The 144179-nt window shown below is 48.3% G+C and overlaps 1 protein-coding gene across 1 annotated transcript; it reads left to right on the forward strand.

Annotated features, from left to right (window-relative positions):
• The first annotated feature begins 61553 nt into the window (after positions 1 to 61553).
• LOC119967022 lies at positions 61554 to 98267 on the forward strand. Its single transcript, XM_038799025.1, has 4 exons — positions 61554 to 61786; positions 67417 to 67546; positions 96792 to 96966; positions 97921 to 98267. Exons 1-4 carry the CDS (start codon positions 61655 to 61657, stop codon positions 98084 to 98086), a joined length of 603 nt encoding a protein of 200 aa, XP_038654953.1. The 5' UTR covers positions 61554 to 61654; the 3' UTR covers positions 98087 to 98267.
• Positions 98268 to 144179: the final 45912 nt, after the last annotated feature.

Here is a 144179-nt window from a genome sequence, read left to right on the forward strand (position 1 = left end):
CACCTGCCGTATATCAATATCAGCATTGCCTGTGGCCTTCACGGCTGCTATTCCTGGAGTTTGCATCCCCACCCATTCCTGCTCTAATAGGTCTTCTGCTGCCTGATCGGCCCAACTGTTACCTAACTGCTCATAATTCTCAATTCTCCGATGGGCTTGGACCTTAATCACGGCTGCTTCTAAGGGCTGTCGGGCGGCCAGGATCAAGTCCTTGATTAAATTCTCATGCTGTATGTATCCTCCACTGGAGGTCACAAACCCTCACCTATTACAAGCTGCCATGTAGTCATGAACGACACCAAAAGCATGCCTACTATCCGTGTATACATTGATTCACTTTCCCTTGCCCCATTCCAGGGCCCTTGTTAAAGCTACTAATTCAGCTATCTGTGCTGAGTGGTTCCCGGGGATCTGTTCTCCTGCAATCAACTCACCTTCAGTATCCACTACAGCCCATGCCTATATACTTCCTTGCTCCATTGCTCACTCCCTCTCCCACCAGTAGCTCTTCTTCCAAGCCTCCACTAGTGTCCTCCTCTACTTCCACAACGCATTCATGCTCCGTTCCTTGTATCGTTCACCCTATCGCAGGATTGTCCCTCATATCTTTACAGATTTCCACATGTCTGTCCCCAGATAAAATATTAGCTTCCCACTTTGAGCGTCTACTATCGGAGACACCCTTCTGTATTCCAGCCTCTAAGGTTTGAACAATAGTATGAGGGCTATGGAGAATTATCCTACCTATCAGGGTGATGGGTTCTGATGCATTTATTGACCATGAAGCGCAGGCCAAGGCCCGCACACATCGGTGCATGCCTGTGGCTACTGTGGTCATTTGGGCAGAGTAATATCCTACTGGTCTTAATTTATCCGCATGCCTCTGGGCTACTACAGCGGCCTGCATTCCACTATCCTCTTGGCAAAAGATGTGGAATGGCTCACTGAGCTCCAGCAACCCCAGGGCGGGCGCCTCCACCATTGCTTGTTTTTGATTGGAAAAAGCCTGCGTCTCCTCCTCCCCCCCACTCGATCTTGTCTTTGCTAGACCTTCCCCCCTTGGTTAAATCCTGCAGGGGTTTTGCAATGGCTGCGTATCCCTCCACAAAGTTCCTGCAATAGTTCAATAATCCCAGCACTTGTCTGACCCCTTTCACTGTGTGGGGTCTCTGCATGCAGACCATGGCTTTCTTTCTGTCTTCCGGGATTGTTTTCTTTCCTTGAGCAATGACATGTCCTAAGTATGTCACCTGACTCTGTCCAAGCTGTACTTTGTTCAGATTTAGTTTAAGTCCAGCGTCTTGAATCGCCTCCACCACCTGGTGGAGGGCCAGGAAGTGTGATGCTGAACTGTTTGAGGCTCTTAAAATATCATCCACGTATTGTAAAATAGTGATCCTGACACAATGTAGGGTTTCAATTATCGGGGCCATATTCTTATGAAATATAGTGGGGCTATTGTGGTACCCTTGTGAAAATGAAAAATGAAAATCGCTTACGAGTAGGCTTCAATGAAGTTACTGTGAAAAGCCCCTAGTCGCCACATTCCGGCGCCTGTCCGGGGAGGCTGGTACGGGAATCGAACCGTGCTGCTGGCCTACGTGGTCTGCTTTAAAAGCCAGCGATTTAGCCCAGTGAGCTAAACCAGCCCCTTGTGGTAAGCAGGTCCAGGTTTACTGCTGATTCCCCACTGTAAAAGCAAACTTGTACTGATGCTCCTCAGCCATGGGGATTGACCCATTAGCTCTGTCTAGAACCATTGGTGCCATGGGAGCGGATGGGATTTATTGAATTAAAGGGGGGTGGATAGTTATTATACTGGGCTTCGTCAGCTAAACTTCCACCTGTCTATTTTCCCCTGTTCTCCTTCCTCCTCAGTGAGGGTGGGATATAGTGGCTCAGCCACCATCCTTCCCTGTGGTTTGTTAAGTCCCTCTTCCTGCTCTTTTCTTATAGAGGCTGCTGGTTTCTGCTCTGCCTCAGCGTTGAGGTGATTTTTCACCAGAGCATCAAGTATTACAGCTGCCATCTCTGCCCTCTTTTTAGTCTGCCCGAGCCACCAAGCCTTTTGCTCAGCTTTGGGTGTTTTTGAATGATATCCTTTTTCAACCATCTTTTTGATCAACTTTTTATGCTCAATAACAATGGTTTGTATCATACTGCCATCTGGGTCCCACTGGGGGCTCCCTATTTTGGACTCCATCGAATCGTCGCGGGGCCCTATCTTTTCCAGTCTTCTTTTTTTAAAACGCGCGGCGGTTTATCCTGCACTGCTCCTTGGCGTGGTACAAAAGTCCGTCTTTGTCCACCCAATATTAGCATGTTCTCAGTGTTGCTTGTGTCTGCCACTACCTACTCACAACTTGCACCCCTTGTTCGAATCGCACAACTTATGGATCCAACCGTGTGATACGCAACCTCTATCTACTGGGTGGTAAATTAAAATGCCATCACCCGGGGAGGCATATCATTCTGGTCTGCGGATGATACTGCTAGCAGCACCAAAAAATAGAGGAGCGGTTTCAAGGCCTGTGTATTGAGTCGGCTTCCACGTGGGCTTTTCTCCTGTGGCTCAACTCAGGAGAAAAAGCAACTGACACATCAACAATCTGAAGACGGTTTACTTTTCTACAAGCTTGCTTTCATGTACACGAGAGATAAGACCTCGAAAGCTGCCAAGGTCCTTCTACAGAACAAAGGCACAAACTCAGCACAAATGCAACATTCAAAAATCAATTGAAAGAAATGTTTAAACTTCACCCAATAGAATTGCAAGCAATGTTTAAACTTCACCCAATAGAATCGCAAGCAATCTTTGATTGATGCCAGGATCCTCACCCTTACAGCTCTGTACAATCTCAACATCCTGTGCTGTTTGTTTGTGAGAAACAGAACAACAGAACCAGCACCCTGGATTGTTTCACTATTGATTACTTATTACTGCTTTGTCCTAAAAATACATAGTAAGAAGTCTTACAACACCAGGTTAAAGTCCAACAGGTTTGTTTCAAACACGAGCTTTCAGAGCATTCCTCACCTGAGGAAGGAGCAGTGCTCCAAAAGCTCGTGTTTGAAACAAACCTGTTGGACTTTAACCTGGTGCTGTAAGACTTCTCACTGTGCTCACCCCAGTCCAACGCCGGCATCTCCACATCATGGCTAAAAATACATGTTTAATGGTTAATAATGATAACTCGGTACTCTTCCTATAATTCATCTCAATCCTTACTACTTATGTAAAACTAATCTAGTGGCATGCTGACTATTTAGTTTGAAGAGGTATCATCTCTGAACCCCCCCCCCCCCCCCCCCCCCCCGCCCCCTTCAGAGTTTATGAGCAGAGACCAGAGCAGAAATGAGACCACACCTGGAATATTGTGTGTAGTTTTACTCTCTTTATCTGAGCAAGAATGTTCTTGCTATGGATGGACTGCAGGAAAGGTTTACCAAACTGTTCGCTGGGATGTTGAGACTGAGGTATGAGGAGAGATTGAGTTGGTTGAGATTATATTTGCAGGAGTTTAGAAGGGGCAGTGGGATCACATCAATTCGGGAAGGATGTTCCTGATGGCGGGAGTGTCCAGAACCAGGGACACAGTCTGAGGATACAGTAGACCATTTAGGACGAAGATGAGGAGAAATCTGAAGTGTTGGCTAGTGTAGACTTGAGAGATGAACAGACACTTCCAACACCGATGAAGGCTCAACTCAATTTTATTAACTACTTCTAACTAACTAACACACGGTGACTGTGGGTCTAAATGATGCTACCTTAAACTAGGGACCTAAGCCTTGTCCGAACCAGTTGATTCTCTGAGCACGTGGTGTGAGTCTGTGCTGGGCTGGATGAGGTCTTGTTACACTGAGAGGCAGCACCCAGAATGAGCGGGAACCGTGGTGCCCTCTGCTTTTATAGTGTGTGTATTCTAACTGGTGATTGGCTGCGGTGTTTGTACATGTTGATTGGTCCCTGTGTGTGTCCATCAGTGTGTGTCTGCACCATGATATACTGGTGTATATTATGAAATCCCACCTTTTATAAAAAATGTTGATATACGCATGTGATAATAAATAGTGTGGGTGTGTGGAGAATGTACCTAGCTACGTGTGAGGTGCGAAGACATATGTACAAAGCTATATACAGGGAACAAGACTATTTACAGAGGAAGGTGCCTGGTGCAGATGACTACCATGAACTGGAACAACCAACGAATCTATTTACAAATCACTGGATAACGAAGGCAACAATGAAGGATATAGAAAATTTTTTTTTTCAGAAAGTCCACATGTGTACAGAGTTCATAAGTTCAGTCTCTGAGGTGGGCGACGAACTCTGGTTGACTGCCTCAAGGGTGGGGCAATGGCTGGCACATCAGGAGCCGGGAGGGCTGCAGCACAGTCAGGGGCAGGCAGAGTGACCGGAAGCGCCACACAGTCCACGGCGGGATCAGTAGGAGAGCTGGTCGGAGGACCCTTGGCGACCCTGGAACCAGGCGATGAGCACACCTGTTGCGGCGCCGAATGGATCCATCCGGTAGGTGGACCAGGAAGGAGCGGGGGGGCCACCTGCCTTAGAACGACCGCAGGAGCAGACCAGCCACCATCCGGGAGGTGGATGCGAACCTTGTCGCGTGGATGGATATCGGGAAGGTCAGCAGCCCGTGAGTCTTGGGAAGTTTTCTGCTGCAGTTGAGACATGTGCATGCGGTGGAGCACGGGGACATATCGAGGTTGGGAGCGAGAATTGATGGCACCGTCGTTCTGAGGGTGCGGTTCATTAACAGCTGAGTAGGCGACAGGCCGGTGGAGAGCAGGGCGGAGCGTTAGGCTAGCAGAGCGAGATGGAAATCTGAGCCAGCGTCGGCGGCCTTGCTGAGGAGCCGCTTTACGATGTGGACCCCCTTTTCTGCCTTCCCATTGGATTGGGGGTATAGGGGACTAGACGTAACGTGCTCGAAGTTGTAGTGTCGGGCGTCTGACATGACCGTCAGCAGAATGCCATGTCGGGCAAATGTCTCCTTACACGCCCTGATCACAGCCGAGGATGTGAGATTGTGCAACTTGATGACCTCCGGGTAACTGGAGAAGTAGTCGATGATGATGACGTAGTCCCTGCCCAATGCATGGAAAAAGTCGATGCCCACTTTGGTCCAAGGCGATGTGACGATCTCATGGGGCATCAGGGTCTCCCGTGGTCGGGCGGGCTGAAAACGCTGGCAGGTAGAGCAGTTGAGCACCACATTGGTGATGTCATCATTGATGCCCGGCCAGTAGACGGCTTCTCTGGCCCTGCGGCGGCATTTCGCGATGCCTAAGTGTCCTTCATGGAGTTGCTCCAACACTAGCTGGCGCATGCTTTGTGGGATGACGATGCGGTCCAATTTCAGGAGCACGCCGTCAACAACCGCCAGGTCATCGCGGACGTTGTAAAATTGCGGGCATTGGCCCTTGAGCCACCCGTCCGACATGAGGCGCATCACCCGCTGCAGAAGTGGATCAGCCGCTGTCTCGCGGCGAATTTGCATCAGTCGTGCATCCGAAGCTGGCAAATGGGAGGCTGCAAACTGAACTTGAGCATCTATTTCGCAAATGAAGCCGTCGTGATCACACGGAGTTGTGATCGACCTTGAGAGGGCATCGGCAATGGCAAGGTCCTTGCCAGGGGTATAGATCAGTTGAAAGTCGTACCTGCGCAGCTTGAGTAGGATCCGCTGGAGGCGAGGCGTCATGTCATTCAGGTTCTTTTTGATAATATTTACAAGCAGGCGGTGGTCGATTTCGACCGTGAACTGCGGAAGCCCATTGACGTAGTCGTGGAACTTCACAACTCCAGTGAGAAGGCCGAGACACTCTTTCTCAATCTGCACATAGCGCTGCTCTGTGGGGGTCATCGGCCACGATGCATACGCAACGGGGGCCCGTGACGAGGCCTCGTCACGTTGCAGGAGCACGGCACCAATCCCCGACTGACTGGCATCAGTAGAGATTTTGGTCTCTTTGGTGGGATCGGAAAAGGCCAACACTGGGGCCGTGGAAAGCTTGGCCTTCAGCTCCTGCCATTCACACTCGTGAGCAGGGAGCCATCGGAAATCTGTGGTTTTGCGAATCAGGTCTCTGAGGGCCGTGGTGTGTGAGGCGAGATTCGGGATGAACTTCCCGAGGAAATTCACCATTCCCAGGAACCGGAGGACCGCTTTCTTGTCCTCGGGCGTCTTCATGGACGTGATTTCTGCAATCTTGTCCTCGTCCGGACGCACCCCCTGGTGGGAGATGTGACCCCCCAGAAACTTGATACCCGACTGTCCAAAGGAACATTTGGCCCTATTGAGGCAGAGGCCGTGTTCATGGATGCGCCTGAAAATGCGCTTAAGGCGGGCAATGTGTTCCTGCGGGGTGGTTGACCAGATAATAATGTCATCGACATATACCCGGACGCCGTCGATCCCCTCCATCATCTGCTCCATGATCCGGTGGAAAACTTCGGACGCAGAGATGATGCCGAATGGCATCCGGTTGTAGCAGAACCTGCCAAAGGGTGTGTTGAACGTACACAGCTTCCTGCTTAATTCATCTAGTTGGATCTGCCAGAAACCCTTCGAGGCATCCTGTTTTGAGAATACTTTGGCGTGGGCTATCTCGGACGTGAGCTCCTCACGTTTCGGAATCGGGTAGTGCTCCCGCGTGATATTCTGATTCAGATCTTTAGGATCAATACAGATCCGCAGCTCGCCGGACGGCTTCTTGACGCAGACCATGGAGCTTCCCCAGGCTGTGGGTTCCGTGACCCGAGAGATGACTCCTTGGTCCTGGAGGTCCTGTAGCTGTTGCTTGAGGCGGTCCCTGAGGGGTGCTGGGACTCTGCGAGGTGCGTGAACGACAGGCGTGGCGTTGGGGTTGAGTTAGATTTTGTACGTGTATGGCAGCGTGCCCATGCCTTTGAAAACATCATGGTATTGCTGATGATGGAGTCGAGTTGCGCCCTGAAGTCTGTGTCAGAGGATGCAGACACATTGCTTGAAGAGAGAGAGTGTACTCTCTGCACTAAGTGGAGCAGCTGGCATGTCTGCGCACCAAGCAAGGAGGCTTTTGAGGCAGCAACAATCTCAAACGGGAGAATGACTGTGTGAGCACGATGTGTCACCTCAAGGCGACAGGAGCCGCCTGGCGGCGATGGCATTGCCATTGTAGTCCAGCAATTTACACGCAGATGGCAGGACAGCAGGCTGTACGCAGAGCTTACGAAAATCAGACGACACGATGAGATTGGCAGAAGGGCCAGTGTCCAGGCGGAACCTGACAGGGGACTGGTTGACCGTAAGGGTGGCACACCACTCATCATCCTGGCCAACGCTGTGGACGTGGACGGGTTTTGTGCCACGCTTGGGGGACATCCTGTTTGTGGTAACTCCACCGATTTGGAACGGGACCTGTGGGTCATCGCAGGCACAGTTGTTCCTCCAGTTTGCGTTGCGCTTCACTGGAGGAACAACACCTCATCTTCCGGTTAGGCACACTACAGCCTTCCGGCCTGAACATCGAATTCAACAACTTCAGATGATCAGCCCCACCTCGACCCATTTGTTTTCATTTCATTTTAACTGTCTTTTACCATTTCTTTCTTTCCTGCACTTTTCCTGCACCTTTCTCCTCGTTGCTTCCCCCTTCCCCTCCCCCCACACCTACAGTTCATCCTCTGATGTTAGTTTCCCTGCTGTTTGACCTTTCACATCTTTTGTCCTCTCTGGGGACTGCCATTAGCACTCTTTCCTCTTGGTATCTGTGGTGCAGGACTGCGCAAGGAGGCGGAAGTGGGTAATAAAGGACTGGAAAGGCTCGTCCTTACCCTGAATTCGCTGCTGAAACATGTATCTCTCGAAGCTCTCGTTGACCTCGAACGCGCAGTGGCTGTCGAACTTCAGAATTATGGTCTTGAACTTCGATTTGTCCTCCCCCTCATCGAAGGTGAGCGTGTTGAAAATGTGCAGAGCAACGGGGTCTTCAGGGATTTCTACAGGGAATTGTACCGGTCTGAGCCGCCCAGGAGGAGGGGGGGAATGGAGAACTTCCTCGATAGATTGAGGTTCCCAAAGGTCCAGGAGGAACGGGTGGAGGGGCTGGGGGCGCCGATAGAGCTGCAGGAGCTAGTTAAAGGGATAGGCCAGATGCAGGCGGGGAAGGCGCCGGGGCCGGATGGGTTCCCGGTGGAATTTTATAAGAAGTATGTGGACTTGGTGGGTCCAGTGCTGGTGCGAGCCTTCAATGAGGCGCGAGAGGGGGGGGTTCTGCCCCCGACAATGTCACAGGCCCTGATCTCCTTGATCCTGAAGCGGGACAAAGACCCTGTACAGTGCGGGTCCTACAGGCCTATCTCCCTCTTGAATGTAGATGCCAAACTGTTGGCAAAGGTCCTGGCAACCAGAATAGAGGATTGTGTGCCAGGGGTAATCCATGAGGACCAGACGGGGTTCGTAAAGGGACGACAACTTAACACAAATGTCCGGAGACTGTTGAATGTGATTATGATGCCAGCAGTGGAGGGGGAGGCTGAGATAGTGGTAGCACTGGATGCGGAGAAGGCATTCGATAGGGTAGAGTGGGAATACCTGTGGGAGACGCTGGAACGGTTTGGGTTTGGGGAGGGATTTATCAAGTGGGTGAAGCTGCTGTATTCGGCCCCGATGGCGAGTGTGGTTACAAACGGGAGGAGGTCAGAGTATTTTGGGCTCCATCGAGGTACCAGGCAGGGATGCCCCCTATCCCCCTTACTATTTGCATTAGCGATCGAACCGTTGGCGATGGCACTGAGGGGTTCAGGGGGGTGGAGAGGACTGACAAGGGGAGGGGAGGAACATCGGGTATCACTCTATGCGGATGATTTGTTGTTATATGTGGCGGACCCGGAAGGGGGAATGCCGGAGGTAATGGAAATACTAGCGGAGTTTGGGGACTTTTCGGGATATAAATTAAATGTGGGTAAAAGTGAGGTCTTTGTGATACACCCAGGAGATCAGGGGGAGGGAATTGGGCGGCTCCCCTTTAAGAGAGCAGTAAAGAGCTTCAGGTACTTGGGGGTGCAGGTGGCAAGGAACTGGGGGACCCTCCACAAGCTGAATTTTTCAAGGCTGGTGGAGCAGATGGAGGAGGAGTTCAAGAAGTGGGACATGGTACCGCTGTCGCTAGCAGGGAGGGTGCAGTCAGTCAAAATGACGGTCCTCCCGAGGTTCTTGTTTCTGTTCCAGTGCTTGCCCATCTTTCTCCCCAGGGCCTTCTTCAAGAAGGTAACTAGCAGCATTATGGGCTATGTGTGGGCACATGGCACCCCTAGAGTGAGAAGGATTTTCTTGGAACGGAGTAGGGACAGTGGAGGATTAGCGCTACCCAATCTTTCCGGATACTACTGGGCGGCGAACGCATCGATGGTGCGCAAGTGGGTGATGGAGGGGGAGGGGGCAGCTTGGAAACGTATGGAGAGGGCGTCCTGCGGCAATACAAGCCTGGGGGCGCTAGTAACGGCACCATGGCCGCTCCCCCCCACAAGGTATACCACGAGTCCGGTGGTGGCGGCCACCCTTAAAATCTGGGGGCAGTGGAGGCGACACAGGGGGGAAGTGGGGGGTCTGATGGCGGCGCCACTGAGAGGGAACCACAGGTTTGTCCCGGGGAACACTGGCGGGGGATTCCAGAGCTGGCACAGGGCGGGCATCAGGCAACTGAGGGACATGTTCATAGAGGGGAGGTTTGCGAGCCTGGGAGAGCTGGAGGAGAAATTTGAGCTCCCCCCGGGGAACACGTTTAGATACCTGCAGGTGAAGGCATTTGCCAGACGACAGGTGGAAGGATTTCCCTTGCTTCCCGATAGAGGGGTGAGTGATAGGGTGCTGTCAGGGGTCTGGGTCGGAGAAGGGAAGGTCTCGGACATCTACAAAATAATGCAGGAGGTGGAGGAGGTATCGATAGAGGAGCTGAAGGACAAGTGGGAAGCGGAGCTGGGAGAGCAGATAGAAGATGGGACATGGGCGGATGCCTTAGAGAGGGTCAATTCGTCGTCGTCGTGCGCAAGGTTGGGCCTCATCCAATTTAAGGTGCTGCACAGAGCCATATGACGGGGACTAGGATGAGTCGGTTCTTCGGGGGTGAGGGCAGGTGTATTAGGTGTTCGGGAAGCCCTGCGAACCATGTACATATGTTCTGGATGTGCCCGGCACTGGAAGAGTTCTGGGAGGGGGTGGCGGGGACGGTATCGAGAGTGGTGGGAACCAGGGTCAAACCAGGGTGGGGGCTAGCGATTTTTGGGGTTGGGGTGGAGCCAGGAGTACAGGAGGCAGGGGAGGCCGGAATATTGGCCTTTGCGTCCTTGGTAGCTCGGAGAAGGATCTTGATTCAGTGGAGGGACACAAGGCCACCAAGTGTTAACACCTGGTTAAACGACATGGCAAGCTTCATCCAATTGGAAAGAATCAAATTCGCCCTGAGAGGGTCGGTACAGGGGTTCTTCCGGCGATGGCAGCCCTTCCTTGACTTTCTGGATCAGAGATAGGAACTGGAGGCCGAAACAGCAGCAACCCGGGGAGAAAGGGGGGGGGGGGGGGGGGGAGGGAGGGGGGGGGGGGGGGGATAGCAACGAAGGGAGCACGTCAGCGGGGGGTCGCGGGCAATGACTGCCCGAGGCCATCGGCAGAAAGGGAAAAACGGTTTGGTTGCTAGACTGGTGGCGCGGGGGGGGGGGGGGGGGGGGAGAGGGTGGGGGGGTGCGCGCGGGGGAGGGCGTGAGGAGGATTTTCCAGGGGGATTTGTTGTGTTATAATTTAAAATGTAGTAGGGGTAAATGTTTGTATCGAAAAATTTCAATAAAAATTATTTAAAAAAAAAAAAAGAAAATGTGCAGAGCATGTTCCCCGGTTGTGAAGAGGAAGAGAGCAATCTTCCGTGCGTCCGAGGCAGCTTCCAGGTCCCTGGCTTCGAGGTACAGCTGGAAGCGCTGTTTGAAAAGTTTCCATTTGGAGCCCAGATTCCCGGCAATGCGGAGAGGTGGCGACAGGCGAACGGAGTCCATTCTGTAGGATGGCGTGAGACTGGTGGAAGGCAGATCACTGAAGGGTAGGTCTCAGAAGTGCGAGCATCCCTCAACTTCTGGTACCATGAAGTGTTGGCTAGTGTAGACTTGAGAGATGAACAGACATTTCCAACACTGATGAAGGTTCAACTCAATTTTATTAACTATTTCTAACTAACTAACACACGATGACTGTGGGTCTAAATGATGCTAACTTAAACTAGAGACCTAAGCCTTGTCCGAACCAGTTGATTCTCTCAGCACGTGTTGTGAATCTGTGTGGGCTGGATGAGTTCTTGTTACACTGAGAGGCAGCGCCCAGAATGAGCGGGAACCGTGGTGCCCTCTGCCTTTATAGTGCGTGTATTCTAACTGGTGATTGGCTGCGGTGTTTGTACATGTTGATTGGTCCCTGTGTGTGTCCATCAGTGTGTGTCTGCACCATGATATACTGGTGTATATTATGACAAAATCTCTTCACCCAGAGAGTGGGGAGCCTGTGGAATTCCCGAGTTACTCACCCTCAATCTGAATGTGAACTTCCAGCATGTTATCAGCACTCTTCCCTGGGGGACCCTTGATGAGGAGATCACCAATTTATCCTGCCTCATTACGTAACAGGTATAAAATATCCTTGCTTGGTTCCAGATTGTATCGTTCTAAGAAACTGTTGTGAATGCAATGAATGAATTTGTCAGCCAGGGTATATTTTACAATTTGTTTTGTCCAATTTATATGATGATCAAAATTGTTCACAATTATTTCAATTCCTTTCTTACAGGGCCAAGATTTCTTAATGTACATTTCTTTCCAGAGTTTAGCTACAGATAGGGGGTCTCTAAACTACTCCCAACAGTGAATTATTTGTTTTGCTATTTGCTTTGCTGTTGTTTAACTCCACATAAACTGATTGTACAACTCAGAACAGTACAGTACAGCACAGAACAGGCCCTTCGGCCCTCGATGTTGTGCCGAGCAATGATCACCCTACTTAACCACGTAACCCGTATACCCGTAACCCAACAATCCCCCCATTAACCTTACACTACGGGCAATTTAGCATGGCCAATCCACCTAACCACCTAACTTGATCTTCTGAGGCAAGATCATTTCTCAAAACTTTATATCATTTATATCAGCCTCTCCTTTTCCTTTCACGCCTTCGATAATGTCAAAAATAATTGAAAATTCAGTTTGCAGCCTCGATCACATTTGTGTCGAGATCTCAGTAATGGGTATCACATGGATTTACAATTGTGCTATCAATTCATACATCTTGTACTGTGAGCATTCAGATAGAGAGCTCTGTCTTTCCATTTCTCCCTTATCTGACCCTATTTGTTTGTGCGCTCTATCCCTTCTTGTCACATTGTGCTTATCATTACCTGTATCGTTTCCCCTACTTTTCCACGCCCTTTCTAATTAACGGCTGGAAATACTCCCTCATGGGAAGCAATATCCTTCTCTCCCCACAGGTTTCTGGCATTGTGCTGTAGTATGAAACACTGGTGTGTCAGTGATTTAATTTATTCTGTGACACAAACATATTTTACTTGCAACATTCTGAGTGATCAGCCTCTGTCCGATCCCATCCTATTTTATGATTTAATAGTGGTTCCAATTGGAATATTGAGGGTGGGTCATGTCAAACATAAGGATTATCCCATCTTTGACTGCTGCAATTTTTTCATTTCAGCGCAACTTTCAAAACCAGGCCTGCCCTCCAGATGTCAGGGAATTCCTGACAACACATTTTCAGGACTGTGACAGCAAAGAAGAAGGAGGTGTCCACTCACACTCATCAACAGCTATTGCTGCACTGCAGATGGGAAATGCTGGATTTCTCCTGTAGAGGGCGGTAACGGCAGGTCTGTTGGATCAAATAGTCACTCGACACGATAGTGAAGGAGAGAATCAAAAAGTACAAAGCTTTGAGGTGTTGGATTCTGAATCAGCTGAGGTTCTCTCGGGCAGGGCACAGTCACAGCAGATCCATGTGTCAGAAAGGTTTGTGTCCAGGTATAATCCAGAATGCCTGTAGGCCAAGAGGAGAAAGAGTCAATCCAGGTTAACATATAAAAGGCCCATTACAAAGGGATTGGAAGCTCAAAGATAATTAGGATTGAAATATCAATCAAAGTGAAGATATGAATTGTAGACATGAGATGAAATTCAATCCTGATGTCTAAATATTTGATAAAACATTATCTCAGATACTTTACTCTGCATCGAACTCATGCCTGGAAATGTTTAGTGGGTCAATGCAAAAGAGAATTTGGTCAGTTACTGATCAGTACAAACCCTGTCCAGGGATTGTTTTACGGAATGTGCTGGAAGGATGTATACATTATGGGCAGTTCCCCAGCCGCGTCTTTCTCCATCGTGCACCTTTTGATGGTGACAAGGTTCTATCGACCCGCCTGTTGTCAATGAGATGTCCCATTGAAACCACCCCATGTCGCCACACAACCCGCTGGCAGGGGTACGCTGCCAGGGGGGAAAGTGAATCCGGACGACCAGTGAATTCCGGACAATATTTGATACAAGCTCCACCTTCCCAGGGAATTCTCAACAATCCCTCTTGCAAAGAGCATTACTGTGTACAGAACTAGCTCATGTTTTTATTTTCAATTCTTGCCCATCAAACCCTCTGCAATTATTTCTCCCATGCATAATTGTGACTGAATTTAGAGCATTGCTCTGGATTGACCTAGTCTATTCCAATTCCTGTCATCTGTCCCTGCTTTGCTGTTTAAAAATCCTCAGTGTTGCTGACGTTCCCTCTCAACTTAGTTCTCTGATCCCAGGGAGTGTGGATCGAAGGGGCTTTGGGCCTCCGAAATTGGAAAAAATGAAGGTCCTGAGGGCCGACCTGCCATCAGTGAAGGCAGTTGGCCCAATCTACTGGACGAAAGTCTCATAATAAGCCACCTCCTCACTCACCATTGGCAGGGTCTCTGTGCTGTCGACAGCCTTGAGAGATGTTTCCCAGACCACTCTCTGTGAGAGTTCCACGTCAATGAAAATGGGTTAGGGGAACCAGTCCAGTGCCTATTTCCCTAATTTTCAATGACAGCCCCGCTGGACACCAATCCAGCCAACGCCAAGCTGGTAAAATTCAGCAATTGTGTTACAGCCCAAGGTGCCGGCCTCTTGGTCCATCTCAGCTCCAGTCTGAGGGGCTTTGTAACCAACCAAACCAGAGCCCAGGCTTCAATGGGAGAACTTTCCAGCTGCTGTGTTCTTGTAGCTCAGAGAACTTAACAGGACTTCTGCTTGGAATGAAGGAAATGGAGTCATCAGAAGGATGACAACTAAATTCACACTTCATTCTATATTATTAACGAATGAGTAATTTGAACATTGCAAGATCCTCCAAGCTCCATTGCCCCTTTCTAGCCGCAGGTTTCTGGTGTTCTGCTGCTCTATGAAAGTCTAGGGTGCAGAAAACGTCATTCCTTTTGATTCCAATAGAGTTCTGTGATCAGCCCCTATCTACTCCAACCCAACTTCATCATTTCCGTGTGGTTGCCGTTGAAGTTTTGCATATATTGAAAATTCCCAAGTTTGACCTTCAATTTCTTTAATTCAACTCAACTTTAAACAGCCTAACAGAGGTTGTGTGTTTCCTGGCAGCTCATTCCCAGCTCTGGCCAGTGTCAGCACAGAAGTAGGACATGTGCACAGCATCCATCTTGTCCACAACCTCTTGCTGTGCTGCTCAGATGGGGAAGTGCTGGATTTCACCAGCAATGGAGATCACGGCAGGTTTGTTGGATCAAATAGTCACTGAAAGTGAGGGATGATGAAGGGCAGGATCAGAAAATGCATGACTTTGAGGAACTAGATTCTAAACAAAATGGGAATCTCCACTCAATGCAGATGAACATGCACGAGGCCTGTCCCAAAGGAATTGGAAAGCAAAAAGCACAAAGAATACTAGCACAGGAGTATTAAACAGTGGGAACAATGTGAATTATAGATATGAGCTGAAATTTGAACCTGAAGGAAATAAAGGAAGAAGCTAGGTATCAATCTGTAATAATTCAGACATTGACGCTCGAATGCGCTCTGTTCTGGACTGGATAGCATGATCAACTTTTCCTGCTTTCATGTGATCAACTTTCCCTCTTCTGTTTATGGAGTGCCTCAGCCCCTATTGAATGGGTTTACAGTCAATTTCAGCATTTGTTCTTAATACTCAATGTGTTGAAATTTAGTTGATCACAACATTCCCTCCCAGAGCCGACCAATGTACAAGCACTGGTCAACGCTGAATCACAGAGTACATTTGTAGAGATCATTTTCTCCTCTTATACCTCACCCAGATCTCTATGGAGAAACAATGGACAACTCCTGGTTCCCTTCAGTCACTATTCCAGTTAATGCTGAGCCTGATGGGGAAGCTAAGGCTCTGTCCCTCTGAAGTACTTTGATGACATCTCCATTGCTGCGGAAAGCTTCATCTGACTGATGCACAAGGCAGTCTCTAGCAGTTCATGTGTGGGAGGTCAATCCCTCGAATGGACCGACACTGCCCTTGTGTCTGTTTCTCTCATCATCAGCAGGACATCCCTCCTGGATCAAACACCAGGATGACCTTCCTGATTCCACTAAATCAATTCCTTAGTTTTCAGACTTCCCGACAGTCTGTTATCAAGCCAGGTGTAGGCTCCAGGCCTAGTAGAAGCAGAGTGGGACAAACATCTGGAACAGGAGAGTTAACTGAATGTGGGAAATTTGGGAGATTCTTTCAGTGAAATGTGCGCAATTAGCATATTTTCTGGAACAAATGGACATCCTTGAGGGAATTATATAAGCATCATTGCATGAGTAAGGATTTGTGTCAGGACAGATGATTCCTGCTGTCCAATAAGCTGGAGGGGGAGGGGCATGGGGGGAAGGGTTGAATATTTGGAAATTATGCAGTGGGTTTGAGGGAGTAGACATGTATTAGAGATGTGCTAGGTAATGGAAGGAGAAGGGGAAAAGGAAGGACGAGGGAGGAAGTGGCACGGTAGCACAGTGGTTAGCACTGTTGCTTCACAGCGCCAGGGACTCATATTCGATTCCCTGCTTGGGTCACTGTCTGTGTGGAGTCAGCACGTTCTCCCTGTGTCTGTGTGCATTTCCTCAGGATGCTCCGGTTTCCTCCCACAAGTCCCGAAAGACGTGATGTTAAGTAATTTGGACATTCTGAATTGTCCCTCAGTGTACCCGAATAGGCGTCAGGATGTGGCAACTAGGGGCTTTTCACAGTAACTTCATTGCAGTGTGAATATAAGCCTACTTGTGACAATAAAAATTATTACAAAAATAGAAAGATGTAGAGGCTTTCGAGAGGGTGCAGAGGGGTACACAAGAATGTTGCCTGGTCTGGAGTGTGTTAACTATGCGGAGAGGCTGAATAGACTCGGACTGTTTTTGGGCAGCACGGTAGCATAGTGGTTAGCGCAATTGCTTCACAGCTCCAGGGTCCCAGGTTCGATTCCCGACTGGGTCACTGTCTGTGCGGAGTCTGCACGTTCTCCCCGTGTGTGCGTGGGTTTCCTCCAGGTGCTCCGGTTTTCTCCCACAGTCCAAAGATGTGCGAATTAGGTGGATTGACCATGCTAAATTGCCCTTAGTGTTCAAAAAGGTTAAGTGGGGGTTGCTGGGTTGCGGGGATAGGGTAGATACGTGGGCTTGAGTGGGTTGCTCTTTGTAAGGGCCGGTGCAGACTCGATGGGCCGAATGGCCTCCTTCTGCACTGTAAATCCTATGATTCTCTGTTTTCATTAGAATGACGGAGGTTGAGGGGTGACCTGATAATGAGGAATTGAACAAACGAATGTGATATAAAATAGGGTTATTAGTTAGAATAATGTAGATGTGAGCCAGTCTGATAGTGAGCTCACAAACAAAGGACAAAGGAATTCAGAAAGCATGGCCAGGAAGGGGGGAGGGGAGCCTCGTGGAGGATGGGGAAAAGGATGCTGGGTAACAAGAGGCCCAGGGTTGAGGAATGCGAAGTGAGCCAATCAGGATATACGGCCAGGTCAGGAGGTGTATAGGATGACCTATGGGAATCTTGTATGTGAAACTTGATGCCATCTGAATGATATTTGCAGAGATTTCTTTGTCTCCGATTTCACTCGGTTCTGGGGCTTCAGAAGACTTCCTGTGTGTTCTGAATTTCTGTGGAGCGAGTCAGCCTTGCAAGGTGGTTAAAAATAAATAATACTATACCTACAAATCCATCTCGAGTTTTATTCTTTTATTCTTTTATTCCTGACATACCTATAGAAAGCTTTTGGGTTTTCCTTGATCCTACCTGCCAAAGACTTTTCATGTCCCCTCCTTGCTCGTCTCAGCTCTCTCTTTAGATCCTTCTTTGCTTCCTTGTAACTATCAAGCGCCCCAACTGAAACTTCACGCCTCATCTTCACATAGGCCTCCTTCTTCCTCTTAACAAGAGATTCCACTTCTTTGGTAAACCACGGTTCCCTCGCTCGACCCCTTCCTCCCTGCATGACTGGTACGTACTTATCAAGAACATGCAATAGCTGTTCCTTGAACAAGGTCCACATATCCAGTGTGCCCAACCCTTGCAGCCTACTTCTCCAACCTACACATCCTAAGTCATGTCTAATGGCATCATAATTGCCCTTCCCCCAGCTATAACTCTTGCCCTGCGGGGTATACTTATCCCTTTCCATCACTAACGTAAAGGTCACCGAATTGTGGTCACTGTTTCCAAAGTGCTCACCTACCTCCAGATCTAACACCTGGCCTGGTTCATTACCCAAAACCAAATCCAATGTGGCCTCGCCTCTTGTTGGCCTGTCAACATATTGTGTCAGGAAACCCTCCTGCACACATTGTACAAAGAACGACCCATCTAATGTACTCGAACTATATCTTTTCCAGTCAATATTTGGAAAGTTAAAGTCTCCCATAACAACTACCCTGTTACTTTCGCTCTTTTCCAGAATCATCTTCGCCATCCTTTCCTCTACATCCCTAGAACTATTAGGTGGCCTATAGAAAACTCCCAACAGGGTGACCTCTCCTTTCCTGTTTCTAACCTCAGCCCATACTACCTCGGAAGAAGAGTCCCCATCTAGCATCCTTTCCGCCACCGTAATACTGTCCTTGACTAGCAGCGCCACACCTCCCCCTCTTTTGCCCCCTTCTCTGAGCTTACTAGAACACCTAAACCCCGGAACCTGCAACAACCATTCCTGTCCCTACTCTATCCATGTCTCTGAAATGGCCACAACCATTTGATAAAAGTTTTTCAGCGCATACACAAGTATGGTCTTAAGTTGAATCAATCCAAGTGTAGTTTTGATACTTCCACGCTCAAGTTCCTTGCAGACCAGATTTCTGAAGACGGTGTGCGACCTGATAGTGAAAAGATTGCAGCCATTATGAAATAAAAGTCTCAGAGGACAACAAAATCAGTTCTACTATTTCTAGGCATTGTCAACTTCTTCAGCAACTTCATACCTTATCTATCAACCAGGACAACAGCTCTTCGAAACTTGACCAAAAAATCAACCTCTTTTGTATGGACAAATGATCATCAAAAAGAGTGGCTTGATTTAAAATCACAATTAACGACTGCCTCTATATTCGCATTTTTCGATCCAAACAGGGAGATGAAAATTTTGACTGATACGAGTCAGGACCGACTCGGAGCAATACTGTTGCAAAAAGACGTCAGCTTGTCTTGGGTTCCTGTTGCATGTACATCTGGAGCGGTGATACCAACCGAATGTCGATATGTTCAAATTGAAAAAGAATGTCTGAAGACCATAAGACATAGGAGCAGAATTAGGCCATTCGGCCCATCGAGTCTGCACCGCCATTCAATTATGGCTGATATTTTTTTCATCCCCATTCTCCTGCCTTCTCCCCATAACCCCTGATCCTCTTATTGATCAAAATTCTATCTATCTCTGAGTTAAAAACACTCAGTTATTTGACCTCCACAGCCTTCTGTGGCAAAGAGTTCCACAGATCCACCACCCTTTGGCTGAAGAAATTCCTTCTCATCTCTGTTTTAAAGGATCATCCCTTTCATCTGAGATTGTGTCTTCTGCTTCTGGTTTTTCCGACAAGTGGAAACATCCTCTCCACATCCACTCTATCCAGGCCTCACAGTATCCTGTAAGTTTCAATAAGATCCCCTCTCATCCTTCTAAACTCCAACGAGGACAGACCACGTGTTCTCAACCATTGCTCATTCAAGTTCTTCATTCCAGGGATCATTCTTGTGAAACTCCTCTGGACCCATTCCAAGACCAGCACATCCTTCCTTAGATACAGGGCCCAAAACTGCTCACGATACACCAAATGGGGTCTGACCAGAGCATTATATAGCCTCAGAGGTACACCCCTGGTCTTGTATTCTAGCCCTCTCGACATGAATGCTAACATTACATTTGCCTTCATAACTGCCGACTGAACCTGCAGGTTAACCTTAAGAGAATCATGAACAAGGACTCCCAAGTCCCTTTGTGCTTCTGATTTCCTCAGCATTTTCCCATTTAGAAAATAGTCTATGCCTCCATTTCTCCTTCCAAAGTGCAGAACCTCACACTTTTTCATGTTGTAGTCCATCTGCTGCTTCTTTGCCACTCTCCTAGCCTGTCCAAATCCTTCTGCAGCCCCCTTGCTTCCACAATACTACCTGCCCACCTACAGATCTTTGTATCATCTGCAAACAGCGCCTTCAGTTCCTTCTTCCAGATCATTCATGTATATTGTGAAAAGTTGTGGTTCCAGCACCGGACCCTGAGGCACACCACTAGTCACCGGCTACCATCCTGAAAAATACCCCTATATCCCCACTCTCTGCCTTCTGCCAGTCAGGTAATCCTCGATCAATGCCAGGATCTTACCCTTGACACCATGGGCTCTTAACTTATTTAACATTCTCCGATGCAGTACCTTGTCAAAGGCCTTCTGGAAATCAAAATAAATCACGTCCACTGGTTCTCCTCTGTCTAACTTCCTTGTTGCTTCCTCAAAGAGCTCTAACAGATTTGTCAGACATGACCTCCCTTTGACAAAGCAGTGCTGACTCAGTCCTATTTAATCATGTGCTTCCAAATACTCCGCGATCTCATCTTTATTAATGGACTCTAAAATCTTACCAATGACCAAAGTCAGGCTAACTGTCCTATAATTTCCCGTCTTCTGCCTCTCTCCCTTCTTAAACAGTGGTGTTACATTAGCCACATTCCAGTCTTCTGGGACCATTCCTGCCTCCAGTGATTCCTGAAAGATCACCACCAATGCCTCCACAATCTCCTGAGCTATTTCTTTTAGAACCCTGGGGTGCAGTCCATCCAGTCCAGGTTATTTATCCACCTTCAGATGTAATTCATAATATGGAAAGATGTGTCATTTGAAACATGGAAGTCTGGCAATATCTGGTCTGAGAGAAACATGAGAGGATATAGGGAAAGATCCCACAAAGGGTTAATAGCAGCTGCAAAGAGCAGGATTATAAAATGAAGATTCTTTCTCCCAAACAAACTTAGCAAACACACAGGATTCTTGTATGAATCTAAAATTAATGGCTCATACCTTCATTGAAAGTAACTATCTTAGTCAGCATCTGGAAAAGCATGGATGAAGGTTTCAGTTGAATTAGGTGTTGAATGTTTAAAACAGGCAGGTCTTTCAAGTTATAACCAAGTGTATATTAGCATACAGCTAAAAGCAATGTTTCACACCTTCATTGAAATTAACTCTCTTCGTAAACAGCTAGAAAGGAAAGGATGAGGTTCAGTTGAATTTTGTGACAATTCTAGGTGTGAAGTTCTGCCAATATCAAGTAAATTAAAGAAAACTGGAGACTATCAGTCTACAAGAAACATAATTTAAAGCCAAAATCAAAGTCAAAATTATGAGCTGGGGATGCAATTGGAAAATAAAACGATAGAAATGACAGCAATTAAAAGTAACACCTCTTGAAACCAAAGCATTTTCGAATATCACAAAAGAACTTTGAACATCACAAAGGAAACAATGTAATCAGAGACCTGATAGGTGAGGTCATGTCAAAATGAATACTTAGTGGCATTAGAGTGTTTAGATCAAAGATACTTTTTACAATCAAAGTGGAATAATAATTACTTTACAATAAGGTCAAAAAAACTTAATAACTGTTAGAAAGAGAATATAAACCCAGAGACCAGAGCAGGAACTACCATAACCACAATTCAGAGAGAAGGGGAGAAGGAACAAGAGAAGCAGAGTCAGCTTACAGCCAGCTCGGTCACGGGAAAGATAGGACATAGCAGCCGAGCTAAAACAGCTAATACATCGAAGGAAGACTAGAAATAAAGAGGAGGCAGAGTCAGCTCAGAGTCAGCTCAGAGATAACCAGCAGAGTCAACTCTCACAGCTCGGTACATGAGAAAGATAGGACATAGCAACAGAGCTAACCAGAGAATACATCTCAAGAAGACCAGACTTTAAAGAAGATTGATTGTCAAGGTGGGCCTGAAGGTCCCTTCAACCAACCAGAAGGATCCAGAAGCAAGATCTTTTTACCTTTCTGTAAAGATATAATAATAAAATAACTTAATTTAAAATGAAACATTGGTTATTCCTAAGTCTACTTTCCTTACTTAGCAATGCGGGACCCAGGATTGATGCTACTAAATGCTAAGTAGATTAAATCTTCGATGAAGGTATGGGTTATACCAGGAGATAACTTCAAAATATAGTTTGACCTGAATAGCACCCATAAAGCCTGTATAGGAGTCAGGGAGTGAGAATCCCTGTTCAGCATTTAGAATATCAGCCCTTTTTGGGATAGGGGGAATTCTAAGAATAGTGGTGAGTTTTCAACAACACAGACCTTTCAGTTTCCCCAGAAACTTCTCTTTATTAATGGTCACTGCACTGACCTCTGCCCCCTGGTTCTCCTGGTACTCTGGCATCCCACTGGTGTCTTCCACCATGAAGACTGATGCAAAGTAACTATTCAGTTCATCTGCCATTTCTTTGTTTCCTATTATTACTTCTCTAGCCACATTTTCCAGTGGTCCAATGTCTATTTTAGCCTCTGTCTTACCTTTTATATATTGAAAAAAACTCTTTCTATCTTCCTTCATATTACCAGCTAGCTTGCACTCATACATCATCTTCTCCCCTCTTATTGCTTTTTTAGTTGTCTTCTGCTCACTTTGAAAGGTGTCCCAATCCTCTGGCATCCCACTAATCCTCGCCACTTTGCATGCTTTTTTAAAAATCTTTTTTGCTGCCCTTAACTTCCCTCTTGGACTACAGGCATATTGAAGTTCCATGACTATGTCTATGGACTCCCCGCTTTCACTGTAGAGACGGATCACAGACCGTTGGTGCATATAATACAGAATACTCTCAATGGCATGACTCCACGACTCCAAAGAATTCTGATGAAGCTCAGAAGATACGACTTTGATGTCATCTATACACCAGGAACAGATCTGATCATAGCAGTTGCGTTATTACACTCCATAATGTCAGAAAGTGAACCTTTTGAGTTCATCCAAGATGTTGAATCTCAAGTACAGCTGTGTTCAGAAAATCTTCCAGTCTCGGATGAAAAGATCAAACTGATCTGAGAAGAGACAAAGAAGGATGCAATGCTGCAACGCGTCATACACCATATCAATAATGGGTGGCCAAAAGGGCATTGTCCTCAATTTAGAAATGTTCAGGCAGATTTGACAATCATGGATTGATTGCTTCTTCGACTAGACCGAATAGTCATACCACTGTGTCGCAGAGCAATGATACTCGATCAAATTCACAAAGGTTACCTCAGTATACTGGTCAGGTATAAATAGGGACATCACTGACATGGTACTTGGATGTGAGAAATGTCAGAGGTTTCAGCCTGCACAGTGCAAGGAGAAATTGCAGCAACATGAGTTGGAAACCTCTCCATGGGTCAAAGTTGGTATCGACCTATTTCACTCCAATGGTCGTGATTATGTTCTGATAATTGACTATTACTCCAATTATCGAGAGGTCATGAAGCTACCAGATCTAACATCCAAATCTATCAGCAAAGCCAGCAAAGAAATTTTCGCAAGCCATGGAATACCTACCATTGTCATGTCAGACAATGGACCGTGTTTCAACAGCAAAGAATGGACCGTGTTTTCATGAGAATACAATTGGAAACATATTACATCAAGTCCACATTACCCACAGTCGAACGGGAAAGTAGAAAAAGGAGTAGACATAATAAAATAACTTATAAATAAAGCTTTGGATTCTGCGTCAGACTTCCATCTTGCGCTTCTATCCCACAGAGCAACTCTTCTATCAACTGGACTATCACCGGTATAGATGTTAATGAACAAGATTTGAGAACAACATTACCATCAATACAACTTCCAAATCCAGAGCATTTGCCAGTGACACAGAAACTGAAATGGCAATGTGTTCATCAAAGAATGTACTATGTTATGCATACAGCAACTCTGGACTAATTGGTGACACCGTCAGGATCAAAGTACCTGATGTAGATTGGTCTGCTCCTGCCAGAATCATCAAACAAGCAGCACCACGTTCAAACATAGTTCAGACAGCTGAAGGAAACATACTTTGGAAAAATCATTGAGCACTTCAAAAAATTAAGCTACACACCAAAATGTTTCCAAACTTACAACTTAATGAGACAATCTTTCATGATACTTCAACCAACACTCAAAGTGGTGATGACACACAAATAACTGTAAAAACCTCAACATCACCTCCTTGTGCACTCAGCAGATTAATGACAAGAAGAAAACATAATAAACTGAATTTGTAAATAATTTACAGTAAACTGTGTGATCATTACTCATTTTGCTATGGACAAACTTATACATATCATGTTTTGTTAAAATATTATTCTCCAATTTTCCTTTTGTTACACATCAGAAAGAAATGTTTTAAAAATGGGATGTAATGAGATGTATGTAAGGAAACAAGTAAAGGGTCAATTATTACATCTCAGTGCAACACAACCACTGGAGGACACCACTAGTTCCCACTATGAATATGAGAACTCAGGGAATTTTGGGTGCTTCTAAACAGGAGTTTCTAAAAAGGCACTAGAGTCTCAGATAGATAGATCACAGCATAGTTAATATTAGTTGGAAAAAGCACATGTAGTTTAAATTAGTTATTACTTTAATATAGATTACTTGATTACTACCATTCACCTGAGGAAGGAGCTGCGCTCCGAAAGCTCGTGTTTCAATCAAACCTGTTGGACTTTAACCTGGTGTTGTAAGACTTCTTACTGTGCTCACCCCAGTCCAACGCCGGCATCTCCACATCTTGATTACTAGTTATAGCTCTGTGGAGTGTGCAAACTCAATATTGATGAATCGCTATTCAATAAATTAGTTTTGCTTTAAGTTAAATATTGATGGTATCTTCAGAATCGCACCATCAGACCATTCTAGATTACGAAGCAAAGAGTAATGATGTATCCCCAAAGATCAATATAACAGACATCACTAAGAAGAAGGTGCTTGCAAAGCGGAAAGATCTTAAGGTGGATAAATCACCCGGAGTGAATGGACTACACCCCAGGGTTCTAAAAGAGTTAGTTGAGGAGATTCTGGAGGCATTGGTGGTGATATTTGAGGAATCACTGGAGCAGGGAGGGTCCCAGAGGATTGGATAATGGCTAATTCAACACCCATTTTTAAGAAGGGAAGGAGGCAGAAGATGGGAAATTATAGGCCGGTTAGTCTGACTTCAGTTGTTGGTAAGAGTTTAGAGTCCATTATTCAGAATGAGATTGCAGTGTACTTAGAAGTGCTTGATAAAATACGACTGAGTCAGCACGGATTTGTCAAGGGGAGGTCATGCCTGAGAAATCTGTTTGAATTCTTTGAAGAGATAATGAAGCTAGACAAAGGAGACCCAGTGGATGGGATCTACTTGGATTTCCAGAAGGCCTTTGACAAGGTATCATATCGGAAGTTGCTAAATAAGATAAGATCCCATGGAGTTACGGGCAAGGTACTGGCATGGATCGAGGATTGGCTGACTGGAAGAAGACAGAGAATGGGGATAAAGGGGTCCTTTTCAGGATGGCAGCTAGTGACGAGTGGTGTTCTGCAGAGGTCAGTGTTGGGACCACAGCGATTCACGATACATATTAATTATCTGGAAGAAGGAACTGAGAGCATTGTCCCTCAGTTTTCAGATGATAAAAAGATATGGAGAGGGGCAGGTTGTATTGAGGAAGCAGTATTGAGGGGGCTGCAAAAGCACCTGGACAGCTTCGGAGAGTGGGCAAAGAAGTGGCAGATAGAATACCATGTAGAAAAGTGTGAGGTTATGCACTTTGGCAGGAAGAATAGAGGCATAGACTATTTTCTAAATGGGAAAAGGCTTCAAATCAGAAGCACAAAGTGGCGTAGGAGTCCGAGTTCAGGATTTTCTTCAGGTTAACGTGCAGGTTCAGTCGGCAATTAAGAAGGCAAATGCAATCTTAGCATTCATGTCAAGAGGGCTAGAATACAAAAGCAGGAATGTACTGTTGAGACTGTATGAGACTCTGGTCAGATCCCATCTGCAATGTTATGAGCAGTTTTGGGCCTCGTATCTAAGGCAGGATGGTCCAGAGGAGGTTCACAAGAATGATCCCTGGAATGAAGGACCTGTCAAATGAGCGGTTCTGTACTCGATGGAACTTGGAAGGATGAGGTGGGATCTCATTGAAGCTCACAGGACACTGAGAGGCCTAGATAGATTTAACGAAGAGAGGATGTTTCCACTCGTAAGAGAAACTAGAACCAAATGGCACAGCCTCAGACTGAAGGGATGACCCTTTAAAATAGATGTGGAGATGCCGGTGTTGGACTGGGGTGAGTACAGTAAGAAGTCTTACAACACCAGGTTAAAGTCCAACAGGTTTGTTTCAGACACAAGCTTTCGGAGCACTGCTCCTTCCTCAGGTGAATGGAGAGGTATGTCTCCACAAGGTTGAAAGAGAAACTTATTGACTCTCTGTCGCTCCATTCCAGGCCAACCCCACATTAGCTTCACCAACTTTCCGTTGGAGACAGGCAGAGTCTCCTTGAACATTTAAATGCTGGGGTCCGGGGACATCTAATGGAGCCTGATGCTGGTTTAACTGCCGACAGTGACAATGAGGTAGTGACACCTTGTGAGATCAATAGGGGCAAACGCCCCAGAAGTTACATTGTGGCTGGGGGAAGGCCGGGTTTTACAACTTTTTATTGTTGTGAAACGCACCAGGTGGGCAAAGAGGGCAGGAACAGATAGTTCAACCCCTCCAGACTGTCTGTCCATTCAGAGTCCCTGGTCTATTCGAGTGTCACTCCAGGACAAAATCAAATCGCTTGGCCATCCTTTGGTACAGAATTCTCTTCACCTTTACCAGTTGCAATAACTTCCAGACATTTTCTCTGCCCCCTTTTCCGATGCTGGGGATCATTCCCTCCAGTCTCTGGTGGTGACTTCATTCTGTGTGGAATCACACTCACACCCACCACCCACCTCCCATACCAGCCTCCCCGGACAGGCGCCGGAATGTGGCGACTAGGGGCTTTTCACAGTAACTTCATTTGAAGCCTACTCGTGACAATAAGCGATTTTCATTTTCATTTTTTCACCTCCTCATTCCTGTTAGGTTCTATTTGACGACAATCTGTGTAACTAATCCCGGGAATAAAGAGTCAGGGAGAATTACAGGTACTTTTTGATATCGTGTTAGTAAATGTAAAGTTAGTTCAATTCAGGAGTTTATTGTGTCCAGGTTCAGATGAAGTCACTTTGATCTTGTGACAATGTTTTTCTTCGTCATTCATGAGTTCAACATCAAAAGATGCAAAGCTCCATGTAATTGTTACTGTGACGAGAGGCCAGGAGATGGTGTGTGGCTCTGTCAATGCAAAGTAATCAAATCAGCTGAGTGCCTCACTCAAAAACAAGGTCATTGGAAATGTCGGTGAGATCTGGACCACCCAATGACCACTGAAGCAAAGCTGCCTCCAAAGGCAGATCTGAAACCTCATTTCCATTGTCCATCGGGACATTTACAAAGACCACATTTCAGAGCAATAGGTGGAGCTGATTTTTATGTTTGAAATTCTTCTCGTATTCTTGAAGCTACTGCAAATCTTGTTCCATTTGCAGTTATTTGTAAAGCGAAACACAAAGATCCATTCAGCTTATGGCAAACTGGGTTACCTTGGGTGCTCCGGTTTCCTCCCACAAGTCCCGAAAGACGTGCTGTGAGGTGAATTGGACATTCTGAATTCTCTCTCTGTGTATCCGAATAGGCGCCGGAGTTTGGCGAATCGGCTTTTCACAGTAACCTCATTGCAATGTAAGCCTAAGAACAAAGAACAATACAGCTCAGGAACAGGGACTTCGGCCCTCCAAGCCTGCGTCGACCACGGTTGCCTAAACTAAAACTGTCTGCACTTACGGAGTCTGTATCCTTCCATTCCTATCCTAGATGCCCCTTAAATGCCGCTATGGTACCTGCTCTTACCACCTTTCCAGGCAGCACGTTACATACATTTACCATCCATTGTGTAAAAAAACTTGCCTCGCACATCTGTTCTAAACTTTTCCCGACGCACTTTAAACCTTTGTCCCTTAGTACTTGACTCTCCTACCCTAGGAGAGCATCTAACGATTCACTCTGCCCATGCCACTCATGATCTTGTAGACCTCTGACAGGTCGCCTCTCAGCCTCCGTTGTTCCAGTGAGAATGGACCAAGTTTATCTAACCTCTCCTCATAGCTAATGTCCTCCACACCAGGCATCATCGTAATAAACCACTTCTGTACCCTCTCCAAAGCGTCCACATCCTTCTGGTAGTGCGGCGACCACCAGAAATGTCCACAATATTTCAAATGAGGCCAAACTAAGGTCCTGTACAACTGCAACATGACTTGCCAATTTTTGTATTTAATGCCCCGACCGATGAAGGCCAGCATGCCGTATGCCTTCTGGACCACCTGATCCACATGCATTGTCACTTTCAGTGATCGCTGGACATGCACGCCCAGATCTCTCCGCCTGTCAGTACTCACAAGAGTTCCACCATTTACTGTGTAATTCTTACATGGACCTTCCAAAATGCATTACCTCACACTTGTCCGGATTAAACTCCATTTGCCATTTCTCCACCCAAGACTCCAACCAGTTTATATCTTGCTGTGTCCTCTGACAATCATCTTCACTATCCGCCACTCCACCAATTTTTGTGTCGTCTGTGAACTTGCTAATCAGACCAGCTACATTTTCTTCCAAATCATTTATATACACCACGAACAACAAAGGCCCCAGAACTGATCCCACTTGGAACGCCGTTAGACACAGCCTTCCATTCGGAAAAGCACCATTTGATTGACTGATAGATTGATATTTATTGTCACATGCACCGAAGTACAGTGAAAATTAATTTTCTGCGGCCAAGGGAATGTACACAGTCCGTGCATAGCAGACAAAAGAATAATCGACAGAGTTGACAGTGATCCAGCAGAGAGCAGCAGAGCGGAGCTTCTGATTGGCTGTTCTGGGGAGATTTGAATTATGTGCAGTGCGGTACAGCATAATTTGAAGGTGTACCTGTGTAAGAGACCCTAGGGTTTCGAGTGAAGGCAAGCATACGGCAGAGGGCAGCAGAGCAGAGCTTCCGATTGGCTGTTCCGGGGAAATTTGCATACGTGCAGTGCGGTCTGCGTAATTTGAAGGTGTACCTGTGTAAAAGACCCTAGGTGTTCGAGTGAAGGCAAACATCCAGCAGAGGGCAGCAGAGCAGAGCTTCTGATTGGCTGTTCTGAGGAGATTTGCATACGTGCAGTGAGGTCAGCGTAATTTGAAGGTGTACCTGTGTAAGTGACCTTAGGTGTTCGAGTGAATGCAAGCATCCAGCAGAGGGCAGCAGAGCAGAGCTTCTGATGGCTGTTCCGGGGAGATTTGCACATGTGCAGTGAGGTCAGCGTAATTTGAAGGTGGTTTGTGGAGGGGCTGTTGTCAAGTGAGAGTTAAACCCGAAACACTTCCTCAGTGTTTCCCCCCCCCCCCCCCACCCCCTTCTCTAACCAAAATAAAACTGCCGGGGTCGTTGGGAAGCGGGAGCAACCTCCGGATTTTCGGCGGGAGCAGGGGCCTGTCGTGAAGGTTAGCGAGTACCTTTAAATTTGCTTACCTTTCAGCGGGAGCAGCCTCCGGATTTTCGGTGAGAGCAGGGGCCTGTCAGGAAGGTGAGTAAAATCGGGCGGTTGCTAAACCTTTGACACTACACTTGCAGTGTCCCCCACCCTTCCACCTCCTCTAACCTAAGGGGTTGAGGGAATATCAGGTAAGCTCTTCCTTTCTTTTTCTCATTTTTTTTATCTAGAGGGGATGACAGGGAAGGCAGTACAATGCTCCTCCTGCAGAATGTTTGAGATGAGGGACACCGTCAGTGCCCAACTCCAGCTCCTCAAAAACCTTGTTAGGGAACTGGAGCTGGAGCTGGATGAACTTTGGTTCATTCGGGAGGCAGAGGGGGGTCATAGATAGAAGCTTCAGGGAGGTAGTTACACCAAAGAATAAAGATAGATGGGTGACAGTGAGAGGGGCTGGTTGTAAGCAGTCAGTACAGGGATACTCTGTGGTCATTCCCCTTAGTAACAGGCATACCGCTTTGGATACTGTTGGGGGGGGGACGACTTACCAGGGGTCAGCCATGGGTACAGGTCTCTGGCACAGAGTCTGTCCCTGTTGCTCAGAAGGGAAGGGGGGAGAGGAGAAGAACATTAGTCATTGGAGACTCCATAGTTCGGGGGATAGGTAGGAGATTCTGTGGGAACGGGAGAGACTCGCGGTTGGTGTGTTGCCTCCCAGGTGCCAGGGTCCGCGATGTCTCGGATTGTGTTTTCGGGATGCTTAAGGGGGAAGGGGAGCAGCCTCAAGTCATGGTCCACATAGGTACCAACGACTCAGGTAGGAAAAGGGATAGGGATGTAAGGCAGGAATTCAGGGAGCTAGAGTGGAAACTTAGATCCAGAACAAACAGAGTTATTATCTCTGGGTTGTTACCCGTGCCACGTGCTAGTGAGTCGAGGAATAGTGTGAGAGAGCAGTTGAACACGTGGCTGCAGGGATGGTGCATGAGGGAGGGTTTCAGATTCCTGGACAATTGGGGCTCATTCTGGGGTAGGTGGGACCTCTACAAACGGGATGGTCTACACCAGGGGTGGGCAAACTTTTCCGTGCAAGGGCCACATTCAGAAATTCACAATTCACAAAGGGCCGCATAGTATATTAAGTAAAATAATTACTTCACCCGGTTATGATTCTGGGCGCCTCATATAGAACATAGAACAGTACAGCACAGAACAGGCCCTTCGGCCCTTGACGTTGTGCCGAGCAATGATCACCCTACTCAAGTCAACGTATCCACTCTATACCAGTAAGTAACCCAAAAGCCCCCCCCCCCCATTAACCTTTAAAAAAAAATAAAAAAAAGTTTTAAGAAAAATTTTTTTTTTTTTTTTTAATGACTTGGTGGGCCGCAGAAATACCTTTGGCGGGCCGCATGCGGCCCGCGGGCCGTAGTTTGCCCACCCCTGGTCTACACCGGGACCAGAGGGGTACTAATATCCTGCGAGCGAGGTTTGCTAATGCTCTTCGGGAGGGTTTAAACTAGTTCAGCAGGGGATTGGGAACTTGAATTGTAGCTCCAGTACATAAGAAGCTGAGAGTAGTGAGGTCATGAGTAAGGTTTCAAAGTTGCAGGAGTGTACCGGCAGGAAGGAAGGTGGTTTAAAGTGTGTCTACTTCAATGCCAGGAGCATCCGGAATAAGGATTGGTGAGCTTGCGGCATGGGTTAGTACTTGGGACTTTGATGTTGTGGCCATTTCGGAGACATGGATAGAGCAGGGCGAGGAATGGTTGTTGCAGGTGCCAGGGTTTAGATATTTCAATAAGCTCAGGGAAGGTGGTAAGAGAGGGGGAGGGGTGGCATTGTTAGTCAAAGACAGTATTACGGTGGCTGAGAGGACATTTGATGAGGACTCGAATACTGAGGTAGTATGGGCTGAGTTGAGAAACAGGAAAGGAGAAGTCACCCTGTTAGGGCTTTTCTATTACTCTCCGAAAAGTTCCAGAGATGTAGAGGAAAGGATTGCAAAGATGATTCTGGATAGGAGCGAAAGAAACAGGGTAGTTGTTTTGGGGGATTTTAACTTTCCAAATATTGACTGGAAACATTATAGTTCGAGTACTTTAGATGGGTCCGTTTTTGTCCAATGTGTGCAGGAGGGTTTCCTGATGCAGTATGTAGATAAGCCAATGAGAGGCGAGGCCATATTGGAATTGGTACTGGGTAATGAACCAAGACAGGTGTTAGATTTGAAGGTAGGTGAGCACTTTGGTGATAGTGACCACAATTCGATTACGTTTACTTTAGCGATGGAGAGGGATAGGTATACACCACAGGGCAAGAGTTATAGCTGGGGGACAGGCAATTATGATGCGATGAGGCAAGACTTAGGATGCATCGGCTGGAGAGGAAAACTGCAGGGGATGGACACAATGGAAATGTGGAGCATGTTCAAGGAACAGCTATTGCGTGTCCTTGATAAGTATGTACCTGTTAGGCAGGGAGGAAGTCATCGAGCGAGGGAACCATAGGTTACTAAAGCAGTTGAAACACTTGTCAAGAAAAAGGAGGCTTATGTGAAGATGAGATGTGATGGTTCAGTTGGGTCGTTTAAGAGTTACAAGTTAGCTCGGAAGGACCTAAAGAGAGAGCTAAGAAAAGCCAGGAGGGCACATGAGACGTCTTTGGCAGGTAGGATTAAGGATAACCCTAAAGCTTTCTATAGGTATGTCAGGAATAAAAGAATGACTAAGGTAAGAGTAGGGCCTGTCAAGAACAGTCGTGGGAAGTTGTGCGTGGAGTCCGAGGAGATAGGAGAGGTGCTAAATGGATATTTTTCATCTGTATTCACACAGGAAAAAGACAAAGTTGTCAAGGAGAAGACTGAGATACAGGCTACTAGACTAGAAGGGCTTGAGATTCATAAGGGGGAGTTGTTAGCAATGAAGAGGAGGTGTTAGCAATTCTGGAAAGAGTGAAAATAGATAAGTCCCCTGGGCCGGATGGGATTTGTCCTAGGATTCTCTGGGAAGCTAGGAAAGAGATTGCTGAGCCTTTGGCTTTTATCTTTAAGTCATCTTTGTCTACAGGAACAGTGGCAGAGGACTAGAGGATAGCAAATGTTGTCCCCTTGTTCAAGAGGGGGAGTAGAGATAACCACGGTAACTATAGACCAGTGAGCCTTACTTCTGTGGTGGGAAAAGTCTTAGAAAGGTTTATAAGAGATAGGATGTATAATCATCTGGAAAGGAATAATTTGATTAGAGATAGTCAACATGGTTTTGTGAAGGGTAGGTCGTGCCTCACAAACCTCATTGAGTTCTTCGAGAAGGTGACCAAACAGGTGGATGAGGGTAAAGCAGTTGATGTGGTGTATATGGAGTTCAGTAAAGCGTTTCATAATGTTCCCCCCGTGAGGCTGTTGCAGAAAATACAGAGGCATGCGATTCAGGGTGATTTAGCAGTTTGGATCAGAAATTGGTTAGCAGATAGAAGACAAAGGTGGACGTTGATGGAAATGTTCTGACTGGTGTCCAGTTCCTAGTGGTGTACCACAAGGATCTGTTTTGGGGCCACTGCTGTTTGTCATTTTTATAAATGACCTGGAGGAGGGCGTAGAAGGATGGGTGAGTAAATTTGCAGATAACACTAAAGTTGGTGGAGTTGTGGACAGTGCAGAGGATGTTACAAATTACAGAGGGACATAGATAAGCTGCAGAGCTGGGCTGACAGGTGGCAAATGGAGCTTAATGCAGAAAAGTGTGAGGTGATTCATTTTGGTAGGAATAACAGGAAGGCAGAGTACTGGGCTAATGGTAAGATTCTTGGTAGTGTGGATGAGCAGAGAGATCTCGGTGTCCATGTACATAGATCCCTGAAAGTTGCCACCCAGGTTGATAGGGTTATTATGAAGGCGTACGGTGTGTTAGCTTTTATTGGCAGAGGGATTGAGTTTCGGAGCCATGAGGTCATGTTGCAGTTGTACAAAACTCTGGTGCGGCCGCATTTGGAGTATTGCGTGCTGTTCTGGTCGCCACATTATAGGAAGGATGTGGAAGCATTGGAAAGGGTACAGAGGAGATTTACAAGGATGTTGCCTGGTATGGAGGGAGGATCATATGAGGAAAAGCTGAAGGACTTGAGGCTGTTTTCATTAGAGAGAAGAAGGTTAAGAGGTGACTTAATTGAGGCATACAAGATGATCAGAGGATTAGATAGGGTGGACATTGAGAGCCTTTTTCCTCGGATGGTAATGTCCAACACGAGGGGACATAGCTTTAAATTGAGGGGAGATAGATATAGGACAGATGTCAGAGGTAGGTTTGTTACTCAGAGAGTAGTAAGGGCGTGGAATGCCCTGCCTGCAACTGTAGTGGACTCGCCAACACTAAACGCATTCAAATGATCATTGGATAGGCATATGGACGATAAGGGAATAGTGTAGATGGGACTTTAGAGGGGTTTCACAGGACGGCGCAACATCGAGTGCCGAAGGGCCTGTACTGCGCTGTAATGTTCTATGTTCTATGTGGTGCATCAACAAATAGTGATTGGTTCCAGTGCAGAACAATACCAAACAAGAGCAGCATAGGGCATCGTGAATAGTGTTCTTACAGGGAACAGATCAGTCCTCGGGGCAGTCGTTAAGGAGTCTAGTAACTGTGGGGAAGAAGCTGTTCCTATGACTGGATGTGCGGGTCTTCAGACTTCTGTATCTTCTGCTTGATGGAAGGGTCTGGAAGAGGGCAAAGCCTGGGTGTGAGGGGTCTCTGACAATGCTGTCTGCCTTCCTGAGGCAGAGGGATGTGTATACAGAATCATTGGGAGGATGTTAAGCTTGTGTGATGCGTTGGGTTGAGTTCACCACACTCTGCAGTTTCTTGCGACCTTGGGATGAGCAGTTGCCATACCAGGCTGTGGTGCAGCCGGATAGGATTCTCGCTATCGCACATCTGCAGAAGTTTGTGAGAGTCAATACAGACATGCCGAATTTCTTTAGCTTCCATAGGAAGTAGAGATGTTGTTGGGCTCTTTTGATAGTGAATCTGTGGAACTCTCTACTGCAGAGAGCTTTAAGGCTGGGTTGTTAAGTACGTTCAAGGTTGAGACAGACAGAGTTTTAATGAGGATTATGGGGATAAGGCGGGAAATTTGAGTTGAGGATTATCATTTCACATCAGATGATCCCATCAGATTTGTACTTTCAGTGGAAGAATGAGGGATGAATATTCATCTGTCAATTTTATAGTGGGTGGAGGAATAGAGCAACCTGGGGATGTATGTACATAATTAGCCTGGGAATGTATGTACATAATTGACACTGAGGTGTAAATTATTATTTGTGAAGGATCGATATTCCTCTGGCTTAAAATATCCAAAGATTCTGCTTCCCCGCCTATTGAGGAAGGCAGTTCCAAATACTAACTACCCTCTGAGAAATAAATATCTCCTCATCTTTCTCTATTGGGCAATTCACAACTTTGAAGAGAGACCCTTAGCTGATGACCCACTGCTCAACTCCACTTTCCTGACTGCCCTGCATAACACTTGACTCCCTTGTCGAACAAAATTCTGAGGAGAATTCCACAGATTCACAGTCTTCAGAGACAAAATGTCCTCACATCTGCCTAAAAAGGGAGATTTTGGGCCCGATTTTACGGCCATGTTGCGCTGAAGCGAGAGCGGGACATTTGTCTCCAAAATTATGAGGGGCATAGACAGAGTGAATAGTCAGTGGCTTTTTCCCAGGGTAGAGGGGTCAATTACTAAGGGGCATAGGTTTAAGGTGCGAAGGGCAAGGTTGAGAGGAGATGTATGAGGCAAGTTCTTTACACAGAGGGTAGTGGGTGCCTGGAACTCGCTGCCGGAGGAGGTGGTGGAAGCAGGGACTATAGTCACGTTTAAGGGGCACCTTGACAAATACATGAATAGGATGGGAATAGAGGGATACGGACTCCGGAAGTGCAGAAGATTTTACTTTAGACGGGCAGCATGGTCGGTGCAGGCTTGGAGGGCCGAAGGGCCTGTTCCTGTGCTGTACTTTTCTTTGCTCTTTGTTCTTTGGGACAAGGCTCTTAAATCACAGGAGAGGCCAACAATGAGAATAGCGCTGGGTGCCAATCTGCAATCCAATCGGTCTCACCCGTTGGCGAAATCCGGATCCAAAGCATGGTGAGAAACCAATGATCACCACTTAAAGCCAATCTCTATATAATTAATGGGAGCAACCCTCTATCCAACGACCTCCCATGATCTAACCCCCTTCCCAGCAAGTGGTCACACTGGCGCCCATTAGTATTTCATTTTAAAAACGTGAAGTTGGTAGAAGAGGTGCTGCGGGGACCCAGCGAGGTGAGTAACCAAATTCACTCACAGGCAGAGAACCTCAGTGCCCTGAGGGTGGGGGTCGGGAGTAGACCTCAGGCTCTCAGTCTCGGTCAGGGTGGGCTGCCATTGGTGGTGGGGCTTGTGGAGCGGGGATGGGGGTGGATAAAGAGATGTGTGACTCAGCATCCACGGGTCCACCATGCCAATCCCTGGATTGTGTGCCTTGTTTCGGGTGCATCCCTAGCCAAGCCTACCTGCCCGACTGACTACCTAAAACCCCCACTGACCATGGAGGCCTCAGTCTGTGCAGCTGAGGGCTATTGCAAATAGGGAATTGGCAATCGTAGTTAAGTGAGCATTTCATACCACCCAAGAAGACCCCTGAGGGTAGGCATGCCATGTAGCATCCGGGGGTTCTTGTCTAGTAACCCAATCAGGCTGTGATGCCTGGACACTTGGCCTGGAAACTGTGGGAGGCAACACCCCTGCTTCAGCGGCCAACATCCAAGCACTCAGCGGGATCCAAGCACAGCACCGGGGATAGTTCAATGACCAGAGGGTGGTGTGTGCATTGTGGAGGGATCCAGTGCCGGGCCCAGATAACGTAATGTGCGGGTGTCTGGGTTCAGGGTCTGGGGCCTGATGAGCAGGGGCCCTTGCAGCGATCAGCGGTACACGGGCAGAGTGTGTCAGATGACAGGGGACCGGGAAATGGAGGGACTCGGGTTAGAAGACACCACTGGTTATCAGTCTCATCTCCAATTCCTTGCAGCTATCAGACAGAATGGATGATATTTTGGATCCAGTGGAAGCTGCCCTTGTGATGCTGCTGGCAGTCTAGACGGCCAGACGCCGAAGGAAGCGGCAGCAGCAGCGTCGACAGACGTTTGAGGCAGCGGCACATGTGCAGTGCCCCACCCCACACCTTGAGGACCTGGCCGCCCATCAGGCCAGGGAGGGACCCAGAGGGGGAAATCAGCAACTAGCCAAGGTGTACAGACACCGCTGGACATTCGAACAGATGGCCGACAGCGTGTGCCACAGGACCTGTGGGCATCTCACAAGCTACAGCCACAAATGTGAGGTCACAGATGCCCTGTTTGCCCTGGGCAGTGAACTTTGTCATGAATCAGGCCCAGCAAGATGCCGGGGCAGCAGCATTCTCCATCATTGCTGGGATGCCCCAGGCCCAGATGGTAGTGGATAGCACGCATGCCGCCTTGCACTCGCCGTCTGGGAGTGCCCAACATCAACAGGGACACTTGCGACCAGAAGATCATGCACGTGTGTGCACGCTTCCCAGAGAATGTGCACAACAATTACATCCTGGGGCAGTCGGACATCCTCGGACTCTTTGAGGACCATCCGAGAATGACTGGTTGCCTCTTGGAGGATAAGTGCTACCCGCTGAGGACCTGGCTATTGATGCCAGTACGGGAGCCGGTGACCAAAGCGGAGACCCGATACAACGAGGCTTGTGTGACCATCCGGGCTGTCATTGAACGGTGCATCGGACCAATGCCTAGACCACTGCAGTGTTGCACTGCAGCACACACCCTTCTCACACCCAGAGGATCACCCGCTTTGTGGTGGTCTGCTGTTTCCTCCACAACCTGGCACAGCAGCAGGGTGACATGCTGGAGGTGGAAGGGGAGGAACATGTGGCCACCTCAGAGGGGGAGGACGACAAGGATGAGGAGGAGGAGGCATCGGACCAGGAGGGGCTGGAGGACAAGCCTGTGGATGACCCACAGGACCAGTCTTAGGGTGGAGGTCAGACGGCAGCGGTGAGGGACCAGCAGGCTGGGGAGGCCTCATCCTCGCACACTTCACATAGGACCTGGCTTTGTCCGGCCTCCCCACCCACCCCCCAAATGTTTTTTTTTAAATAAATTTAGATTACCCAATTATTTTTTCCAATTAAGGGGCAATTTAGCGTGGCCAATCCACCTACTCTGCACATTATTGGGTTGTGGGGGCAAAACCCACGCAGACACGGGGAGAATGTGCAAACTCCACACGGACAGTGACCCAGAGCCGGGATCGAACCTGGGACCTCAGCGCCGTGAGGCGGTTGTGCTAACCACTAGGCCACCGTGCTGCCCTTACCCCCCAAATGTTTGCCCATTCATTTAACCGTCCATATCTCTTTATAAACTTTCAACCTCTCCTTGGTAACTTGGTGCTTTCAGATAATTTAACAACCATACTATCTTGTTATGCTCTAGGTGTAGCATAAGCGGCTTCCTTGTGGTGCACTCGACAAAGGAAGGATCAGACGTGGAGATAACTCCAACACGTTTATTAAACTATATACACTATGATAACTTGGGTTCGACACTACTGTAAATCCTCCTATAGCTCCTCAGACTGACTAACCAGATTGCTACACTCCACGTGGTGGGAATGATATCGAGTCAACCTTGTCTCTGTACTCTTTAACTGTCTCTACTGGAAAGAGGCAGATCATGTGTGTGGTGTCCTTTATATATGAGTTGGTGTAATGCCCTCCTGTGATCGTGTCACCTCTGTGAATATTGTGAGTGCCCATTGGTCGTGTCCCATCTAACTGATGTATTGGTTGAGTGTGTGTGTATGATGTCTCTGGTGCTCCCTCTAGTGTCTAACTATTCCACATTAACATCATCACATCCCCCCTTTTTTATACGTTACATTTTTCTGTATAGTAAGAAAATTTAACACAAAACAGGTAGATAAGTTAAGATATGTACAAGTCAGGAAAATAGTGATTAAACAATAAGTCTAAATTATATGTGTGAGTCCAAAAAAAAATCAAACAGCGAGGTCAAATGTCTCTCTTGGTGGTTTGGTGAATTTGATGATTTTGATGGTGGCATGTCCTTGTGAACGCCATCATTGTCCCTGTGCCACAGGAACCAAGAAGTGGTCAAATCACTTCACAGACTGTGTTGAAGTCTCTTTTTTTTTCTTACGATTCCTGTGATAGCAATCAATTTTATCTCCAAATATTGTTTCTGTCAGATGCTCAATTAGTTCAACCATTCTTCGTTGATCATTCTCTCTTTGAGCGTCCTGGTTAGATCGCATTGAGCGGGTGCTGTCCCACTTGCTTTTGTGAAAACACACAGTGAAAGGAGATACATCTCGAAGAGATCCCGTCCCTTTTTTCTGTTTGTCCAGATCACACTGAAGCAGCTCTGTATCCTTCTCACGGCGTACCCTCCCGCACATTTTAGTGGCATCTTGAAAATTAGATTGACATTCAGCATCGCATTTATCCACAAACATTTCTTCACATGATTCTGTTGTACTAGTACTATCCTCAGAATCTTCAAATGTGTCAGATATGCTTATTTCCGGACAGATGAATTCACAAGCTGTAATATCAGATTGACATGCAGCATTACTACTAGCCATCCCTGAATTGGTACCCCTGCATGGTTCTGATAATGTAGTCAGATTTTGTTGATTAGATTTTTCATCTGGATAATTAGGGTGACAAGGAGTAGGATCTTTGTTGGTCAATGAACATACACTTCTATCTTATGAGAGAGTAGATATTCCATGGCAACTTCCTATTGTAAAATTCAATCCATCATCTTGCTGACTGAATTCACAGGTGTCATTGTTTAAGCCTTCAGTCATACACTGTTTACTTTGTGTTGGAGATTTTGATTTGATATCTGGGAAACTGAATTGACACAGTGAAACCTTTGTCCATCAGTGAATGCCCATTGTTTATTGAGGTTGTCCCTGGCAGTTCCATCGAAGAGTTTTGTGTGATATCTGTACATGGGGAGCCGTTGATGGCATTTGATGAACATTTACTTTCACATTGCTCTTTTTCATCTCCCACCTCATCCTCAGGTGCCTCTGAACCTGTGGTATACTCTTCAACTTCAGAATACATCACTTACTGCTTCAGCTGCAAACTCCAGTTTTGCAAAAGTGAAAAAGTTGTAACATCTCCGATTTTCTGTCCGTTCAATGAATTAGGTTCAGCTAAGATGTCAAAATCAAGCTCCTGTTCCGCAGATTCATCTCAGAAGTTATGTACACACTCCACACAAAACATTGACATTCCATTTCCCATCAAGCTCTGATTCTATCTTGAGCCAAACTCTCACTATCTAACTGATGTATTGGTTGAGTGGTGTGCATGATGTCTCTGGTGCTCCCTCTAGTGTCTAGCTATTCTATAAAACTATAAAAACAATAAAACTATTCTATAAACTATTCTGTAGTCAATAAATAGGAGTCTGACATCGGTGTATTTGGTATCTAGATTTTTCAGTGCTGAGTGCAGGGCCAGGGAGATGGTGTCTGCTTTGGACCTGTTGCAGCGGTAGATGAACTGCAGTGGATCAAGGCAATTTGGAGGCGAGAGTTGATTTGTGCCATGACTAACTTTTCGAAGCACTTCATACCAGGGTAGCATGGTAGCACAGTGGTTAGCACTGTGGCTTCACAGCACCAGGGTCCCAGGTTCAATTCCTGGCTGGGACACTGTCCGTGCAGAGTCTGCACGTTCTCCCCGTGTCTGCGTGCTGTTAGGTAATTTCGACATTCTGAATTCGCCCTCTGAAATGAAAAATGAATGAAAATCGCTTATTGTCACGAGTAGGCTTCAATGAAGTTACTGTGAAAAGCCCCTAGTCGCCACATTCCGGCGCCTGTCCGGGGAGGCTGGAACGGGAATCGAACCGTGCTGCTGGCCTGCTTGGTCTGCTTTAAAAGCCAGCGATTTAGCCCTGTGTGCTAAACCAGCCCCTGTGTACCTGACCAAGTGCCGAATGTGGTGACCAGGGGCTTTTCACAGTAACTTCATTGCAATGTAAGCCTACTTGTGACAATAAAGATTATCATTATGTTGCACTACTGCTCAGGAAGAGATTCCAGCCTCTCTTGTTTCTAAAATTGTCTTTGGTTATCTCCTGATCTCTGTGAGGGGAAGTTCCCCTGGGATGTGGAACTGAAACATATCGTATCAGGTATGTCCCACCTTTAGCGGGCAGCACGGTGGCACAGTAGTTAGCACTTCTGCCTCATGGCACCGAGGTCCCGGGTTCGATCCCTGGTCTGGGTCACTGTATGTGTGGAGTTTGCACATTGTCCCCGTGGTTGCGTGGGATTCACCCCCACAACCCAAAGGCGTGAGTAGGTGGATTGGCCACGCTAAATTGCCCCACAATTGGAAAAAATGAATTTGGTACTCTAAATGTATTAAAAAAAAGAATGTCCCACCTTTACTCTGCAGTCTGTGCTGACTTCTCTGATCTCAACCTGCTGGCAGCTGGGTCAACATCAGGTAGTTTATTCCTGGTCTGGGAAAGGGAAAAATTAAAACAGTAGTGTTCCTGCTCCTGGTGGAATCCATCGTCCTCTACTCTAAAAACTCCAGGGCCGGGAATCTCCCCGCGGGGCAGGAGGGTCCCGGCGTATTAGAGTGGCGTCAACCACTCTGGCGTCGGGCCTCCCCAAAGGTAAGGAATTCTCCTCACCTTTAGGGGCCAATCCCTCACATTGAGGGGCTAGGCCCACGCCAGAGTGGTTGCCGCTCCGCCGACCAATGCGAACGCGTTTGGCGCCGCGGCAGCCAGGGCCGAAAGGCCTATGGCGGCCGGCGGAAGTCCACGCATGCGCCGGTGCGTCAGCGGCTGCTGATGTCTGTAGCCCTCTAAAATGGACACCAGTCTACGAAATGGAGAACTGCTCAGACTGCAAGGGAAAAGCAGCCATAGTAAGGACACACAGCTTGCAGAAGCATTTAGCATTTTGCACGTACAAAACCGGTTTCAAGGCAGGTGCAGAGACTCAGCCAAAGGTGCAAATAGGAAAGCGATCTGCATAATAATGAGATGATATCGGCCCAGTCCCAGATACAATAGAAACATTTTAAGTATCGATTGATACTTTCTATAGCTACCCAGCCAGAATGGCGCCAGAGAACCCAGGTCAATGACCCCTAGGAACCGCCCCCGCCATCGAGGAACGACTCCAGGATAGGGGAATTCGAATGATATCGATTGGGAAAGACCCAATCGATACCTAGCAGGTGAAAGAGCCCGCCCCAAGGGGCACGGACCTCTAGGACCTATAAAAAGGAGGTCAAGCACATGATTCGGTCTGTTGCTTCCAGACTCCGGCCCAGATCTGTTGCTCCCAGACTCCGGCCCAGATCTGTTGCTTCCAGACTCCGGCCTAGGCTGTTGCATCCTGACTCCGACCCCAGCCTCCAGATCCTGTCTTTCATCACCGGCCGTTGAGCATCAGCCATCTTTCAGTAAGTTCCAAAACAACGATCGCTACGTGACCCAGGCATTGCTTATACTCTTGCCGACTATTAGTGAACAGAAGGTGCAGTCCAGAAAGGAACATAGGCCTTGTCCCCTGACCTTGCTGGTTCCTACTTAGATAAGTATTTAGTCGTTTAATAGTAGAAATAAGTATTAGTCTTTTAGCGTGTGCGTGAGTATTTATTATATCTGTTATAATAAACACTAATTGTTTAGACTTACTGATCGGTGTTTAGACTTATTGCTTTGAACTTGACCTTGATAACTTGTGACGGTGTCTCTGACGGCACCTGGCGACTCCTGAGCATAGATACAGATACAGAGCCAAACCAGTGTTAAGCACATGTCCTTTAAATGGAGGCGTGTTAATCACACTAACAGTAGAACGAGCAACATTTAGTGGCGACATCCAGACGGGACGCGATTAGAAGTGGCATCCCCACTCCGTGAGAACCCCAGAAATTTGAATTAGAAATCTGATTGGAAAAAAGGAAAAAAAATCACAAGTGGTCAAGGTGTTCAAACCAGTAACGATAATTCGGAAGTGTGTTTTGTGCATGCGTACTAACAGGGTTGTAAGGTTAATCTGAGAGCTTTTTGTTGCGACGAACTATCGGGAGTTTTGTAAGCGGAACATAGCGAAAGCCTTACCCGTCTTTTAAAACGTTACCTCAACAACCCCGTTCCAAATTTATGTAAGAAAGAGAAAATGGCCATGCAGGCAATGGAACGCCTCATGAATCCAGAGCAGTTCTTGGTCGCAGCGACCAGCAGTAGCAGAGTAAGTCAGTGTCCCGTGTGGGAGCTGGAACTCCGCAAGTATCTGAAAGGAAAGGGATGGCCCCTTTGGAATGAGTTCTGTATGAATGAGGAGACAGGTCCCGGGAGTATAGGACATACTTGGTGGGAAAACCTCTCTCAAATTCATAAAAAGAATTTAAGTAAATCACGCAAGCCGATGGCAATCGTGTCCTGTTTGGCACAGTTGCGAGGCACTGAGGAGGTCGTTCGGACGCTCCGAGCAGAATTAGAAGAACGCAATTGAATGAGTAAAGTGGATGTCAGGGACATCGAGAAGGAAAACTTAAAACTAAGAGGGAAGCTGGCAGAGAAGGGTAGAGAGGTGGATGATGCCAAGAGGGTACATCAGTCATGTCTAGCCCATCTGAGCAGTTCCCAGACACAATACGAAAAAGCCTATCAAGATGTGCAACGTGCAGTCCTGATAAGAGAGGAATCGGAAAAGCAGGTAGAGGCATTGCAGAGGCAATGCTCTGACCTAAAGGCAGCTTTAAGAGCACTCCATGCTGCCACTACTGAGCAAAGACAGAGCACAGTAGACCATGCAAAATGCAGGAAGCAGATTGCGGAGCTGCAATCTCTGCTTTCAGTGCAGAATGGGTTCCAAAGCACCTTTGGAACGCAGTTAGATGAGGAGAATGCCCCAGACTGCCAGGAACTGAGTGAGACAGCGCAGCGCTATGTTCAAGGAACATGTGCGCCAGCAGCGCAGCAGAAGAGGAAAGCACCCCAACCCCCCACAGATCAGATAGCACCCGTACCTATGAATCCAGTCACCACCCAAAGAAAGGCCGCCACAGACGGCGCACCCAATATCACCTACACCACCCCCTTAACTGTAACCCAACTCAGGGACGCGTGTGAGAAAATAACTCCGTTTCTCCCCACCGCAGACCCCCACCAATTTTTCGCAAATGTTAAACAGCAGGCTACCATGTATGGCCTGGACGAGAGAGAGCAGGTTAAGCTCACGGTTCTGAGCTTAGACCCATCCGTAGTAGCAGCCCTCTCTGACCTACAGAACGTTGGAGGAGGCACACTAGAGGAAATGCACACCTCCATTTTAGATGCAATAGGGTATAACCGAGGAGACCCAGTTGAAGGACTAAATAAATGCAGACAAAAGAGAACAGAGCATCCCACAGCATTTGCAGGAAGGCTGTGGATCCATTTCATGGCAGTTTTCGGCGAATTAAACCGAGCGCATTTGAACCGTGACAACATGGTTAAATGGACGCGCACCATAATCTCCCATGCCACAGATGCAGGACAGAGTGCTTGCAATAGCTATGACCCCTCAGAGGAGGCCCATAACGAGAAATGGGTTCTGAAAAGATTGTCCCGCGCTTGGGAACAATCGGTTCAGGGCAAAATTAAAATAAAGACCCCAGATGAAGCTCAGGCTGCAGCGGACATTCAGGCAGTGAGAGCGCACCAAAACCCCGCATGGGTAAATGAAGGGAAGACCAGCCCCCCACAGAAGGAATGCTACAACTGTGGTCAGTTAGGACATTTTGCTAAGGAATGCAATGCCCCACAGAGATCACAGAGAGGCCAGCAGATAGGCACTCTGAACAGAAATAGAGCGAAGCCTATTCACAGTATAGGAATACAGTCAAGACAGACCAATGTGGGGGCAGCACGGTGGCCTAGTGGTTAGCACAACCGCCTCACGGCGCTGAGGTCCCAGGTTCGATCCCGGCTCTGGGTCACTGTCCGTGTGGAGTTTCCACATTCTCCCCGTGTCTGCGTGGGTTTCGCCCCCACAACCCAAAAATGTGCAAAGTAGGTGGATTGGCCACACTAAATTGCCCCTTAATTAGAAAAAATAATTGGCTAATCTAAATTTAAAAAAAAAAAGACAGACCAATGTGGACGGAACGGACTGACGGTGTTCGGGCTCCCCCACTTGGGTCTGTGACACCCTCTGGGATCAATCTGGGAGACCGGTAGTCACAGCAAAGGTTCGAGGGAAGCCCATAGAGTTACTTTGGGACACAGGAGGGTCCCGCACCACAATTAATTCCACCATTACAGCACAGGCAGACACGTGGCCGACCACATCCACCATTACACTCAGCGGTTTTACAGGTCACTCACAGCAGGGACACATTACAGCACCCGTAGCAATTCAGCTAGGGAACATCTCCACCAGACACCCCGTTGTATTAGTTAATCTACCCCGTACAGCAGAACACATACTGGGTGTAGATTTCATGAATGCCCATAGCCTGTCGTTCGATCCAGTAAACCAGTGTGTCTGGCGAATGGCAAAATCAGACAGAGCACCCACTACTCTCACAGTAGGAGAGTATGCGAATAGGATTAGCGCAGTAGGCGACTTTTGTTTTGACCCGACAACGCTTAGTACGGACAGACAAGTGAGAGTAGTTTTGAATAAACACAGGACAGCATTTGCCAGTCACCGGCACGACTGTGGCAGAATGACTGGACAAGTTCACGTTACCGGACCTGACCCCCGACCACAGAGACAATACCGATTTCCCCTAGAAGCAGAGGGAGAAATCGGAAAAGTAATAGATAGCTTATTGGAGCAAGGTGTACTTAGGACAGTAGCCTCGACCAATAATGCTCCTATTTGGCCAGTGAGAAAGCCCGACGGATCATGGCGTCTGACCATTGATTATCGGGAGCTCAACAAAGTAACCCCAGCAGTAGCCCCCACGGTAGCAACAAGTCCCGAGACCATGCTCAAACAGGGACTCCACTCCAAATATTTCACGGTATTGGACATTAGCAATGGCTTCTGGTCAATCCCATTGGCAAAGGCGTGCCAGTACAAATTTGCTTTCACATTCAAAGGACAGCAGTATACGTGGACATGCCTCCCACAAGGATTCCACAATTCACCCTCCATTTTCCAACGACAGCTGTCAAATGGTTTAGTAAAATTTTCCCGCCCCGAATGTCTGGTACAGTATGTGGACGACCTATTACTGCAGACAGACACAAAGGCAGAGCACATTACGCTTCTGGCCGAGCTCCTGAAACTTTTAACCTCGATCGGATGTAAAGTTAACCCCAGAAAGGCCCAGATATTAGAAAACAAAGTGATGTATTTGGGTACAGTCATCACACACGGCAAACGCGAGATCGAATTCAAAAGGATTGATTCGATTGTCAAATTGCCCCTTCCCCAGAATGTTTCAGCCCTCCGGTCGTTTTTAGGACTGGTTGGTTACTGTCGGAACCATATCGATGGTTTTGCGACAAAGGCAGCCCCACTCTCAGACCTCCTTAAGAAAGGAGCCCCATGGGAATGGCTTCCACAGCATATAGAGGCTGTGGAAGATTTTTAAAAAGCCCTTAGCGCAGCACCCGCGCTACAAGTCCCAGACCAACTCTCCCCCTATGCAATAGAGGTAGCTAGCACAGATCTGACCCTCTCGGCCGTGTTACTCCAGGAACGGCACGAGCAGCTAAGACCAGTGGCTTATGCCTCCAGACTTTTAGACCCCGTAGAGCAAGGATTTTCAGCCTGCGAGAGGCACCTCCTAGCAGTTTTTTGGGCAGTACAGTACTTCGCGTACATTACCGGACTCAATCCCATCACCATTTTGACCGAGGACACCCCCACACAGTTACTTCTAGACGGTCGACTGAAGGACGGTTCAGTTAGCCAGATTAGAGCAGCTAGATGGACGTTACTTTTACAAGGACGGGACATCACAGTTAAACGGACCAGGACACACATTTTTAGCCGACAACCTCCAATATCCAGGACAGCCCCATGAATGCAAAATTGTAGCACCCCTACACAACACAGGACCCTTCATAGCAAAGACACCCCCCAGAAAGATAGGGAATTCAAGCCAGAGCCCCCAGCACACAGACACGTGTGCCCCACTGAAAATATATGTGGACGGTTCATCCACAGTTTTAGATGGAGAACGCATCACTGGATGCGGAATCTATGTCGAGGACGCGCAGGGTCGCGCATTGCACTGAGTGCTGAGCTTGTGGCATTTGAGTGCTACAGTGAGAGTTTGGTGACTGAGGGAGTATAAGGGTTATTTAAAGTCTAGTATTTCTTTTATTTAGTTAATTAACTTAAAAGTTGCTGTTTGGTCTATAAGAAGGTGAATTTTGAATCAGCTTTAAACAAGGTTCTACTTGGACTTACTTGCAGCTGGAGCTTGTTAATTAGTTAATTGCATTAGGCCAGTTTTTAGAAGCTAGAGTCACAGTATAAATAGGGGCTAGATACAGTGCAGACTTTGTTTGCACTGAGTGCTGAGCTTGTGGCATTTGAGTGCTACAGTGAGAGTTTGGTGACTGAGGGAGTGCTGAGCTTGTGGCATTTGAGTGCTACAGTGAGAGTTTGGTGACTGAGGGAGTGCTGAGCTTGTGGCATTTGAGTGCTACAGTGAGAGTTTGGTGACTGAGGGAGTTAGGTGAGGAGGGAGTAAGGTACTCCTTTCATTTAATTTCCGATATTTATCAAAGAGCGTGAAGGGAACCAGGAGTTTAGAGTACAGCTGACTGGGAGCAGAGTCGGAGGGCGGAGGTCCAGTTGGTCCACAGGGCAGCTAATTCTGTAAAGTAAGAGGGGATGGAGGCTAGGGCAGTTGCATGCTCCTCCTGTAGGATGTGGGTGGTGAGGGATACCACTGGTGTCCCCGCTGACTATACCTGCGGGAAGTGCACCCAACTCCAGCTCCTCAGAGACCGTGTTAAGGTACTGGAGCTGGAGCTGGATGAACTTCGGATCATCCGGGAGGCAGAGGGGGTCATAGAGAAGAGTTACAGGGAGGTAGCCACACCAAAGGTACTGGACAAGAGTAGCTGGGTTACAGTCAGGGGAAAGAAAACTAACAGGCAGACAGTGCAGGGATCGCTCGTGGCCATTCCCCTTCAAAACAAGTATACCGTTTTGGATGCTGTTGGGGGGGATGACCTACCGGGGGAAGGCCCCAGCGGCCAGGTCTCTGGCACTGAGTCTGGCTCTGGGGCTCAGAAGGGAAGGGGGGAGCATAGAAAAGCAATAGTAATAGGAGATTCAATGGTTAGGGGAATAGATAGGAGATTCTGTGGTCGCGAGCGAGACTCCCGAAAGGTATGTTGCCTCCCGGGTGCCAGGGCCAGGGATGTCTCTGATCGTGTCTTCAGGATCCTGAAGGGGGAGGGTGAGCAGCCAGAAGTCGTGGTGCACATTGGTACCAACGATGTAGGTAGGAAAAAGGGTATGGAGGTAATAAACAAGTTTAGGGAGTTAGGCTGGAAGTTAAGGGCCAGGACAGACAGAGTTGTCATCTCTGGTTTGTTGCCGGTGCCACGTGATAGCGAGGCTAGGAATAGGGAGAGAGTGCAGTTGAACACGTGGCTGCAGGAATGGTGTAGGAGGGAGGGCTTCAGGTATTTGGATAATTGGAGCGCATTCTGGGGAAGGTGGGACCTGTACAAGCAGGACGGGTTGCATCTGAACCAGAGGGGCACCAATATCCTGGGGGGGAGGTTTTCTAGTACTCTTCGGGAGGGTTTAAACTAATTTGGCAGGGGAATGGGAACCAGATCTGTAGTCCAGCAACTAAGGTAGACGATAGTCAGGACGCCAAAGCACGTAGTGATGCAGTGGGGAAGGTAACAATGACAAAGGAGAGTACTTGCAGGCAAGGAGATGGGTTGAAGTGTGTATACTTTAATGCAAGAAGCATCAGGAATAAGGTGGGTGAACTTAATGCATGGATCGGTACTTGGGACTACGATGTGGTGGCCATCACGGAAACTTGGATAGAAGAGGGGCAGAAATGGTTGTTGGAGGTCCCTGGTTATAGATGTTTCAACAAGATTAGGGAGGATGGTAAAAGAGGTGGGGGGGTGGCATTGTTAATTAGAGATAGTATAACAGCTGCAGAAAGACAGTTCGAGGGGGATCTGCCTACTGAGGTAATATGGGTTGAAGTTAGAAATAGGAAAGGAGCAGTCACCTTGTTGGGAGTGTTCTATAGGCCCCCCAATAGCAGCAGAGATGTGGAGGAACAGATTGGGAAACAGATTCTGGAAAGGTGCAGAAGTCACAGGGTAGTAGTCATGGGCGACTTCAACTTCCCAAACATTGAGTGGAAACTCTTTAGATCAAATAGTTTGGATGGGGTAGTGTTTGTGCAGTGTGTCCAGGAAGCTTTTCTAACACAGTATGTAGATTGTCCGACCAGAGGGGAGGCCATATTGGATTTAGTACTTGGTAATGAACCAGGGCAGGTGATAGATTTGTTAGTGGGGGAGCATTTTGGAGGTAGTGACCACAATTCTGTGACTTTCACTTTAGTAATGGAGAGGGATAGGTGCGAGCAACAGGGCAAGGTTTATAATTGGGGGAAGGGTAAATACAATGCTGTCAGACAAGAATTGAAGTGCCGAAGTTGGGAACATAGGCTGTCAGGGAAGGACACAAGTGAAATGTGGAACTTGTTCAAGGATCAGGTACTGCGTGTCTTTGATATGTATGTCCCTGTCAGGCAGGGAAGAGATGGTCGAGTGAGGGAACCATGGTTGACAAGAGAGGTTGAATGTCTTGTTAAGAGGAAGAAGGAGACTTATGTAAGGCTGAAGAAACAAGGTTCAGACAGGGCGCTGGAGGGATACAAGATAGCCAGGAGGGAACTGAAGAAAGGGATTAGGAGAGCTAAGAGAGGGCATGAAAAATCTTTGGCGGGTAGGATCAAGGAAAACCCCAAGGCCTTTTACACATACGTGAGAAATATGAGAATGACTAGAGTGAGAGTAGGTCCGATTAAGGACAGTAGCGGGAGATTGTGTATTGAGTCTGAAGAGATAGGAGAGGTCTTGAACAAGTATTTTTCTTCAGTATTTACAAATGAGAGGGGCCATATTGTTGGAGAGGACAGCGTGAAGCAGACTGATAAGCTTGAGGAGATACTTGTCAGGAAGGAAGATGTGTTGCGCGTTTTGAAAAACTTGAGGATAGACAAGTCCCCCGGGCCTGACGGGATATATCCAAGGATTCTATGGGAAGCAAGAAATGAAATTGCAGAGCCGTTGGCAATGATCTTTTCGTCCTCGCTGTCAACAGGGGTGGTACCAGAGGATTGGAGAGTGGCGAATGTCGTGCCCCTGTTCAAAAAAGGGAATAGGGATAACCCTGGGAATTACAGGCCAGTTAGTCTTACTTCGGTGGTAGGCAAAGTAATGGAAAGGGTACTGAGGGATAGGATTTCTGAGCATCTGGAAAGGCATTGCTTGATTAGGGATAGTCAGCACGGATTTGTGAGGGGTAGGTCTTGCCTTACAAGTCTTATTGAATTCTTTGAGGAGGTGACCAAGCATGTGGATGAAGGTAAAGCAGTGGATGTAGTGTACATGGATTTTAGTAAGGCATTTGATAAGGTTCCCCATGGTAGGCTTATGCAGAAAGTAAGGAGGCATGGGATAGTGGGAAATTTGGCCAGTTGGATAACAAACTGGCTAACCGATAGAAGACAGAGAGTTGTGGTGGATGGCAAATATTCAGCCTGGAGCCCAGTTATCAGTGGCGTACCGCAGGGATCAGTTCTGGGTCCTCTGCTGTTTGTGATTTTCATTAACGACTTGGATGAGGGAGTTGAAGGGTGGGTCAGTAAATTTGCAGATGATACGAAGATTGGTGGAGTTGTGGATAGTGAGGAGGGCTGTTGTCGGCTTCAAAGAGACATAGATAGAATGCAGAGCTGGGCTGAGAAGTGGCAGATGGAGTTTAACCCTGACAAGTGTGAGGTTGTCCATTTTGGAAGGACAAATCTGAATGCGGAATACAGGGTTAATGGTAGGGTTCTTGGCAATGTGGAGGAGCAGAGAGATCTTGGGGTCTATGTTCATTGTTCTTTGAAAGTTGCCACTCAAGTGGATAGAGCTGTGAAGAAGGCCTATGGTGTGCTAGCGTTCATTAGCAGAGGGATTGAATTTAAGAGCCGTGAGGTGATGATGCAGCTGTACAAAACCTTGGTCAGGCCACATTTGGAGTACTGTGTGCAGTTCTGGTCACCTCATTTTAGGAAGGATGTGGAAGCTTTGGAAAAGGTGCAGAGGAGATTTACCAGGATGTTGCCTGGAATGGAGAGTAGGTCATACGAGGAAAGATTGAGGGTGCTGGGCCTTTTCTTATTGGAACGGAGAAGGATGAGGGGCGACTTGATAGAGGTTTATAAGATGATCAGGGGAATAGATAGAGTAGATAGTCAGAGACTTTTTCCCCGGGTGGAACACACCATTACAAGGGGACATAAATTTAAGATAAATGGTGGAAGATATAGAGGGGATGTCAGAGGTAGGTTCTTTACCCAGAGAGTAGTGGGGGCATGGAATGCACTGCCTGTGGTAGTAGTTGAGTCGGAAAATTTATGGACCTTCAAACGGCTATTGGATAGGTACTTGGATTAGGGTAGAATAAGGGAGTGTAGGTTAACTTCTTAAGGGCAGCACGGTAGCATTGTGGATAGCACAATTGCTTCACAGCTCCAGGGTCCCAAGTTCGATTTCGACTTGGGTCACTGTCTGTGTGGAGTCTGCACATCCTCCCCGTGACTGCGTGGGTTTCCTCCGGGTACTCCGGTTTCCTCCCACAGTCCAAAGATGTGCAGGTTGGGTGGATTGGCCATGACAAATTGTCCAAAATTCTATGATTAACCTAGGACAAAAGTTCGGCGCAACATCGTGGGCCGAAGGGCCTGTTCTGTGCTGTATTTCTCTATTAGAAGAAATCTCTTTTAAATTACCAGGACACTTAGGCGCGCAGGCAGCAGAGCTCGCGGCCATTGCATACATAGTGGACCACCCAGATTCGTTTCCCAGCCCGGCAGACATATATTCGGACAGTTTGTATGTCTGTAACAGTTTAACAGATTTTCTACCCCTGTGGAGGACACGAGGTTTTGTCTCCGCAGACGGGAAGCCCCTTCCATCAGCCCCATTACTCCGCCATATCTTAGACAAGGCAAAGGATAGGACGTATGGCATAATCAAAGTTAGAAGTCACCAAAGGTCATCCCCCCCGGAAATGTAAAAGCCGACGCACTGGCGAAAGCAGGTTCCAGGCGAGGACACTTTTGGACACCCCCAGCTAGCGCACCAGCTAGCGCCCCTGTGAGTGCAGTTCAGGTCTCACAGACGGAAATTAAAGATTTAGTTGAGGCACAGAAACAGGATAGAGATCTCAGGGAGATTTTTAAAGGAAAGTTTGTGCACCAACACGATAAGTTCAGACACGCTTTGACCACACATGAGGGTGTGATCATTAAGGATAAACTTTATGTGGTTCCGGAACAGGATAGGAATCAGATGATTGCCTTGTTCCATGACAGTCATGGACACCAAGGGATCGACCCGACCACAAGGCACCTCAGGCAACTCTGTTGGTGGCCAAATTTAAGAAACGATGTGACCCATTACATCGAGAATTGCCTAATTTGTGCACAAAATAACCCGGAGAGGTACTCGAAAAAGGCACAACTTAGACATACTCGACCAGTTAATGGCCCCTGGACTAACCTCCAGATCGATTTTATAGGGCCATTGCCCCCTTGTAGGAATGCCTATGAATATGTTCTGGTCGTTATAGACACCTTTACCAAATGGGTAGAGGCATTCCCCTCACGAACGAATACAGCTAAGACAGCTGCAAAGATCCTGACCCACCACATCTTCACGAGATGGGGTCTCCCGAGAAGTATTGAGTCAGATCAGGGATCTCACTTCACAGGACGGGTCATGCAGAACGTCCTGACAAAATTTGGCATTAAGCAAAAGTTCCACATTGCGTATCACCCCCCAGTCAAGCGGGATAGTTGAACGCATGAATCGGACCCTAAAATCGACCCTTAGAAAAATGGTTCAGGAGAACAATTCAACATGGGATTCAGTACTCCCATTTGCACTAATGTACATCCGCAACACGGTTTCATCATCCACAGGATTCACCGCACACACACTCATGACCGGACGCCCTATGAAAGGTACAGAATTCCTTTTAGGACTGGACATGACTAGCCCCGAAGTGACGGCCCTCACACATGAGAAGGCAGTCAAAGACCTAGTTGAGACTGTGAGGTCTGCACAGTTAGCAGCCGCAGTAAAATTGGGTAAAAGACGAAAACAAAGCACAGCTTGTTTTAATAAGTACGTACACCCCACAGAATTTCAGGTTGGACAACAGGTAATGTTATCTGTTTATAACCCCAGCAGCTTTTTGGCACCTAAATTTTCCGGCCCGTATTCAATTTCGGACAAAATTAGCCCCTCCGTTTACAGAATAAAATACCCCAACGGTAAGACGGCGTGGTTTCATATTAACCAACTGAAGGCATATGGAACACAGTCTAACCACGCACACCATGTCCTGCTAGACGCAGCAGAACATCTCACCCCGCCCACTAGAGACACATTTCCACCATCCCCCCCACAGACCAGTTCTTCATCGGACTCGCCCACGACTCCGCCCACTGACTTCAGACCACGCCCCGAAACACCCACAAGCTGCCACAGCAGAGACAGCGACACTGACTCTAACAATGAGGACAGCCACAGCACCCCACCCTACAGCCCCCACTTCAGCGACTACGACCCCGACTCCAGTGACCCCATGGAGGTCACCTACGTTAAATACCCAGACCCACCACCCGACCCTGTCGACACCGACAATGCCCCTTCAAACTTAGATACCACACTTTGGCACAGGGACAATTCATGGAGACTTGTCCGCAATGATGAGAGTGACCCCCGGTCACATAACGCACAGATTGCATGCCTGATCCACACAAGAGTGTGGGATCCGGGAGAAGTGAAAGACGTAATGTCTGTCTCCCGATACGGCAACCCCTTTGTGACCCTGTTCACAGAGAAAGAGGAGAAGTGAGGTGTCCAGATGATGTAAAAGAGGAACCGCTTGAGGGAAGCGATATCCTTTCTGATGGAACCTGCACGTATGTTTTGTTTGTTTGTGTTTGTTTGTTTGCTTGTTGATATGTTAAGGGTTTGATTGGAGATCAGGTCACTTTGTTGTTTGTTAAAGGTTTGATTGGAGGTTGGCCATCTTCTTTTCAGCTGAAAAGCTTGTGACCGCCTCGCACGCACGTTAGCTTGTCTGCAGAAACTTCTGAGAACTTCTGTTAGGTATCCTCTGGTGAACCGACAAAGTTCATGACTTGTAGTCTGTTTTCAGATGTTGGAGCATCTTGGTTCCCCCCTTGTTTTTCAGGTGCCCCTCTATTCTGTGAATAGAGGCTGCAATCCCACGATGAATACATTCCTACCCGTTCATCTCAGGTCGCTCAGGCAGTGGAGAAACGGCATTGAGTATCCGCCCTGTCTGAGAACCCCTTTGGTCAGCCAAGCTCGGGTACGGCACAGGACGCCTTACCCGGGGATCCCATTCAAATCTTACCCGTAGCGGCCCATACGCAACTCATTCGACCTTTTCGTTCCAAACTTTGTTTCATTTTTCTTTAGGTAGCCCTTCGGCAGCCATCCCACATGCTATTTACATCCAGGAACATTCGGATGGTAAATCGCAAAGCCTGCGAGACGGCTCGCAGAGGTAAAGTTGTTAGGTGTATATCTGCTCCTAAATTCGCATTTGAAAAAAAAATGAGGGGAGTCACAGGGTGTGACTTGGCCAGTCATTTAAGGGTCAATTGGAATGAGAGGACAGATACACTAACAGTACAGATATTAAACTGTGTATTGACAGATGCTGTGCTTGATCCCATAGCTTTCAAAAAGTCGAAGGAGGGTTCACGGCAAGGATCGGCCATACAGAGGAAGAGAAGGAAGAGAACAAAGAAGACCATGATGGAAGCTTACCTATTACTATTAAATGTTGTATTTCTGCATGTAGAAGCAAATCATGTTTCCCCCACGACCCCCGCCGTTAATGTTTCCCACACACCGACTTCTCCGTGCTCAGCGATGATCAGCGAGGTTCAGACCTGGTGCACCAAATTCATGACCTGGTACTCGATGTCGTATATAATTGAATCACTGTTGGTGATTGCAATTCTCTGCATCATAGTGCAGACCCTCAGGTTGAGGAAATGGAAAAGGAGAGCCTCCCGTTCCTGCCCCTCAACCATTTACGGAGTTCAATCCCCTATTTTCGGTTTTCACCAATCCCCCCAACTCCTTGATGCATAGGAAATGTATTGATAGCGATATGTAAATAAAAATGAGACACTGATGTATTATATGGTTCTGAACTCGACTGCCAAATCAGAAAGCGACATGTACATAGAACATAGAACAGTACAGCACAGAACAGGCCCTTCGGCCCTCAATGTTGTGCCGAGCCATGATCACCCTACTCAAACCCACGTATCCACCCTATACCCGTAACCCAACAACCCCCCCTTAACCTTACTTTTATTAGGACACTACGGGCAATTTAGCATGGCCAATCCACCTAACCCGCACATCTTTGGACTGTGGGAGGAAACCGGAGCACCCGGAGGAAACCCACGCACACAGGGGGAGGACGTGCAGACTCCACACAGACAGTGACCCAGCCGGGAATCGAACCTGGGACCCTGGAGCTGTGAAGCCTTTATGCTAACCACCATGCTACCCTGCTGCCCCTGTAATGTGGTGTGAATGGATAAAACTTTAGAATGTGATGAAATGTTTAAAGTAAGATGATAGTAGGAATTGTGATAGGTAGAGGTTCCGGAATATTGGTAATGCATGTCCCCTTTGACATAGCGGCAAGTAGAAAATGTGAGTTAAAATTTCTTACCATAGTTAAGGACAGGATAGACGCCCAGGAACTTGCTGAGGTCAGGGAACCCAAAGAGGAAATCGAAGTAACATAGAAGAACCATACATAGGTGATCCTTCACAATTTCTCGTGAGGATCACAAGGAGGGAATGTAGCCCTCTAAAATGGACACCAGTCTACGAAATGGAGAACTGCTCAGACTGCAGGGAAAAACAGCCATAGTAAGGACACACAGCTTGCAGAAGCATTTAGCATTTTGCACGTACAAAACCGGTTTCAAGGCAGGTGCAGAGACTCAGCCAAAGGTGCAAATAGGAAAGCGATCTGCATACTAATGAGATGATACCAGCCCAGTCCCAGATACAATAGAAACATTTTAAGTATCGATTGATACTTTCTATAGCTACCCAGCCAGAATGGCGCCAGAGAACCCAGGTCAATGACCCCTAGGAACCGCCCCCGCCATCGAGGAACGACTCCAGGATAGGGGAATTCGAATGATATCGATTGGGAAAGACCCAATCGATACCTAGCAGGTGAAAGAGCCCACCCCAAGGGGCACGGACCTCTAGGACCTATAAAAAGGAGGTCAAGCACATGATTAGATCTGTTGCTTCCAGACTCCGGCCCAGATCTGTTGCTTTGAGACTCCGGCCCAGATCTGTTGCTTCCAGACTCCGGCCTAGGCTGTTGCATCCTGACTCCGACCCCAACCTCCAGATCCTGTCTTTCATCACCGGCCGTTGAGCATCAGCCATCTTTCAGTAAGTTCCAAAACAACGATCGCTACGTAACCCAGGCATTGCTTATACTCTTGCTGACTAGAAAGTCCAGAAAGGAACAAAGGCCTTGTCCCCTGACCTTGCTGGTTCCTACTTAGATAAGTATTTAGTCGTTTAATAGTAGAAATAAGTATTAGTCTTTTAGCGTGTGCATGAGTATTTATTATATCTGTTATAATAAACACTAATTGTTTAGACTTACTGATTGGTGTTTAGACTTATTGCTTTGAACTTGACCTTGATAACTTGTGACGGTGTCTCTGACGGCACCTGGCGACTCCTGAGCATAGATACAGATACAGAGCCAAACCAGTGTTAAGCACATGTCCTTTAAATGGAGGAATGTAAATCACACTAACAGTAGAACGAGCAACACGTCATACCGGCGCATGCGCAGGGGAGGGGGTCTCTTCCGCACCCGCCATTGTGAAGGCCATGGCGGGGTGGAAGAAAAAGAGTGCCCCCATGGCACAGGCCCGCCCGCCGATCGGTGGGCCCCGATCGCGAGCCAGGCCACTGTGGGGGCACACCCCAGGGTCAGATCGCCCCGCGCCCTCCCAGGATCCCAGAGCCCGCCCGCGCCGCCAATCCCGCCGGCACCAGAGGTATTTTGATTCCCGCCAGCAGGATTGGCCTGTCACCGGCGGGACTTCGGTCCATCGCGGGCCGGAGAATCGCCGCGGGGGGGCCCGCCGACCGGTGCGGCGCGATTCCCGCCCCTGCTGATTCCCGGGTGGCGGAGAATTCGGGCCACGGCGGGGGAGGCATTGACGCCGGCGCTGGGCGATTATCCGATCCCCCGGGGGGGTAGCAGAATTCCGCCCCAGAGGTGGGTTTTAATGACGACAGGATTGGGACCAACTGTGCCAGTATCTCAGTCAACAAAGAACATTACAGCCCACCAATCCCTGCTCCGATTCAGATTCCTTATTTACACCTACTACATTTTGCCCAAACAATCCGTATCCCTCCATTCCCGCCTGTTCATGTGTCTGTCAAGATACATCTTAAACATTGTTGTTGTGCCTACCTCCATCACCTCCACTGGCAATGCATTCCAGGCACCCACCACCCCGATTTGTGTCAGCTCCTGCAGAACCCTACACCCCCTAACCCCACAATGTAGGTACAGGGTGTGTGTGTGCGCAGGAATAAGGTTTGTTAGAGGTGAAAATATTCACACGTAGGCCTGTTTGAGTAAGTAAAGAAGCAGTTTAGTATTTCAGATCTGGGAGAAAGATTTGGAGACTTTCTCTTTCTCACTTGAGCTAAGGTTCGCAATGGGTTAATATACAGATTCAAGGGGTGGAATTAGTTGTATTTTCATTTACATACAATCAATCAACTATATCCACGTCACAATTCATTACATTGAGTCAATCAATTTTCTTAGCATCCCAGTTATCACATATATGGTTAAAGTGGGTCAAGGTACATCTTAAATATTGCTATTGTGCCTGCCTCTACCACCTCCACTGGCAACGCGCCTTACCCGCCCCTAACCATGCAAAAGTCACTCAAGACTAACATAAGGATATGTCCTGTCTGCAGCTGGGGCCCTTGAGCTTATTAAGGATACATTGCATTCCTTGTTCTGTGAAGCTGTTATCAGAAGCTGTTAAGATACTCCCTATACATAACCACGCCTGGTTCTCATGAGGTAGTTTACAGGGTTTGTCACTTATTGTTCAGGAATGTGGCTGGTTCAGCCATTTTGTGTCCTTTCTGATATTAACAATCATTGTGTATACACTATCTATTTCTACAAATTGCCTCTGCTAAACAGGCATCTAAGCCAATGAGTACTTTTGTCTCAGCAGAACTATTCAAAAGTAATATAGGAGCACAAATGTAGTTACAGAGCCACCTCTAATTTATATCATAGTCCAGTATCAGAAAATGTCCCCCAACAGGTTGAAAGAGAAACTTATTGACTCGCTGTCGCTCCATTCCAGGCCAAACCCCATGTTAGCTTCACCAGCAGAGGTAGGCAGGGTCCCCTTGAACATTTAAATGCTGGGGTCCGGGGACATCTATTGGAGCCTGATGCTGGTTTAACTGCCGACAGTGACAACGAGGCAGTGACACCTTGTGAGATCAATAGGGGCAAACCTCCCAGAAGTTACATTGTGGCTGGGAGAAGGCCGGATTTTTACATCTTTTTAATGTGAAAGGCACCTGGTGGGCAAAGAGGGCAGAACAGATAGTCCAACCCCTCTCGACTGTCTGTCCATTCAGGGTCCCCGGTCTATTCGAGTGTCACACAAGGACAACATCGAAACACTGGACCATCCTTTGGTACAGAATTCTCTTCACCTTACCAGATAATTTCTCTGCAATTTTCCCGATGCCAGGGATCATTCCCTGCGCTCTCTGGTGGTGTCCTCATGCTGTGTGGAATCACACTCACACCCACCAGCCACCTCATTCCTGTTAGATTCTGGTTTGATAACAAGCTGTGTAACTAATCCCGGGAATAAAGAGTCAGGGAGAATTACAGGTACTTTTTGATATCATGTTAGAAAATGAAGTCAGTTAAATTCAGGGATTTAATTTGTCCAGGTGCATGTTTTTCTTCATCTCCCATGAGTTCAACATCAAAAGGTGCAAAGCACCATGTAAATGTTACTGTGACGAGAGGCCAAGAGATGGTGTGGGGCTCTGTCAATGCAAAGTAATCAAATCAGCTGAGTGCCTCACTCAAAAACAAGGTCATTGGAAATGTCGGTAAGATCTGGACCACCCAATGACCACTGAAGTAAAGCTGCCTCCAAAGGCAGATCTGAAACCCCATTTCCATTGTCCATCGAGACATTTACAAAGACCACATTTCAGAGCAATAGGTGGAGCTGACTTTTACATTTTAATTTGTTCTATTGCTCTTCAATCCTGTAGAAAAATGAAGCTGTAAAAAACTTTAATCAGGAACACATTTGATTGAGTCATTGCAGATTGTGATCACATGGTATTTATTATTGCTTCTTGGGATGTGGGAGTTGTTGACAAGGTTGATATTTATTACCCTATCCTTGGTGTCCCAGGTAAAGTCGCCATAGTCCCAGATGACCATAGGCTGCTTTCCCCTTTGAGGGGGAGAGCTGACTGCTGGTAGTTTAACCTGAGGGTCACTGCACCTCAGACAAGGGCTGAGGTGGTGAAGTGGGACCTTTATGAATAACCTCAGTGTCCTAACATGTTGGTGAGGTGGCAGCAGCGTGGCGCAATGGTTAGCACTGCTGCCTCATGATGCGGAGGACCCGGGTTTCATCTCAGCCCCAGGTCACTGTTTATGTGGGGTTTGAGCATTCTCACTGTGTCTGCATGGGTCTCACCCTCACAAACCAAATATCTGCAGGGTAGGTTGATTGGCCACGCTAAATTGCCTCGAAATTGGAAATTTAAAAAAAAAATGGTGGTGAGCCCTCTTTTTGAACGCTGCATTCCATGTGGTGCAGGTAAACCAACATTGTTAAGTTGGCAGTTCCAGCATTTCAAGCCAGCGACAGTGAGAAAATGGAGATTGAGGTTTTAGAGGAGAACTTGGATTGTTCCCACTTCCCAGACCATAGAGTCAGAGAGGTTTACATTCTGAAAACAGGTCCCCCAGCCCAACTTGTCCATGCCGCCCAGTTTTTAATCACAAAGCTAATCCCAATTGCCTGCATTTGGCAAGTAGCCCACTCCAGCCATCTTACCCATACAACTGTCTAAATGCTTTTCTAAAAGACAAAATTGTGCCCACCTCTACTACTGCCTCTGGCAGCTCATTCCAGACACTCACCACCCTCTGTGTGAAAAAACTGCCCCTCTGGAACCTTTTGTATCTCTGCTCTCTCACCTTAAACCTATGCGCTCTAGTGTTAGACTCCCCGAGCTTTGGGAAAAGATGTTGACTATCTACCTTATCTATGCCTCTCATTATTTTATAGACCCCTATCAGGTCACCCCGAAGCCTCTTATGCTCCAGGGAAAAAAGTCCCAGTAGCATCCCAGTCAATCTTTTCTGCACTCTTTCTGGTTGAACAATATCCTTTCTACAATAGGGTGATCAGAACAGTACACCGTATTCCAAGTGTGGCCTTACTAATATCTTGTACAACTTCATCAAGACGTCAATGTTCTGATCAGGAAGGTTAATCTGCCTGTTGTAGCCTCATTGACATCTAGATGTGATGGGATAATGTGGCGGCCCGGTAGCACAGTGGGCAGCAATGTTGCTTCACAGCGCTAATGTCCCAGGTTTGATTCCTGGCCTGGGTCACTGTCTGTGCGGAGTCTGCATGTTCTCCCCTTGTCTGCGTCTGTTTCCTCCGGGTGCTCTGGTTTTCGCTTAGAAGTACCGAAAGAAGCTCTGTTTGGTGATTTGGACATTCTGAATTCTCCACTGTGTACCTGAGCAGGCGTCGGAGTGTGGCGACGAGGGGCTTTTCACAATAACTTCATTGCAGTGTTGATGGAAGCCTACTTGTGACATTCAGAAAGATTATTATTATTATAACTCAGTCGAGATTACAGCAGGTGTTTAAATTTATCTTGGACAGTAGCACAAAATGTGTGACCGTCACCAGCCACCGATTTGACCAGCTGAGATCCAATAACACAGCACAGGCTGGAGGTTAAACCAGGGACTGAAAACCATCCTGGGCAGCATTGACTCTGATGGAATGGATTGGAGTGTAAATCAGGTGCTGATCTGCTATTACCCAATCTGGCATACTGCCCAAAACAACTCGACTCATAATCCAGAGACCCACGGTAATGCTCTGGGGTCCCGGGTTCAAACCCCACTCTGGCAGAGGGTGAAATTTGAATTCAATAAAAATCTGGAATTAAAAACTGACCAGGAAATCATTGTTGATTGTCGTAATAACCCATCTGGTTCACTATTGTCCTTCAGGGAAGGAAATCTGCCGTCCTTACCCGGTCTGGCCTATGTCTGACTCCAGAGCCTGACATCAATGTGGTTTCCTCTTTACTGCCCCCATTGTAAAACCCCAGCAAAAGTGGCCTAGCAAGCTGCTCAGTTCAAGGGCAATTAGTGATGGGTAAGAAATGCTGGCTCAACCAGCAACGCCCACATCCGAATAATGAATAAAAAGATGGGAGCTGGAATAGATCAATCAGCCCCTCGAACCTGCTCCATCATTCGATTAGATCATGACTGATCTGATTGTGGCCTGAACTCCACTTTCCTGCCTGTCCCCATAACCCTCGACTCCCTTTCCCACCAAAAATCTGTCTGACTCAGGCAGGGAGGTCAATCCTGATTGTGTGAACTGGAATCAGTAATGGAATGGCTGCCCCGGGCTGTTCGGATTGCCCAGAAACCAGCACTCACAGGGTTAATGATTTCTAAATTCAAGGCTGGCACCAAAAAACCTTTCCATAGTTAATTAGCTGGGGCAGTTCTTCAACATCTGATGTTCCTGTGGCTGAATTTTATACAAAACCATCTCCCAAAAACAGTATTAAAATCTCTGAGCTCTCTGCTCAAACTGCAGATCGAGCTGAAGGTGCTGAGAGTCATTCAGTGGCTTCACCAGTGATCTGAGCTGACACCAAGATGCTGAGAATCTTCCTAACCGTGTCTGTCCTCTTCTGGAACCAACTCGCTGCACAAAAAGCAGTAGACGAGGTGCTCGACCTCTGTGAAGACGATAACTGCTTCAGTCCCGCAGTAGTCATTGAGGACAAGGTCAGTATAGTTCAGAGTTTTCTGCATTCTGTAATATTTGTACCAGCTGAAATTATTTAATGCCTGTATTTTTGGGTTGAATACCCTTTAGTCTCTTTACTGTCAAAAATCTGTCTAACATAGGAAGGGAGGGTTGTCAATCCTGAGTGTGTGAACTGGAATAAATAGTGAAATAGCTGCCCCGGGCTGTTCAGACATCCCGGGAACCGGCACTCACAGAGTTAATGATTTCCAAATTCAAGGTTGGGACCAAGAAAGAATTCTGAGGGACAGAATATATCTGCACTTTAGACACGGATTAATCAGGGATAGTCAGCATGGATTTGTTAAGGGAAGGTCTTTCTTGACAAATACAGTTGAATGTTTTGAGACGGTAACCAGGAGTGTTGATGAGGATAATACATTTGAAGTGGTCGATATGGACTTGAGCAAGGCTTTTGATAAGGTCCCTCGTGGCAGACTAATCAAGAAAGTCAGGGGCCATGGGATCCAAGGAAAAGTGACACATTGGATCCAAAATGGGCAGCACGGTAGCATGGTGGTTAGCATAAATGCTTCACAGCTCCCGGGTCCCAGGTTCGATTCCCGGCTGGGTCACTGTCTGTGTGGAGTCTGCACGTCCTCCCCGTGTGTGCGTTTCCTCCGGGTGCTCCGGTTTCCTCCCACAGTCCAAAGATGTGTGGGTTAGGTGGATTGGCCATGATAAATTGCCCGTAGTGTCCTAATAATAAGGTTAAGGGGGGGGGGGAGTTGTTGGGTTACGGGTATAGGGTGGATACATGGGTTTGAATAGGGTGATCATTGCTCGGCACAACATCGAGGGCCGAAGGGCCTGTTCTGTGCTGTACTGTTCTATGTTCTATGTTCTAAAATTGGCTGAGAGGCAGGAAGCTGAGGGTGATGGGAGAGGGATGATTCTGTGACTGGAAGGGCTGGATTCTCCGTCCGGGATGCCCGAATATGTTCTCTGAACTGATGGAGAATCGGGAGTCAGGGCAAAAGCGGGGATTGGTGGCAATGCTCTGGCCCCTCTCCCTCCGGTGCCAAGGCAGCCATTGATACCATTCACGTATCTTCTGCATGATCCACCATTGGGAACTCGATTTAAATTGCGCTTTGTCTGGTTCCTCCCACCCGACCTTATCATCATGGGTGACCCTGTCAGGAGCTAAAGATGCCCAATGACATTGCTCTTGTGATTAACAGAATGTTACAGCCTCTCCACCACAGCAAGGAAGCAATCCAAGGAAAAGAGAGCGAGAATCCTGGTGTCTTGTTCCAATTTCCCAAGTCTTTGCTGAGGCCACACCTGGAGAATTGCGGGCAGTTTTCATCTCCTTGTGTAAATTTCTCTGATTCGCGACAATGTAAACACGAACAGGGCTCAGCCAGAGAATGGGCATCCAGCCAAAATCAAGGTCCACGTCCAGGGCCGATTCGGGGGGAATACTCCGCTCCTTCGCTGGTGGCGATTTACTGCAGGTATTCGCAAACGGGGACTGGGTGCCATGTCTGCTGTAGGGGAGAGAGAAGGTAAGCAAAGTTGGAAAAACTTCAACATTGTACCAATTGCTGGGGGGGGGGGGGGGGGGGGGGGGGGTGGAGGTGAGTAGTGGGACCGACTTCCTGACAGCTCTGTGGATTCGGGGCGTCCCCCTCGGGATCGGGATGGCCTGGCTCAGGCTGCTATTTGTTTGAAACGCACCCGTTTGGTACAAGTTCCAGGCCCCTGGCTGTTCACTCTGCTGACTGCTCACTGTGTCCTGTAAATGTTCACAGAGCCTCTGGTCATTTGGGAGCCCACCCAGGCCACCCCTCTGGAAACCCTCAGATCCCAGCTGACCCATAACCAGGATGGGCGTGGCCAAGCTCAATCAGTGTCACACCAGGTGCTGCCACTCCTCAGCGCCCTCATCAGAAGCTCAGCCCCACTGCAGGGGAAGCAGGGGAATAGCAGAGCTCACCCCAAACAAAGGACACATATACCGTGACCTTTGGCACCTTCCCTGGCACACTGACCCTCTCAGGGCAGAGCCCACACCAGTGACAGTATCAGCGAGCCCACTCTGCAGGGCCAGCAGCGTCTCCAAGCCCTGCCTGCCCACCGCGCCCCTGCTCCCATCCACCCTGCCCCCAGACAGATTGTCACAGCCTGTGTGTCACACCCAGGACCCACATCACACGGCAGCTACACTCCCAGCAGACGCACACTTCCCTGCCTCACCCCCATCTGTAGGACCTGCCCACACACATGCCTCTAACACGGAGGCAATCGAGGAGATGCTGGAATGACTGTGCCACCAAAGAATTTGGAAACCAAGGAGGCCATGGATCACTTGTGTTAGATGGATAAGCTGTCCTACAGGCAGCCTCACACTTCGGGCCCTCTTCCCTGCTGCCTCGAAGGATGACCCCAGGAGGAACGTTCAGTTGTCCTGGGAGCCCTGCCCCATGCCATCCTCCAACACCCACACCACCAAACTCCCACATTCCCCAGCCGGCACACCCTCTACCCCCAGCCCAGCCCTCCCCTCACACCCTTTAGACAGAGGGGTGAGGCAGGTTGTAATGTTGGTGAAAAGGTTTTTAATAGTGACTGTATACATTATTGTGCCCTGACCCCCAGCTCTAACCTTAGCCACACCCTGGCCAAAATTAGCTGGTATCTGACTTGCTTATTTTACATCACCTACCACTCCGACTAAGTGTGACCCAAACAGCACCTGAGACATGGAGGCGGCCTGCTGCATTACTCACCCTATGACCTGATATGCCTTTTTGCAGCCGTCCTCTGGAAGGCCTGGATTTGGATGGGCCAGGTGGATTTTCGGGTTTCATACCCTGTTCTGCCCACTGCTCCAGTGTCATGTGGACGGGGGGATTCAGAAGTGCTGAGTAGTTCCAGCACATCCCCTGCGGGAGGCTCCTGCATGGGCCCCGGGCTACTCCATGGGATAGAGATGAGGCCAGAGTGGGGTCCGGAGGTTTCACCGTCACCTGGTGATGCCAGTTCTGGAGGCCCGCTCTCTTCTCATCCAGGATCTCACTGCCGTCAAAAATGGATCACAGAGAACAAAGAACAATGCAGCACAGGAACAGGTCCTTCGGCCCTCCAAGCCCAATTCAGTCCCAATGTCAACATTAGTCTCCCAAACGGAGAATTTCACACCTGATCTAAAACAGGATGCCCATTCCTTGGAGATGATGCGGTGAAGATTCACTGGATTGATTCCTGGGTTATAGAGTTTTCCAATGCTGCAAGGAATCATATTGTTGCGTACTCTCTGGAATTTAGGAGAATGAGAGCGATCTCATTGAAACATACAAGCTGACAAGGTAGGAAGGTTGTTTGCCTTGGCTGGGACATCGAGAACTGGTCAGCATAGATTCAGGAGAAAGAGTTAATAATAATAATAGCTTATTGTCACAAGTAGGCTTCAATGAAGTTACTGTGAAAAGCCCCCAGTCGCCACATTCCGGTGCCTGTTCGGGAATGCTGGAACAGGAATTGAACCCGCGCTGCTGGTCTTGTTCTGCATTACGAGCCAGCTGTGTTAGCACATTGTGCTAAACCAGCCCTTAATCAAATAGGACTGGTGGGGAGAAATTTCTTCACACAAAGGGTTATGGAAGCTTCATCATTGAGTTTACTGAAGGCTAAGATAGCGAGAATTTAGGATTCTAGGTTCATCGTAGGTATAATATAATGGAGGATATTAGGAATAGTCCTGTGAAGGGTTAACCCTGTGATGTCATTGGAAGGAAGTGACATATACCCCTGATCTCAGAGTCTCGAAGAAAGCAGCATGAAAAGAAGCTCATGTCGGGGAATGTTCTGATAACTGTAAATGTGTTACAATAGAGTTAGAATGTCTGCAGCCAGCAGTCTTTGGGAATTATGGAAACTTCTCCAACCCAACAACACAATGTAACAGCTCGGGATTGCGTGGGGCAAGTAGAGTTGGGGTTAAAGGTGAGGCATGATCATGTTGATTGGTGGAGCAGGCTTGAGGAGCTGTCAGGCCTCCTCCAGTTCCTATTTCTTCTGGTCCAATGACTTTTTTTTTGTTTCATCTTGTATTAGTGCCTGGATACATAGAACATAGAACAGTACAGCACAGTACAGGCCCTTCAGCCCACGATGTTGTGCCGACCATTTATCCGAATCTAAGATCAACCGAACCTTCACCTCTTCAACTGCTGTCCATGTGCCTGTCCAAGAGTCACTTATATGTCCCTAATGGCTCTGACTCCACCAGCTCAGCTGGCAGTACATTCCACGCACCCACCACTCTCTGTGGAAAGAACCGACCTCTGACATCTCCCCTATACCTTCCTCAATCACCTTAAAATTATGTTCCCCTCGTGACAGCCATTTCTGCCCTGGGGAACAGTCTCTGGCCATCCACTCCATCCATGCCTCTCGTCACCTTTATCAAGTCACCTCTCTTCCTTCTTCACTCCAGTGAGTAAAGCCCCAGCTCCCTCAACCTTTCTTCATAAGACATGCCCTCCAGTCCAGGCAGCATTATGGTAAATCTCCTTGCACCCTCTCCAAAGCATGCACATCCTTCCTCTAATGAGGCGACCAGAACTGGACACAATGTCCCAAGTGTGGTCAAACTAGAGTTTTATAAAGCTGCAGTAAAACCTTGCAGCTGTTAAACTCAATCCTGCTTTTAATGAAAGCCAACACACCATATTTCTTCTTAACAACCCTTTGTGGGATCTGTGAATGTGGACCCCAAGTTCCCTCTGTTCCTCCACACTTCCAAGAATCCTGCCTTTAACCCTGTATTCAGCATTCAAATCCGACCTTCCAAAATGAATCACTTCACATTCATCCAGGTAGAACTCCATCGACCACTTCTCAGCCCATCTCTGCATCGTGCAAATGTCCTTTTTTAACCTGCAACAGCCCTCAACACTATCTACAACTCCACCAACCTTTGTGTCATTGGCAAACTTACTTACCTACCCTTCCACTTGCTCATCCAAGTCATTAAACACAAAGAGCAGAGGTCCCAGAACAGATCCCTGCGGGACACCACTGGTCACCGACCTCCAGGCGGAATACTTTCCATCCACTACCACTCGCTGTCTTCTTTCGGCCAGCCAGATTTCCCTGTATTCCATGCCCCCTGACTTTCTGAATGAGCCTACCATGGGGAACCTTATCAAATGCCTCAGTGAAATCCATATGGGTCCAAAAAGGCTAGGTGGGGTTACGGGGAAAGGTTGGAAGTGTGGGCTTTAATGGGGTACTCTTTCCAAGGGCCGGTGCAGACTCGATGGGCCGAATGACCTCCATCTACACTGTAAATTCTCTGTGAACATTCTCTATATTTATTTTAATTGAAAACCCAAGGGGAAGGAATGAGGCCCATCGTGCAGGACATTTCTAACGTTGAAAGAGTGCATGAGGGGGGGGGGGGGAAGGAAACTGTATCTGGAAGTGGTGATGCCTAGACTTGCATCAAAAACTCCAAACCCTTTCACAAGGTCAGTCCATCCAGGACATGAATACTGCTCCCACACCTGGGAACCCAGGACAGTCCTCTCAACACTGATGTGTTTTGGTGCTCGTTCAGTTGTGTCATTTGGTGATAGATTTTATTTTCTTGTTTTAGAATTATAATGAGTTGGAAGTCGTATTTCACCGAAGGGTTGAAACTGAGGTTCATGCAGTGAATTTTAAAAGTGCGATGGAGATCGGGCTGGAGAAACTTTTCAATTATTCACGTTGTGGTAATGTTGCAGGTATGTCAGATGTTCCTTCAAAGTAACAACAGAATATAAACCAACCATTCACTCTTTAACAAGTCACGTTTGAAACTTCCTGTACAGAGTGACACACTGACCAAAGAATTCCACCATTGTCAATCCCAGAGTGTTCCTCATTCACATGTGATTAGTGGGTTGAAGGGCCATTTGGGCTACTTCTTTGATACCTGCAGGATTTATGTTCCCAGAATCTGGGTAGGTTTCCCACGTGTGCTGGGAGTGAGATTCCAAACTCATGGTCTGACTCCAGCTGTGGCTGCTGAATTTTCCGAGTATAATAAAGGCTCTTTGTCAGGCATGAATCCCACTATTGGAGTCGACATGAACCCGTGTGGAAGCTGATAAACTACATCTCTCTCAGTTTGCTGGATGCTGCGGGAATGCTGGCTCCTGACTGAACACAGAGCATAGAACATACAATGTAGAAGGAGGCCATTCAGCCCATCGAGTCTGCACCGACCCCACTTAATCCCTCATTTCCACCCTATCCCCTCAACCCAATAACCTCTCCTAACCGTTATTTGGACGCTGAGGGCAACTTAGATTGGCCAATCCACCAAACCTGCACATCTTTGGACTGTGGGAGGAAACTGGAGCACCCGGAGGAAACCCACGCACACACGGGGAGGATGTGCAGGCTCCGCACAGACAGTGACCCATCAGGGAATCGAACCTGTGAAGCCACACCGCTAACCACTATGCCACCATGCTGCCGTCTCCAGCTGAGACTTAGTGGCAGGAAATTCTGCTTGTTTAAGAGGAATTGTGTTTGAATAACTTCATCCAGATATTTAATGGTTTAAAGGGTGTACAGTTGATGTTATGTCTGTGCAATTTCAAAAGGTGTTTCACAAATTACAATATTTATAACAGACTGTCAGCAAAACTGAAACTCATGCGATGGAAGGGATTGGCAGCATGGAGACAGAATGGATCCAGTTACAGAAAGCAGAGAATAGTGGTGAACAGTTGTTTTTCAGACTGGGGCAGTAGACAGTGATGTTCCCCAGGGTCCTGTATTCGGACTATTACACTTTTGATGTATTTTAATCATCTAGATTTGGGTCAGCAAGGTATAATGTCAACATATGCAGATAATCTCAGGGTTGTAATATCAGGATTACCCCCTGTGCCATGTGGCAGTGAGGATATAAATAGGAGGATAGTGCAGCTAAATACGTGGCTAAACTGGTGGTGTAGGAGGGAGAGTTTCAGATTTCTGGATCATTGGGATTTCTTCCGGGGCAGGTGGTTCCTGTACAAGAAGGAAGGGCTACATCTAAACTGGAGGGGCACTGATATCCTGGCTGGGAGGTTTGGCAGAGTCACTCAGGAGGATTTAAACTAGTATGGCAGAGGGGTGGGAACCAGAGGGTTAGCTTAGAAGGTGTAATAGCTAAAGGGAGAATCAAGAACAAAAATAAGAGAACACCATCACCCTCAGCAGAGCCAAAAAGAAGGAAGGTGGTCAATGCAGGATTAAGGGTGTTGTACCTAAATGCGTGCAGTATAACGAACAAGTAAATGAGCGTTTTGCGGACATTAAAATTGGCAGGTATGATGTTGTGGGCATCACAGAGACATCACATTTGCAAGGGGATCAGGAATGGGATCTAAATATCCAAGGTTATGTGTCCGATCGAAAGGGCAGCCAGATGGGCAAAAGGGCGGTGTTGCATTGTTAGTAAGGAATGAAGTTAAATGGGGATGAGAAAAATATCAGCCACGATTGAATGGCGGAGCAGACTCGATCGGGAAAGAGGCTGAACTCTACTCCTGTGTCTTATGGTCTTATAAACCTAGCATGCAGGTGCAGCATGTAACAAAGAAAGTGAATGAAATGTTGGCATTTATAGCTACAGGAATTGAATTTAAAGGTAAGGCTGTGTTGTTGCAACTAGACAAGGCATTGGTGAGACCACACCTGGAGTATTGTGCACAGTTTTGGTCCTCTTATTTGAGGAAAGACATCGTGGCATTGGAGGCAGGTCAGAGGAGGTTCACTAGATTGATTCCAGAGATGAGGGGCGGGGTTTTCCGTTGCCTGACGCTGAAATCGAGAACGGCGATCGGGCGGAGAATAGCTCCTGGTGCCAGGATCGGTTTGACGCCGGGTTGCAATGGTCCGCTCTTCCAAATTGGCCTCATCGGGATGCCCGCCACGTGTAGTCCCGGGTGGTCGTTGCCAGTGTTCTGTTCACCAGCATATTTATACCTTATTTCTCAAGGAGGTTTGTGGCTCGATTCCTGCATGAAGCAAGTCACACAATCCTAACTTTTCAGCAGTGTGGTGAGATAACCACTGTAGTTATGTGTACTGCAGTAGGGGGATATATGCCTGTAGCTGTAATACAGGTTCCTCCGGTAAGCCCCTGCCGGCTAGCTCCGCCCACAGGGAGCTTATTTATAAATGTATGAGAGCTGCTCAGACCCTTAGTCTACTGTTGCAGATGGAGGGACAACATCGTACAACAATAAAGCCTCTATTGTACTAGTCTCTCGGCTTTGAGTATAATTGTTAGCGCTACAATTTATTGCTGTACGATTTCCCAGTCACCATGGACATCAGAATCAAGCCTGACCGTCTGCAGCTGGATCCGCATTCGGCTCACGCCAGAAAAGACTTTGTTCACTGGCTTGCAGTCTTCGAGGCCTACATCTCTTCAGCAGACCCTCCCCCGACGGAGGCTCAGAAAAAGCAACTCCTGTACTCCAGACTTAGCTCCAGCGTCTTTCCGCTCATTCGAGATGCGACCGACTACACCGCAGCTATGGAACTGCTCAAGGAGAACTATGCACCATCGGCGAACACCCTATTTGCGAGGCATCAACTTTCTACTCGCGTCCAGCAGCCGGGTGAGTCGATTGAGGACTTCTGGAGGGCCCTTATACCTCTGGTACGAGACTGCGACTGCCGGGCCCTCACAGCCACGGAACATTCTGATTTACTCATGCGCGATGCCTTCGTTACAGGCATTGCTTCGGACCCCATCCGGCAACGACTGCTGGAAGGGGTCGCCCCCGACCTCGCGGCCGCAAAGGCCCTGGCGCTCTCCATGACGGCCGCCTCCCGTAGTGCGCAAACTTACTCCGCTAGCCACTCGGCCCACCCGTCCTACCCCTCGTGGACCCCGCAAACAGCCCCCCATCCCATCCGTCCTACCCCTCGTGGAACCCGCAAACGGCCCCCCCCAGCAGCCGCCCCCGCGCACTATGCCTGCGCTGCCCGCCGCACCGCACCCCCTGGGGGTCCCCACTGTTACTTCTGCGGCCAGCAGAAGCACCCTCGCCAACGCTGCCCGGCCCGCACAGCGACCTGCAAAGCTTGTGGCAAGAAAGGCCATTTTGCAGCGGTGTGTCAGTCCCGGACGGTCGCCGCTATCGCGCCGCCGGTCCCCACGCCTCAGCCGCTCCCTCAATGGGCCCCGCCGTCCGCTTCCTCCGACCCCACGTGTGATCAGTGGGCGCTGCCATCTTTTGCCGCCCCCGCCACGTGCGCCCCATGGGCGCCGCCATCTTCATCCACCACAGCCATGTTCGCTCCATGGATGCCGCCATTTTACCCACAGGTACTGCGGATGCTGCCATCTCGTCTCCAGGGGCCGCCATCACGGGACACGGGTCGCTACCGCTCCTCGTCGGACTCATCTGACTCAACCGCCCACCAACCACTGCTCGCCTCCGTTACGCTCGACCAGTCCCGTCCTTGCAACCTGGCACCCTCTCCCACATCGGTGCTGGTCAACGGCCATGTGACCTCCTGCCTCATCGACTCCGGGAGCACCGAGAGCTTCGTCCACCCGGACACGGTAAGGCGCTATTCCCTTGCGGTCCATCCCGCCGACCGGCAGATCTCCCTTGCCTCCGGTTCCCACTCTGTCCTGATCCGGGGTTTCTGCCTGGTTAAACTTACTGTACAGGGCGTGGAATTCGACCGTTTCCGTCTGTACATTCTCCCCGACCTCTGCACTTCACTCTTACTAGGCCTGGATTTACTCTTCACTCTTACTAGGCCCCTCACTGTTTGCGGCCTCGCGACCCTCAAGGTCGAGCCTCCCTCCCTCTTTGCCAATCTGACTGTGGATTGCAAGCCCGTCGCCACCAGGAGCAGACGGTACAGCACCCAGGACAAGGCCTTCATCAGGTCCGAAGTCCAGCGGCTGCTTCGGGAGGGTATCATCGAGGCCAGCAACAGCCCTTGGAGAGCCCAGGTGGTAGTGGTTAAGACCGGGGAGAAGCACAGGATGGTCGTGGACTACAGCCAGACCACCAACCGGTACACGCAGCTCGACGCGTACCCCCTCCCCCGCATTTCTGATATGGTCAATCAGATTGCACAGTACCGGGTCTTCTCTACTATTGACCTGAAATCCGCCTACCACCAGCTCCCCATCCGTAAATCGGACCGTCCCTACACTGCCTTCGAGGCAGACGGTCGTCTGTACCAATTTCTTAGGGTTCCCTTTGGCGTCACGAATGGAGTCTCGGTCTTTCAGCGAGAAATGGACCGAATAGTTGACCGGTACGGACTGCAGGCCACCTTCCCGTACCTCAACAATGTCACCATCTGCGGCCATGACCAGCAGGACCATGATGCCAACCTTTATAAATTCCTCCACACCGCATCTCTCCTTAATCTCATGTACAACAAGGAGAAATGCGTGTTCCGCACAGTCTGCTTAGCCATCCTTGGCTACGTGGTCCAAAACGGACTACTGGGGCCCGACCCCGACCGCATGCGCCCCCTCATGGAGCTCCCAATTCCCCACTGCCCCAAGGCCCTCAAACGCTGCCTTGGGTTTTTTTCTTATTACGCCCAGTGGGTCCCGCAATACGCAGACAAGGCCCGGCCACTTATCCAGTCCACTCATTTTCCCCTCTCGGCCGAGGCACAACAGGCCTTCGCCCGCATTCGATCTGACATAGCCAGGGCGGGGATGCACGCTGTAGACGAGACTCTGCCTTTCCAAGTAGAGAGCGACGCTTCAGATGTCGCCCTTGCCGCCACGCTGAATCAGGCCGGCAGACCCGTGGCATTCTTTTCACGCACCCTCCACGCCTCCGAAATTCGGCATTCCTCTGTCGAAAAGGAAGCCCAGGCAATCGTTGAAGTGGTGCGGCACTGGAGGCATTACCTGGCCGGCAGGAGATTCACTCTCCTCACTGACCAACGGTCGGTAGCCTTCATGTTCAACAACACGTAGCGGGGCAAGTTCAAGAATGACAAAATCTTGCGGTGGAGAATCGAGCTCTCCACCTTTAACTACGAGATCTTGTATCGCCCCGGCAAGCTCAACGAGCCCCCAGACGCCCTCTCCCGAGGTACATGTGCCAGCGCACAAGTGAACCAGCTCCGTGCTCTGCACGAGAGCCTTTGCCATCCGGGGGTCACTCGCTTGTACCATCTGATCAAAGCCCGCAATCTGCCCTACTCCGTCGAGGAAGTACGGACAGTCACCAGAGACTGCCAGATCTGTGCGGAGTGCAAGCCGCACTTCTACCGGCCAGATCGCGTGCGCCTGTTGAAAGCATCCCGCCCCTTTGAACGCCTCAGCGTGGACTTCAAAGGGCCCCTTCCCTCCACCGACCGCAACACCTACATCCTTAGTGTGGTCGATTAATTTTCTAGGTTTCCCTTTGCCATCCCATGCCCGGATATGACATCTTCCACCGTCATCAAGGCCCTGGATTCCATTTTCGCCCTGTTCGGTTTCCCCGACTATATCCACAGTGACAGGGGATCCTCGTTCATGAGCGATGAGCTGCGTCAATTCCTGCTCAGCAGGGGTATCGCCTCCAGCAGGACGACCAGCTACAACCCCCGGGGAAACGGGCAGGTAGAGAGGGAGAATGGGACGGTATGGAGGGCCGTCCAGCTGGCCCTACGGTCCAGGAACCCCCCAGCCGCTCGCTGGCAGCAGGTCCTCCCTGACGCGCTCCATTCCATTCGGTCGCTACTGTGCACCGCAACTAACAGTACACCCCATGAACGTGTTTTTGCCTTTCCTAGGAAGTCCACATCCGGGGTGTCGCTCCCGACTTGGCTCACGACTCCTGGCCCAGTCCTTCTCCGTAGGCATGTACGGCACCACAAGGCGGAACCCCTGGTGGACAAAGTACGCCTTCTCCACGCCAACCCTCAGTATGCCTACGTGGAGTTCCCTGACGGCCGCCAGGACACAGTCTCGCTCCGGGACCTGGCTCCCTCAGGTGCCGATCCCATGCCCACACCCCTTTCCACGCCAACCCCAGCACCCCCCTATTCGTCCCCATCAGGTCCATCCCTCATCCCCCTGCCCACCCTGGAGGACACAGAAGATTTTGGCTTGCTCTCGGAGTCATCCCGCCAGCAGCCAGCACCAACACCGCCAACACCTGCACCATCGTTGCCATCACCGCCTGTGCTGACATCACCACCACAGCTACGCCGATCACAGCGGAACGTTCGACCACCGATTCGGCTCAACCTGTAACCTGCTAACTGGATGGACTCTTGATTTTCCTTGTTGGACCCTCTTGTAAATAGCATCCTTTGTATTAGAGTTACATGTCACCCCCGCCGGACTCATTTTTTACAGGGGGTGAATGTGCTGATATAACCACTGTAGTTATGTGTACTGCAGTAGGGGGATGTATGCCTGTACCTGTAATACAGGTTCCTCCGGTAAGCCCCTGCCGGCTAGCTCCGCCCACAGGGAGCTTATGTATAAATGTATGAGAGCTGCTCAGACCCTTAGTCTACAGTTGAGGATGGAGGGACAACATCGTACAACAATAAAGCCTCTATTGTACTAGTCTCTCGGCTTTGAGTATAATTGTTAGCGCTACAAGCAGAAACAATCTCATTGTTCCAGTGAATCAGGTTATCTCCTGCTGTTTATCTCATCAGACAACATCTCGTTACTTCAGTTATTAAGTTAACTTCTGATGCAGCTGCAATCATGGAGTAGGCTCTAAGGGCCGAATGGCCTATTTGTTATGGGCCAGGGTTTAGAAAACTCCAATATACACCACCTGACCTACAACTGTTTATTGAATGTGGCTGGGATGAGCACAAGGGCCTGCCATTCGGGTGTTATCAACAGAGTTCTTTGGCGCTTTTTTTTTTCTTTTTTTTTTAATAAACAATTTTATTGAGGTAGTTTTTGGCTTTATAAACAGTTACAGACATCATCAGAAAGAAAGCAAAAAAGGCAAAAATGTGCAAACATCCACGTACTTTCAATACTTGAAAATGAAATGAAAATGAAAATCGCTTATTGTCACGAGTAGGCTTCAATGAAGTTACTGTGAAAAGCCCCTGGTCGCCACATTCCGGCGCCTGTCCGTGGAGGCTGGTACGGGCTTGTGCAATATGTTACTTCCATCGTAACATATTGCACAAGCCCGCTCCTCTCCCACCGGTACTACCCGCCATATTTTCCCTCCTACTCTACTCTACCCCCCCTCCCCCCCACCCCCCTGCTGACGCTCACTCTCCCGCAAAGAAGTCAATAAATGGTTGCCACCTCCGGGTGAACCCCTGCACAGATCCCCTCAAGGTGAACTTAATTTTCTCCATACCCAGGAAACTCGACATGTCCGCAAGCCACCACTCAGTCTTCGGGGGCTTTGAGTCCCTCCACGCCAATAATATTCGTCGCCGGGCTATCAGGGAAGCAAAACATCAGCCTCTTTCTCCCCCTGGACGCCCGGGTCTTCCGAAACCCCAAAAATTGCCACCCCTGGACTCATCACCACCCTTGTTTTTAGCACCTGGGACATGACCCCCGCAAATCCCTCCCAGTACCCCCTCAGCTTAGGGCATGCCCAAAACATGTGAACATGGTTCGCTAGTCCTCCCGCGCACCTAGCGCATTTGTCCTCTATCCCGAAAAATTTGCTCATCCGAGCCACCGTCATATGGGCCCGGTGAACGACCTTAAATTTGATCAGCCCGAGCCTAGCACATGTCGCGGTCGAATTTACCCTACTCAGGGCCTCTGCCCACAGCCCATCCTCCATTTCCCTGCCTAGCTCCTCCTCCCATTTAAGTTTCAGTTCCTCTGTCTGGGACCCTTCCTCCCTCATGAGCACCTTATATATACCCGAGACTCTACCCTCCCCTTCTTCCCTCCTAGAGACTATTCTGTCGAGAATCCCCATTGGCGGGAGGCGTGGGAAAGATGGGACCTGTCTACGAACAAAGTCCCGCAACTGTAGGTATCTAAAATCATTTCCCATTACCAACCCAAATTTCTCCTCCAAGCTCCTCAAACTCGCAAAGCTCCCTTCCAGGAACATATCACCCATCCTTCCCGCCCGCCGCCATACCCGGAACCCCCCATCCATACTGCCGGGGGCAAACCGATGGTTGTCGCAGATTGGCGCCCAGACAGACGCCCCCATCTCCCCCACATGCCTCCTCCACTGGCCCCATATCCGCAGGGTCGCCACCACTACCGGGCTGGTGGTGTACTTGGCCGGTGGCAGCGGTAGAGGAGCCGTGACCAGGGCTGCCAAACTGGAGCCCCTGCACGAAGCCGCCTCCACCCGCTCCCAAATAGACCCCGTACCCACCATCCACTTCCTTATCATAGCGATGTTGTCCGCCCAGTAATAATTGATCAGACTCGGCAAAGCCAGCCCTCCCTGGCTGCGGTTCCTCTCCAACATCGCCTTCTTCACCCGCGGGGATTTTCCCGCCCAGACAAAGCTCATGATTAGCCCGTTAACTCTTTTGAAGAAGGACTGTGGGACAAAGATCGGGAGGCACTGAAAAATAAACAAAAATCGAGGGAGGATTGTCATCTTTACAGTCTGCACCCTCCCTGCCAGTGACAGCGGGAGTGCATCCCATCTCCGAAACTCTCCCTTCATTTGCTCCACCACCCTGGCCAAATTTAACTTATGCAGCCTGCCCCAGTCTCGTGCCACCTGGATTCCCAAATACCGGACATTTTCCTCAACCAGCCTAAACGGTAGCCCTCTCAATCTGTTCTCCTGGCCCCTTGCCTGGACCACAAACATTTCACTCTTGACCGTATTTAATTTGTATCCTGAGAACTGGCCGAATTTCCTCAGCATTCCCAGTATAGTTCCCATCCCGGCCACTGGGTCCGACATGTACAGGAGCAGGTCGTCTGCATAAAGAGAAACCCTGTGTTCAACCCCGCCCCTCACCATCCCCTTCCAACCCTCTGCGGCTCTCAGCGCAATCGCCAGCGGCTCTATGGCCAGCGCAAACAGCAGCGGGGAGAGCGGGCAGCCCTGTCTGGTCCCTCGGTACAACCTGAAGTACTCCTGTTGTATTTTATATTTTCCCCGCTTCTTGACTGTGATAGAGAAATACAAACATGATCCATTAGGTAAGCAAAACTGAACTTTATTTCCGAATTAGAACTGACTGCTAGCAGTAAATGGCTGAGACTTTTGAAGTCGGAAGGCAGTCAATTACAAACTGCTGAGTCCGTCCCAAGTCTGCGATATTACAGAAAAAGAAGGCGATTCTTATACATTATAGGATCAAGATAACATGAATACAACTTGGTCAGGAATTTGATCGAAAGTAAAACATAAGTAATAATCGTTACAATGGCGTCACCTTGCTGACCTTTAGGGGACTGGAGTTTCATATCATTATCTTGTCTTTGTTTTAAGAAAGGGAAGAATTTGTTTAGGAACAGGAAGAGATAGTTACTCGGCACAACATCGAGGGCCGAAGGGCCTGTTCTGTGCTGTACTGTTCTATTCTATAGTTGTTCAGCTTGTTATGTATTGAGACTGCTTTTAAGTTCAAGCCTTATCTAGACTCTCAGAGTCACCCAGTTCTCAGGACATGCTGTCTATGTGTATTCTGAATCTGTGTCTTAGGTTAAATTCAATTGTACCAAGAAGACTTGACTAGTTTTCCCATCATGCCATTATTTGCTTCACACAATACCATACTCCCCCCTTTTGTCATATCATGACAACCAGCTAAATAGGTATATCCATGATTCATTTGAAAATGCATTTATACAAGCAGGCAAGCAATCCTATCCCTTGTAGCATTAGTAGCAGTAGAATAAAGACCTTAAAGATCCAGTCAAATAATCCATGACCCAACCACCCTAACCAACCCGGCGGGTTATAGTCGTGAAATTCACTGCCAATTTCTTGAATTTGAGCAGCCTGTTTCTTAATATGGTCGGCCAGGTTAGTGATATTTTCAGAGCCATCTGGAATGTAAGTACAGCACTCTTGGCCTACAATAGCGCACGTTCCTCCCTGCGAGGCTAACAGATAATCCAAAGCCAGTCGATTTTGTAATGCCACGGTCCGGACAGCCACTAGCTCAGCTGAGACCTCGGCCAGTGCCTGTCCAGTGTCCCTGGCTTCTGTTGCCGTTACGTTTGCCAGATGTTCCAATGTTGAGGCCATGTAGATCAGTTCGTTCATGCCTTGCCCGTTCCGTTTTAGAAATTGTTCTTTTTGCTCGCGAGGGGGAGTGCTTAAGGATGGGTCGGTGATGCATTTGGGGTACGACATATCCCAAAAAGCAGGATCCTGTCCAATCAATGGGGAGCCACGGATATGCTTTAGTGCCGCATATGAAATAGGTTCCATTGTAGGCTGTAAAATCATCAGCTGATGTCATCCAGGGGATTATATTGGTAGGTTGCACCTACTTTGCCCCATTAACTTTCCTTTCCCTGATTTATTAAAACATATGGAACCTTGAACATTATACGAGTGGACAGTGAGGAAGGGTGGAGTTAAGGCATGATTATAGGTAGGTTGATACGAAGCTGAAAATTTAGTCATGTCATAGCCAGCAGATCTCCATATTTTCATATTCCCCCTATCTCCCCTGATGCCTGTTTGGTTTTGTCGTAAAATCCATTCAACTGTCTCTGCGGTATGAAAGGGGAGAGATTGGAGAGGTATTCCTTCCCTTGAATGGACGGGGATATGGGTACAAACCCAACACTTGCTAATAGTCAATTTTTCGGCGTAAAGATATGACATATGTAAATAGGTATTGGAGGGCAGGTCTCGTTTAGTTCATTTTTTTTACTACCGAGTGGCCATTAAGGCTAAATAGTCCAGAAAGTCCAAAAATTATACTGAAGATCTTCTTCCTGTGTTCTCGTCTGGGTTGGAGACTATCTTCTTGCAATCGGATAGATGTATCCAACTTGAACATCCTTCAAGTTTGACCAAAGTCAGTGTCGTCAGTAATACAAGGAATGGTCTTCTCCAGCGTTGTCCTAGTTTCTTTCTGTCCCAGTTTTTTACCAACACGAGGTCTCCGGGTTTGACCACTGGATATCGAGGGACGGCTGTCCCTGTCATTACTGGTAGATGTACCTGTGAGTGAAGAAACTTTAAAGAAAGTGTTAATTGATTCAAATAGTTCTGCATTTGTTCCCCCATCACATGGAGGTCTACTCCCTCTAGGGGTTTTTCATGGGCATCCCAGGGAGTCCTCATTGGCCGACCATAGACTATCTCTGCAGCTGACAGTCCGGTCCGCGAATGGGGAGTCACTCGCATGTGAAACAGTGCCAAAGGTAATACTTTTAGCCAATTTAACCCAGTTTCTTCAGTTACTTTAGATAATTTTTCTTTTAAAGTCCCGTTGGCTCTTTCCAGAATTCCTGCTGCCTGCGGGTGATACGCGCAGTGCAGTTGCTGTTTAATTACAAGTGCTTTGCACAATTCAGTATTGATCCGAGCTACAAAATGTGGTCCATTGTCTGAGCTCACCATTTTGGGTACCCCAAAACGAGGAATGACTTCCGTTAACAACAACTTCACTACTGTATGTGCCGTACAATTAGTGGTGGGGAAGGCTTCAATCCATTTACTAAACACATCGATTATTACTAAACAATATTTATAGCACTGTGCTTTTGGCAATTCGATAAAATCAAGCTATATACAAGCAAAAGGATCATCTGGCAAGGGGGTGGTTCCCGGAGGGCATTTAATACCTTTACCCTTATTATGTTTCATGCAAATGAGCATCGATCTAGCCGCGTTTGCGCTGCTGTATTCAAATCTGGGTGCCACCAAGTTTTTAGGAGTAGCTGTACCACTCCCTCCTTGCCAAGATGGGTACAAGAATGCAAATAATTAACAAGTAACGGCAATAAAGAATTCGGAATACAAATTTGACCAATTGGAGTCAGCCAGAGGTCTCGTGTCAAGGAGTACGAACACCTCATTGACTTCCATAGTGTTCGCTCAGAATCAGAGGCGTCCCTCTGCAAATTTTGAACTTCAGCTATCTCTGGCATGCCCTTTGTCCGTAATGCAGGTACCTGGTTTAGAGCCTGATTAGCCCCACTGGGAACAATTAAAGAGGTTGATGAAGCTGCAGTTTTAGCAGCTGAATCAGCACGGGTATTTCCTAATTGAACAGGAGTGTCACCCTTCATGTGCGCAACACATTTAATAACTGCCAATTGACGGGGAAGCTGAATAGCATCGAGGAGATTTTTAACCCAAAGAGCATTTTGAATGGGAATTCCCACAGAGGTGAGAAAACCTCGCTGTTGCCAGAGGCGGCCAAAATCATGGGTCACGCCAAAGACATACCTAGAATCAGTGTAAACATTAGTACTTTTGTCTGTGGCCAAAATACATGCTTGAGTAAGGGCGAATAGCTCGGCTTTTTGTGCAGAGACAGGTGTCTGGAAGGCTGCTGCTTCCTGCACGTCAGTGTCGGTTACCACAGCATATCCCGACTGTGGAACGCCAAATGGGGAAATGGAAGAACTGCCATTAACATAAAAAAATTAGATCTGGATTATCAATAGGCCTGTCTGTTAAATCCGGGCGAGGTGCGGTAAGGAAGTGATTCCGAAGCAAACAATCGTGTGGTGGGTCTTCAAGGTTATCGGGGGGCTGATCGAGGAACACAGCAGGATTTAAGGTTGAACAATAATGAAAAGAGAGGTAGGGGTTTTGCAATAGTGAAACCTCATAGCGGCTCAATCGCTCTTGAGTCAGATGCTGGGTTTGCTGAGACGTTAGGAGAGCCACGATAGAATGTGAAGCATGCACTTGTACTGGTTGGTGAAGGGTTAGATTAGAGGCTGCCTGGACTAACAAATGGACAGCAGTAAGAATTTGGGTGAAAAGGTCTGTCATACATAGGTTGTCCTAGTGCTGTGGCGGTAGCCAGGGCATTTTTCAGGGTAATAAAAGATTGCTTTGCTGAATCAGGTAGTTCAAACTTAAGAGGAGCATTTTGAGAGGAGTACGGAGTTAATTCTTTAGTATGCACAGTAACATTCGGAATCCATTGTCTGCAAAAGTTCACTGATCCTAAAAAGGCTCGCACCTGCTTGGGCGATGTAGGAAATGGGGTCTACAGTATAGGAGTAATGCGTTCCTGAGTAAGGGAGCGATCAGTAGCACTTATTAGGACATCCAAAAATTTGACTTGTCGTTGGCCTTTATGAACTTTAGCGGAGACGGATGAGCAGGTAAAAGGTGTCACGGTGGTTAGCGATGAAATCAGGGCTGGCAAGGAGTAAGTCATCAACATATTGAATGATGGTGGAGCCACCAGGAGGTGCTAATGTCGCTAACTGGAAGTGACCAAACGCCATTCGGATGGTCTACCTATCTTAGGAACTGGAATAATCGGGGTGTTACAGGGGGATTGGCATGGTATCAAAATTCCCTGTTGAAGGAACGATTGAATCATGACCGAGACTCCTTCTTCAGCCTCGGGCCACAAAGGGTACTGTGAAATAGAGGGCAAGGGCATATCAGGTTTGACTCGAATAACAACAGGAGGGACATTAGTGAGACCAACTTCGTGTTTGGAGGCTGCCCATAAATCTGTGGGTAGTTCAGGAGTCGTAGATTGGGTTGAATGATGATGGTGCAGTGTGCCAATGTGGACAAATGGGCTTTTAAAATATTCTAAAGCGCCTGCGGGTAGGGTTTGGCTATCATTAAGGAAAGGATCAGCTTGTCCTCTTAATGCAGCTGCCAGAAATCCCAAGGACTTGGCACTGTAGCCTTCGCTGACAGAAAGGGTCACGTGGGGTGACACAGGTCTCGACTGATGCCATAGGCTGCGGGGTAAATCGACAAGAAAGGCAGACCCTTCTTTTGTCTTGGTAAATGCTCTCCAAATCGGGCGAGGTTACTGTATGATCGTAGCAAAGAGTAACATGTGGATTGGGACTATCTAAGGGAGGTGAAAAGTGTGAGGGATCAAAATCAATCCACCACCACTGTGGAGTAGTGAATAGGGGAAAGTTTCGAAGCTGGGCCTGCGGGATAGGTGATATAATAATGCGGTTATCAAGGCTTGGGTCACTATATTCTCTCATCTGGACTCTATCGGGTGTTTTAAACAGTGGTACTCAGGGTTAATGTTAGCTGCCAGCATAGAACACAGAGCAATCAGGCGCAGGCTCAGAAGTTATTAAATCTTGCAGCTGGTGACCTCGTATTTGAGACAGTTCTATAAACATACCATTATCAATGCACTGTATTACCGCTCCGAATTTGCAGTGTCTGTCTGCTTAATAAGGTCAGGTGTCATTAATTGTTGTACATCCTTACTGCGAGAAGGCTATGAGTGGTACATATTTAAGTCAATTTTCAATGTTTGCTATTTACCCAGTTTTTTTTGGAAAGAGACATTACTGGATGATTATTATTTCTTTTATTTCAAATGAACTGAACCACCGCCGAGTCTATCTGGACAGCCTGAAACGATCTGAAGTTATTTTAGACAAGAATCCATTGTTAAGTTCCTAACCGTAATCTTGTTTTGACTTTGCTCCCCTTTTTTTTCATTTTGGGAGATTTGTCATCCTCAGATATTCTTGAACAAAAACTAATGGAGTGTTTTAGCAACTTTCTAATCAAGGTGGATAGCCTAACTTGGTTCTTTTCCCATATGAAAAATGAAATGAAAAATGCACATTCCGTTTTCAAGACCTGTCAATTCTATACCCAATTTTACTTCTTTATCCTGCCAGCTGGCTAACAAGGAGGCATTCTTCAATTTTGGACAATATTCCCTCCATAGAGCAACTAACGTTTTAGCAGTTGACCCCCTATTATTTTCCTAAATCACTTGTTGAGCTTCTATTACTGTTGATAGGTCTTTAGTTGTTCACACAGCGTTTGCAGTACGCTGCCATTTTAAAAAGTTGTATCTAAAGTTTTACCCATTGCACACTTTGTCTGATGCCAGATGGTCCTTCCGATTACAATTTTAACAATTGATTAAGAAAATTACGTGTGTGATGTTTTATGTCAGGGCACGCTTTTTGCCCTGTTTATGTGTTATTAAGCCGAGTTATCCGCATCTGCAGGAGATTATAATTTAAATCACGGAGTAATCGTGCTCCGTACAAACCAATTAACAGCTTGAAGGTGACACCGTAAAGATTCTGTGTCACCCGCCTTACAAAGTTAACGGGAACCTTTTATCGCAAAGGTTTCAAATAATAACAAGGACCATGTTGGCATCGATATCTCTTTACCTCTTTCAAATCATCACAGCTTGAAAGATAATTTTTAAAGTCAAAGTCTGAAAAATGAAATATGAATTCTTTCCCTCTCTCTCTTATCTATCTCTCTCCCTCTCTACATAACTCTGTCTGTCTTTGGAACTCTTGTTGCTCTTTCTCTTTATCTGCCTACCTCTCCATCGCTGCCTCTCCCTGACTCGCTCTCTCTCGCTCTCTCTAACAGTTCCTGTCTCTTGTCGCTGGCTCTCTCTCTCTCTCCTTCAATCTCTTCCTCTGTCTCTCTTTCTCTCTCTTGGATTCAGTCCTTGTCCTTGCGGACAAATTTTGAACAAAAATTTTTCATTCTCTTTCAAAAACTTTATCTGTGTTATTCCATTTAAGTCAATTTGCACTGATTAATTTTAGAGGCATTAGCTGTTCTCTGAGATGTATTTCTTTGTTTGTCAATTCAGAAAAGACCAACTGTCTGCTGAAATGGTTAATGTTTCCTGCAGAATCTAAGGGGCGGAGAACTTGGCGTGATGCCATTTACGTCTTTTCACGCAATCTAAAAACTTATTCATATTTCAATTACTCTTATTCGTAAAGTTACTTTCTTTTAAACTGATATAGTGTGAACTGAACAACTTTGAAAACATTTGCAAGAGGAATTATGAATGTTTTGCCATTAGTTTAAAAACAATTCGAGTACGCATTTTGTTGTCCTTCAGAAGAACCACTTGTTATCATAATAAGGCCAGTACAACATTCCAAGCAGTAGTTAGTTAACATCATCTGATCTACTAAATTTCATTCAAAAACAATGTTAAACTTTAGTCATTATTGCCAGCATGCTTCTAAATTGGTAACTCATTAACTTCACTTCTATAATTCCCTTATTGTGGATCTTTTAATCAACACCTTTTAGTCAATTATCATGTTTTCCGTAGAGAAGGGTTGTTCGATATTTACGGCTTGTGTGTGTGACCGAGTGCGTGTCGCTATGGGGGATACGTTAGCGGGAGTTTCATTGGCAATGGGATCAGAAGTGGGAGTCAGGACTTGGGAAAGTGGAATTGTAGGATCTTGGAGCGCAAAATGAGGGTGGGGTCCAGGGTTCAAATTCTCCTCGTCTTCCGTATCGCTTGAATAGGGGAACATCGGCATGCCAGAGCAACTGGGAGGATCCTCTTTTCCTATAATCTTATGAGCTAGCCTCTTTGTCTGGTGAGAGGAGGTTTCTTATTGCCGAATTGCTTTTTTAGTGTTTTGACTGTTTTCTTTCCCAAAGCTCACATTACAATTTTAAAGTCTTCCAATCTTTCAATTTACCGTTCACACACTCATTAATATCTCTTTTGTGGGCGTTATCTCTCCAACTCATTGTGATTGTTTGTTGCGTTAAGTGGACTGTTTTTTTTTCCACTGTAAAATTAAACAATTTGAAACCGGCATTTTTTTTTCCAGATTGCTTTTTTTTCTGCATCAATGCTATTGTCAAAGTTCCAAGATCCCTGTGTAACCTAGTGGCCAGATATCGTTACCTAATTTATTGTTTAAAGCAGCGCTGCAGCCAATCTTCGAATATTACGTTCTTGAGAAGGGGTTTCTAAACACGTGAAAAATGGAGGGGAATTGCCGCTAGTTTTGTCTAAAGTTTGTCGCATAATGTCAGTAAAATGTGCCCCAGGCAAAAAAAAAACGCTCAAACAAAATTTCTGGTACCAAATCAAATTGGAGGGTCCTTGACCCCAAAAAATTACTGACAGGGTCCCTGACCCCAAAACATTACTGAGAGGGTCCCTGACCCCAAAAAAATACTGGGAGGGTCCCTGACCCCAAAACTTAATCAAAGGGTCCCTGACCCAAATTTATTGACAGCCTGTATAAATCTGATGCGGATGAAAAACGAGATCAACAAGGTCCCTGACCTGCGGCTAATTACACAAACAAAATGTACTCACAGTCAAATTTAGATTCGAGAACCGTCACCTGTTTAGTTACTTCCGTCAGGGATGAGGGGTCGCAGCACAGATCCGAGAGAGAGAGACCAAGGTCAATCTTACCTTGTGCCGGCGTCTGTCTCTTTACTCCGGTCGTGGCTTTGATCACTTTTTCTCAGTCCCTCATGGAAGCTCACTTCAGGATATTGGATTTTTTCTCGCAGCGCCAAATGTTGTATTTTATATTTTCCCCGCGTCTTGACTGTGATAGAGAAATACAAACATGATTCATTAGGTAAGCAAAACTGAACTTTATTTCCGAATTAGAACTGACTGCTAGCAGTAAATGGCTGAGACTTTTGAAGTCGGAAGGCAGTCAGTACAAACTGCTGAGTCCGTCCCAAGTCTGCGATATTACAGAAAAAGAAGGCGATTCTTATACATTATAGGATCAAGATAACATGAATACAACTTGGTCAGGAATTTGATCGAAAGTAAAACATAAGTAATAATCGTTACAATGGCGTCACCTTGCTGACCTTTAGGGGACTGGAGTTTCATATCATTATCTTGTCTTTGTTTTAAGAAAGGGAAGAATTTGTTTAGGAACAGGAAGAGATAGTTACTCGGCACAACATCGAGGGCCGAAGGGCCTGTTCTGTGCTGTGCTGTTCTATTCTATAGTTGTTCAGCTTGTTATGTATTGAGACTGCTTTTAAGTTCAAGCCTTATCTAGACTCTCAGAGTCACCCAGTTCTCAGGACATGCTGTCTATGTGTATTCTGAATCTGTGTCTTAGGTTAAATTCAATTGTACCAAGAAAACTTGACTAGTTTTCCCATCATGCCATTATTTGCTTCACACAATACCACACTCCGACACTTCTCTGTTGGTCCTGACGCTGGCCCTCGGGGCCTTATATAATAATTTGATCCAATCCACCAATCCCTCCCCGAACCCAAACCGTCCGAGACCCTCCCATAGATAGTCCCACTCCACCCGGTCAAAGGCCTTCTCGGCGTCCATTGCCACCACTACCTCCACCTCCCTACCCGCGGGGGCATCATTATCACATTGAGTAATCTCCTCAGATTGGCCCCCAGCTGCCTACCTTTCACGAACCCCGTTTGATCCTCCCCAATCACCTCCGGTACACAGTCCTCCATTCTACCCGCCAGTACCTTTGCCAGGAGCTTGGCGTCTACATTAATCAGGGAGATTGGCCTGTAGGACCCGCACGCCTCCGGGTCTTTACCCCGCTTCAATATCAGAGATATGGTGGCTTGTGACATTGTCGGCGGCAGGGTCCCTCTGTCCCTTGCCTCATTGAAAACCCTCGCCAAGACCGGGCCCACCAGCTCAGAGAACTTCCTAAAAAACTCTACTGGGTATCCATCCGGCCCTGGGGACTTCCCCGACTGCATGGCCTTAAGGCCCCCCAATACCTCCTCTACTCTAATCGGGGCCCCCAGCTCTTCCACTCGCCCCCCACCAACTGTTGGGAATGTTAACCCGTCCAGAAACCTTTTCATCCCCTCCGGTTCTTCCGGCGGCTCCGAAGTATACAGCTTACGATAGAAGTCCCGGAATACCCTATTCAATTCTGCCGCTTTGCGCCCCTCCTCGTCCCTCACTCCACCTATTTCCCTGGCCGCCTCCCTCCTCCTGAGTTGCTGCGCTAACAGTCTGCTAGCCTTTTCCCCATGCTTGTACACCACTCCTCTCGCCTTCCTAAGCTGTTCCACGGCCCTGCTCGTGGATAGTGCCCCCAGTTCCGCCTGTCGTCTCTGCCTCTCCCTGAGTAAAACCTCCCCCGGGTACTCCGCGTGCTCTTCATCTATCCGACCCATTTCCCTGACCAATCTATCCATCTCTGCCCGGTCTGCCTTGGCTCTGTGGGCCCCAATTGAAATCAGCTCCCCCCGCACTACTGCCTTTAGCGCCTCCCACAGGATCGCCGCTGAGACCTCCCCCGTGTCATTCACCTGCAGGTAATTTTTTATACATTTCCGAAGCCTCTCGCAGATCCCCTCCTCCGACAGCAGCCCCACATCTAGCCTCCATTGCGGGCGTTGATAGCTCGCTCCTCCGAACTGCAGGTCCACCCAATGCGGGGCATGGTCTGAAATGGTAATTGCTGAGTATTCCATGTTCTTTGCCTCCCCCATACAGTCCCTGCTTAGTACAAAGAAATCTATCCTGGAATATACTTTATGGACGTGCGAGTAAAACGAGTAGTCCCTTCCTGTTGGCTGTCTATCTCTCCAGGGGTCCACTGGCCCCATTTGCTCCATAAACCCTTTCAGCTCCCTTGCCATTGCTGAGAGTCTACCTGTTCTGGGACACGACCGATCCAAAGTCGAGTCAAGGACCATGTTAAAGTCCCCTCCCATTATTAGCCTGCGAGAATCCAAGTCCGGGATCTTCCCCAGCACTCTTTTAATGAAGTCCACGTCATCCCAGTTCGGGGCATATATATTCACCAGCACCACTCTTCTCCCCTCCAGTCTGCCCCGTACCATCAGGTATCTGCCCCCCCTGTCTGCGGATATGCCCTCTGTCACAAATTGCACGCGCTTGTTGATCATGATTGCCACCCCTCTGGACTTCGAGTCCAAGTCCGAGTGGAAGACCTGGCTAATCCAGCCCTTCCTAAGCCTGGTCTGGTCCGACACTTTCAGATGTGTCTCCTGCAACATAATTACGTCCGCCCTCAGGGCTCGCAAGTGCGCGAACACCCGCGCCCTCTTAACCGGCCCATTCAGTCCCTTGACATTCCAGGTGATCAGCCTGGTCGGGGGGCACATCCCACCCCCCCCCACCCCGCCGGTCAGCCATAGCCTTTCTCGGGCCGGCCCCTGACCCGTGCGTCGCGCCATTCCTGGCCCGCCCTTTGGCTGCCTCCACCCTCGACCTCCTTTCCAGTGCCTATTTCAAGTCCCTCTCCCGTCAGCAGAACAACCCCCCCCTCCCCTAACCCCATCCCCCGATACCCCCACCCCTGCCATCTACTGGCTGTAACTTCCCCCCCATCTGACTCCCTTGACTAGCCAATCTGCTAGCCCGGTGACTCAACACTCCGGCGCCTTCCTGTCTCATTCCCATTGTTTCCCCATCCTCCTCCCCACCCACTGGGGCAAGCCGGCTCCAGTGTCTTCCGCGAGCTGCACAAAAAGCACAAACCAGCCCAAACAGGAAAAAAAAAACACAGAAAAAAGAGAAAAAGCACATAAATATATACCCAAACCCCCCCCCCCCCCCCCCCCCCCCCCCCCCGCCCCCCCCCCCCCCCATAAGAAACAAGATAGAGAGACCACAAAAGAACAAAAACAAAAAAAGGGGGGGGGAAAGTGGGGGGGGGGCTAACCCCCCAAACCAATGTCCATGAACAAAGGAAAGAGTCTCAAATGTTCCGCTTGGCCCCTTTGGCCCAGCAAACCATTGAGCAGCAGTCCAAGCACATTCGGCGTTCCTCCCCACAGAAATCCTCGGGCCCTAATTCGCGTCCTTGGGGCCTCCTTTCGGGACCAGCCCCAGGTCCCTCACAAAATCCATCGCTTCTTCGGGTTCGGAGAAGTAGTGGTGTTGACCCTGGTGCGTGACCCATAGCCGAGCTGGGAACAGCAGACCAAACTTCACGTGCTTCTTGAACAGCATCTCCTTGACATTCTTAAAGGCTGCTCGCCGCCGAGCCACCTCCTGGCTTAGGTCCTGATAAATGCGGAGAACACTGTTGTTCCACGTACTGCTCCTGGCGCTCTTTGCCCACTGCAGCACCCGCTCCTTGTCCACGAACCTGTGGAACCTAATCACCATCGGGCGGGGGGGGGGGGGGGGGTCCGCCCGGCCGCCCCTGCCTTGCCTGCACTCTGTGTGCCCCCTCCAGCTCCGGCGGTCGCGGAAAGGCTTCGGCCCCCATCAGCTGCTTCAGCAGGTCTGCTACAAACGCTGCAGCATCAGCTCCCTCAGCCCCCTCCGGGAGGCCGACCATCCTCAGATTGTTCCTGCGGACTCTATTCTCCAGCTCCTCCACTCTGTCCAGCAGACTTCTCTGCCGCTCTTTCAGGCCGTCAACCTCTAGCGCTGCAACCGTCTGCGCATCCGCCTGCTCCTCCACCGCCTCTCCCAGTGCCTTAACTTTAACATCCTGCGCGTCCAGCCTCTGGTTCAGCTGATCCACCGCTTTCTGGATTGGGTCCAAGCTCTCCCGCTTCAGCGCTTCAAAACTGGACTTCATTACCTGGAGCATGTTATCCAGCGCCTGCTGGATTGCTGAGTCTGGGGTCCGTGTGTCCGCCATCTTAAGTCCCAGGTAATTTTCTTCAGGTCCTTGTCTCTGTCCCTTTTTCTCCTTCTTCTTCTGCCTTCTGGACTCCCGCTGTTCCATGTGCCGCAGCCCGCTCCTCAGCACCTTCGCTGCCGCCGTCCTTCGCCCAGCTCCTTAAATTTTACCTTCTGGGCATCTGAAGTGGGTCCAAGCTGTCCCTCTTCAGCAACTCCAAACTTTTTCCCTTTGTCCTGGAGGAAGGAAGGTCCGTGGGTCCGCCATCTTACCCTTCAGGTCAGTTTCCTCCTTGCCTCCGTCTCTCTCTCTCTCTTTCTTCCTCTGCCTGCTGGCCTCCCACGATTCCATCCGCTGCAGCCCGCTCTCCTCTTCTTTCACGGCAGCCTTTTTGCCGCCCCCGTGGTCCCGCTATCGCGGGGAATCAGCTGCTAAGCCCCGCCGGAGTGAGAGCCCACCGAATGTGCGGCTCACTCAGGCATCGCTGCCACCGGAAGTCCCCCTTTGGTGCTTTTAATCAAAAAAACAAACTTTATTCTACGAATTTAGTTAACATTTGTAGGGCCACACACATGCAATAATTTTTATCAACTATAAACATAAATGTCCCACACAGCTATAGTAATCTATTTATAACCCTTAATGAATCCCCCTTAACTGTTCCAATTTTATAACAATATCCAAATCAAAACCAGAAACCCCTTTTCAAAGGTGTGGCCCTGCACTCTTACTGGTAAAAGATGTGGTATGAATACTCTTGTTTCATTTCCAAACAGCAGGTTTGAATTCCTTTCAGAAAACAATTATTTCTTTTAAGTTATCAAACAGTCTGGAAACAGCTTTTAAACTGAAGACAGAGAAACCCTTTGTTCAACCTGTGCATTACGAACCAGTCCAAGCTCAAAGTGAAAGTAAAAGTCAAAAATGAAAGTGAACTCACAGAGCCACAGCCCAGCTCCACCTATACAATGACATCACTGAAGTCATGTGATAAGACAAAAAACATTTCTCTAAAGGACACTCACATGACATCCTCTAGCTCCTGTTTTCTATATTTCAAGTGCCTGCCATGACCTGTTGTCTGTTGTACCAGTCGATGGTTCTGCCCATATTTGGTTAGAGCCTCAGAGTTGGCCACTTTCCACCAGCATGCAATTCGATCTGGCTACAATATCTTTGTAGGCTCCTCAATTGACGTCAAACATAAAAACAAAAAGGGACCAATTACTTAGCTGGGAGTGTACTTTAGGTAGCACGGTAGCACAAGTGGCTAGCACTGTGATTTCACAGTGCCAGGATCCCAGGTTCGATTCCCCACTGGGTCACTGTCTGTGCGGAGTCTGCACATTCTCCCCATGTCTGCGTGGGTTTCCGCCAGGTGCTCCGGTTTCCTCCCACAGTCCAAAGACGTGCAGGTCAGGTGGATTGGCCATGATAAATTGCCCTTAGTGACCAAAAAGTTTAGGAGGGGCTATTGGGTTGCGGCAATAGGATGGAAGTGAAGGTTTAAGTTGGTTGGTGCAGACTTGATGGTCCGAATGGCCTCCTTCTGCACTGTATGTTTTATGTTCCATGTCCTAAGTCAGGAAAAGGAAGTAAAGCAGACATGTGGGAAATCCTTAGAGAGGTGTAAAAATTAAAGGGTAATATAAGCAGGGGATTTCAACTTCCCCAATACTAATTGGCAGAGTAAAAGTGTAAAAAGTTTAGAGAGGACAGAATTCTTAAAATTATTTTTAAAAATTCCTTCATGGGATATGGGCGTTGCTTATTATTGCCCATCCCTAGTTGCTATTCAGAAGGTGGTGGTGAGTTCCCTTCTTGAACCGCTGCAGTGCCTGAGGTGCAGCTATACCCACTGTGCTGTGAGGGAGGGAGTTCAAGGATGTTACCCCCAGAGACAGTGAAGGAACACCAACCTATTTCCAAGTCAGGGTGGTGAGTGACTTTGAGGGGAACCTCCAGGTGGTGGGGCTCCCAGGTACCTGCTGCTCTTGTCCTTATAGATGGTAATGGCCGTGAGTTTGGAAAGTGCTGCCTCAGGAACCTGGCTGAGTTACTGCATCTTGTCGATGGTACACACAGCTGCCACTGTTCATCAGTGGTAGACAGTTTGAATGGTTGTGGAAAGGGGAGCAATCAAACGGGCTGCTTTGTCCTGAAAGGTGATCCAGGAGAGCTTTTTGAGTCAGCATTTAGAAACTCTTGCAAAAGAGGAGATGTACTGGACTTAATTTTTAAAAATGAAGTCAAAGGGGTCGGGGCAGGTCAATGGGTGTCAGATTTCAGAGGGGTGGATGTTGGGGGGTCAGAAGTGGGTTGTCAGAGGTGTGGAGGTCGGGAGGTGTGGATGGAAGTTTGAACATCGGGAATTTGAGGGGTGCGAGTGTCAGGACTCAGGTTGCGGGATTAAGTTGGAGCTCCACCCATGGTGGGGGTTGGATTGGATTGGATTTGTTTATTGTCACAAGTACAGAGTACAGTGGAAAGTATTGTGAAACGTGAAAAGTAAACAGTATTGTTCTGCATACAGCTCAGATTGATCATTTTGTACATGAAAACAAAATACACAGAGCAATCATGAAATGCACAGCGTAAACACATGGACACAGGCATCGGGTGAAGCCTACGGAGTGCAATACTACTCAGTAGAGAAGATGTGTCAAGGGATCAGTTCAGTTCATAAGATGGTCATTCGGGAATCTGGTAACAGAGAAGAAGCTGTTTTTTGATCTGTTAGTGCATGTTCTCAGACTTCTGTTTCTCTTGCCCGATGGAAGAAATTGGTAGAGTGAAGTCAGCAAGGAAGAGGGAGAAACCTGCATTGATGGGGGTTCAGAGGGTTGTGGGAATCCCCTAGGGGTGGATGGGAGGTGGCACCACAGATACAGGGAGGTTTTGGGATGTGGGAGGTGGAGGGAGTGTCGGTGATGTCGGGTGTGGGGGTTTTGTGAGTATGGGGGGATGTTGGGAATGTCGGGTACATAGTGGATATCGGGGAAATAGGGGATGTCGGGAGTAAGGGGGGGATGTTGGGAATGTTGGCTATTTAGGGAATGTCGGGGATATGGGGGATGTCGGGGATATAGGGGATGTCGGGAGTAAGGGGGGATGTTGGGAATGTCGGGTGTGGGGGTTTTGTGAGTATGGGGGATGTTGGGAATGTCGGGTACATAGTGGATGTCGGGGATATAGGGGATGTCGGGAGTAAGGGGGGGATGTTGGGAATGTTGGGTATTTAGGGAATGTCGGGGATATGGGGGATGTCGGGGATATAGGGGATGTCGGGAGTAAGGGGGGAATGTTGGGAATGTCGGGTATATAGTGGATGTCGGGGATATAGGGGATGTCGGGAGTAAGGGGGGGATGTTGGGAATGTCGGGTATATAGGGAATTTCAGGGATATAGGTGATGTCGGGGATATGGGGGATGTCGGGGATATGGGGATGTCAGGAGAAGGGGGTTGTCGGAGCGTGGGGGGTGTCCCATGCTGGGAACAATCGTGTTGTTTAAAATAGTTACGCAGAAGTTAGAAAAGGTTTTATTAAAACTGAGCATTTAAAAGTTCCTACTTTCACGGGGAGGTGGTATTATCACTGGACTAGTAATCGCAGGACTCAGGGTAATGTTCTGGGGAGCCGGAGTCAAGTCCCACCACAACAGATGGTGTAAAAAAGACAGATTTAAAGTTTAATGATGGCCATGAAACTGTTATTAACTCATCTGGTTAACTAAATCCCTGTTGTGAAGGAAATCTGCCAGTGTTACCTGGTCTGTCCGATGCGTCATATTCACTGCAGCCTGGTTGACACTTCAATGCCCTCAGCTTTTTAAGAATTCATTTACAGGGTGTGGCTGTCGCTGGCTTGACCGACATGTATTGGCCATCGAACACGCAGAGTACATTCTGCTCCCTTGCCACCCTCAGTGGTTCCTCCAAGTGCTGAAGGTCAAATCGGGATGGGCAATAAATGCTGGCCCAGCCAACGATGCCCACAGTCAATGAATAAAACATCAAATTAGCAGAAACTTGGCGGAAAGCAGATTTAATTCGCTTGATCGAACAGCTCACAGCTCAGAAGCACGTCCAGCCAATATGCTTACTTGGGAAGTTCCGAGAGTCATTCCCCAGCATATGTTTGGAGTATGCTCTCCAAATCCAACTCTGGGGAGAACGGAAGTCACGGCAACGATCTGGAATGTTCTACTTGAACTGGAAGCAAATGCAAGACTAAATTTCAAAAGAGGAATATTTAACTGATTGGAAAAATGTGTCGGTCTGTGGGAAAAGAGCGAGTCAGTGCAATTAAATGGATAAATCTAATCGAGGAATGAGACCAACCTCACACACAGCTCTGTTAAACTAGGGACACAATTCTCCCAATTCTCTTAGTGTCGGGCGGATGCGGTGAATCTGGAGGGAGGCAACAGGCCGAACACAGATGGTGTAAAATTATGTTGTAATTCTCCCAATGATGGATTAATGGTGGCTCAGTCAACCCACTGGCAGGTGGCGTAAATGTCAGATACATTCATTTGTGCCCATGAATGCTCATTAAAGCAGCTGCCCGCCGGTATCATAGAACATAGAACAGTTCAGCACAGTACAGGCCCTTCAGCCCAGGATGTTGTCCCGTCAGGTTTTCCAATCATGCGTCACATCAGTCGCAAATCACATTGGCATCAGACCCGAGTGATTAAGGCTGGCGTGATCAACCATCCTGGCCCTGGGTCACTGTCTGTGCGGAGTTTGCACATTCTCCTCGTGTCTGTGTGGGTTTCATCTCCAGAACCCAACGATTTGCAGGGTAGGCGGAATGGCCATGTTGAATTGCCATTTAATTGGAAACAATACTTGGTAATCTAACTTTATTTTTCAAAAAGGCTAGAGGGTTTAAGATGACCCTCGGTTCACTGGAGATTTTGAGATGAATGGAACACTGCCATAGTGCTGCGCTGCTCCTGATGCACTGTTCACCACTGTGCCGGGTCAGACCAGTTTCTGCCCTCCATCTCCATGCCGAGCTGGTCTCCATGGACAGCACCATGCTGCTGGGCCCATGGACAGCACCGTGCTGCTGGGCCCATGGACAGCACCATGCTGCTGGGCCCATGGACACTCCTGTGTCACCGTTTCCGGGTCAGTACTGCGGCTGTGCTTGGCGAGTACAGGGGTCTCCTTCTGTCCTCACGCCCCCTTCCGCTGGTGCCACACACCAGTGTCTATCTGGACAGTTCTGTGCTGTGGGACTCATATGCAGCCAATGCAGCAAAGGTACAATGTTTGACCAGGGGAGGAGTGCACAGTGAGCTGTGGGGTCAGGAGGGTGTTTTGATGGCTTGACGAAGACAAGACGGGCAATGTGGAAGGAGGGTTATGCAAGGGTTGGGGGGGCTAGTGGGACAGCTGATGATTCCAGGTGGAGGAACATGGAGGCGGATGAATAAAATTATCAATGGAAGGCAGAGGGAAAACCAAGGGGAGGGAACCTGGAGCCTGATATGGCTGCCTGAGAAGCTCACAAACAATGGGGTCAAAGGGATACCACACAATTTACTGGAAGGCACAAAGATGCCAGAGGCTGTGGGTGGAGATCCATGTGGGGCATGGGCACCTCACAGGTGATGGGCCCAGGGGAGGGTGGTTGAATTGGGGAACAGACTTTCTCTCGAGGCTGCTAGACTTTTCCAACTGTGTTGTTAACATGCTGCACAGTCTGCTGAAGAGAACAAAGAACAAAGAAAATTACAGCACAGAAACAGGCCCTTCGGCCCTCCCAGCCTGCGCCGATCCAGATCCTTTGTCTAAACCTGTTGCCTATTTTCCAAGGTCTACTTCCCTCTGTTCCCGCCCGTTCATATACCTGTCTTGATGCCTCTTAAATGATGCTATCCTGCCCGCCTCTACCACGTCCCTTGGTAAAGCGTTCCAGGCACCCACCACCCTCTGCGTAAAAAACTTTCCACGCACATCTCCCTTAAACTTTCCCCCTCTCACCTTGAAATCGTGACCCCTTGTAACTGACACCCCCACTCTTGGGAAAAGCTTGTTGCTATCCACCCTGTCCATACCTCTCATAATTTTGCAGACCTGAATCAGGTCCCCCCTCAACCGCCGCCTTTCCAACGAAAACAATCCTAATCTACTCAACCTTTCTTCATAGCTAGCACCCTCCATACCAGGCAACATCCTGGTGAACCTCCTCTGCACCCTCTCCAAAGTATCCACATCCTTCTGGTAATGTGGCGAACAGAGCTGCACGCAGTATTCCAAATGTGGCCGAACCAAAGTCCTATACAACTGTAACATGACCTGCCAACTCTTGTACTCAATACCCCGTCCGATGAAGGCAAGCATGCTGTATGCCTTCTTGACCACTCTATCAACCCGCGTTGCCACCTTCAGGGTACAATGGACCTGAACTCCCAAATCTCTCTGTTCATCAATTTTCCCCAAGACCCTTCCATTGACCATATAGTCCGCTCTTGAATTTGATCTTCCAAAATGCATCACTTAGCATTTACCTGGATTGAACTCCATCTGCCATTTCTCTGCCCAACTCTCCAATTTATCTATATTTTGTTGTATTCTCTGACAGTCCTCCTCGCTATCTGCAACTCCACCAATCTTAGTATCATCTGCAAACTTGCTAATCAGACCACCTATACCTTCCTCCAGATCATTTATGTAGATCACAAACAACAGTGGTCCGAGCACAGATCCCTGTGGAACACCACTAGTCACCCTTCTCCATTTTGAGACACTCCCTTCCACCACTACTCTCTGTCTCCTGTTGCCCAGCCAGTTCTTTATCCATCTAGCTAGTATACCCTGAACCCCATGCAACTTCACTTTTTCCATCAACCTGCCACGGGAAACCTTATCAAACGCCTTGCTAAAGTCCATGTATATGACATCTACAGCCCTTCCCTCATCAATTAACTTTGTCACTTCCTCAAAGGATTCTATTAGGTTTGTAAGACATGACCTTCCCTGCACAAAACCATGATGCCTATCACTGATAAGTCTATTTTCTTCCAGATGTGAATAGATCCTATCCCTCAGTATCTTCTCCAACAGTTTGCCTACCACTGACGTCAAGTTCACAGGTCCATAATTCCGTGGATTATCTCTGCTACCCTTCTTAAACAAAGGGACAACATTAGCAATTCTCCAGTCCTCCGGGACCTCATCCGTGCTCAAGGATGCTGCAAAGATATCTGTTGAGGCTCCAGCTATTTTGACCCTCGCTTCCCTCCTTAACCTGGGATAGATCCCATCCGGTCCTGGGAGGTGGGCTGAAGAGAGTGATATGAGTCTCCTGGACTGGTATATGATGTCGGGATACACACTACGAGTGTGACCATGCTGGCCACATGCTGCTCTACATCCTGGCTACTTGTTCATTTGCATTTTCCCTTAAAGTGATATCACAACTTTTCCACAACTCAGCAAAGTCACCCTGTTCCCTCACCTGGAACTTTGACTCCCCATCAGTTGATCTCCTAGTTAAATGGTGTAACAGATGTTTCTCTGTCTACAGGTACCGTTGTTCCTATCTCCGCACCTTGGGGAGCTTATGGATACTTGGAAAATGGCAAAATACAACAGAAATTCAAAGTATTTCTAGAGATAGTGCCTGAAGTCATCAATATGCCTGAACCAACAGATCCAACAGTTAAAACAGTATTCATACCTCCTGTTTGGTACTTTGCCAGGTGAGTTTAGTGACTGATATATTGTGATTAATGTTTCTTTCTGTCAGCTCTTGGATCAACATCACTCAACCTGGAGCGGAATTCTCCCATTTTGAGACTAAGTGCTGCGGTGTGGGCAGGAACATGGAGCGTTTTCTGCTGTAGCTGCTTGCCGGAAAACACTCCGAATCTTCCCACTCATCCTCATTATTTATTCACCTGGGTGTTTTACGCTGTTTTCAGTCGTGGGTCAGGCCTGGATGGTGTGTCGTCCGCCACATGTCCGGGTTTTATATTAAAAAGATATCCAACAACACTAACCCACCATTGAAAAAAGAAGGTGGACCTCCTGAAAATGAAGATCGATCTCCAGGAGCATTTTGGGGCCGGAGGATGGACTCCCTCCAGGACACCATATCTGGAAGGTCAAAGTTCACATGCTCCCCTAACCCATTGCTGGGGTGTTCCAAGGTCCAGGGTTGTGGGCGGTCTTAATCCTGAACTCTGTAGGCAGCGTTACGCATCCGACTTTGGCACTCTACATTGTGAAATATATTTCTCACACTGGTGCATTTCCCCGCCAGAACGACAGAGAATCTATCCTGATAGGGGGGCAGTTCTCCCTCTATATCCATTACCAGATGGAAATTATGTTTACATCGGTCTCTTTCCTTCCAGTCATGGTGGGCATGACTGCACACTCTTTCAGGTTGTGTATTTAAGTCTGTATCTCTCCATCCTTTCTGAAAAATACATCACCTCACATTTCTCTGTCTCTTTTTGTCACTTGTCTGACCATTTGGTGAGCTTCTCTATGATGTTACTACAGCTGTGGACAAACTGAATGGTGGAGGCGGCTCAGTGGGCTGAATGGTCAACTCCTGTCCCTGTTGTCCTGACAATCGACTTGGTTTTCAAACAGGTTTTATCAGGAAGAATAAAATTTTAATCCCCCTGTTCTTAATTCTGTTACAGGATTTTTGACAAGAAACTTGATGAACAACAAATTGAAGAACGTGTGACTCAATTACTGAAGGACTTGGAACAAGACAATCAACCCTTCAAAGGGACATTTTTTGTCATTGCTTTTTATAATACACATGGGCTAATGGGAATAGCTTTTGAAAAGGCAGGAGAATGAAGGCTTTCTGGAAGGTTCTGTTACCTTTCCAGACATCAAACAGTGAGATGCGCTTAACTACTTTGAAACTGTTTAACTTTCCATTGAGTTTAACCTGGAAAACTGAGCATTTTTAAAAAGTAAATTTGGAGTACTCAATTCATTTTTCCAATTAAGGGGCAATTTAGCGTGGCCAATACACCTACCCTGCACGTCTTTGGGTTGTGGGGCAAAACCCAAGCAAACACTGGAGATTGTGCAAACTGCACACGAGAAGTGACCTAGATCCGGGATCGAACCTAGGATCTCGGTGCTGTGAGACAGCAGTGCTAAGCACTCTGCCACCGTGCTGTCCTTTAGTTTTAATCTCCTTCCTCAATAAGGATATATTTACCTTTGAGGGAACGCAATGTCTGTTCATCGGACAGATTACGTATATGTGTATATTGGGATTTTTCCAATAATTCCACCAATGTCCCATCTCCAAATCCCTGTGACCCTTTTATAAATATTGCCCTCTACTGGCAGTTAGTAATTTTGACTCCCACACACACTGCAGCATTTATTCAGATTCAAAATTGTTCAACCACATTAATATTAACAGTGAACATTTCTTCTTCATTTACACACGCTGTTCCCATTGATTGTTTAGCTGAGTGATTCTGAACAATGTTTTTTTTCTTTTTTCTGGATGTCCAGTTCAGTTTGTCCACACATGGTCCTGTGGCAGATAGATCTTGCTTCTCACCAGGGGCTGGACCTTGTTATCTTTCACAAAATTAAATAAAAACAGAGACTCTTCAAGTCCGCTCCACCATTCAGTAAGATCATGGCTGATCTCGGACCTTAACTCCACTTTCCCACTCTGTCCTTCGAGTGTGTAATCTGTCTAATAAACAGGTAATGCAGTCCCACTAAAGTCGGTTCATCCATCCTTAACTAAAGAGACCAAACATCACAACATCATATTCTACCTGTTATGTTCTTAACCACTCACTTAACCAACTTAATATGGAGCAAACACATGATAGTCCACCCACACGTTAACCATCCATGTGACTCCAGCCTGAAAAATTTGAATGTCCCTGAGTCCTGGCTGCTCTTTTTCCTTTAATATTGTTTGGAATGAGGTTTCCCGTCTACATCTCAAATTCATTGCTGAACACGTCTCCACACTGCACATATACAGGGCAAAACTCAATTGTACAAGATGGTGGGCGCTCTATTGGGTAACGGGGATTAATCACTGCAGTAATTCGCTTTTTCTGTAATCTTGCTTTAAATGAATTGTGCGCAGACTGAGCCTGAGATGGTCCGAGTGACAGACATAGGGCGGGATTCTTCCCTACCCAGCGGGACGGGCCTTACCGGCGCCGGGGAGTGGCATGAACCACTCCGGCATTGGGCCGCCCCGAGGGTGCCGAATTCTCCATGCCTTCAGGGGCTAGGCTGGCACCGAAAGGCTTGGCGCCACACCAACCGGTGCCGAAGAGCCTCCGCCGCCCGGTGCGAGTTGGCGCATGCGTGGGAGCATCCCGCTCAGAGTTCCTGGAATTTACTATCTTTATACAGCGATGAAATATGTTCATATTTATCCATCACACTGACCAGAATGTCTAAAGTTGATGTGAATTGAAATTGGGACTTGTTACAGAGCACAGAGTATTGAAGCTGTTCAATGTGAAATCATGAGGTGTTCAGATGTGTGATTGTTCCTGGGCTCTCTCACTCGGAGTTAGTTCCAGATGGAATTATTTAATTAGAAGGGAATGTTTAAACTGTAAAGAGACAGTGTGTTCACCGTATGTAAAATACTGAGATTTTCACCACATCATCTGGAAGAATTGCCTTCAATGTTTGAATAGTTCAGTCTCCTGTGCTCTGAAATATAATGGGAATGGACCATATAACAGACTGTGTGGAATAGACACTGTACACTGTAGGAAGAACACAACACTCACTGGATAAACCTGCTAATGGGGACACCCTGTGTGGGGAGTAAAGTATTCCCTTTTCCTGTCATTCCTGATAATCAAACACTGGACATTGTAGTGGGGATGATGGAAAAGGTTGTTTCTCAATCCAGTTTGGTCTGACTCAGACCAGTCCAGGTACAGGAAACAGATGGGCCCAGGTCAGGAAAGTGAAGTGGGAGTTTTGTGACTCAGGTGTGAAGCAGCTTAAAACTGGTCCTTAAACCGGAGAAAGAATCTAAACTTAGAATCCAGAGACTGAAGATTGAATAAAGTTTCAATTCAGATCTCCTCAAACCCACACTGGGAGCTGACATTGGGAATATCGACAGACTGAATCTGTGATTGAGAAAATGATCTATTCAGATCTGACTCTTGTTAACAGGTGACCCATTCACAGGTTTCGCTTGTGGAGTAAATAAGCCATCGTCTTCTAGTCTTTGTTTGTCTTTTGTTTTTCAAACTGCTGGGAATGTATTCTCACTGTGAAATAAAGAGGGTGATGCATTTACACATTTGGTCTTGCGTTAGATTCTTCCTCAGAAATAAATCTGGGTCAATGATCACATCACTGGTTTCATATTCGATAAACTCTCCACATTTTAGTGAAATGATTCTGTTAAAACATTGAGGTGTAAAATTAAAGAATGAAGAGATGGAGGGTAATTTATTGAGAGATGTAACACTTTGAGAGCGAGCTCCATCTTGGTCAGGTGACAGCTCACATCCCCGTGCAGCCTGACACTTCAATCTGTCAAACTCCACTCTGAACAGTCTTTCTAACTCTGTCAATGGGATATCACTGGATAGATAACGGCCAACAGTCAACAATTCATGGATCAGTCATCGACCTGGTGTTGGGATTTTCTTCCCTGTTTGGAAAATCTCACCAATCAGGGTCCTTGAATTTGAGATGGGATTGGGCTCATAGAATGCCGACATAGAAACATACATAGACACAGGAGGAGGGCCTTATAATAAAAATGTTTATTAGTGTCACATGTAAGCTTACATTCACACTTCATTAAAGTTACTGTGAAAATCCCATAGTCGCCACACTCTGATTGTTTGGTTACACTGGTTACACTGAGGGAGAACTCAGAATGTCCAATTCTCCTACCATCTTTCGGGACTCATGGGCAGAAACTGGAGCACCCAGAGGAAACCCACGCAGGCACGAAGACAACCTGCAGACTCAGGACAGACAGTGACCCAAGCCAGGAATCAAACTGTGTACCTGGCGCTGTAAAGCAACAGTGCTAACCATTGTTCTACCTTGACGCCCGATTCTGCCCTTTAAGCCTGCTCCACCAATCATTTTGAACATGATTGATCATCAAGTTCAACTTCGAGCCTGCTCTGCCAATCATTTTGATCATGGCTGATCATCAAGTTCAAACTCACTCTGCACAGAACTCTACAGATCATCACAAGCTCCAGAGTCCACCTGAAGTCCCTTTACATATCAGTGTCAATCACTGAACACTTAACATAAATGAGACAATCATTGAACACTTAACATAAATGAGACAACTAATTGCAATGTCTCTTAACCCATTACTTAACAGTCTCCCCTTCCTTGGAGAAAAAAAACAATTAGGTAAAAACAAAATTTCAAAAAACTAAATTTTCAAGAAACTAAAACACACACCTGATTCCCCTTTTTTTTAAGTAGAAGAGGAAAAAAGAACATTCACAGAAACAGGCGCCCTTCATTCACGATATCTAAAAGTTTCTGTGAACTAGCCCCTCTTTTCGTGAGACAGTCTGACAGGTGATAGCTACTGTCAACCCATTTAATTTTTGTTATTTCCCCTCTGTCCAACATCTGCTTTAAACTGGCGATGTCTATCCGTAACCTCTTTTCATTGACACGTTTTGTAGAGTGCACATTTTCCCACAGGGATTTATTGTCAATGTGACAGTCACTAGGTATATTACCTAAATCCTCTAATCCCAAAATTTCTGTCAATATCTGACTTATATAAAAGGCCATATCCACCGCTTCCACTAAGCTTAATGTCTCAGCAGCCAAAGTGCTTTTGACCACTCTCCTTATTTTCTTTGTTTCCCACACAAGAGGGCAACATTTACCATTGTTCCCCAAAAGAAAAATTATAAAACCTCCTGCGCTTGAAACTCCATCACATAAATTTGCATAGGACGCATCACTATAAAACTATGAGGCCTAGGATCACCTAAAACAGGGAACTTCAAAACATACTCCTGCATTTTTAGCTTGGCCAACACTTTATTTGCTATTATTATGTCTTCCACTTTGGGATCATTCATCTTTGTACTCAACTCTAAAACATTAAAACTCACGTCCAGTCTAGTCTGTCTTCCTAACCAGTTCAGTTGCCCAATTAAACTTCGCAGTTGCTCTTTTTCTATCTTCGAAACCATTGCGTCTTTTTGTGAAACCCGGCTATGACTAATTGCTATTGGACTGATGCTTTCCAAGTAAGATTGCTGACGTAAAGTTACTCCTAACTGAGTCTGTCCGATTTCCAAACCAATATATTTAAATGCACCGGAAGCCTGATTTCCAACCCTGAATTCTTTCCTCAAACCAGAGATTACAATAACTTCAAAATCACTAGTCCCACCCCACAAAAAATCATCGACATGCATCATGAAGATGCCAGCAAGATTTCCTTTATAGTGCCAGTAAAACATTGCAGGATCTGCTTTCAACTGGCAACAGCCTAACTTTAACAAGGCTGACCTCACCGAAAAGTACCACACTCTAGATGCATCATTTAATCCATACACACATTTGTTCAACTTCCACAGTACCCCTTCTGTGTTAGCTGCTTAGGACGGAGAAAAATGTCTCTCTGGAGCTGATGCCCCTGCAAAAAGGCAGCTTTTATATCTATAGATTTGCAGTCCCATGCCTTTGTGGCTAATAGAGCCAAGAAGATCTTTAAAATAACCTTTCCTGCTGTAGGTGAATCTACCCTTAAGTCCTGATCGTCTAAGTTTTCTTCAAATCCCCTTGCGACAAGCCTGGCCTTTGCCTTATAAGTTCCATCTGGAAGAACCTTTTCTGTACAAATCCATCTGTGGGATAGAGCTTTTTGTCCCTATCCGGTACTTCCGTGTATACCCCAAATTCTTGCTGTTTAGCATCTTTGATAACTTTTTCATCTAATTTATTTGAAGCCACCAAAATCTCACGTGCATGTGGGCTACTACTTCTATTAGTATTCGTTGTCTTACTCCTGTTCCGAGATCTTGATAAACTACGCCCCCTTTCCTGCCTGGTATCTCGTTCTGTACTGCTACTGCTTGATCTTTCTGTTCTGTAGCGGGATGCCCTTTCAATAGTTCTCAACCTATTCCATCGAACCTGTTCACTTCCCGATGTACTATCTGAACTAGCACTACGTTTCTGTGCCCTCCATTTTTGAACTTGGTTTTCGCTGGACGCAGAGAAAGCGTTTGATAGAGTTGAGTGGGGGTACCTGTGGGAGGTGCTGGAGAGGTTTGGATTTGGGGAGGGATTCATCAAATGGGTGAGGCTGCTTTACGCGGCGCCGATGGCGAGTGTAGTCACAAATGGAAGGAGATCGGAGTATTTTAGGCTTTATCGTGGGACCAGGCAGGGGTGTCCCCTGTCCCCCCTGCTCTTTGCACTGGCGATTGAACCGCTGGCCATGGCGTTGAGGGAGTCAGGGAAGTGGTGGGGTCTGGTGCGGGGTGGGGAGGAGCACTGGGTATCGCTGTATGCGGACGACCTGCTGTTATATGTGGCGGACCCAGAGGGGGGAATGCCGGGGGTGATGGAGCTGTTAGCGGAATTTGGGGGCTTCTCGGGCTATAAGCTGAACTTAGGAAAGAGCGAGGTATTTGTAGTGCACCCGGGAGGTCAGGAGGAGGGAATTGGGAGGCTCCCCTTCAGGAGGGCAGTGAAGAGTTTCAGGTACCTGGGGGTGCAGGTGGCCAGGAGTTGGGGGGCTCTTCATAAGCTTAACTTCACCAGACTAGTGGAACAGATGGAGGAGGAATTTAAAAGGTGGGACATGGTGCCGCTATCGCTGTCGGGCAGAGTGCAATCCGTCAAAATGACGGTTCTCCCGAGGTTCTTGTTCCTCTTCCAGTGCTTGCCCATCTTTATCCCTAGGACCTTTTTTAAAAGGGTGACCAGCAACATCATGGGATTTGTTTGGGCGCATGGCACCCCGAGGGTGAAGAGGGTCTTCTTGGAGAGGAGTAGAGATGGGGGGGGGGCTGGCGTTGCCCAACCTCTCGGGGTACTACTGGGCGGCCAACGTGTCGATGGTGCATAAGTGGGTGATGGAGGGGGAGGGGGCAGCTTGGAAACGGATGGAGAGAGCGTCCTGTGGGGATACAAGCCTGGGGGCCCTGGTAACGGCGCCGTGGCCGCTCCCTCCCACGAGGTATACCACGAGTCCGATGGTGGCGGCTACCCTCAAGATTTGGGGGCAGTGGAGGCGACATAGGGGAGAAGTGGGGGGCTCGATGGAGGCTCCGTTAAGGGGGAATCATAGGTTCGTCCCGGGGAACATGGATGGGGGATTTCGGGGATGGTATAGCGCGGGGATTAGTCAGCTGAGGGACCTGTTTATCGACGGAAGGTTTGCGAGCCTGGGGGAGTTGGAGGAGAAATTTGGGCTCCCGCCGGGAAACATGTTTAGATATCTGCAGGTAAAGGCATTTGCTAGACGGCAGGTGGAGGGATTCCCTGCGCTCCCCGCGAGGGGGGTGAGTGACAGGGTGCTCTCTGGGGTCTGGGTCGGGGAGGGGAAAATATCCAATATCTACAAGCTTATGCAGGAGGTGGAAGAGGCGTCAGTAGAGGAGCTGAAAACGAAGTGGGAGGGGGAACTGGGGGAACAGATCGAAGACGGGACATGGGCTGATGCCCTGGAGAGGGTAAATTCTTCCTCCTCGTTTGCGCGGCTTAGCCTCATCCAATTCAAGGTGCTGCATAGGGCCCACATGACTGGGACGAGGATGAGTAGGTTCTTTGGGGGTGAAGATAGGTGTGTCAGGTGCTTGGGGAGTCCAGCGAACCATGCCCATATGTTCTGGGCATGCCCGGCATTGGAGGAGTTCTGGAAGGGGGTGGCGAGGACGGTGTCAAGGGTGGTGGGATCCAGGGTCAAGCCAGGATGGGGACTCGCGATCTTTGGGGTTGGGGTAGAGCCGGGAGTGCAGGAGGCGAAAGAGGCCGGTGTCCTGGCCTTTGCGTCCCTAGTAGCCCGGCAAAGTATTTTGCAACAGTGGAAGGACGCGAGGCCCCCAAGCGTGGAAACCTGGATCAATGACATGGCGGGTTTCATTAAGCTTGAGAAGGTTAAATTCGCCCTGAGAGGATCGGTGCAAGGGTTCTTTAAACGGTGGCAACCTTTCCTCAACTTTCTGGATCAACGATAGGGTACTGGGACAGTAGCAGCAGCAACCCGGGGGGGGGGGGGGGGGGGGGGGTGTGGGGGGGGGGGGGGGTGACGTTGATTATGTTTGCTTATTTTATTTAAATTTGATTTATTTAATTTTAATTTATGGTTAAGTTCTCTTGTGGGGGGGGTGGGGTGGGGGGAGTGTGATACATGTGATGTTACGGTATGGGGGGAATTGTGGGTGTTATGGGGCTGTTAGTTGCATATTACTGCTTGTTGCTATACTTGTTGTTATATTTTTATATTTTCTGTAAAAAATTCCAATAAAAATTATTTAAAAAAAAACACTATTCCATTTTGTCCTAATTCTAAGAGCTTGTAGAAGTGGTGATTGTAGAATATTATAAGAAAATCAATTGTAGATTTTTACTTTGTTACTGACGTGTTTTTAGAATATTAGTATAATTATAATACAACAAGGGGCAGCATGGTAGCAGGGTGGTTAGCATATATGCTTCACAGCTCCAGGGTCCCAGGTTCGATTCCCAGCTGGGTCACTGTCTGTGTGGAGTCTGCACGTCCTCCCCGTGTGTGCGTGGGTTTCCTCCAGGTGCTCCGGTTTCCTCCCACAGTCCAAAGATGTGCGGGTTAGGTGGATTGGCCATGATAAATTGCCCATAGTGTCCTAAAAAGTAAGGTTGGGGGGGTTGTTGGGTTACGGGTATAGGGTGGATACGTGGGTTTGAGTAGGGTGATCATTGCTCGGCACAACATCGAGGGCCGAAGGGCCTGTTCTGTGCTGTACTGTTCTATGTCTATCTATGTAACTAGGGCGGCACGGTGGTGCAGTGGTTAGCACTGCTGCCTTACGGCGCTGAGGACCCGGTTTTGATTCCGGCCCCGGGTCACTGTCGTGTGGAGTGTGCACATTCTCCCGGTATCTGCGTTTGTCTACCCACGCAACCCAAATATGTGCAGGGTAGGTGGATTGGCCACACTAAATTGGCACCTAATTGGAGAAAAAAGAATGAGGTACTCTAAATTTAAAAACAAATGTTTCTGTGGCTGAGGGTGGCAAGAGAGCAAAATGAGGATGGAGGCCTTCAATGTCCATCACCAAGAGTGCTTCGGTAGGACCAGCACTGACAGAGGTGGCAGGTGTAATGCTATCTCTATATATATATATATATACATATATATTTATATAAAATGCAGGGTTAATTATTACATCTCAGTGTAACACAACTATTGGAGAGTAACACTGGATGCCACTATAAATATGGGAACTCAAAGCATCCTGAGTCTCTTCCAACCAGGAGTGACTAGACAGTAGAGTGCAAGAGAGATAGATCACAGAATAGTTTAGCACGTTGTTGAAGTCAGATTTAGAAAGAAGGTTTTTAGACAAAATGTACCCACTGGCTTAGATGCCTGTATAAGACGCAATCCTTGTGATTACTAGTGTCAGAAAGAACACGAAATGGGTTTTAGCTGAACCAGCCACATCCCTGAACAATCATGAGCTGGGTGACTTCTTACTGGGAGAAATAACATCATTTAATTATAGACAGCAGAGCTAGTCAGGGAGACAAGAATGATGGATATCAAGGCATTGAATGGGAAACAGTTATGGGAGATTCGAGGGAGGACTTCAACAGCAATTGATAACAGCTAACTTTAACAGTTAGTATGTGACTCCTTCATGAAGTCAGGGGCTGGTAAGACACCAACCCATGTTACGTAATGTAAAATTTAATTGGGTACATAATGAGTGTGTGTAATCCATAATCAGTATTATCAGAAATAAACCGTTTGAAGCGATGACCAGTAGCCCTGGGTGTTGAGTGATTTCTTTGAGATCCTCTCAACAGTTTGGTGCCATGACGCGGATTCTTCAGTCGACCAATATCGTCAGAGACCCGGATGAGTAAACCTATCCTGGGGAGCGGACTGTATTCGGCTGCTGACGAATTCTGAACCTGTGAACAGGGTCTGGTCTGCAGTCAAACGATGGTGGGTAGTTCGTTAAGGGTACCTAGGCCTTGTCGGGTATTGTCTGAACCTGCTTATAGGTGTGTGATAATTAAATGACTGACTTGTGATCTGACAAGAAGCCAAGATACGTGTCTACGACAAGTTGTGCTCAAGTTAAAAGCGGACCTCTGCATGTGGATTCCTGAGCTCGAGTGGGGACAGAAGTAGTCCCCGATGTGCCATTTGACAGCTAGAACAAATGTTTAACGATGAGAAGATTAAGTCTAATTTGAACTTTATTGAATGGTGAGGTTTCCTATCAGGGGGACGCCCTGAATTCGCACATTGTTTAAATCCTCAATCACCATTTCGATTAAAAAGACATGTCAAAAAGAAAAGGAAAAAAATCAAATGAAGTTAAATCCAAAAGTCAGACCTTGTGGTCATTGAGGAATGAGGAGGGGAAGGTACAATGGCTGGCTCTGAGAATCAGCCCGGAACCCCCCCTACTCCCGCCTCCCCAACGCCCCAGCCGGCGGCACCCACTGACGAGTAGATCCAGGGCCTCACCCATGGCAGCCCTGGTGAGGGCAGTGCCATCAAACGGTAGCGATGACAGGTGGGGTGGGTGAAGGAGTCGGGGCACCGCCGGGGGTGGGTGCATGCATGGCTGGGACACGAGCTGCCAACTGGGGTGACCATGTTGCACACTGGTTGTGGAGGGGTATGCCATGATGAAACTTCCAGCGTTGTTGGCCTCCGCGGCGGGGGCCGCAGCCCTGCATGAAGCCGTGTGGCTGCTGGAGCAGGGGCCTAACAGGGAGGCGGCGGAGGCTGCAGCAGAGGAGTGTGCCGCAGTGGGTGAGATGCCAGCCGCTCAGGCTGGAGGGCCACCCGCCCCACAGGTGGAGGACCACGATGAAGGGGAATCACAGGATCAGGATGCCGATGAGGAGGAGGAAGAGGAGCCGAGGGGGAGTGGGAAGAGAAGGCGGTGCCACGGGCACGGAGGCACCTGATCAGGCCTCGTGAGTACCATCATCGCATGTCCTTCCAGGACGTCACGGACAGGGCATGCAGGAGGACACTCCGGATGAGCCGGGAAACCATCACCCATATCTGCCACCTGACGGGGCACACCTGGCACCGCGTGGGACAGGGGGTGGGCATCCTCCCCCTGTGGCCATCAAGGTGACGGTCGCCCTAAACTTCTACGCAATGGGGTTGTTCCAGTCTCCAAGTGGGGCATCTCCCAGGCATTGGTGCACAGGTGCATTAGTGCAGTGACTGATGCCCTGTATGACATTGCGGACTGGTACATTCAGTTCCCTGTGGACCGCACCCGCTAGGACGCACGGACAGCGGGGTTCGCTGCGGTCACCAGGATATCCATGGTCCAGGGGACGATCGATGAGCACCGTGCGGCTACCAAAGGATAACAGGGGGACGTTCATGACTCGGAAAGGGTCCATCTCCTTGAACGTGCAGGTGGTCTGTGATCACCAGATGAGGATCCTGCACGTCAGCGACCGGTACCCGGATAGTATACATGACTAGTTCATATTGGCACAATGCTTCATCCCCGGCATGTTCGAGGGAAACGCCCCCGGCTGAGGGGCTGGTTGCTGGGCGACAAGGGGTTACCCGTTGCAGTCGTGGCTGATGAAGCCTATACGGAGGCCACAGACCGACGCAGAGCACCGCGACAATGGTGCCCATCGTGCAACCAGGGGTGTGGTCAAGACGTGCTTTGGGCTGCTGAAGATGCGCTTCAGGTGCTGGAATAGGCTCCTGGACATACTCCTCCCTCGGGGTACCCGATGGCCCCCTGGCTTCTCCATGGGACGGGGCTGCGAGCAGATCCAACACCCGAGGTGCCCCGGCACATGATGCTGCCAGTTCGGGAGGCCCAATCACCAGTCTGTATGTTAGCAGACTGAAGCTCAGGGACCTGGCCATCCCTGTCTGGGTCTGTGCTATGCTGGCCAGAACCTAGGCAATGGCGGCGATGATCTCAACAATGGCCTGCTGAGACCGGGCCATGGCCTGCTGAGACCGGGCAATGACCTGCTGAGACTGGGCCATGGTGCTGGGCCCCGCTACAATCTGCAGCTGTTTCTGGCTCATGGCTGCCTGTGAGAGGGCAGCCCTGTCCTGGGCCATGGACGCTGCGTGCACAGATAGCCCCAGGCCTTGCATGCTCTGATCCATGTCCGACCCGGTCGTCCCCATTGCCTCCACCGTGGACGACACCTGCGCGTTTTTGGCCTGGGGCCAAGCATGACTGGCACTATTCCCTGCCCCTGCACGCGGAATCACACCTCCACCTGCGTCTGCAGGTGCTGGAAACCAGCCGTCATCCCCTTCTCTCATCCCTGGGTCTGTGACTGCATCGGTTCACCTAGTGGTTGTGGGTATTCCAGGAACCCGCGACCTGTCTGGGCGGATCTGGGGCCGGTCTGCCTTCTGACCGTCCGGCCCCTCGCCTGCTCCTACCTCCACCTGCCGTACCAGAGCGGCTGTGTGGTTCTCACCAGTGAGTATTCCAGAAGCCTCCCCGCAAAAGTGCCCAACCGAGGTGATAGTCTCTGTGATGGTGTGTCTGTCCCCTCTGTGTTGGTCCCCTGGGTTGTGGTGCGCTGTGTGCCTGTCCCCTGTGATCTGGTCCCCTGGGTTGTGGTGCGCTGTGTGTCTGTCCCCTGTGTATTGGTCCCCTGGGTTGTGGTGTGCTGTGTGTCTGTCCCCTCTGTGTTGGTCCCCTGGGTTGTGGTGCGCTGTGTGTCTGTCCCCTGTGTATTGTTCCCCTGGGTTGTGGTGTGCTGTGTGTCTGTCCCCTCTGTGTTGGTCCCCTGGGTTGTGGTGCGCTGTGTGTCTGTCCCCTGTGTATTGGTCCCCTGGGTTGTGGTGCGCTGTGTGTCTGTCCCCTGTGTGTTGGTCCCCTGGGTTGTGGTGCGCTGTGTGTCTGTCCCCTGTGTATTGGTCCCCTGGGTTGTGGTGTGCTGTGTGTCTGTCCCCTCTGTGTTGGTCCCCTGGGTTGTGGTGCGCTGTGTGTCTGTCCCCTGTGTATTGGTCCCCTGGGTTGTGGTGTGCTGTGTGTCTGTCCCCTCTGTGTTGGTCCCCTGGGTTGTGGTGCGCTGTGTGTCTGTCCCCTGTGTATTGGTCCCCTGGGTTGTGGTGCGCTGTGTGTCTGTCCCCTGCGTATTGGTCCCCTGGGTTGTGGTGTGCTGTGTGTCTGTCCCCTGTGTGCTGGTCCCCTGGGTTGTGGTGCGCTGTGTGTCTGTCCCCAGTGTGCTGGTCCCCTGGGTTGTGGTGCGCTGTGTGTCTGTCCCCTCTGTGTTGGTCCCCTGGGTTGTGGTGTGCTGTGTGTCTGTCCCCTGTGTACCGTCCCCTGGGTCGTGGTTTCCTGGCTCGACTCGGCCGGGGGGCTGTTGTTGAGGTTGCCCTCCCCATCGGTGCTCGAGTCCCTGGGGGGTGGCCGCCCTGGCACTGACTGGGGTTGGGGGTGTGCCTGATGGGCCGGGTCCATTGCCTGGTGGTCCTGCAAGATACAAAAAAGCATGTCTGGTTAGACAGGTGGAAGGGGGTGAGGGGGCAGATTGCGGGGTGGAGTGATGGGTGGGGTGAGGCTGGGGTGAGGGGTGGAGTGAGGGGTGGGGTGAGGGGGTGGAGTGAAGGGTGGGGTGAAGGCTGGCGTGAGGGTCAGGGTGAGGGGCAGGGTTAGTGTGGCGTGAGTGGCGGGGTGAGGGGCGGGGTGAGGGGGTGGATTGTCGGGTGGCATAAGGAGGTGGAGTGAGGGGTGGGGTGAGGAGTGGGGTGATGGGGTGGATTGCGGGGTGGGGTGAGGGGGTGGAGTGAGGGGTGGAGTGAGGGATGGGGTGATGGGGTGGATTGCGGGGTGGGGTGAGGGGGTGGAGTGAGGGGTGGAGTGAGGGATGGGGTAATGGGGTGGATTTCGGGGTGGGGTGAGGGGGTGGAGTGAGGGGTGGGGTGAGGAGTGGGGTGAGGGGGTGGATTGCGGGGTGGGATGAGTGGGTGGAGTGAGGGGGTGGGGTGAGGGGTGGAGCGAGGGATGGGGTGAGGAATGGGGTGATGGGGTTGATGGCGGGGTGGGGTGAGGGGGTGGAGTGAGGGGGTGGATTGTAGGGTGGGGTGAGGGGGTGGAGTGAGGGGTGGGGTGAGGAGTGGGGTGAGTGGGTGGAGTGAGGGGTGGAGTGAGGGATGGGGTGAGGAGTGGGGTGATGGGGTGGATTGCGGGGTGGGGTGAGGGGGTGGAGTGAGGGATAGGGTGAGGAGTGGGGTGATGGGGTTGATGGCGGGGTGGGGTGAGGGGGTGGAGTGAGGGGGTGGATTGTAGGGTGGAGTGAGGGGTGGGGTGAGGAGTGGGGTGATTGGGTGGAGTGAGGGGTGGAGTGAGGGATGGGGTGAGGGGTGGGGTGAGTGGGTGGAGTGAGGGGTGGAGTGAGGGATGGGGTGAGGAGTGGGGTGATGGGGTGGATTGCGGGGTGGGGTGAGGGGGTGGAGTGAGGGGTGGGGTGAGGGGCGGGGTGAAGGGCTGTGGCCAGGCAGGGGGGTCTCACTTGGTGGCGCACCTCCAATCTTGGCATGGGAAACCTCCCGGACCTCGGGTCCACCAGCGACATCCAGTGCCCTCTGTTCATGCACAGTGAGGGGGTGCAATTCAGGTGCACCACCTCCGATTTTCTCCCGATCTCTATGGTTATGGGAGCTCTTCTCCTGGTGGTGGGGGCGGGGTGATTCAAACATAAACCAGCACTGTTAGGCGGTCCGGCGCATGCATCACAGCAGTTGGGTCTATGATGGTATAGGTGCACAGGGCACCCAGCCAATGCGGCTGGCATGGGTGGGTGCAGCCATGTGAGTCACAGCGGCGGGTGGGGGGGTTATCCCGTCCCCCTGGGGAGGAGGGGCGGTATCACATGTGTGGGGCGTAGGGGGGTTGGTGCCATGGACACAGTGCTGGGTACTCACCCTGGCTGCCCTGAATAGGTCGTTCAGCTCTTGCAACACTGGTTGCCTGTCTTGACGGCGCTAAAGACGTCACCCACCTCCCTCCACATACGCAGGACGATGTTCTGTGCAGTCCTGCGGCCGTGTCTGGGGTACAGAAGCCCCCTCCTCTGCTCCACGGCGTCCAGGAGCGTGTTGAGGTCGCCGTCCCTGTTGTGTTGGCTTGTGTGGGCGTGAGAGATGAACAAGACACTTCCATCACAGATGAAGGTTCAACTCTATCTTATTAACTACTTCTAACTAACTAACACATGATGACTGTGGGTCTAAATAATGCTAACTTGAACTGTTGATTCTGTCAGCACGTGTTGTGAGTCTGTGCTGGGCTGAATAAGTTCCTGTTACACTGAGAGGCAGCACCCAGAATGAGCGGGAACCGTGGTGCCCTCTGCCTTTATAGTGTGTGCATTCTAACTGGTGATTGGCTGCGGTGTTTGTACATGTTGATTGGTCCCTGTGTGTGTCCATCAGTTTGTGTCTGCACCATGATATATTGGTATATATTATGACAGTCCCTGAACCTTGGAGCTTTGTGGTGGGCGGCCATTTTGCAAGCGCGGCTGTGTTGGGACGTCGCATTATTTCAGAGATACAGAAGTCTGAGAACACGCACGAACAGACTCAAAACAGCTTCTATCCTGCTGTTACCAGACTACTAAATTACCATCTTATGGACTGACCTCATTAACACTACACCCTGTATGCTTCATCCAATGACAGTGCTTATGTAGTTACATTGTATACCTTGTGTTGCCCTATTATGTATTTTCTTTTACTCCCTTTTCTTTCCATGTACTTAATGATCTGTTGAGCTGCTCGCAGAAAAATACTTTTCACTGTACCTCGGTACACGTGGCAATAAACAAATCCAAATCCAACACTCCTGACTTGTGCTTTGGAGATGATGGACAGGCTTTGCGAAGTCAGGAGATGAAATAGTCGCCACAGGATTTCCAGCCACTGACCTGCTTGATGGAACCATCAATTCACCAGACACGTGTTTCCGATGTGAATCTAGGCTTTAATCGACTTACTTCAGAGCCAGCCTGTTACCCGTTGATGAACGCGTAGTGACCCAGGCTGACTCTGGACATGGATACTTATACAGCTGCACTAGGGGGAGGAGTCGTGGGCGGAACCAAGGGTGGAGCCCAGTACAAGTTCCTAAGTGCTCCCAGCGCTACTCCGCCTAGTGGTAGGATGGTGCTACTGCGCTTACAATAACAGTGTGAATTAGTATATATACATTCATATATTACATTCACCACATTCACCCCCTGCAAAAAACATCAAGTCTGGCGGGGGTGGTGGTCTAGTCTATAACGTCACTCTGTCCGGCGGTCGGATTGTCCGCTGAGACCTGCGGAGCACCGGCGTTGCAGCCTCTTGCGGTGGCTGGACGGGTGTAGAGAGTTGGGGTACGATGGCTGACTCGAGGGAGGGTTGTATTCGAGCTTCATACTCTCCTGGTTCGACCGGGGACTGGGGGCACTGGGGCCTGGCCGGCGCGGGGGCATGGAACTGGTGGAGTGAGCTCGTGGGCTCGGGAGTGCAAGAGGGCGGCAGCATGGGGTGTAGGGTGAGAGATCCTTCTGTGGGGGCAGAGGGGGCGCTGGATCCGGCAGGTGCCAGATCCCGGAGGGGTCCAGTGTCCTGACGGCCATCAGGGAACTCGACGAATGCGTACTGGGGGTTGCAGTGGAGCAGGCGCACCTTCTCAACAAGGGGGTCGGTTTTGTGCCCCCTGACGTGTTTCCTCAGGAGTACGAGGCCCGGCGTCCTCAGCCATGCCGGAAGTGAGACCCCCGTGGTAGTGCCCCTGGAAAAAATGAAGAGCCTCTCGTGAGGGGTCTGGTTGGTCGCCGTACACAAGAGGGACCTAATCGCGTGGAGCGCGTCTGGGAGGACTTCCTGCCACTGGGAGACTTGGAGCTTTCCACCTGCCCGTTCCCCCTGGGGTTGTAGCTGGTAGTCCTGCTCGAGGCAATGACCTTTTCGAGCAGGTACTGACGCAGCTCGTCGCTCATGAAGGACGAATCCCGGTCGCTGTGTACGTAGCTGGGGAAACCAAACAGGGTGAAGATGCTATGCAGGGCCCTAATGACTGTCTGGGAGGTCATGTCGGGGCACGGGATAGCAAATGGAAAGCGGGAGAACTCGTCTACGACGTTTAATAAGTAGATGTTCTTGTTAGTTGAGGGGAGTGGCCCTTTGAAATCAATCGTGAGGCGTTCAAAGGGCCTAGAAGCCTTGACCAGGTAGGCCCTGTCTGGTCTATAGAAGTGCGGTTTGCACTCCGCACAGATCGGGCAGTCCCTGGTGACCGCTTTTACCTCCTCGTTGGAGAAAGGCAGGTTTTGGGCCCTGATGTAATAGGCGAGCCAGGTGACCCCCGGGTGGCAGAGGTCATTGTGGATACTTTTTAATTGGTCGATCTGCACGCTGGCGCATGTCCCGCGGGATAGGGCATCCGGAGGCTCGTTGAGCATCCCGGGTCAATATTTGATATCGTAATTGTAGGTGGAGAGTTCGATCCTCCACATCAGAATTTTATCGTTTTTTATTTTGCCCCTTTGCGAGTTGTCGAACATGAAGGCAACCGATCTTTGGTCGGTGATGAGGGTGAACCTCCTACCTGCGAGGTAGTGACTCCAGTGACGGATAGCCTCCACAATGGCTTGTGCTTCTTTCTCGACTGAGGAGTGTCGGAGTTCTGAAGCGGAGAGGGTACGGGAGAAAAATGCAACGGGTCTCCCTGCCTGATTTAAAGTGGCTGCTAGAGCTGCCTCTGAGGCGTCGCTCTCTACCTGGAATGGAGTGGATTCATCCACCGCCCGCATGGCCGCTTTGTCAATGTCCTCCTTGATGCCGTCGAAGGCCTGGCGTGCCTCGGCTGACAGGGGAAATCGTGTGGTCCTAAAGAGTGGGCGGGCTTTGTCCGCATATTGAGGGACCCACTGGGCGTAGTAAGAAAAAAATCCCAAGCACCGTTTGAGGGCCTTGGGACAATGAGGGGGAGGGAGTTCTAAGAGGGGGCGCATCCGGTCCGGGTCGGGGCCCAGGACTCTGTTTTCCACGACATAGCTGAGGATGGCTAGTCTGGATGTGCGGAAAACGCATTTCTCCTTGTTGTACGTGAGGTTCAGTTTCCGTGCCGTCTGGAGAAAACGGTGGAGGTTGGCGTCGTGGTCCTGCTGGTCATAGCCGCAGGTGGTGACATTGTCCAAGTACGGAAACGTGGCCCGCAGCCCGTACTGGTCCACCATTCGGTCCATTGCTCGTTGGAACACCGAGACCCCATTAGTGACGCCGCAAGGGACCCGGAGGAAATGGAAGAGGCGGCCATCGGCCTCGAATGCCATGTAGTGGCGGTCCTCCGGGCGGATTGGGAGCTGGTGGTATGCAGACTTCAGATCCACCGTGGAGAAGAGCCGGTACTGGGCGATCTGGTTAACCATGTCTGCAATCGTGGGGAGGGGATACGCGTCGAGGAGCGTAAATCTATTTATGGTCTGACTGTAGTCGACCACCATACGGAATTTTTCCCCGGTCTTAACGACCACCACCTGAGCTCTCCAGGGACTATTGGTGGCCTCTTTAACCCCCTCACTGAGTAGCCTTCGGACCTCTGCTCTGACAAATACCCTATCCTGCAGACTATACCACCTGTTACGAGTGGCTACGGGTTTACAGTCCTTAGTGAGATTGGCAAAGAGAGGAGTGGGGGGGGAATTCGCAGCGTAGCGAGGCTGCAGATCGTGAGTGGGGTTGAAGCTGAGGTTGAGGCTCTTGAGGTTACACTGGAAGTCTAGGCCTAATAAGAGTGGCGCGAAGAGTTCGGGCAAAATGTAGAGTTTGAATTTCGAGTAGCTAGCGCCTCGGATTGTGAGTGTCACGGCGGTGCGCCCCTGGATCTGGACCGAATGGGAGCCTGAAGCGAGCGCGATAGTTTGCTGCGCGTGGGAAACGGGGAGCGAACAGCGTCTGGGTGTATGAAGCTCTCTGTGCTCCCGGAGTCGAAGAGGCATGGCATTTTGTACCCGTTGATATGGACCTCTGAGTTGTCCGAGCGCGGAGATGCCTTTCGGGCCCGTGGATCGCACGTGGCAGGCGGCGAGGAAGATAGTGTCCAAGATGGCGGCCCCCATGAGTCGCACGTGTCGGGCGGCGAGGAAGATGGCATCCAAGATGGCGGCCCCCATGAGTCGCACGTGGCCGGCCGCGTTGTGGAGGCTTTCCAAGATGGCCGCCTCCATGGATCGCACGTGGCTGGAGGGGGCGGAGCGGGGCATAGGCCGCAGCGTTTTGGGCCCCATGGGGCTGCGAGTGAGGGGAGCGATTACTGCGAGTCACTGGGGAGTTGGAAGCTGGGGCCCTTTTTGCGAGGCACACTCTTGCGTAATGCCCTTTTCGCCCGCAGATGCTGCAGGTCGCGTTGCGGGCCGGGCAGTGCTGCCGCGGGTACTGATTCTGGCCGCAGAAGTGGCAGGCTGGAGCAGCATAGTGGCTGGCTGGAGCAGCATAGTGGCTGGCTGGGGCAGCATGGTGGCTGGGCGGCCGCGTAGCACAGGCCTGGGGGAGTCGCTGGTCGGGGGCCCATGATTGGGTCGCGGGGTCCGCGGGGAACGAGTTAAGGCTGCGGAAGGAAACCTCCATTGTGGTCGCAGCTTCCACAGTCGTTTCTATGTCCTGGGCCCCCATTTCCAGCAGCCGTTGGCGCTGTGTTCAATTAGAAATGGTCATAGCACCCCGAACCCCAACTCCATCAACCCCGCCTCGTGTTCTTGAATGTTCAGCGTGAGCCGGTTGTTAATAAGGCAGGTGCTGCACGGAAAGGCAAGGATCAACGTGAGCGAATGAAAACCCAGGACCGACTGATTAATTATGTTTAATTAGTTTAACAATGTTTAATTCTTAAATTTAGTACAGATTCCCTACCAGCCAATTAGGTCACAGCTTTCCTGTGACATCATTTTTCACTCCCCCCCCCCTCCCCCAACTAGCCAAATCACTCAGAATATCCCCGGTTCACCCTCTCCCGAAAATGAAGGCTGCTGGAACCTGGGGGTAAGTTTTTATATCACTTACCTGCTCTCAAGCTGCTCCCTGGCTCTCTCACTCTGTCTCCCTCTCCCGGGAATGAAGGCCGCCGGAACCTGGGGGTAAGTTTTTATGTCCCCTACCTTCCCAGGGTGCTCCCTGGTTTTCTCTCAGTTACACTCAGTTACGAGAGAGAGAGAGCGGGACAAAGCAACGCTGTGATTGGCGGCCCCAGGAGGAGCTGAGGGCGGTTGAATGGGTGCGGTTGGTGCAGTGGTTGTGGAAGTGGATTAGAAATGGAGAGGCTGCTCTCACCCAGTCAACTCAGCAATCCAGCAACTTTGACCATGTGCTGTTCAGCTTCACCATCTGCATTTAAAGAGAGACACATAAAAATACCTGGCGTCAGGAAAATCCAGGAATACCCCTTTGGGATTTGATTTGATTGATTATTCTCGCATGTATTAGTATACAGTGAAAAGTATTGTTTCTTGCATGCTGTACAAACAAATCATACCGTACGTAAGGAAGGAAGAAGAGACTGCAGAATATAATGTTACAGTTATAGCATGGTGTAGAGAAAAGATCAACTTAATAGGTCCATTCAAAAGTCTGATGGCAGCAGGGAAGAAGCTGCTCCCTTTGAGATGGAAAGCTGCCCTCCTTACCTGGACTGTCCTCCATGTGACTCCAGCCCCACAACCAAATCTTCACTGACCTCTGACGTGGACCCCACCAGTCATAGATCATAGGATCATAGGATTTGCATTGCAGAAGGAGGCCACTCAGCCCATCGAGTCTGCACCAGGCCCGGAATAAAGTCCCCCACCCAAGACCACACCTCCACCCAATCCCCGTAACCCCACCTAACATTTTTTTGTACACCATGGGCAATTTAGCATGGCTAATTCATCCAACCTGCACATCTCTGGACTGTGGAAGGAAACCGGAGCACGCATAATGGGGAGAATGCGCAGAACCCGCATAGACAGCGACCCAAGCCGGGAACCAAACACGGAGCCTCAAAGCAACCGCGCCAACCACCATGCCGCAAACGGCCTCGTTGAAACAAGATTGACTAGCAAAGCAATCGGTCCACATGAGAGGATCCTTTTTCCTGGTGAATCTGAGTTGCACCCCCGCCAAGAACAGGACTTCCTTTTGGAGACGTGTTCTCGAAAACTGGGAGACTTGGTGGCAGAGTGGGAATGTTACTGGACTCCAAATCCAGAGGCACATATTAATGTCCCAGAGATATTAGGTAAAGTTTCACCATGGCAGTCGGTGGTGGGAATTCAAATTGATGAAACTAGACTTGAATGCCAGTTTCATTGGTAATGATCATGAAACTATCAGATTGTCTTAAAAAACAATCTTGTACCCCGGCCGGTGGCCTGGTTGTACCAAGGCCAGCACAGCTGCCCCACAGCTTCAGGGCCCAGGCCTGACCCCCAGCTGCTGCCACCGCCCACACGGAGCTCACATGCCCCCCCCCCCGCTGCGTCGCCCCCTCCCCACAAGTGCCGAAAGACGCACTGTTAGGTAATTTGTACATTTTGAATTCTCCCTATGTGTACCTGAACAGGTGCCGAAGTGTGGCGACTAGGGGATTTTCACAGAGTGGGAATGTTGAGGGAAATGCGGCGAAAGCCCAAGTTCAAACTTGAGCACAACAGATTTACTCTGTATCTAACCCATGCTGTACGTGTCCTGGGAGTATTTCATGGGGACAGCGTAGAGGGAGCTTTATACTGTATCTAACCCCGTGTTGTACCTGTCCTGGGAGTGCTTGATGGAGATAGCGTAGAGGGAGCTTTATACTGTATCTAACCCATGCTGTACCTGTCCTGGGAGTATTTCATGGGGACAGCGTAGAGGGAGCTTTATACTGTATCTAACCCCGTGTTGTACCTGTCCTGGGAGTGTTTGATGGGGACAGCGTAGAGGGAGCTTTACTCTAAATCTAACCCTGTCCTATTCCTGTCCTGGCAGTGTTTGACTGGGTAAGTGCGGAGGGAACTTGGTATCTGGAACTTGCTATGACAGGGAGCGGTTGAAGCAAATTGTATTGATTCATTTTAGGTGAAGCATGTGGGTGAGAACAAAATAGAGGGTAAGATGAGAGATTTAGATGAAGAAAGATGGGAGGAATCTCGGGTGGAGAATAAGCACTGGGATCTCCGCCCTGAATGATTCGGGACCAAACTGATTGGTATTAATGATGAACAGCTCAGAGAAAGTTTACTGAGGCAAATGGATCTGACTCCAGAAATCGCGATTGAAATGTGTCTTGTTCATCAACAATCAAAAAATCAATACCAAGAGTATTATCTTTTTCTTGTTTGTTTTTTTTCATAAATTTAGAGTAAATTTTTTCCAATTAAGGGGCAATTTAGAGTGGCCAATCTACCTACCCTGCACATCTTTGGGTTGTGGGGATGAAACACACGCAGACACGGGGAGAATGTGCAAACGCCACATGGACAGTGACCCAGGGCCGGGATTCGAACCCGGGTCCTCAGCGGCGTAGGCAGCAATGCTAACCACTGTGCCACCGTGCTACCTCCCCCCCCCCCTCAAAGAGTATTATCTCCGTCAAAAGGGTGCAAAAATTCACCACGAGGTATTGTGTTAAGGCAGAGTCGCAGATGAAGAAGATACATGTTTAGGACGGTAGCCATCTTGTGTGCGCGCATTCCTGATCCTTGCGCAAGAGCACTTTGTAAAAAGATGCAAGATGGACGAAAGCCGATTTGCGTATGCGTGAAGAAGTGCCGTGCGTAATGACGTCAACGTCATGACGTTTTCAAGGTGCGGAGCCTATCACTTTCAAAAACAATGCCCTGCCAGAGTAAAGCAATGCTCACAATGTGGCAAATTAAACCATTTTGCTTTTCAGTGCTGATCCTCACTCACATTTAAATCTGCCAAACAGATTTCAAGATAGATTGATGTCCGAAGTGTTGAATCCAAGGAAGAAGATTTAGAACAGAATTTTTCAACAGATACGCATTGTTACTCTCTGCAAAACACTTAATTTATAGGAATCATAGAAAAAATTGGTAACTCCACTGAAGTAACATCACCTCTTAAATTAATAAACTCCATTAATTCTGACACAGAATGGAAAACTGTATTAAAAGGAAACGACTGTCCAATTAAATTCAAGTTGGATACATGCGCTTCAGCTAATTTGCTCACTAAGCTTGATCTCACAAAGCTTAAGCAAACCTCTGAGATACTTCCAGCAGCCTGCAGATTAAAATACTACAATGGAAATTAGAACACAGAACATAGAACATTACAGTGCAGTACAGGCCCTTCGGCCCTCGATGTTGCGCCGATCTGTGAAACCACTCTAAAGCCCATCTACACTATTCCCTTATCATCCATATGTCTATCCAATGACCATTTGAATGCCCTTAGTGTTGGCGAGTCCACGACTGTTGCAGGCAGGGCACTCCACGCCCTTACTACTCTCTGAGTAAAGAACCTATCTCTGACATCGTTCCTGTATCTATCTCCCCTCAATTTAAAGCTATGTCCCCTTGTGCTCGACATCACCATCCGAGGAAAAAGGCTCTCACTGTCCACCCTATCTGATACTCTGATCATCTTGTGTGCCTCAATCAAGTCACCTCTTAACCTTCTTTCTAACGAAAACAGCCTCAAGTCCCTCAGCCTTCCCTCATAAGATCTTCTCTCCATACCAGCCAACATTCTGGTAAATCTCCTTTGCACCCTTTCCAATGCTTCACATCCTTCCTATAATGCGGCGACCAGAATTGCACGCAATACTCCAAATGCGGCCGCACCAGAGTTTTGTACAGCTGTAACATGATCTCATGGCTCCAAAGCTCAATCCCTCTACCAATAAAAGCTGACACACCATATGCCTTATTAACAACCCTCTCAACCTGGGTGGCAACTTTCAGGGATCTATGGACATGGACACCGAGATCTCTCTGCTCATCCACATGACCAAGAATCTTACCATTAGCCCAGAACACTGTCTTCCTGTTATTCCTTCCAAAATGAATCACCTCACACTTTTCTGCATTAAACTCCATTTGCCACCTCTCAGCTCAGCTCTGCAGCTTATCATGTCCCTCTGTAACTTGTAACATCCTTCTGCACTGTCCACAACTCCACCGACTTTAGTGTCATCTGCAAATGTACTCACCCATCCTTCTACGCCCTCCTCCAGGTCATTTATAAAAATGACAAACAGCAGTGTCCCCAAAACAGATCCTTGTGGTACACCACTCGGAACTGGACTCCAGTCTGAACATTTCCCATCAACCACCACCCTTTGTCCTCTTCCAACTAGCCAATTTCTGATCCAAACTGCTAAATCACCTTGAATCCCATGCCTCAGTATTTTCTGCAATAGCCTACCATGGGGAACCTTATCAAATGCTTTACTGAAATCCATATACACCACATCAACTGCTTTACCCTCATCCACCTGTTTGGTCACCTTCTCAAAGAACTCAAAAAGGTTTGGGAGGCACGACCTACCCTTCACAAAACCGTGTTGACTATCTCTAATCAAATTATTCCTTTCCAGATGATTATACATCCTATCTCTTATTAAACTTTCCAAGACTTTGCCCAAAACAGAAGTAAGGCTCACGGGTCTATAGTTACTGGGGTTGTCTCTACTCCCCTTCTTGAACAACGGGACAACATTTGCTATCCTCCAGTCTTCTGGCACTATTCCTGTGGACAAAGATGACTTAAAGATCAAAGCCAAAGGCTCAGCAATCTCCTCCCTAGCTTCCCAGAGAATCCTAAGATAAATCCGATCCGGACCAGGGGACTTATCTATTTTCACTCTTTCCAGAATTGCTAACACGTCCTCTTCATTGCTAACAACTCCCCCTTATGAACCTCAAGCCCTTCTAGTCTAGTAGCCTGTATCTCAGTATTCTCCTCGACAACATTGTCTTTTTCCTGCGTGAATACTGATGACAAATATTCATTTAGAACCTCTCCTATCTCCTCGGACTCCACGCACAACTTCCCACTACTGTCCTTGACTGGCCCTACTCTTACCCTAGTCATTCTTTTATTCCTGACATATCTATAGAAAGCTTTAGGGTTATCCTTAATCCTACCTGCCAAAGACTTCTCATGTCCCCTCCTGGCTCTTCTTAGCTCTCTCTTTAGGTCCTTCCTAGCTAACTTGTAACTCTCGAGCGCCCTAACTGAACCTTCACGTCTCATCTTTACATAAGCCTCCTTCTTCCTCTTGACAAGTGTTTCAACTACTTTAGTAAACCACAGTTCCCTCACTCGACCACTTCCTCCCTGCCTGACAGGTACATACTTATCAAGGACACACAGTAGCTGTTCCTTGCACAAGCTCCTCATTTCCATTGTGCCCATCCCCTGCAATTTCGCACCCCATCCGATGCATCCTAAGTCTTGCTTCATCGCATCATAATTGCTTTTCCCCAGATATAACTCTTGCCCTGCGGCATATACGTATCCCTTTCCATCACTAAAGTAAACGTAATCAAATTGTGGTCACCATCACCAAAGTGCTCACCTACCTCCAAATCTAACACCTGTCCTGGTTCATTACCCAGTACCAAATCCAATATGGCCTCGCCTCTCGTTGGCTTATCTACATACTGTGTCAGGAAACCCTCCTGCACATATTGGACAAAAACGGACCCATCTAAAGTACTCGAACTATAGCATTTCCAGTCAATATTTGGAAAGTTAAAGTCCCCCATAACAACTACCCTATTACTTTAGCTCCAATCCAGAATCATCTTTGCAATCCTTTCCTCTACATCTCAAACTTTTTGGAGGCCTATAGAAAACCCCTAACAGGGTGACCTCTCCTTTCCTGTTTCTAACCTCAGCCCAGACTACCTCAGTCTGAAGCTACCTCATCTAACATCCTTTCTGCCACTGTAATATTGTCCTTGGCTAACAATGTCACCCCTCCCCCTCTTTTACCACATTCCCTAAGCTTACTGAAATATCTAAACCCCTGCACCTGCAACAACCATTCCAGTCCCTGCTCTATCCATGTCTCCGAAATGGCCAGAACATCAAAGTCCCAGGTACTAACCCATGCCGCAAGCTCACCCACCTCATTCCGGATGCTTCTGGCATTGAAGTAGACACACTTTAAACCACCTTCCTGCCTGCCGGTACACTCCTGCAACTTTGAAACCTTACTCATGACCTCACTACTCTCAACCTCCTGTATACTGGAGCTACAATTCAGGTTCCCAATCCGCTGATGAACTAGTTTAAAACCTCCCGAAGAGCATTAGCAAATTTCCCCCGCAGGATATTGGTACCCCTCTGGTTCAGGTGTAGACCATCCCGTTTGTAGAGGTCCCACCTACTCCTGAATGAGCCCCAATTATCCAGGAATCTGAAACTCTCCCTCCTGCACCATCCCTGCAGCCACTTGTTCAACTGCTCTCTCTCCCTATTCCTCGACTCGCTAGCACGTGGCACGGGTAACAACACTGAGATTATAACTCTGTTTGTCCTAGATCTAAGTTTCCACCCTAGCTCCCTGAATTCCTGCCTTATATCCCTATCCCTTTTCCTACCTACACCATTGGTACCTATGTGGACCACGACATGGGGCTGCTCCCCCTCCCCCTTCTGGATCCCGAAAACGCAATCCGAAACATTGCGGACCCTGGCACCTGGGGGGCAACACACCAACCGCAAGTATCTCTCGTTCCCACAGAATCTCCTATCTACCCCCCTAACTATGGAGTCCCCAATGACTAATGTTCTATTCCTCTCCCCCCTTCCCTTCTGAGCAACAGGGACAGTCCCTGTGCCAGAGACCTGTACCCCATGGCTTACCCCTGGTAAGTTCCCCCCCAACAGTATCCAAAGCAGTATACCTGTTACTAAGGGGAATGACCACAGGGGATCCCTGTACTGACTGCTTCCTTCCAGCCCCCCTCACCGACACCCATCTATCTTTATTCTTCGGAGTAACTACATCCCTGAAGCTTCTATATATGACCACCTCTGCCTCCTGAATGATCCGAAGTTCATCAAGCTCCAGCTCCAGTTCCCTAACACAGTTTCTGAGGAGCTGGAGATGGGTGCACTTCCCACAGACGAAATCAGCAGGGACACTGAAGTCGTCCCTTACCTCAAACATTCTGCAGGAGGAACATTATACTGTCTTCACTGTCATCCCCTCTAGATAAGACAAGAAAAAGAAAGGAAGAGCTTACCTGATATTCACTCAACCCCTTAGGTTAGAGGAGGTGGAAAGGTGGGGGACACAGCAAGTGTAGTGTTTCGGGTTTAGCAACTGCCCAACTTATATACAGGCACTAACAAATCTTTCCAGAAATCCCCACGGCTGACTTCCTGCAGCTCTAAAGGTGAGTTTTTAAAGTTAAACTTACCTTCCCGACAGGCCCCTGGACACTGCTCCTGCCGAAAATCTGGAGGCCACTTTCTCCTGCAAGGTAAGTTTTTAAAGAGGTAAACTTACCTTCCCGACAGGTCCTGCCGAAAATCTGAAGGCCACTTTCTCCTGCAAGGTAAGCTTTTAAAGAGGTAAACTTACCTTCCCGACAGGCCCCTGGACACTGCTCCTGCCGAAAATCTGAAGGCCACTTTCTCCTGCAAGGTAAGCTTTTAAAGAGGTAAACTTACCTTCCCGACAGGCCCCTGACACTGCTCCTGCCGAAAATCTGCAGGCCGCTTCTCCTGTAAAGTAAGTTCCATCTCATCAATTGGATCATGCTATTTGATGGTTTCCAACAAGGATATTGCGACTTCACTAAGATTCAAGATTGTCAAGTCAGATAAATCATCACTCTCAGGTACACAAGCCTGCAAGGAGTTACACCTTCTTCAGCAAATTTATACTGCAACTTTGTCTCAACCCGTACTGCATGATGATATCCAAGGTATATTAAACCAATATCCAGATGTCTTTTAAGGCACGGGTACGCTTCCATTCAAATATAAGATCGTGTTAAGGAAGATGCCAAACCTGTGATACATCCTCCACGGAGAACTGCTCTACTAAGAGAAAGATTAAAACTAAAATTAGAAAGACTACAGCACCAAGGAATAATTTCAAGAGTCACTGAACTGACTTACTGGGTCAGTTCGATGGTTTGCGGGAATTAACCGTCAGGTGATCTACGGATATGTATAGAGACCAAGGATCTCAAGGAGAACATCATGAGGGGACACTATCCCATTCCAAAATGAGAGGAGATCTCCAGCAAGATGGAAAATGCTCACATCTTGACCAAATTAGATGCATCGCGAGATTTCTGGCAAATGCAATTGGATGAGTCACAGAAGGCTCTGCACCTTCAGTACACCTTTTGGCAGATTTTGCTTTAAGAGGATGTGTTTCGGAACAATCTCTATGTCTGAAATCTTCCACTGCATTATGGAACAGATGACTGAGGGAATGGAGGGTGTTTGTGTCTACGTCGATGACATTATCATATTGTCATCAACAAAGGAAGAACATGTCTCAAGATTAGAACATAGAACGATACAGCGCAGTACAGGCCCTTCGGCCCTCGATGTTGCACCGACATGGAAAAAAACTAAAGGCCATCTAACCTACACTATGCCCTTATCATCCATATGCTTATCCAATAAACTTTTAAATGCCCTCAATGTTGGCGAGTTCACTACTGTTGCAGGTAGGGCATTCCACGGCCTCACCACTCTTTGCGTAAAAAACCCACCTCTGACCTCTGTCCTATATCTATTACCCCTCAATTTAAGGATATGTCCCCTCGTGCTAGCCAGCTCCATCCGCGGGAGAAGGCTCTCGCTGTCCACCCTATCTAACCCTCTGATCATTTTGTATGCCTCTATTAAGTCACCTCTTAACCTTCTTCTCTCTAACGAAAACAACCTCAAGTCCATCAGCCTTTCCTCATAAGATTTTCCCTCCATACCAGGCAACATCCTGGTAAATCTCCTCTGCACCCGTTCCAAAGCTTCCACGTCCTTCCTATAATAAGGCGACCAGAACTGTACGCAATACTCCAAATGCGGCTGTACTAGAGTTTTGTACAACTGCAACAGGACCTCATGGCTCCGGAACTCAATCCCTCTACCAATAAAGGCCAACACACCATAGGCCTTCTTCACAACCCTATCAACCTGGGTGGCAACTTTCAGGGATCTATGTACATGGACACCGAGATCCCTCTGCTCATCCACACTACCAAGAATTTTACCATTAGCCAAATATTCCGCATTCCTGTTATTCTTTCCAAAGTGAATCACCTCACACTTCTCCACATTAAACTCCATTTGCCACCTCTCAGCCCAGCTCTGCAGCTTATCTATGTCCCTCTGTAACCTGCAACATCCTTCCGCACTGTCGACAACTCCACCGACTTTAGTGTCGTCTGCAAATTTACTCACCCATCCTTCTGCGCCCTCCTCTAGGTCATTTATAAAAATGACAAACAGCAACGGCCTCAGAACAGATCCTTGTGGTACGCCACTCGTAACTAAACTCCATTCTGAACATTTCCCATCAACCATCACTCTCTGTCTTCTTTCAACGAGCCAATTTCTGATCCACATCTCTAAATCACCCTCAATCCGCAGCCTCCGTATTTTCTGCAATAGCCGACCGTGGGGAACCTTATCAAACGCTTTACTGAAATCCATATACACCACATCAACTGCTCTACCCTCGCCTACCTGTTCAGTCACCTTCTCAAAGAACTCGATAAGGTTTGTGAGGCATGACCTACCCTTCACAAAACCATGCTGACTATCCCTAATCATATTATTCCTATCTAGATGATTATAAATCGTATCTTTTATAATCCTCTCCAAGACTTTACCCACCACAGACGTTAGGCTCACCGGTCTATAGTTACCGGGGTTATCTCTACTCCCCTTCTTGAACAAAGGGACCACATTTGCTATCCTCCAGTCCTCTGGCACTATTCCTGTAGCCAATGATGACCGAAAAATCAAAGCCAAAGGCTCAGCAATCTCTTCCCTGGCTTCCCAGAGAATCCTAGGATAAATCCCATCAGGCCCCGGGGACTTATCTATTTTCACCTTGTCCAGAATTGCCAACACTTCTTCCCTACATACCTCAATGCCATCTATTCTAATAGCCTGGGTCTCAGCATTCTCCTCCACAATATTATCTTTTTCCTGAGTGAATACTGACGAAAAGTATTCATTTAGTATCTCGCTTATCTCCTCAGCCTCCACACACAACTTCCCACCACTGTCCTTGACTGTCCCTACTCTTACCCTAGTCATTCTTTTATTCCTGACATACCTATAGAAAGCTTTTGGGTTTTCCTTGATCCTACCTGCCAGGTATCTATCTTTAGATCCTTCTTCGCTTCCTTGTAACTATCAAGCGCCCCAACTCAAACTTCACGCCTCATCTTCACATAGGCCTCCTTCTTCCTCTTAACAAGAGATTCCACTTCTTTGGTAAACCACGGTTCCCTCGCTCGACCCCTTCCTCCCTGCATGACTGGTACGTACTTATCAAGAACATGCAATAGCTGTTCCTTGAACAAGGTCCACATATCCAGTGTGCCCAACCCTTGCAGCCTACTTCTCCAACCTACACATCCTAAGTCATGTCTAATGGCATCATAGTTGCCCTTCCCCCAGCTATAACTCTTGCCCTGCGGGGTATACTTATCCCTTTCCATCACTAACGTAAAGGTCACCGAATTGTGGTCACTGTTTCCAAAGTGCTCACCTACCTCCAGATCTAACACCTGGCCTGGTTCATTACCCAAAACCAAATCCAATGTGGCCTCGCCTCTTGTTGGCCTGTCAACATATTGTGTCAGGAAACCCTCCTGCACACATTGTACAAAGAACGACCCATCTAATGTACTCGAACTATATCTTTTCCAGTCAATATTTGGAAAGTTAAAGTCTCCCATAACAACTACCCTGTTACTTTCGCTCTTTTCCAGAATCATCTTCGCCATCCTTTCCTCTACATCCCTAGAACTATTAGGTGGCCTATAGAAAACTCCCAACAGGGTGACCTCTCCTTTCCTGTTTCTAACCTCAGCCCATACTACCTCGGAAGAAGAGTCCCCATCTAGCATCCTTTCCGCCACCGTAATACTGTCCTTGACTAGCAGCGCCACACCTCCCCCTCTTTTGCCCCCTTCTCTGAGCTTACTAAAACACCTAAACCCCGGAACCTGCAACAACCATTCCTGTCCCTACTCTATCCATGTCTCTGAAATGACCACAACCATTTGATAAAAGTTTTTCAGCGCATACACAAGTATGGTCTTAAGTTGAATCAATCCAAGTGTAGTTTTGATACTTCCACGCTCAAGTTCCTTGCAGACCAGATTTCTGAAGACGGTGTGCGACCTGATAGTGAAAAGATTGCAGCCATTATGAAATAAAAGTCTCAGAGGACAACAAAATCAGTTCTACTATTTCTAGGCATTGTCAACTTCTTCAGCAACTTCATACCTTATCTATCAACCAGGACAACAGCTCTTCGAAACTTGACCAAAAAATCAACCTCTTTTGTATGGACAAATGATCATCAAAAAGAGTGGCTTGATTTAAAATCACAATTAACGACTGCCTCTATATTCGCATTTTTCGATCCAAACAGGGAGATGAAAATTTCGACTGATACGAGTCAGGACCGACTCGGAGCAATACTGTTGCAAAAAGACGACAGCTTGTCTTGGGTTCCTGTTGCATGTACATCTGGAGCGGTGATACCAACCGAATGTCGATATGTTCAAATTGAAAAAGAATGTCTGAAGACCATAAGACATAGGAGCAGAATTAGGCCATTCGGCCCATCGAGTCTGCACCGCCATTCAATTATGGCTGATATTTTTTTCATCCCCATTCTCCTGCCTTCTCCCCATAACCCCTGATCCTCTTATTGATCAAAAATCTATCTATCTCTGAGTTAAAAACACTCAGTTATTTGACCTCCACAGCCTTCTGTGGCAAAGAGTTCCACAGATCCACCACCCTTTGGCTGAAGAAATTCCTTCGCATCTCTGTTTTAAAGGATCATCCCTTTCATCTGAGATTGTGTCTTCTGCTTCTAGTTTTTCCGACAAGCGGAAACATCCTCTCCACATCCACTCTATCCAGGCCTCACAGTATCCTGTAAGTTTCAATAAGATCCCCTCTCATCCTTCTAAACTCCAACGAGGACAGACCACGTGTTCTCAACCATTGCTCATACAAGTTCTTCATTCCAGGGATCATTCTTGTGAAACTCCTCTGGACCCATTCCAAGACCAGCACATCCTTCCTTAGATACAGGGCCCAAAACTGCTCACGATACACCAAATGGGGTCTGACCAGAGCATTATATAGCCTTAGAGGTACACCCCTGGTCTTGTATTCTAGCCCTCTTGACATGAATGCTAACATTACATTTGCCTTCATAACTGCCGACTGAACCTGCAGGTTAACCTTAAGAGAATCATGAACAAGGACTCCCAAGTCCCTTTGTGCTTCTGATTTCCTCAGCATTTTCCCATTTAGAAAATAGTCTATGCCTCCATTTCTCCTTCCAAAGTGCAGAACCTCACACTTTTTCATGTTGTAGTCCATCTGCCGCTTCTTTGCCACTCTCCTAGCCTGTCCAAATCCTTCTGCAGCCCCCTTGCTTCCACAATACTACCTGCCCACCTACAGATCTTTGTATCATCTGCAAACAGCGCCTTCAGTTCCTTCTTCCAGATCATTCATGTATATTGTGAAAGGTTGTGGTTCCAGCACCGGACCCTGAGGCACACCACTAGTCACCGGCTACCATCCTGAAAAATATCCCCACTCTCTGTCTTCTGCCAGTCAGGTAATCCTCGATCAATGCCAGTATCTTACCCTTGACACCATGGGCTCTTAACTTATTTAACATTCTCCGATGCAGTACCTTGTCAAAGGCCTTCTGGAAATCGAAATAAATCACGTCCACTGGTTCTCCTCTGTCTAACTTCCTTGTTGCTTCCTCAAAGAGCTCTAACAGATTTGTCAGACATGACCTCCCTTTGACAAAGCAGTGCTGACTCAGTCCTATTTAATCATGTGCTTCCAAATACTCCGCGATCTCATCTTTATTAATGGACTCTAAAATCTTACCAATGACCGAAGTCAGGCTAACTGTCCTATAATTTCCCGTCTTCTGCCTCTTTCCCTTCTTAAACAGTGGTGTTACATTAGCCACATTCCAGTCCTCTGGGACCATTCCTGCCTCCAGTGATTCCTGAAAGATCACCACCAATGCCTCCACAATCTCCTGAGCTATTTCTTTTAGAACCCTGGGGTGCAGTCCATCCAGTCCAGGTTATTTATCCACCTTCAGATGTAATTCATAATATGGAAAGATGTGTCATTTGAAACATGGAAGTCTGGCAATATCTGGTCTGAGAGAAACATGAGAGGATATAGGGAAAGATCCCACAAAGGGTTAATAGCAGCTGCAAAGAGCAGGATTATAAAATGAAGATTCTTTCTCCCAAGCAAGCTTAGTAAACACACAGGATTCTTGTATGAATCTAAAATTAATGGCTCACACCTTCATTGAAAGTAACTATCTTAGTAAGCATCTGGAAAAGCATGGATGAAAGTTTCAGTTGAATTAGGTGTCGAATGTTTAAAACAGGCAGGTCTTTCAAGTTAGAACCAAGTGTATATTAGCATACAGCTAAAAGCAATGTTTCACACCTTCATTGAAATTAATTCTCTTCGTAAACAGCTAGAAAGGAAAGGATGAGGTTCAGTTAAATTTTGTGACAATTCTAGGTGTGAAGTTCTGCCAATATCAAGTAAATTAAAGAAAACTGGAGACTATCAGTCTACAAGAAACATAATTTAAAGCCAAAATCAAAGTCAAAATTATGAGCTTGGGATGCAATTGGAAAATAAAATGATAGAAATGACAGGAATTAAAAGTAGCACATCTTGAAACCAAAGCATTTTTGAATATCACAAAAGAACTTTGAACATCACAAAGGAAACAATGTAATCAGAGACCTGATAGGTGAGGTCATGTCAAAATGAATACTTAGTGGCATTAGAATGTTTAGATCAAAGATACTTTTTACAATCAAAGTGGAATAATAATTACTTTACAATAAGGTCAAAAAAACTTAATAACTGTTAGAAAGAGAATATAAACCCAGAGACCAGAGCAGGAACTATCATAACCACAACTCAGAGAGAAGGGGAGAAGGAACAAGAGAAGCAGAGTCAGCTTACAGCCAGCTCGGTCACGGGAAAGATAGGACATAGCAGCCGAGCTAAAACAGCTAATACATCGAAGGAAGACTAGAAATAAAGAGGAGGCAGAGTCAGCTCAGAGTCAGCTCAGAGATAACCAGCAGAGTCAACTCTCACAGCTCGGTACATGAGAAAGATGGGACATTGCAACTGAGCTAACCAACGAATACATCTCAAGAAGACCAGACTTTAAAGAAGATTGATTGTCAAGGTGGGCCTGAAGGTCCCTTCAACCAACCAGAAGGATCCAGAAGCAAGATCTTTTTACCTTTCTGTAAAGATATAATAATAAAATAACTTAATTTAAAATGAAACATTGGTTATTCCTAAGTCTACTTTCCTTACTTAGCAATGCGGGACCCAGGATTGATGCTACTAAATGCTAAGTAGATTAAATCTTCAATGAAGGTATGGGTTATACCGGGAGATAACTTCAAAATATAGTTTGACCTGAATAGCACCCATAAAGCCTGTATAGGAGTCAGGGAGTGAGAATCCCTGTTCAGCATTTAGGATATCAGCCCTTTTTGGGATAGGGGGAATTCTAAGAATAGTGGTGAGTTTTCAACAACACAGACCTTTCAGTTTCCCCAGAAACTTCTCCTTATTAATGGTCACTGCACTGACCTCTGCCCCCTGGTTCTCCTGGTACTCTGGCATCCCACTGGTGTCTTCCACCATGAAGATTGATGCAAAGTAACTATTCAGTTCATCTGCCATTTATTTGTTTCCTATTATTACTTCTCTAGCCACATTTTCCAGTGGTCCAATGTCTATTTTAGCCTCTGTCTTACCTTTTATATATTGAAAAAAACTCTTTCTGTCTTCCTTCATATTACCAGCTAGCTTGCACTCATACATCATCTTCTCCCCTCTTATTGCTTTTTTAGTTGTCTTCTGCTCGCTTTGAAAGGTGTCCCAATCCTCTGGCATCCCACTAATCCTCACCACTTTGCATGCTTTTTTAAAAATCTTTTTTGCTGCCCTTAACTTCCCTCTTGGACTACAGGCATATTGAAGTTCCATGACTATGTCTACGGACTCCCCACTTTCACTGTAGAGACGGATCACAGACCGTTGGTGCATATAATACAGAATACTCTCAATGACATGACTCCATGACTCCAAAGAATTCTGATGAAGCTCAGAAGATACGACTTTGATGTCATCTATACACCAGGAACAGATCTGATCATAGCAGTTGCGTTATTACACTCCATAATGTCAGAAAGTGAACCTTTTGAGTTCATCCAAGATGTTGAATCTCAAGTACAGCTGTGTTCAGAAAATCTTCCAGTCTCGGATGAAAAGATCAAACTGATCTGAGAAGAGACAAAGAAGGATGCAATGCTGCAACGCGTCATACACCATATCAATAATGGGTGGCCAAAAGGGCATTGTCCTCAATTTAGAAATGTTCAGGCAGAACTGACAATCATGGATTGATTGCTTCTTCGACTAGACCGAATAGTCATACCACTGTGTCGCAGAGCAATGATACTCGATCAAATTCACAAAGGTTACCTCAGTATACTGGTCAGGTATAAATAGGGACATCACTGACATGGTACTTGGATGTGAGAAATGTCAGAGGTTTCAGCCTGCACAGTGCAAGGAGAAATTGCAGCAACATGAGTTGGAAACCTCTCCATGGGTCAAAGTTGGTATCGACCTATTTCACTCTAATGGTCGTGATTATGTCCTGATAATTGACTATTACTCCAATTATCCAGAGGTCATGAAGCTACCAGATCTAACATCCAAATCTATCAGCAAAGCCAGCAAAGAAATTTTCGCAAGCCATGGAATACCTACCATTGTCATGTCAGACAATGGACCGTGTTTCAACAGCAAAGAATGGACCGTGTTTTCATGAGAATACAATTGGAAACATATTACATCAAGTCCACATTACCCACAGTCGAACAGGAAAGTAGAAAAAGGAGTAGACATAATAAAATAACTTATAAATAAAGCTTTGGATTCTGCGTCAGACTTCCATCTTGCGCTTCTATCCCACAGAGCAACTCTTCTATCAACTGGACTATCACCGTAATAGATGTTAATGAACAAGATTTGAGAACAACATTACCATCAATACAACTTCCAAATCCAGAGCATTTGCCAGTGACACAGAAACTGAAATGGCAATGTGTTCATCAAAGAATGTACTATGTTATGCATACAGCAACTCTGGACTAATTGGTGACACCGTCAGGATCAAAGTACCTGATGTAGATTGGTCTGCTCCTGCCAGAATCATCAAACAAGCAGCACCACGTTCAAACATAGTTCAGACAGCTGAAGGACATACTTTGGAAAAATCATTGAGCACTTCAAAAAAATTAAGCTACACACCAAAATGTTTCCAAACTTACAACTTAATGAGACAATCTTTCATGATACTTCAACCAACACTCAAAGTGGTGATGACACACAAATAACTGTAAAAACCTCAACATCACCTCCTTGTGCACTCAGCAGATTAATGACAAGAAGAAAACATAATAAACTGAATTTGTAAATAATTTACAGTAAACTGTGTGATCATTACTCATTTTGCTATGGACAAACTGATACATATCATGTTTTGTTAAAATATTATTCTCCAATTTTCCTTTTGTTACACATCAGAAAGAAATGTTTAAAAAATGGGATGTAATGAGATGTATGTAAGGAAACAAGTAAAGGGTTAATTATTACATCTCAGTGTAACACAACCACTGGAGGACACCACTAGTTCCCACTATGAATATGAGAACTCAGGGAATTTTGGGTGCTTCTAAACAGGAGTTTCTAAAAAGGCAGTAGAGTCTCAGATAGATAGATCACAGCATAGTTAATATTAGTTGGAAAAAGCACATGTAGTTTAAATTAGTTATTACTTTAATATAGATTACTTGATTACTACCATTCACCTGAGGAAGGAGCTGCGCTCCGAAAGCTCGTGTTTCAATCAAACCTGTTGGACTTTAACCTGGTGTTGTAAGACTTCTTACTGTGCTCACCCCAGTCCAACGCCGGCAACTCCACATCTTGATTACTAGTTATAGCTCTGTGGAGTGTGCAAACTCAATATTGATGAATCGCTATTCAATAAATTAGTTAAATATGGATGGTATCTTCAGAATCGCACCATCAGATCATTCTAGATTACGAAGCAAAGAGTAATGATGTATCCCCAAAGATCAATATAACAGACATCACTAAGAAGAAGGTGCTTGCAAAGCGGAAAGATCTTAAGGTGGATAAATCAAGCGGAGTGAATGGACTACACCCCAGGGTTCTAAAAGAGTTAGTTGAGGAGATTCTGGAGGCATTGGTGGTGATATTTGAGGAATCACTGGAGCAGGGAGGGTCCCAAAGGATTGGAAAATGGCTAATTCAACACCCATTTTTAAGAAGGGAAGGAGGCAGAAGATGGGAAATTATAGGCCGGTTAGTCTGACTTCAGTTGTTGGTAAGAGTTTAGAGTCCATTATTCAGAATGAGATTGCAGTGTACTTAGAAGTGCTTGATAAAATACGACTGAGTCAGCATGGATTTGTCAAGGGGAGGTCATGCCTGAGAAATCTGTTTGAATTCTTTGAGGAGATAATGAAGTTAGACAAAGGAGACCCAGTGGATGGGATCTACTTGAATTTCCAGAAGGCCTTTGACAAGGTATCATATCGGAAGTTGCTAAATAAGATAAGATCCCATGGAGTTACGGGCAAGGTACTGGCATGGATCGAGGATTGGCTGACTGGAAGAAGACAGAGAATGGGGATAAAGGGGTCCTTTTCAGGATGGCAGCTAGTGACGAGTGGTGTTCTGCAGAGGTCAGTGTTGGGACCACAGCGATTCACGATACACATTAATGATCTGGAAGAAGGAACTGAGAGCATTGTCCCTCAGTTTTCAGATGATAAAAAGATATGGAGAGGGGCAGGTTGTATTGAGGAAGCAGTATTGAGGGGGCTGCAAAAGCACCTGGACAGCTTCGGAGAGTGGGCAAAGAAGTGGCAGATAGAATACCATGTAGAAAAGTGTGAGGTTATGCACTTTGGCAGGAAGAATAGAGGCATAGACTATTTTCTAAATGGGAAAAGGCTTCAAATCAGAAGCACAAAGTGACGTAGGAGTCCGAGTTCAGGATTTTCTTCAGGTTAACGTGCAGGTTCAGTCGGCAATTAAGATGGCAAATGCAATCTTAGCATTCATGTCAAGAGGGCTAGAATACAAAAGCAGGAATGTACTGTTGAGACTGTATGAGACTCTGGTCAGATCCCATCTGCAATGTTATGAGCAGTTTTGGGCCTCGTATCTAAGGCAGGATGGTCCAGAGGAGGTTCACAAGAATGATCCCCGGAATGAAGGACCTGTCAAATGTGCGGTTCTGTACTCGATGGAACTTGGAAGGATGAGGTGGGATCTCATCGAAGCTCACAGGACACTGAGAGGCCTAGATAGATTTAACGAAGGGAGGATGTTTCCACTCGTAAGAGAAACTAGAACCAAATGGCACAGCCTCAGACTGAAGGGATGACCCTTTAAAATAGATGTGGAGATGCCGGTGTTGGACTGGGGTGAGTACAGTAAGAAGTCTTACAACACCAGGTTAAAGTCCAACAGGTCTGTTTCAAACACAAGCTTTCGGAGCACTGCTCCTTCCTCAGGTGAATGGAGAGGTATGTCTCCACAAGGTTGAAAGAGAAACTTATTGACTCTCTGACGCTCCATTCCAGGCCAAACCCCACATTAGCTTCACCAACTTTCCGTTGGAGACAGGCAGAGTCTCCTTGAACATTTAAATGCTGGGGTCCGGGGACACCTAATGGAGCCTGATGCTGGTTTAACTGCCGACAGTGACAATAAGGTAGTGACACCTTGTGAGATCAATAGGGGCAAACGCCCCAGAAGTTACATTGTGGCTGGGGGAAGGCTGGGTTTTACAGCTTTTTATTGTTGTGAAACGCACCAGGTGGGCAAAGAGGGCAGGAACAGATAGTTCAACCCCTTCAGACTGTCTGTCCATTCAGAGTCCCTGGTCTATTCGAGTGTCACTCCAGGACAAAATCAAATCGCTTGACCATCCTTTGGTACAGAATTCTCTTCACCTTTACCAGTTGCAATAACTTCCAGACATTTTCTCTGCCCCCTTTTCCGATGCTGGGGATAATTCCCTCCAGTCTCTGGTGGTGACTTCATTCTGTGTGGAATCACACTCACACCCACCACCCACCTCCCATACCAGCCTCCCCGGACAGGCGCCGGAATATGGCGACTAGGGGCTTTTCACAGTAACTTCATTTGAAGCCTACTCGTGACAATAAGCGATTTTCATTTTCATTTTTCACCTCCTCATTCCTGTTAGGTTCTATTTGACGACAATCTGTGTAACTAATCCCGGGAATAAAGAGTCAGGGAGAATTACAGGTACTTTTTGATATCATGTTAGTAAATGTAAAGTTAGTTCAATTCAGGAGTTTATTGTGTCCAGGTGCAGATGAAGTCACTTTGATCTTGTGACAATGTTTTTCTTCGTCATTCATGAGTTCAACATCAAAAGATGCAAAGCTCCATGTAATTGTTACTGTGACGAGAGGCCAGGAGATGGTGTGTGGCTCTGTCAATGCAAAGTAATCAAATCAGCTGAGTGCCTCACTGAAAAACAAGGTCATTGTAATGTCGGTGAGATCTGGACAACCCAATGACCACTGAAGCAAAGCTGCCTCCAAAGGCAGATCTGAAACCTCATTTCCATTGTCCATCGGGACATTTACAAAGGCCACATTTCAGAGCAATAGGTGGAGCTGATTTTTATGTTTGAAATTCTTCTCGTATTTTTGAAGCTACTGCAAATCTTGTTCCATCTGCAGTTATTTGTAAAGCGAAACACAAAGATACATTCAGCTGATGGCAAACTGGGTTACCTTGGGTGCTCCGGTTTCCTCCCATTAGTCCCGAAAGACGTGCTGTGAGGTGAATTGGACATTCTGAAATCTCCCTCTGTGTATCCGAATAGGCGCCGGAGTTTGGCGAATCGGCTTTTCACAGTAACCTCATTGCAATGTAAGCCTAAGAACAAAGAACAAAGAACAATACAGCTCAGGGACAGGCCCTTTGGCCCTCCAAGCCTGCGTCGACCATGGTACCTGCCTAAACTAAAATTGTCTGCACTTACGGAGTCTGTATCCTTCCATTCCCATCCTCGATGCCCCTTAAATGCCGCTATGGTACCTGCTCTTACCACCTTTCCAGGCAGCACGTTACATACATTTACCATCCATTGTGTAAAAAAACTTGCCTTGCACATCTGTTCTTTTTTTTTATAAATGTTTTTATTCAGTTTTCATATTTTATATTGAACAAATTACAAATTGTTAGGAGAGAAAAAAAAAACAAACACGCAAAAATTAACATACATATTTACAGGTAAGCATCTTCGTAGTAGTAACTGCGCCCCCCCCCCCCCCCCCCCCCCTCAACATGTTTATTTAGTTTGGTTTGGGCCTTAGCTAGCCATCGAACCCCCGTAACGAACCTGTAGCCCCCCCCCCCCCCCCCTCCCGCTACCTTCCCCCGACTATTCTTCCTCTTGTACATTGGCCACAAATAGGTCCCGGAACAGTTGCATGAATGGCTCCCACGTTCTGTGGAAGCCGTCGTCCGACCCTCGGATGGCAAATTTGATTTTCTCCATTTGGAGAGATTCCGAGAGCTCTGGGCGGTGCTGCTGACCGCCAGCCAAACAGGATTCTACGGCGGGCGATCAGGGAGGCAAAGGCAAGGGCGTCCGCCCTCCTCCCCAGGAATAGATCTGGCTGTTCTGAAACCCCGAAGACCGCCACTAACGGGCATGGCTCCACCCTCACTCCCACCACTTTGGACATAACCTCGAAGAAGGCTGTCCAGTACTCCACGAGTCTGGGGCAAGACCAGAACATGTGGGCGTGGTTGGCCGGGCCTCTTTGGCACCGTTCACATCTGTCTTCCACCTCCGGGAAGAACCTACTCATACGGGTTCTTGTTAAGTGGGCTCTATGTACCACTTTTAGTTGCGTCAGGCTGAGCCTTGCGCACGTGGAGGTGGAGTTGACCCTATGCAGTGCTTCGCTCCAGAGTCCCCACCCTATCTCCATCCCCAGGTCGTCCTCCCATTTCCTTCTTGTTGCGTCCAGTACGGTGTCGTCCCTATCTACCAGTCGGTCATACATGTCACTACAGTTCCCTTTCTCTAGGATACTTGCGTCCAGTAGGTCTTCCAGTAGTGTCTGTCGTGGCGGTTGTGGGTACGTCCTTGTCTCCTTTCGTAGGAAGTTTTGAGCTGCAGGTACCGTAGCTCGTTCCCCCCAGCTAGCTGAAATTTCTCTGTCAGTTCGTCCAGTGTTGCGATCCTGTCGTCCGTGTATAGGTCCCTGACTGTCAGTGTCCCCCCGTCCTGCCTCCACCTTTTGAAGGTGGCGTCAGTCAGTGCTGGTGTGAACCTATGGTTGTTGCAGATGGGAGCCCTGTTCGACATTTTGGTCAGGCCAAGTTGCTGCCGCAGTTGGTTCCAGGATTGGAGGGTGGCTGTCACCACTGGGCTGCTGGAGTGTTTTTGGGTGGGGATGGGAGTGCTGCCGTGGCGAGGGCCCGGAGGGAGGTTCCCATGCAGGAGGCCTCCTCCGCACGCACCCACTCAGCTTCTGGCTCCTGGATCCATCCCCTTACTCGCTCGGCTGTTGCTGCCCAGTGGTAGAATTGTAGATTCGGGAGGGCTAACCCTCCCTGGTTTTTGTTTTTTGTAAGACCTTCTTTGGGATCCTAGCATTTTTACCCCCCCATACGAACGCCATGATGAGTTTGTCCAGCGCTTTGAAAAAGGCCTTGGGGATGTAGATCGGAATGGATCTAAACAGGAAGAGGAACCTGGGCAGTACGTTCATTTTGATCGTCTGAACTCTCCCCGCGAGGGAGAGCGGGAGTGTGTTCCATCTTTGCAGGTCCTTTTTAACTTCCTCCGTCAGGCTGGTGAGGTTCCATTTGTGGATCCCTTTCCAGTCATGGGCTATTTGGATCCCCAGGTAGCGGAATTTATGTTGGGCTTGTTTGAACGGCAGCCCCTTTAGTGCTGCCCCCCCCCCCCCCCCCCCCTTGCGGGTGTACTGGGAAGATCTCACTTTTGTACATGTTGAGTTTGTAGCCCGAGAAGGCTCCAAACTCTTTCAGGAGCGCGATGATTCCGTCCATGCTGCTTTGTGGGTCCGAGATATAGAGGAGCAGATCATCCGCATAGAGTGAGACTCTGTGCTCTCTACCTCCCCTTCGGATCCCCCTCCAATTTTTTGCTGCCCTGAGCGCGATTGCTAGCGGTTCAATTGCTAGTGCGAACAGCAGCGGGGTCAGTGGGCATCCTTGTCTGGTGCCCCTGTGCAGCTGGAAGTATTGGGAGTTGGTATTGTTGGTCTGTACACTCGCCATGGGAGCGTTGTACAAGAGCTTTACCCAAGCGGTGAACCCTGTTCCAAGCCCGAACCGCTCCAGTACCTCTATGAGGTATTTCCACTCGACTCTGTCGAAGGCCTTTTCTGCGTCCAGGGAGACGATCACCTCTTGTGTTCTCTCCCCGGAGGGGGTCATTATCACGTTCAGCAGGCGCCTGATGTTCGCGGTCAGCTGTCTACCTTTGACAAAGCCCGTCTGGTCCTCTGTGACCACCTCAGGTACACAGTCTTCTAGCCTTTTGGCTAGGATTTTGGCCAGTATTTTGGCGTCTGCATTCAGCAGAGATATGGGTCTGTATGACCCACATTCCGTTGGGTCTTTGTCTTTCTTAGGTATCAGCGAGATTGAGGCCTGTGCTAACGTGGGTGGCAACGTGCCCCTAGCTAGCGAGTCTGTGAACATCTCCCGCAGGTGCGGGGCCAGCGCTGTCGCAAATGTTTTGTAGAAGTCCGCCGGGAATCCGTCCGGTCCCGGCGCCTTCCCCGCCTGCATGGAGCTAATGCTCTCCATGATCTCTCCCAGTGCTAGTGGTGCTTCCAGATCCCGTTTTCTGCCCTCTCCCACAACTGGTATGTCCAGTCCGTCAAGAAACCGGTTCATCCCAGCCTTCCCCGTTGGGGGCTCTGAGGTGTACAGCTCTTGGTAGAAGGCCTTGAAGGTTTGTTAATCCTCTCTGGTTCTGTTTCCAACGTGCCTCTGGTATCTCTGATTTGCGCAATTTCTCTGCTGGCTGCCTGCTTTCTCAGCTGGTGGGCCAACAGGCGGCTGGCTTTGTCTCCATGTTCGTATAGGGCCCCGCGTGCCTGGCGGAGTTGGTGTACTGCTTTCCTGGTGGAGAGCAGGTCAAAGTTCCTTTGTAATTCTTTCTCTCCACCAGGAGTTCTACAGTCGGGGCCTCGGAGTATTTATGGTCTACCTCCAGTATGGAGTCGACCAGCTTCTGCCTAGCCACCCTTTCCTCCCTATCTCTTTGCGCTTTGTAGGCTATGATTTCCCCTCTTAGTACGGCCTTTAGCGCTTCCCAGAACGTGGAGGGTGAGACCTCCCCGTTTTGGTTGATCTCAGTGTACTCCGCTATGGCCTGCACTATCCTTTCGCTGAAGGCCTTGTCAACTAGTAAGGCACCGTCCAGCCTCCATGTGGGGCGCTGGGCCCTTCCCGTCTCCAGCCGCACATCCATGTAGTGTGGAGCGTGGTCTGATATCACAATTGCGGAGTATTCCACCTTGTCTATCTCTGGAAGCACCGTTTTCCCCACCACAAAGAAGTCAATTCTGGTGTACACGTTGTGTACTGGGGAGAAGAAAGAGAATTCTTTCTCCCCCGGGTGGGCGAATCTCCAGGGGTCTACTGCTCCCATCTGCTCCATATAGTGACTGAGTTCCCTTGCCATGTTTGAGGTTTTCCCCGTTCTGGGGTTTGATCTGTCCATCGTTGGGTCCTGTACACAGTTGAAGTCCCCCTCCAACATTAGTCGGTGCGTCGCTATGTCCGGGATTTCTGCCATGGTCTTTTGGATGAAGCTCGTGTCGTCCCAGTTGGGCGCGTACACGTTAACTAGAACTACCGGCGCCCCATCCAGGGCCCCGCTGACCATGACATACCGTCCCCCTGGGTCCGTAACCGTCTTTGTCGCCCTAAACATTGTCCTCTTGCCAATCAGGATCGCCACCCCCCCTGGCCCTTGCCCCATAACAGGAATGATAGGTTTGTCCCACCCAGCCCTTTCTTACCCGCAGTTGGTCCTGCTCCCTCAAGTGCGTCTCTTGGAGGAAGACTATGTCGGCCCTCATGTTTCTAAGGTGGGTGAGGACTCTAGATCTCTTCACTGGGCCGTTAAGTCCCCTTACGTTCCAGGTGACTATTCTGGTGGGGGGCTTCTGCCCCCTTGCTCCTGTGGGGTTAACCATATTTGTCCGGTGGACGCGCCCCTGCCCTCTGGGGTTTCCCTTTGTTAGGGGGCCGTCCAGGATGTCCACTATCACTGCTCTCCCCATGCGGTCGGGTCCCTGCGCTCCGGGGTTCCCCCTTGTCCCGGGGACACCCGCCATGGCCGTCCACTGTGTGTCCGCCACGCGGGTAGTCCCCTGCACTCCGGGGGGCCCCTTCACCCACAGACCGTACTGGGTGGGTGCTTGCAGCAGTTCCCTGTTTCGAGCCCTTGTCTGTGGCACTTTGTGGCCCTATTCCCTTTCTGGCCTCTTTTGTCCCTTCGTCCCTGCATTTCCCCTCCCTGGTCTCTCGCCCCCCGAGTGCCCCCCCCCCCCCCCCCCCCCCGCTCTATCCCTTTCGGGGATACCCCTGTATACCCCTCCATTGCCCCTCTCTCCCCCATTCCTGTCCCCATTTGCTCTCCCACCTTTGATGGGTGATCCCCCCCCTCCCCTGCCTGGCGCCTTCCCCCCTGTTGGGGGTGCGCTGCGGCCCTGCTCTGTTGCGCGCCCCCTTCGCTAGCTTTCCTGCTAGCACGGTGGCTCCCCTCTCGGAGGTTGCTGTCCCGCTTCCCCTCTCCCCTCTCCAGTACTCCCGTTCCCTCGTGCCGGGGCCTGGCCTCCCACCTGGAGCGGGCCCTTGGGCATTGGGTTGTTTTTCGTTCTGGGTGTTCCTGCCAGGGGGGAGGGGGCTGGCTTTGCCTCGCCCCTCCCCCCCCCCCCCTCGGCATGACGTATCTCCTTGCCATGGGCCCCTCGTCCCTACTTCCCATGGCGTTTTTCCAGCCCGTGCTCCTCGACGAATCTATTCGCCTCGGCAGGGGCTGTAAGAAATATTCCTTGTGTTGGTATGTGACCCAGAGTTTTGCTGGGTACAGCATACCAAAACGTACTTTGTTCTTATAGAGAGCTGCTTTCGCTCTGTTGAACTCCGCCCGTCTCTTAGCTATGTCCGCTCCAAAATCCTCGTAGATTCGGATGGCGTGCCCGTCCAATTGCAGGCTCTATTCTCCTTGGCCCAGCGCAGGATTGTCTCCCTATCCCGGTACCGGTGCAGTCTGGCTATAACTGCTCTCGGTTTTTCCCCTTCCTTGGGCTTCGGGCGCAGTGACCGATGAGCTCTGTCCATTTCCGGTGGGGTGGGAAAAGTTTCCCGCCCCACTAAGGAGCCCAGCATCGCAAACCACGAATGTTGTGGGATTTCTACCCTCTATCCCCTCTGGCAGGCCCACTATCTTAATATTTTGCCTTCTCGAGCTGATCTCCTGGTCGTCTACCCTGCCCTTCAGGCTCCCCTGTGTTGCACTCAGTTTCACCATTCCCCTCTCCAGGGATATGCCCCGGTCGCTCGCGTCAGTCGCTGCCTTCTCCAGCTCTTTAATGGTTGCCCCCTGGGCTTCCAGTATCTTCCCTTGGGCATCCACTTTCTTCTCCAATCTGGTCAGAACCTGCTGCACCCCTGACATGGCCCTGGTCACTGCTGCCTGTGCTGCGGCCTCTGCGTCTGCTTTTAACTCTGCCTTGATTGCCTGCAGCTGCTCCCTCACCACCTCGGCAAAGGCTTCCTTCCAATTCACGCCCCCCTCTAACCCCAGGGGAGAGGTTGCCCCGTCTGTCCAGCTCTTCTGGATGCGGCGAAACATCCTTCCCGCCGCTTCGCGTGTTGACTCGTTCGCCCGAGCTGGCTTGCCCTTTGCCCCATCTACTTCCGGTGCCCCCTTTCTCTTGGCTCCCTTCTGGCATTTTTTTCTCCCCCCTTCCCCTTCATCTTTTCTTCTCTCCTTGTTCTTCTTTTCCCCCTTTTCCGCACCCTATTTTTTATTTTATTTATTATTATATATCTAATATATATTATATATATATATATATATTTTTTTTAAAATTTATTTCCCCCCTTCTTTCCTTTACCCCTTTTCTCTTTACCAGTTTTCTTTTGGGTTTTTTTAAAAAAAAGAACAGAAATACAAGTCTCTTTTTTCTTTTGTCTTCTCTCCCCACTCAACCAGGAGAGAGAGAGAGAGAGTCCCTTGTCTCTTTGTCCTTGCCACGTGGTGGTCACTGCAGTTGG

This window comes from Scyliorhinus canicula, chromosome 6 (genome assembly GCF_902713615.1).
Source record: "Scyliorhinus canicula chromosome 6, sScyCan1.1, whole genome shotgun sequence".
Taxonomy (NCBI): domain Eukaryota; kingdom Metazoa; phylum Chordata; class Chondrichthyes; order Carcharhiniformes; family Scyliorhinidae; genus Scyliorhinus; species Scyliorhinus canicula.

Excerpts from the sequence above, each read along its gene's own strand:
- LOC119967022 (XM_038799025.1), top strand. The coding sequence starts at position 61,655 with ATGCTGAGAATCTTCCTAACCGTGTCTGTCCTCTTCTGGAACCAACTC. Across the intron at positions 61,787-67,416 it reads CAGTAGTCATTGAGGACAAG|AATTATAATGAGTTGGAAGT; the intron begins GTCAGTATAGTT and ends TTCTTGTTTTAG. Across the intron at positions 67,547-96,791 it reads ACGTTGTGGTAATGTTGCAG|GTACCGTTGTTCCTATCTCC; the intron begins GTATGTCAGATG and ends CTCTGTCTACAG.